We start from the raw sequence: 121,896 nt of genomic DNA on the forward strand, positions 1-121,896 counted from the left end.
AGATGAACGCCTCGCAAAACGGAAAACCCGCTAGACGAAAGGGTTTTCTGTTTTGGAGGTGCTTCGCTAAACGAATTTCTCTATGGGGTTGCTTCGCAAGACGAAAAAATCTTGCGAGTTCCTGTGGTTTTTTTCCGCTCCCCCCCCTTTCCTAAGCCGCTAAGCCGCTTATCAGCTGTTCCGCTGATAAGCTGCTTAACAGCTGATCGCTAAAAGCCGCTAGACCGCTAATAGCGCTAATCCGCTAAGCTGTCAATGGGCTTGCTTCGCAAGATGAAAAAACCGCTAGACGAAGAGAATCGCGGAACGGATTCTTTTCGTCTTGCGAGGCACCACTGTATTCATTTCTTTTCAGATACACATTCTTTCCAACCTTTCCAACTTTAGGACCACCTTCATTCCACAGTCTCACCTCCCAAGTGCCCTCACTGTCCGAACACCTGAGCCAAGTAGGTCTGTTTGGTGATTCCAACATTATTCCAGACCCTAACTCGAATCTGTTCCATTTCTTTCATTTCTTGGGCTGTTTGTCCCCTCCAAAAAATGAAGTTTAGGATCTGAGAAGCGTAAATGCAGCAGCTGCAGAGAATAATCATTATTTCAGCTTACTGGTACAATAGCACCACCTGTTGCGTTCCAGAGTAAAGGCTGTTTGGCACCCATCCAAGGTTTTTCCATGGCTTAAAAAAGCAAAAACAGTCAACTGGGGTTGTTTCCACAATGTGGAAACAGAGCAAGGAAAAATCCTGCCACAGTTGGATATCTGTCTATGAAGCAGATGATGAAAACACAGGAATCCTGCTGGGGGTGGGGGAACAGAAAGATGGCAATCCCGGTAAACACTGTTTGCCATGGGCAGAATCCAAACTATCTTCATCATCATCATTAGCATTTATATCCCACCTCTTCCTCCAAGATGCTCAAGATGGCACACATTTCATTCTTCCTCAGTAACCAGGATAAAGGTAAAGGGACCCCTGACCATTAGGTCCAGTCGTGGCCGACTCTGGGGTTGCGGCGCTCATCTTGCTTTATTGGCCGAGGGAGCTGGCGTACAGCTTCCGGATCATGTGGCCAGCATGACTAAGCTGCTTCTGGCGAACCAAAGCAGCGAACGGAAACACCGTTTACCTTCCCTCCGGAGAGGTACCTATTTATCTACTTGCACTTTGACGTGCTTTCGAACTGCTAGGTTGGCAGGAGCAGGGACTGAGCAACGGGAGCTCACCCTGTTGCGGGGATTCGAACTGCCGACCTTCTGACTGGCAAGTCCTAGGCTCTGTGGTTTAACCCACAGCGCCACCCACGTCCCATAGTGACCAGGATAAATGTAGTAAATTAGAGACTGGTCCACTGGTCCCTGCAACTTTTCTGTGTGACAAGATTCCAGATATTGAGGATCCCTCTGTCACATCCTCTGCCCAACCCTGGGGAAGAAGCCAAAGAAACCTAATCTTTTTTCAAAAATATTTTTTTATTAATTTTCCAATACATTTATACATTTTTAACCAAATTATAACAAAGCATCTTTTTTGGACTTCCTTCAGCTTCTCTGACAATCATCCATATTTATCTCTTAATTACACATTCCCTTTACACATATTACCGTTTGTCTTCCCTCTCCCTTCTATTTCTTTTTGACACTATCTCTCATTTTTTACAGCACCTCTTGAAACCCCACTAGCGTTGTTTGTATATCGCATACATTTTTCAGATACTCTACAAACTTTCCCCAGTCTTCGATGAACCTTTGGTCTCGGACATATCTGATTTTCCCAGTTAATTTATCCAATTCCGCATAGTCTGTCAATTTCAATCTCCATTCTTCTATTGTCGGTAATTCCTCTTGTTTCCATTTAAAGAAACCTAATCTTTGGCCCTGTGAACCAAATCTTGGTTCGGCCACTGTTGATGAGCTGCTTCTTTTTCTCAGACTCAGTTATGCTCCTTTACAACCTGTTGATAATAATACTGATTTACAGCATATAGGCTTGCTGTAAGGATTAGTGAGCACCCTAAAAGCACTGTTAAAAATGTGTAGTAAATTCTAAGAAATGTGGGATGCAATACAGCTGTGATTCCTGCATTGCAGGGGGTTGGACTAGATGACCCTTGGGTCCCTTCCAACTCTATGATTCTAAGGCATGTCTACTCAGAAGTAACCCCCAAATAATTCAATAGGGATGGCTATCCTTTCAGTGTATACATGACTGCAACCGTAGCTGATTAATCCGTTAGATCACAGATGTGGAACCCTGTGGCCACATGTTGGTAGACTCCAGCTCCCATCATTTCTGAACATTGGATATTCTCGCTGGGGCTGATGGTAAAATGCCTTAAAGGTCCGCATGTTATTTTTGTTATTTACATTATTGTTATTTTGCAGGACCCTCAAAGCAGTTTTCATACCAATAAACAAACTAGAATATTATTATTATTTAATTTGTTGGTCTTAAGCACTTGGCAGTCTTTAGCTGACTTATAATCAGATTCCTCCCCCTTTTTTATTGTTTTATCTTTTTCCATGCTTATTTCCATGCTTATTACATACAACCCCCCCCCCCCAACAACCTGAAAAGGGGTACAAGAGGGGAGGGAAAAGGAAAGAAAATTAAATTTACACAATCTGTTAATAAGATAAAAATTATGACAAAAATTTGCAATTGCAATTTCATGTTACAATAAAAATAACAATCTTGTTATCTTTTATACCTGACCTCCCATTTATTCCTTAACTCTTTTTACATAAATTTACTGCCATATCAAAATACTATTTTTATATTAATATTTTCACAATTTATGAATGTTTATATTTATATAAGCAATTAATAAAAACTGCTGGGATCACTCAAAAGCTGCCACAGATTTTAATATGGTATACAGTGGTGCCTCGCAAGACGAAATTAATCCGTTCCGTGAGGCTCTTCGTATAGCGGTTTTTTCGTCTTGCGAAGCAAGCCCATTGACAGCTTAGCGGATTAGCGCTATTAGCGGTTTAGCGGCTTTTAGCGATCAGCTGTTAAGCGGCTTATCAGCGGATCAGCTGATAAGCGGCTTAGCGGCTTAGGAAAAGGGGGAAAAAGGGGGGAGAAACCCGCAGGAACTCGCAAGACATTTTCGTCTTGCGAAGCAAGCCCATAGGGAAATTCGTTTTGCGAAGCGCCTCCAAAACAGAAAACCCTTTCGTCTAGCGGGTTTTCCGTTTTGCGAGGCGTTCGTCTTGTGGGGCACCACTGTAATTTTGTTTAAAGATATGTTCTGAAGGCCTCCCATTTTGATACAAATTCAATTCTCGGTTTATTTTTTATTTTTTTCAGATAGGCTATCTAATTCAGCATATTCAGTAAATTTTTGTATCCACTCTTGTCTAGAAGGAATTATTTTATTATTTTAACCTATTTTAAACTTTCAAAAATAATAATTAAATCTGACTTATAATCAGATGTTAAAACATACTAAATTGGTTTAATAAAAGAGTATTGGGAAATGATCCATAGTGAATTGAAAAAAATGTTTAAAAGTACTTTCCTCCAAAAACCAGATAATTCAGATTGAAATTCCCAGGTGTCAAAAAACGTTATTTATGTACGATACTACTGGGGCCCATGTTTTGTTAGCCCAAAATTGGAAAATGAGAGAGTTCCCAGCCAAAGAACGGCAACTTAAATTGACAGAATATGCACAGCTTGCAGACTTAACATATAGAATAAGAGAACAATAACATATGTTACATATGTTTAGAGAAGATTGGAAAATGTTTATTGAATATATGGGAAATAACTGTGCACAGCTGAAAACGCTGGCAGCATTAAGATAAATTCAACAGTGTAAATAAGTTTTGATGGATGTAATAATGGAATACTGAATGGTATGGTATAGTTTTTGTAAAATATAAAGGGATTTATGATATGTAAAATGAACCATGGAAAGATAAGGGAAGTCATTGATATCATAAGGATGTAAAAATGAGTACATTAAATTGTAAAACAGAAAATTGAAATATATATATATATATATATATATATATATATATATATATATATAAACTGGTTTAAAAATGACAATAAAAACTAAAGAAGCTACAGCAAATAATAACATTAGCAGAAGAAATAACTAATAAAATAATACAATAGCATCAGAAACAAAGAGCAACAACAATAAAAAGAGAAGCAACAGCAAATAATAATAGGAGGAGGCATAATAATAATAATAACAGCATAAACAAAAGCAGCTATCATCTTATTGTACGACATTATCCCGAGTCAGACATCTTGCTGTACGGAAAATATCCGCTATGGAGGGCGCCATGTTGGCGCTACTGAAACCAGCCAGGTGCCGGCTGGTTTCAGACTGCAGAGATAAAAGCGTGAGAAGTTTTGGTGTCGTGCTTTGGCGCGGCTGCTTTGTTTTAAAGGGTCCGGTCGGCACGGAGTGAGGATAGGCAGATCTTCCTTTCCCTGCGTGCCTCGATGCGAGGGGAAGGTGCGTAATTCTGCAGGGGTGGTTTCGTAACGCGCCCTCCCTATAGGGAGGAGCCGGCATATAGGGTGATGGGGCGGGAAAGACGGCTCAGCGCACCCTGCGAAGAGGAGAAAGTCAGAAACTTTGTTTGGTAAGGGAGTAGGGGAGCTCAGACGCTGTGTGGGTCGGAGGGGAAAAAACCCTGCTGCTCTAGAGCGGGGCGAGGGGAGGAATCCAGTGAACTGGCTCTTTTAATTGCCCCAGTCTTCAGCGCGGTCCGTTTCGTTCATAGCTCCTCCCCACAAATCCAAGCTCGTATTGCACAGATTGTAATGAGGGCTAAATTACTGAGAAGGGGGTATGCAGGCTCCTCGGAATTGGGGAGTGGGCTTGCATTGGGAAGTTCCTCGTTCAGGCTTGTCTGTGGCTGCTTTGCAGAAGGTGGCGTTATGGTGCTCCCTCTTGCCTATCTGGAGCAAGCCTGTAGAGAAGTACTGCACTGTACAGTACTGTAGTTTCCTAAGTGGGCGGCTCCGCCTTCTGCGGGGCTTTGGGCATGGGGGGCGCCAAGAGGCAAGGGAGATGCAGGGAAAGTTGCCATCACTAGATCAAGTCCATCCATTCCGTGGAATTAATAAAATAGTTTTACTTGGGTAGTGACTAAATGTGCAATTAACTGTTACTGTTTTGAATTCTATTGGGTTAATCATCTTCTATAGTGGGCTGTGCAAACCAGTACAGTGGTACCTCGGATTAAGAACTTAATTCGTTCCGGAGGTCCGTTCTTAACCTGAAACTGTTCTTAACCTGAAGCACCACTTTAACTAATGGGGCTTCCCACTGCCGCCTCACAATTTCTGTTCTCATCCTGAAGCAACGTTCTTCTTCTTTTTTTTTAATTATTTTTATTCATTTTGCAATACAAAAATATAAAAACACACAACACAATTTTTCACAGATACATTTTTTTGGACTTCCCTCAGCTCTTCTGCAAATCCTCCCAACCTGCAAATCCTGCTCCTTCCTGCCACTTACCACCTGGCCCAGGGCAGGGCCTGATGGGCCTCACTAGGACAGTTGCTGTTACTGCTGGAGGGGTGCAGAGTGCTTTTAAAATGTTTTAAAATTTTTCTTTTTAATTTTTTGTATGTGGGGGGGTGGGGGTGGGATGGATGTTTATTGGGCCTGGGAATTTGTTTGATTGTATCTTTTTGTAATTTTTACTGTTTTTGGTTTGTATTGTTTTATTGGTTGTTGTTTTTTTAAGGTGTTATTTTGTTCTTAAGGGGAGGGGTCAGGGCTGCCGGGGAGTAGGTCCCAGCCAATAAAATGGCTGGGGCATGGTCCACAGAGGGAGATGCACTGGGACAACCGATCTCAGTGATCACGGGTAGGAGGAGGAGTTACGCTAAGACCAGACCATGTCATTACAGAGGAGGCAGGTTTAGTCGTCTGAGGACTATCCCTGCCTCCGGGTCTGGTCCTGACCGGATGGATACTAGAATCAGCAAGGGATACCCACATGACCTGAAAGTGTTGCTGTGCAATGCCAGGTCAATGATTCATAAGACCACTGCCATCCATGACTTGATCATGGATGGAGGACTTGACCTGGCATGTGTAACAGAGACTTGCAGATGGGCCTGTCCTTGCCGCTGCTTGTCCACCAAGTTTCTCTTATGCACAGCAACCCAGGTCATGTGGGCGGGGAGGGGGGGGGTTGCAGTGATTTTTAGGAAGTCATTAGTTTGCACCAGGCGTCCTACTGGGAAGACCCAGTTTTCCGAGTGCATGTTCTGGAAGTTGGGCAATAGGGACAGTACAGGATTCCTTTTGGTGTACCGCCCTCCCCGCTGCACCAAGGATTCCCTGCCCGAGCTGCTTCAGGTTGTGGCGGATGTTCTCCTGGAGACACCTAGCTTGGTTGTCCTAGGGGATTTTAACATCCATGCCGACACGACCTTACAAGGGGCTGCTCGGGACTTCGTGGAAAGCATGGCCTCCATGGGACTGTCCCTGAATAAGTCTGGCCCAACCCATAGCCGCGGACATGCCTTGGACCTGGTGTTTACCTCTATGGATGTTGGTGATCTGACAGTAAAAGCGAAACGAAAGAAGTGCCATGGTCAGATCACTTCCTGGTGCAACTGGACTTCTCTGCGACCCATCCCCTCTGCAGGGAGGTGGGACCGATTCAGATGGTCCGCCTCCGCCACTTAATGGATCCAAATGGTTTCCAGAGCCCTACCACTCTCTGCTTTATCCCATGTTGATGGCCTTTCAGCCGATTCCCTGGTGGCCCGCTGGAATGTGGAGTTAACCAGGGCTATTGACTGTTTGGCTCTGAAGCGCCCTCTCCGATTGCATGGAGCCCGGGTAGCCCCGTGGTTTTCCACGGATCTGAGGGCAATGAAACAATCGTTGAGATGGCTAGAGCGCCGGTGGTGGATAACTCATTCCGAATCTGACCGGACACAGGTTAGAGCTCAACGTCGAGCCTACCAAGTGGCGATAGCGACAGCGAAGAAGACTTTCTTCGCTGCCTCTATTGCATCTGCAGAAAACAGCAGCAGGAGACTTTTTCAGGTGGTTTACAATTTAGCGGAACCACCTGCGACATCGGGGCCCAGTACGGGCCACATGATCTCCTGCAATGATTTTTGCAGATAAAATTGCTCAGATTCGGGAAGAAGTAGACGCCACTGTGGGAGCAGGGCCGGGGCGGGAGAGTGCTAGAGTCCTGTCTAGTCAAGTTGTGTGGGATCAATTCCAATCTGTTACCTCCGAGGATGTGGACAGGCTGCTTGGACGAGTGAAGCCAACCACCTGTCTCCTGGATCCTTGCCCATCCTGGCTTATAAAAGCTAGCCGGGAAGGACTGGGCGATGGGCTTCGTGGGGTGGTGAATGCTTCCCTCCGTGAGGGAGCCTTCCCAGACCCGCTGAAAGAGGCAGTTATTAAACCGCTTCTTAAAAAACCATCTTTAGATGCGGCCACGATGGCCAATTATCGCCCAGTCTCAAATCTTCCATTCTTGGGCAAGGTGATTGGGCGAGTGGTTGCTGAACAACTCCAGGCACGCCTGGAAGAAGCGGACCATTTGGATCCCTTCCAGTCAGGATTCAGGCCTCATCATGGGACTGAAACTGCCTTGGTCGCACTGGTTGATGATCTCTGGCGGGCTAGGGACAAAGGTGAGAGCTGTTTCCTAGTTGTGCTGGATCTCTCGGCGGCATTTGATACCATCGACCATAACATCCTTCTAGACCGTCTTGAGGGGCTGGGAGCTGGGGGCACTGTCATACAGTGGTTCCACTCCTTCCTCCTGGGCCGTGTTCAGAAAGTGGTGGTGGGGGATGAGTGTTCAGACCCCTGGGCTCTCACTTGTGGGGTGCCTCAGGGTTCTGTCCTCTCCCCCATGCTTTTCAACATTTACATGCAGCCACTGGGAGAGATCATCAGGAGGTTTGGGTTGGGTGTTCATCAGTATGCGGATGATACCCAGCTCTACCTCTCTCTTTTAAATCAGAACCAGTGAAGGCGGTGAAGGTCCTGTGTGAGTGTCTGGAGGTGGTTGGAGGATGGATGGCGGCTAACAGATTGAGGTTGAATCCTGACAAGACAGAAGTACTGTTTTTGGGGGACAGGAGGCAGGCAGGTGTGGAGGATTCCCTGGTCCTGAATGGGGTAACTGTGCCCCTGAAGGACCAGGTGCGCAGCCTGGGAGTCATTTTGGACTCACAGCTGTCCATGGAGGCACAGGTCAAATCTGTATCCGGGGCAGCTGTTTACCAGCTCCATCTGGTACGTAGGCTGAGACCCTATCTGCCTGCAGACTGTCTTGCCAGAGTGGTGCATGCTCTGGTTATCTCCCGCTTGGACTACTGCAATGCGCTCTACGTGGGGCTACCTTTGAAGGTGACCCGGAAACTACAACTAATCCAGAACGCGGCAGCCAGACTGGTGACTGGGAGTGGCCGCCGAGACCATATAACACCAGTCTTGAAAGACCTACATTGGCTCCCAGTGCGTTTCCGAGCACAATTCAAAGTGTTGGTGCTGACCTTTAAAGCCCTAAACGGCCTTGGTCCAGTATATCTGAAGGAGCGTCTCCTCCCCCATCGTTCTGCCCGGACACTGAGGTCCAGCTCCGAGGGCCTTCTGGCGGTTCTCTCACTGCGAGAGGCCAAGTTACAGGGAACCAGGCAGAGGGCCTTCTCGGTAGTGGTGCCCGCCCTGTGGAACGCCCTCCCATCAGATGTCAAAGCGATAAACAACTACCTGACATTCAGAAGACATCTGAAGGCAGCCCTGTTCAGGGAAGTTTTTAATATGTGACATTTTAGTGTATTTTTCATCTTGGTTGGAAGCCGCCCAGAGTGGCTGGGGAAACCCAGCCAGATGGGCGGGGTACAAATAATAAATTATTATTATTATTATTATTATTATTATTATTATTATTATTATTATTATTTTAATCCTTCTTCTGCATTACTTAATCTAATATTGCCTTTTATTAAAAACCTCCTCCCTCTTATTCCCTTTTTTACAATATTTCTAATATTATTTTCACAGAGCCTCTTGCAAACCTACAAACGTTAATTGTTCATTGTAAATACTTTTCAAATAGTCTACAAATTTACTCCAGTCTTCAGTGAATCTGTGGTCTCCTGAAGCAACGTTCTTAACCCAAGGTACTATTTCTGGGTTAGCGGAGTCTGTAACCTGAAGCGTCTGTAACCTGAAGCGTCCATAACCCGAGGTACCGCTGTATCCTAAACAAATACTTTCCATAGGATGGGGAGCACTGGAGATGTGTTCATGGAACCAAGGGGGTGGTGTTGCAAAAGGTTAGAAACTTCACCCCACTGCAGGGGGTGGGGTGAAGAGACGATTGGGAATTACTACAGAGTTTGAATTTGGCACCAGTGCTAAAAAAAATTTTTCATGTCAAGGCTCTACCCAGCCATGAACTATAATAATTGTGAAGGGAGCTTGGATTTGGCCCTAGGATTTGTTTTTGATGCCAGGGCTCAACCCTCCATTGAATTGATACTGTGCAGAGTACCTCAATTATGGCCTTAAGTGCAACCGTCCTCTTAATAAACACCTGATACTAAATGGTCAGTGGGTGGGTAGAAAAAGTGTGGCTTTAGAAATGTATCTCCATCAGTCCCATTCAGATGATGCAGTCAAGTGTAATCCTATTGTATTAATTGGACTGATCCACTACGATCCCACCCAGAGGTCTTACACGCTACAGAAGAAGAAGTTCTGCCTCCCTCCTCTTTCAGAGTGTTATGACACTGCTTTAAAGGGTTGTTGTGGGGCTAAATAGAGAGGAGAACTTTGTAATACACATTGAGTTCCTTGGAGGGCAGGTGGGATATAAATGTAAAAATAAAAGAAAGAAAGAAAGAAAGAAAGAAAGAGAAAGAAAGAGAAAGAAAGAAAGAAGAAAGAAAGAAAGAAAGAAAGAAAGAAAGAAAGAAAGAAAGAAAGAAAGAAAACAATCTGAACTTGCTGGTATTTGATCGTAGTCCACCCTAAGATAGCAACAGTCTAGCAGCGACCGTAGACTCCAATCATCAACCTTGCTTCATGTTCAAGGACCTCATGATATGCCTGATAAACCACCAATTCTCATCTATATCTAAAGTTTTCCATTTATGGCTGGAGTGCTATTGCAGTTCATGGCTTATCCTGGATTCTTCAAATATCAGATTGATAATGATGGACAAAGGTCCTTTGGTATGATAGTGATGGGTGAAATGTTAGGGCTTGTGAGATTTAGCAGTTTAGTGTGGATTTTTTTTTCCTGTGAAGTGCTTTCTGTGCTAAGCAGAGAAGTGGTAGACCCAGTTTGACCAATATTGCATTCCCTCCCCCACCTAATTTTATCTTCACAACAATCTTGTGAGGTCCACTAGGCTGAGTGATAGCAACTGATCTGTTTTTGCAAGATGTCTTTTTAAAACATTGGGAGAGATAGCACAATACGTACTCTTTACTGCTGATTTCTGGGCAAAACTTTTGTGTCCAGATTTTCACTTCTTGAAATATGGCAACCCTATATTATTAAATTGTTGTTACTGTTTTATTGTGAACTCCCCTGGAAATATTATAAAGGGACACCTAACTAATAAACACAGTTTTAGCTATTTATTAGATGTGGTATCTAATGGATGGATATCTGATAAGTACTATTGTTCCCATTTTACAGACGTTGAGGGGGGAAACTGAAGCCAAGAGAATCGTGTTTTGTCTAAGGCTGCCCACAACCCAGTTCTATTCATGTTCACTTGACTGCATTTTTTATGGATAGTAAAGCCACTTCCGGCCTGCCCAGGAGGTGGGGTTGCAGGCTTCATGCCCACCCCACGTGAGCGGGGGATGGTCCCAGCCCCCGTGAGAGCAGGGGAATCCCTGTCGGGTCTGCCCCCCCCCAGCCAGCCAATCAGCTGGCCGGCTGGGGGGCGTGGCCTGCCCTATTTAGGGCCGGCGCGGAGGGGGCTCGCCCTCTTTTTGCCAGCTCGCCCCCACGTTTTCCCACCCTCCCTCCCTTTAACTAGGCTTAGGTAGGTCTTTGACTTTGCTATGGACTTCGGTCTGTCGCCGCAAGGGGCATGGTAGGAATTTTTCCCAATTGGTGATTTCTGGCCTTTTGGTTTTTTGCCTACCTCGTTGCAACTCGTCACAACTTCTCGGCATTGGCGGTAGGCATTGGTAAGAAGGGGTTAAGAGGATGTGTGTGGGGGGGGAGGAACGCCATCACCTCCCCCCAGCGAGTGAAGGGTGGTCCGTTAAAGGACTCTGGGGGGCGTGGCCCTGTCCGAAGCCTATGGAGGTGAGGGCCAAAGGCACGCCCCAGAGCTCCTAGTCGACGTGCCTTGGCAGGAGACTCCCCCGATATAAGGTTAACCCTTCCCCGTGTCTCCAGCAAACAGGCTGGAGCCGGATAGTCGTTAGGACCAATGCCTAAGCCAATGCCTCTCATTCCTGAATTCAATAAAGTTGTGGCCTAATTCGCCCAATTAACCTTAAATTATGGTGTCTCGTGTCTTTGTTTACTCTGGTGGGGGGCGGGAACTCGCCACGCAATGGGAGCCACTGCCAAATAAGCATGCAGAGGATTGCAGACCTAGTGCAGACCTGAACCTCAAATAACCTATTTGACACTCCGCTCAAATCACTTAGCCTTTGTGCAGGGGCGGCAACTTCTGTGTGGCTAAGCAGTATACTCCTGAGCACCGGTTGCTGTGAAAAGATAGCTGTGCTGGTCATAGGCGCCGACTCCATGGGGCCTGAGGGGGCCCGAGCCTCCTCAAAAATTCGTTTGGGGGGCTCAGCCCCCCCAATAATTTAAGAAAATTATTAGTTATATTATGCTTTGTAAAATCACAAAATTATGTTGGTATTTTTTATTTTCCTTGTTTGACGATAGTTACCTTTTAAAATACATTCAGTAATGAGTTAAAACAAAGCCACTCCCGATCTCGACCCATCAACAATCTCACGAGAAGCGGGGATTCCCCCTAGCTCATTAATATTCACCGCCCACGGCGGCAGCCAATCGGCTGCTGCAAAGGGCGGGCCCTCACAGGTTCACTTAAGGTCGGGGCAGCCCGGGGCTTGCCCCTTTCGTTCCCCCAGCAGCAGCGGTTTGGAGGTCTTGGGCCCCCCCAATATTTTTTATAAGTCGGTATGGGCCCCCGCCCCCCAATATTTTTTATACGTCGGCGCCCCTGGTGCTGGTTATGCAACTTAATCTTTCAGTGTGGAAGGCTCCTGTTTGAGGCAACAGAGAGCAACACCCTTTTCCAGAACATGCCATTTCATTTCCTCCTCCCCCATTTTTCACCCCAGTAGATGCTCAGCATCCTGTGCCCACAGAGCATGCTAAGTCCTTATTTCCTCCCTATATTTTAAGAATGTTTCTTCCAACCTCTTCTGCATGGCTGGTTCCATTTTGGCAACCTATAGAGTGCCACTCGGCTCCAGAACGTTTGAGAAAATTATGATTGCCTCACAGGTGCTGGCAACCTCCCTTCATACTCTGTTTGCACCTGGCTAGCTTCCTCTGGTTAAAAAATGGAGTAAGTGCACTTTGCACCAAAGCAGCAAGTCAGTTGTGATATACCGTATTTTTCCATGTATAAGACGATGCTTTTTGCTAAAAAGAATTAGGCAAAAATTGGGTGTCGTCTTATACATGGATAGTGAATGTAGAAGGGGGACGTGTGATTAATGGCAGCAGCAAGCAGGAGATTGGCAGCGGCGATTGGGCGGTTGATTGGTGGCTGCGGCAAGGCCTGCTGGCGATTGGCTGTGGCTGCGGCAATTGGGCAGGCGATTGGCGGCTGTGGCAAGGCCTGCTGGTGATTGGCTTCGGCAAGTGGGCGGGTGGGCTGTTGGTGGCGGCGAGTGGGCAGAAAATTGGCTGCGATGAGGTGTGCGCTCGGCAGTGGCTGTGGCAAGCAATTGGCAGTGGCAGGCAGGCGGGTGTGTGATTGGCGAAAGTGACCTCCCCCACCCCCCCAAAAAGCTAAACAACTTAATTTCTTAATTTTGGGTTCAAAAAAATAGGGGTTATCTTATACATGGGGGCATCTTATACATGGAAAAATATGGTCGGTGTTTGTGGAGGGGGGCACAAATATATATATATATGCACAAATCTAAAATGGCATTGGGAAAATCTGGAGGGAGCAATCGCTCGGAACAAAATCCTGTAATGTGCAGGTTTTGCTATTCATGAGCTATTAAGAGCCACGGCATCTTTTTATTTTTTATATTACTAGAATAACAGCTATGCGTTATCTTTATCTATTTATAGAGAATGACTGGAAGTAGCAGCAAAAAGCACAGCATGGATGCAGAAAACCCCATCAAGGAAACTGTCCTTATTACAGGAGGAGGTGGTTATTTTGGTTTCCGGTTAGTATGCTTTTATTTTAGGACACATGGAACAATCATATTTAGCAATGAAGCGATATGTTTGTTTTAAATAATTTATTATTTTAATTTCTTTCTCCCTCACCAACACACACACACACACACACACACACACACACACACATTTCTATGTACACACATACACTATACAGCTATGGAGAAAGGCCGTAGCTCAGTGATAGATGCATGCAGAAGGTCCCACTTCAGTCTTCAAAATCTAGCTATGTATTGTCTGCACTGACTGGCAGCAACTCTCCAGGGCTTCAGGCAGGAGCCTCTCCCAACCCTACCTGTAGATGCCAGGGTTTGAACTCTGGGACCTTCTGCATGTAAAGCAGATGTGCTACCTGTAATTTCATAATTTTGATTCCCACCAGTTCAATCAACGGAAGCTTAGGTTGGGTTAGTCTACTGATGAAAGTCTGCAGACCATGTAGTTATTATCAGTAGAACCGTGAAAAGCCCCTTTGAGTGAAAACAGGGGGGTGTTAGGTAGATTTCTGTTTAATTATTATTTGCTGGTGTTTTGAGAGTTACTTTGATTGCGCAATAATATACTGTCTTTTTCGCTCTATAGGACGCACTTTTTCCCCTCCAAAAATTAAGGGGAAATGTGTGTGTGTCCTATAGAGCAAATGCAGGCTCCTTGGCTTCAGCGATAGCAACGCGGAGCCTCCGAAGCGCAAAGGGAGCGCTCCCTCCGCGCTCCGGAGGCTTCAGGAGGCTATCCCTCCTGGCTTCAGCAGAGGGAGAGCTGCGCAGCGCCCCTTCAGCCAAGCAGAAGGAGAAATGGAAGGGGCTCCATTTCTCCTGCCGCTTCGCTGAAGGGGCGCTAAGCAGAGAGGGGGAGATTTTTTTCTTCTTGTTCTCCCTCTCTAAAACAAAGTGTGTCCTATTGGTCCAGTGCGTCCTATAGAGCGAAAAATACGGTGTTCTAACTGGTACTGAATATTACCTTATTTGATGTAAGGTGTTTGTTTCAAAGTCATATATTTTATTATTTGGATTGGATTGCCTGTCACATTCCAGCCTAGGTGGTGCCCTTTCCAAGAAGGGAGTAGATGTCATCCTCTTTGATGTCACCGAGCCCATCCAACCGATGCCACAAGGAGTGAAATTTGTGCAGGGTGATATCCGTGTGGTCTCTGAAGTGGAAAGGGCACTCCGAGGTGCAACCTGCGTCTTCCATATTGCTTCCTATGGGATGTCTGGCCGGGAGCAGCTGAACCGAAAACTTATAGAAGACGTCAACCTCAAGGGGACAGAAAACATAATTGAAGCTTGCAAGAAAGTGGGCGTCTCAAGGCTGGTTTACACGAGCACCTACAATGTGGTGTTTGGGGGCCAAGCGATTGAAAACGGGGATGAGTCTCTGCCTTATTTCCCTCTTCATCTCCACCCTGACCATTACTCAAGGACCAAAGCCTTAGCTGAGATGAAGGTTCTGGAAGCAAATGGAAGCTCCCTTGAGGGAGGGCGAGGGTTGCTGAGGACCTGTGCCTTGAGACCTGCCGCCATCTATGGGCCTGGAGAGCAGAGACATCTGCCGAGGATCCTTGGCTTGCTCGAACAGGGCTTGTTTCAGTTCCTGTTTGGGGATCCTGGAGACCTAATGGACTTTGTACATGTGGACAACTTGGTGGAAGCTCACATCTTAGCTTCCGAAGCTCTGGGAGATAGTAAGGGTCACAGGTCAGCTGGTCAAGCTTACTTCATTTCAGATGGCAGACCAATCAACAACTTTGATTTTTTCCGGCCTTTCGTAGAAGGCTTAGGCTACCCCTTTCCGACTTACCGCCTCCCTCTGTCTGTTGTTTACTACTTCGCATTTCTCACTGAGATGGTACATTCCGTGGTTGGGCGCTTATATAACTTCCAGCCCTTCCTCACTCGCACAGAAGTTTACAAAAGTGGCGTCTCTCATTATTTCAGCCTAGAAAAGGCCAAGAGGGAGCTGGGGTACGCACCCTGTTCACACAGCATTAAAGAATCAGTCGAGTGGTTTAAATCTCATGGCTATGTCCATAAGTCCAGGAGGTACACTGCAAAACATTTATTTAGGGACATGGTACTTGTCCTCCTGTTTGCAGTGGTGATCCTTTCCTGGTTTCCCAGAGTCGTCTGATGGGAGATACTAGCGAGGAGACAAGCTTCTTTGTACAGTGGTACCTCAGGTTAAGTACTTAATTCGTTCCGGAGGTCTGTACTTAACCTGAAACTGTTCTTAACCTGAAGCACCACTTTAGCTAATGGGGCCTCCTGCTGCCGCTGCACCGCCGGAGCACGATTTCTGTTTTCATCCTGAAGCAAAGTTCTTAACCTGAAGCACTATTTCTGGGTTAGCGGAGTCTGTAACCTGAAGCGTATGTAACCTGACGTAGCACTGTACTTCTTTTAACACTGGTAAAATAACGTGTTGGGAATCAACCCTTCTTTGCTAACTTGGATGTAGGAACATCTTAAGGCAGATCCACACATACATTTAAAGCACATGACTCCCCCCCCCCAAGAATCCTGGGAACTGTAGTTTGCTAAGGGTGCTGAGTACTGTAGTTCTGTGGAAGGGAGACTTCAGTTCCCAGGGTTCTTTGGAGTTGTTGTCTTCTACCCAGGCAAGCAAATATGCATTCCAGCCAAGCAAAAGCACTTGAGGTGGAGGCAGAGCAGGCACAGAAGTACGGTCCCAGGAAAGTCCTGAGGGCCGAATAGAGAGGTTTGGAGGGCCACGTTCAGACCCTGGGCCTGAGATTCCCCATGCCTGGTGCAGACAGTGCTGAGCTATATGGCCCAATGATCTGATCCCTGTTCCTACATTATGTTTTATTATAGAATTGTAGATTTGGAAGGGACCTTAAGCCATCCCTGGGTGGCTCGAACCACTTTTAAACACATTTCACCACCCTTTCTCCTCCATGGACCACCTGAAAACTGCTGAGGGTTTTAGAGCAGCACTTCATGACACCCCCCCCCCACCTTTTGTAGCAATTGTATTGGGCTGTGCAGGACACTGTGTGATATTTTAATTTCTTTTTTTACCTATTACATTTAATTGAATTACGGTTTGAATTCCAAACAGTGCAGCTTGTCTCAAAATAAAATGCTGTATCAGAAATAGACGATAAAGTACAATTAAATGCGGTGATTGTTTCCTCTCCCATCCTTGATTGTAAATTCACAGATCACCTGAACGAAGCTCACTGTCCATCATTTGGGAACCCATTTTTCTGTTGTGTCTGTAATATTTTGCCTCTTGGAGTACTTGTAAAAGGTGTTATATCTAATAATTGCCAGAGCCTCACACTTGGCGAAACTTGAGGTTTACGGGTTTGTTGCTGATGTTTAATTATAAACACACCTGCTTGCTGGCTGATGCCTACAGGGGGTATTCTAATCGCTCTTCCAGCAAACTCACAGCTTCAAAGTTTCTTCCTAGCGCCCTTGTTGTAAGTACTTCTCCTTTTATGCTTGTTTCATGTTCCCTTGCTTGCAATGTTCTTTCTGGAAACAGAAAAATAAATAAATAAAAGCCTTAACTTAAACCGTGTAAGCCAAAAGGGACTTCGGTCGAACATGGAGATGAATGATGTTGGAACGGCAGTTACGAGGCTGCTGTTTTTCCGTCTTCTGCCCGTTATAGCACCGAGCAGAAATATCAAGCAGACTTTAAATTTATAATCTAGGGAGCTGCCATTTTTACATTTGGAGTGAGCCTCCATATTGATAATGTTAAATCCCAGGCTTGCAGCCTCTTAAATTACTTCTGCGTTTCAGAATCTGGAGCCAGCTGAAAACTCTGCTTGTTTCTCGCTAAGCCCCAGAAGTTTTTAATGGGGGGGTTGTATTTCAGATGGCAGGTAAATGGGTATTTTTATTTTTTATTTTTTAAAGCAAATTGGTCGGCAAAGGCATGCATCCCCTTCGGCTTTTTATAGGATCAGCGTGTGGTGCAGTTTTTGGTAACAGCCGTGTTAAGGCATTTGGCAATGTATGACTGTAATGTGAGACATTGGGGGCGGGGGCGGGGGAGTCATGTGACCTACCCCACTGTTGGACCGCACACCAGTGCATAAATATGGGTGACCCCACTTTCTTGCCTTACGTTGCCTTACTCAGTTACAGTCAACGTGTTCCTAAATGCCCAATCAGGGCTCATGTTGGGCAAAAGACCCTTATCCACCTGAGGGCTGCATTGAGATGCTTATTGTAGTACAGTGGTTCCCCAACTGGGCGGTATTGCCCCCTGGTGGTAATGGGATAACTAGGCAGGTGCTGAGAGGCAAGGGGACAGCAGGTGGTCTCTGAAGGTGTAACTGACTATCACACTTTGAAAAGCTGATATCACTGGATCATGTTTGTCAGTTTTATTGAATTAATTAAACTGAATTGTTTTAACTCAACCTTGAATAAATGTGCAAATCATTGTTATTGTTTTGAGTTTTATTGCATGGTTATCTTTAGTGGGTTGCACAAACCATAGTGGTTTTTATAGGGTGGGAAGCACTGGGGATGAGTTTATGGAACCAAGGGTGCGCTAGCTCAAAATGGTTTGGGATTCATTGTCATAGCACTTTCCTTTTAGCAGAGACGGGGGGCGGGGATCACAGATACCAGGCAGGTTTAAGCTGATGCTCTTTTAGCCTTTGTCATCTTTTCCTGTCTGATCGGGCATAGCTAATGCCAGCAATTATTTGAGCCAAAGCACTATGTCATAATGTTTCTAAAATTTAGCATGCCATTTAGTGCTAAATATAGATTATCTGAAGCATGGCTTAAAAGATTGGGGGGGGGGGTTATTTTTTAAAAAAGGTGGGAGGGGGAGAGAGTGTGTGTGCTGTTGAAATCAGTGCACAGCTGCAAGTAGAAATGGATAAAACTGGAAATGTTGGCATTTGAAGTGTATTCTTTCTTTCCCCAAACACCTTGAAAGCCACAGAGAGTAGGCTTTGATATTTTTAAACCTTAAACAAGGAAAGTGATTTATCTAGAATTGTAGGCAGCTGTTTAATCAGGCACAGAATCAGGAACTCCAATGAAATCAGAGTTTCTTTGTTCCCCTCTTACACACACACTTGTTTTTCATGTGTATGTGCATAATCATTTAAAAAACAGTGGAAATAATACTCGTTTGCTGCATCACAAAAAATGAAGGCCCTTGACGGCAGCCCTACAAGCTTCAAAATGCATTCCCGTGGTTTTCACTAGAGTTACTCAATCAGGTCACCTGAGAGTCCACAGTTGGATGCATTTACAGAATATAGCCTGAAGCAAACAGAAGCAGAAATCACAAATCACCCTAAAGTTGGAGAATAAAAAGAACTTGCCCAGTCAACAGAATATATTATAAGCCTGTGCATAGTCAATGGGACTTGTTCCCAGGCACAGGAGTACAGGCTAACAGTTCAGTCCTACATGTGTTGACTCAAATGCAGGCCCAGTTTAAATCAATGAGACTAACAGCCACATAAGGGAGTATAGCATTTCAGCCTAAGTTTAGGCACCTTCCAAACCTGCCAAGGACCTGATATGCCATAGGTGGAACAAAATCACTGCCATATCCCCTTCTATGGCTGCCCCCTGCATAGCCTCAGAGGCTGCCACATACTTTTCTTGACAGAAAGAAAAATGATGTTTGTTTCTTTGGAGCAGGATGAGAACTTTTGACCCTCTGATGTGGTTGGACTACAACTCCCATCATCCCTCAATGTTGACTGGGTCAACTGGGGCTGATAGAACTTGGAACCCAACAACAACATTTGGGGAGCCACAGGTTCCTCATCTGTGTCTTGGAGATAAGTGGCATGCTCCCTTTCTTTCTTACCCAACAACAAAAAATGACCCACCACCTTGGCATTGGGTGGTGTCTAGATGTTGTTGGACCTTCTAATTCCTGTCATCCCTGGCCATTGGCCAAGTTGGCTGGAGCTGATGTGAGTTGGAGCCCAACAAGACCTTGAGGGCCACCTGCTCTCCGCCGCTGGTATAAAGGGCCTCCCATCGCATGTACACACACTTCCCACCACAGCATTTAGTTGAAAATAAACACTTCTTGAAGTCTTGTCTCTTCCCCTTGGTCATTTCACCCTAATAGTAGCAAATGGTGAGGGGGTGGGGAATCACATTGTTTCCCACTTGACAGTAGATGCTGTACACCAAAGAGAACCGTTTCTTTACTGAGAGAAAGAAAGAAACTATGAGGTAGCGCTGTATCTTGATTGTTTGTTTTCGCTTTAAGAGCTATTTACACACAACACACCTATGTGCACCCCTTCTTTCCTTCAAAATGGATACGGAACACTTTGAATGTATGCTACCGCTTTATATCTTCCAATCCCTTGGAGTTCAAAGCTGGGTGTTTGTTTGTTTTTTTAAAAAAATCAAGAGTATTATCAATGTATGCATGAAACACAACGACAATTTGTCATTTGCACCTGTAAAGGCTCGATTTGCATCAAAGCCATATTCACAGATCTGATTTTACTGTTCTTTAAATTGTCTTAAAAAAAGAAAAGAGCCCCAAACTTTATTCATGAAATAGGGCCTTATCGAAAAGTTTGGGAGCTAGTACCGCCCCTCTGGCACCCTGCTTCTTCTGGCAGCCAGCTTGGAGAGAGAGAGAAAAATGGTTTCCAAGGGTAACATCCTTTTGAACCCATGAAGCTGCCTTATTCGGAGTCAGACCATTAGTCTACCCAGCTCAGGTTTGTCTGCACTGACTGGTAGCGACTCCCCAGACATGGCAGCCCTACCTGGAGATGGCAGGGATTCAACCATCTGCAGGCAGAGCACATGCTCTCCCACAGCCCTCTTCGCCCCTTATCCAGCAGGACTTTTCTTACTGCCCAAAGCTTCTTCTCATCTGCTTTGGCTCTCATTACACATCCACTTCTGAATTTGTTGTTTGCTTCTATGTTTTTATATTGTTGTAAACTCCTGTGATGATAGATAGATAGATAGACAGACAGATAGATAGATAGATAGATAGATAGATAGATAGATAGACAGACATAGATAGGTGATAGATAGATAGATAGATAGATAGATAGATAGATAGATAGATAGATAGAGATAGATAGACAGACAGACAGACACATTGGTACAGAAATTCTTTTATAAATAAACAGAATAAATCTCAGCCCTGTCCCCTCCCTCTTCGTCCTCTGTTTATATACTTCTATGGTGAAACCCTGGCTCCCTTCCAATTTGTCAGATCCTGTATCAGTGAGGCTACAGTAGAATCGATAAGAGGGAGACAGTGAACAGGTCACGCTAGTTCCTTGGTCAGGGTAATAACCTTGGCTGATTGGCTTATCACCTGCCATCTGCATCGAGAGAGAGAGAGAGCACGCAAATGAGTTAGCGTTTCACCCATGGTCCTCACCCGGCTGGTAGGTAGATAAGAAACGGCCATTGTTGGTGTGTGTGTGTGTGTGTGAGCAAAAATGCTGGAAGCTTGCTCTGTGCTGATCCTAAACTGGGCTTTGGGGCTTCTCTGGAAATTGAATGGAGAAGCAATATCTATGGGTGTGCTAATGTGGCAAGCCCCTCTGTCCTATGCCCAGGATGTATATATGTGTAAATATGTGTAGAGGTACAACTTTCTGGCTGTAAGAGCTGTTTGATAGCAGAATGGACTACCTCAGATTTTGAATTTTCCTTCATTGGAGGTTTTTAAACAGGTTAGTTGACCATCTGTCAGGGATTCTTTAGCTGTGATTTCTGCATTGCAGGAGATTGGACTAGATGACTCTTGGTACCTTCTGTGACTCTATTAAATAAAGCCTTCTATCCTAAAGATACCACTGACCTTCATGGCAAAGAAACCAAACTCTAGGTAAAGCGCAGGCACTCCTGGAGTCTCACTGCTTGGTCATTGGGGTAGCACATAATATAAATACTTTTTACATTCCAGCTTTTGTACACACGGCTCATGTCAGCCTCTTCCCTGCAAGCCCCAGTAATTCCTCAGCAAACTTATGCTATTTTGCATGACGTCTCCCTTGATGAACAGCAGCTGAGAACAATAACATCTCACATGTACATTTGATGCCAAAAGCCCCCACTGTACAATTTGCAAAGGATAAAATGATTCCTTGGAGAAGCGAGGGATTTCCATAAAAGATGGACTGCAAAAACAGCTTATCTTTTTTCTTCTCATTCAGTTTCAGCTCCCTTTTGCTGCCTTGTCGCTGTTTCCCTTTTCACAAATATAAATGTATATAGAAGTTCTTAATGAATAAAACCTTTCACGTTCAAAGTGAGGCTGTACATTTTTGAGGGGCGAGGAAGAAGACTAAATAAAGCATTTTGTATGATATCTCCAGCTCGGAAGCCCTCGTGCTGAGTTTGGCAATGATATCTCGAGGGGCGGCTGAAACCATGTCAAAGAAGTGCAAAACCATGCCAAAGTGATGCTTCTGTCTACCTGTTTGAGCAAAAATGGCACCCGCCATCCAAATATCGATGACGAGTGCCACCCCACCCCCAGTTCAGAGACCCTCGTGCAAAGCTATCTCAAGACATGTCTGAACTGCTAGAGAACAAACAAACAGACAGAGAAAGACAATATATATAGCTCAACCAATATGTATAGCTCAACCATAAGAGAGCACACAGGCATCTAGATTCGACTCACCTTCCTTTGCCTTGAACTGAGTTGCTTTGGATTTATTATTTTGCATGCCTCCAGTGGCAGCTGGTGGTCATTGCGGCTGGTAGGGCTGAAGACAGGGAGCCCAACAGTAGGTGGAGCCAAAGAGCCAATGACAGTCAGAGACAAGTCATTCTCGCTTTGTCTCCATCCTCCTGCCTGCTGAGTTCTACAAGAGGGCACACTGAGACAAAGGAAGAGGAAGCTGACAGGCGGTGCCACCCCCCTCGACTAGCTGTGAGCAAGTAGGTAAGCAGGTGGGAACTGACTGGGAGCAGACTGAGGCTGGTGCCCAAATGCACAAGTCTCCACTGACTGGCTGGGGTTTTACTCTTTGGGTTATTGTAATTTTTATTTGTTTAGAAGAGTAGTTTTAAAGCAGCTGGCCTGAGGAGCCTAAACAGTTATCCACCCCGTCTTAATGCTGGGAGTGCAGCCAGCAGCACCCCATAAGCTGAAGGGCTGGGCCAGAGGCACAGTCCCATTGGAGGCAGGATTTTCGTGTGAAGGCGGCTGCTGTGAATTGCAGCTTCTCTGGAAAAGGTCATCTCTCGGCTTGGTAGTTGTACAATACTTTTCGCACTCCTCTGGGGCTTGGCGAGAGGCAAGCAAAGAGGGGTCAGGAGCAGTACAGCAGGTCACAGGCATGATCAATAAATCCAACTTTTAAAAGCTGATAAAAGTTGAACAAGGATGTGCCAGCCTCTCAGGAAGTAGCATCAAAGAGGCTCAGCGTTGAAAGGTCTTAGGGTGCCACCTTCTGGCTCAAGGCTGGCATTAAGTCTTTGGAACGGGGTCCTTCAGTGTTTTCATCAGCTTTCATTACAAATTGCCCTTTCTGGAACAGAATTTCCTTCTGGATTTATGTTAAAGGTTGTTGAGTTTTATCTATTAGAAATGTAAAATGGGCTTGCACGCATGCACACGCACACACTGAAAAAACACTCTCAGCTAATTTTGATTATTTTGATTCTTTAATTGTCACACTGCTTGCTATCTTAAAAATATCTCTAAGCAGTGTATGTGGAAACTGAAGCAACAACAGACAACTTAAAGTATTGCACATTAAAGTTACTAATATATGTATAAATAAGTATCAATTTCTTTTTCTTCTGACACATGCTTCCACTCAGCCTCTGGGGTTTCACCCAGGGTCCAACAAACTCTCAGAGGTGGCAGACTTTGGGCTCTCTAATTTCAGCGGCCCGTCATTTGATGCTAAAATTTGGCTCCCCTGCCTCTCAAACTCCATTCAACAGCATTGTTTGGGCACTCCCAGCAGCATAGTGCCCAAAGCGACTGCACTGGCTGTGCTACCCTAAGACTGCCTCTGCTCTCAGCTCACCCACAAAAGGCTCACAACCAAAAGAGTTCACAGGAACAGTGGACTCCAGTCCCTCACTGTAGACTTGATTTTCATGGGCAGGCCCAAGGTGGGTGGTACTTCCTCAGGCTTCTCACTGCTATGTCCCTTTCAGCTGTACTCTCCAGATCCAGTTCCAGGCACAGCAGGTTAGCTGAGTTTCCTGGGGAGGGGAGGGTCCAAAGGTGGGATGAGGCCCCCTCTCCACTCACAGCTCTTTCTTCACCCTCTGTCCTCTCCAACCCTCCAACTGCAAGTTCACTGAGAGATCTGCCACCATTTTCCTATACCTAGCTCAGTGGCAGAACCCACACATTTCATGAAGAAGGTCCTTCCTATCTGGTTAAATGAACCCATCTTCTGCAGCTTTGCTGTCTGTCTGTTGACTGTCCATCAGAGTAGTCAATAGTGAGCAAGATGGACCAGTGGTGGGACTCAAAGCGGTTTCATATGTGCACATTTTACATCTGCGCTGAGGAAATTGCAGCTGATATAATAGTAATAGGAGTAGGAGTAGGAGTAGGAGTAGTATACCCCACACACTCTGTGTGTGTGGGGGGGTATATATTAATATATATTAATGATGATGATGATAAAGCAATTAAACATTAAACATTAAAAACTTCCCTAAACAGGGCTGCCTTCAGATGTCTCCTAAAAGTCAGATAGTTGTTTATTTCCTGGACATCTAATGGGAGGGCATTCCACAGTGTGAACACCACTACCAAGAAGGCTCTCTGCCTGGTATTCAGAGGCATGATGCCTCAAACTCTGGAGCAGAACATAGCCATCATGGCTACTAGCCTTGCCCTGCACAAACTTGTGCAGTCCTTTTTTAAAGACATTGCTGCCTCCAGTGGGGGTGAGTTCCATAGTTCAACTATCTTCCATCAGTCAGCTTCATGTGATCCCACAAATTCTAGTGATTTGAGATAGGGAGAATTAACTTTTCTCTATCAGCTTTCTCTGTGCCATACAGAATTTTATAAACTTTTATCATGCCCCCTTTCTTCTAAACTCAAAAGTCCCAAACCCTACAATCTTTCCTTACAACAGAGTCGTTCCATCTCCCTGATCACCTAGGTTGCCATTTTCTTTCCTGGGGCTTCAGGCGTTGGGTGTAGGTGAGAGCTATGGTGTGCGTCAAAAATAATGTGCACCCTCACAGCCTCACTTTGTCACTCCACCCAGGAAACCAATTTGGAATCTGATGGAGAGAACACACAAAACATACATCAATTCTCCGAGGGGAGAGATGTATTTGACTCCTGTGCAATTCTTACCGTGATATATGGAAGGGAGCGGGGCTCAAGCTCATAGGAAGGGAGGAATGGCAGTAGCAGCAGCAACAGCAACAAATTGCAAGGAAGATTTACAAAGTCCCAGGATAGCCTGGAGAAATTTATGCTTGGACACGAGGAAAGGAAGGACTTGAAGGAAAAGCAAGTGAGAAACAGCTTCAAATTATCAAAGCAGCAGGGAAGAGGAGACCGAAGAGAGGAAAACAAATTAAGGATTTGCTTTTGGAGGACACCGGCTATATTCACACAACAGTTTATTTAATTTCTCTGACGTTTCCCTAACTGTTAATTTCCACATTGTGTTTGAGCTTTCACACAATGTAAAAGCTGCTTCCAGAAAAGGCATGTTTAGTGCCAATTTCCATGTGATTTGGAAAATCCCAGGAGTAAAGTGGAGATATTTGGTGCAAAATACTGTCATGCACCTATTTCCTGCTGTTTGCATGGGGAATTATGGGGGAACAGAAACTGGCATGTGTGGAAAGGGTGGCTGGGTTAGTAACATTGTCCCATGATGTTTGTCATTGTGTCACATCATGCCCACTAGTGTGAATGAAATTTAGCTCACCATGCTGGTATAACAGATTCAGGAGAAGGATCCATTAGGAAGTGAGTGGGAGCCCAACATTTTTCTGGTGATGGATTATTTCAGGGGTCATCAATCTTCTGGGGTCCATGAAGTTTGGAGAGAATGTAATGGTCACCATGAACCCTGCAGCCAAGCGTACCCCATATATAGCCCTTTCTGTTTGGCGCACTAGTATACTTCTTTCAAGCATAATTTCAGTGGGCATGGGAGATGAGAAGGCCAATGTGGGTGTGTGGGTGCCATGGTGATGAACCCTGGATCATAATATACAAGCAGCACTTTAAGAATAATAGATTTGACTCAGCAAGAGTCTTAATAGCACAAGGATGGAAGAATGAGGAAATCCCCAGAGAAATTGATGGACTATGCGGAATTGGTGAAATTGACACACAAACTACATGATAAGGATAACTGTGACTTTAAAGAAGAACCTTTTACAAAGTATTTAAAGAAACAACAAAATGAACTGGACTCCTTGGCAAGTTTTGAATAAACATTCACAAACTTTTTATTGGTAATATATAGATAGATAAATTAAGGATCTTTACAATTTTATAATATGCAGAGAATAACATTTGCTGACAAACCAGAGAGAGGAGCTGAGGGAAGTCTGATGGGTGGGGTAGGAGGGGTTTTTTTTTCTTTTCTTTTTGGGGGGAGGGGGGAGGGAAAAAATGAGGAGGGGAGGAGGAGGATGTATTTTTTTCAATAAATTGTTTTGCTGAAATTCCTATTATTATTTTTTTAAAAAAAGAGAATAATGGATTTGACTGACCTCTAAGCTGTGTGTAGGAAACCTTTGGCCCTCCAGATATTGCTGACCTACAGCTCCCAGCATCTCTGAACGTTGGTGTGGTTTGCAAGAGTAGGGTTCTCTCCTAGTCCCATGGATAGCTGCTACGGATCATTCCTGGGATCTGCTGCATGCAAGACAGATGCAACCCTCCCCCCCAAAAAACCCCTCTCCTGCAAAAAAACCAAAACTTGACAATCTGGAGCTATCGAGTGTAACTTCTAAGGTAGATTTATGTCCATCTTGCACCAGAATGATGTTGCGTTTGAGGACACAGGCTGCTCCTTGCCCAATGGAGTGAGGAACTCCTGCACTCTATTTTTCTGATAAGTGGGAGAAATGCAGGTTGAAGAAAGAAGAGAAAGAAAAAAATATGCTCAGCATATATGCCCCTGAAAAATTGAGGAACAGCTTGCGTGTTTCTGCTGATATTTAGCCGCTAGATGGCAGCAGAGACAGGGGATTGAGAAATTGTGTGTTACACCCCCAAGGCAGCCACAGGGGGGCAGCAGAGACACAGGAAGCTGCCTTATAGTGGGTCAAACTATTGGTCCATTTAGCTCAGTTCTGTTTACACTGACAGGCAGCAACTCTCCAAGATTTTTCTTTTAGGCAGGAAACATTTCTAGCCCTACCTCAACAGCTCTAGGCAGGCTTGGGGGAGCACCTTGTTTGAAATCCCAGTACGTGGTTCCCTGTCAGTGTAGTCAATGCTGACCACGATAGGCGTATGATGTGACTCCATATAAGGCAGCTTCTTCTCTTCTAAAGGCTTGTTGCTACCCACTCTACAAAACTGGCGAGAGCAGCATTGTGACTTCTCTTTAGAATTATGGAAAAGAATCACATCTCAAATCCCAAGCAATTTTCTTTTTAATTAGTTTTTTTCTTGCTGGGGGTGGGTACATTGTCTGCTGGAACAAGAAGCAAATTGACCTGAAGAATTTGAAAAATGTGTTGTTTGGGTTCTCGGCCTTGACGTGCAGCCCTGGAGCTTGCCTGGTGTGCCCTGGGTCCTGGCTTGGGCACCTGGAGACAATTGTTTAAATCATTCTTCCATGTTTGACGCGGTAAGATCTAAGTGCACCTGTGCCCACCAAGAGCCAAATCTAATCTATTCATCAGATATTCCAAGAAGCGTTTTCTGTGGGTGTCGGTATGAATGAACCATATCAAGCAACAATTACCCATGACATTTTTGTTCATTTTACCATTTCCCCTGACGGATTTTGCATGCCACCCTGCCAATATCACCAGCCACCTTGAAGAAACAATCTGCCAGCTCTTGCAAACGATGGCCAAATACAAAGGAATTTAACTGTTTGCTTAGGAACTAATGCTTGCCCTGAAGAAACATGGTTGTATCCAAGAAAGTTGTCCTCACAGCAGACCCATTTAAATCAATGGATCTAAGTATGCCCAGTCCATGAATTTATGTTGGCTGCATCCTTCCCCTCTTGCAAGATAACTAAATACACAGTTAGTATTAGGTGCACAACCAGAGATTTCAGGATAAGACAGGAACTGCACTGAGGCAGGATGGCACTACCAGCTTTTATGCCTTGTCAGCTGTGAGGGCACATTTGCAGCCAATGCCCTCTCAGCCTGCGAGGTACACCCCCAGGAGAGGCCACTGATTGGCCAATTTGGGATGCAGCAGCCTTTGGGCATTTGAGCCAGCTACCCAGGCAGCCAGGAGGAATTCCCCTAAGGGATGCCTCGCCATGTGTGCCCCGTTCTCACTGCCCAGGAGAACGGCTCCCCTTTTCGGGACAGGGGGACCGCGTTGTGGGCAGCGACCTGGGACCTCCCAGTGACCCGGCTGTGGGTGGAGTGATGCTGCCTACATCATTAGGACTCCCAGCCATCGCGTCACACCCCCGACTGACCAATCGGGTTAGCCAGGGGTGTGGCCACGTGGTGTTTAAACTGCAACACGGCTGGGGAGAGCAACCTCCATTCGTCTCCTCCGTCGGATCTCCCAGCTCACCCACCCTCTTTTCTTGTGTTGCATGACTATGACCTTGCTATGACTAATGTCAGTCACCTGGTTGTTGGGGCCAGGTAGGATTTTTTCCACTTGGCAAATTGACACCAGCCATTTGGTTTTTGCCTACCTAGTAGCAATTGTCAAGGTTAGGCATTGGGTAAGCCTTGTCATGGGAGGGGTGGTTGTTGCCTCTGGCCTGCCCCTCCACATTAAGGCTGTCCTGTTAAAGGGATCCGGGTGTGTGGTTCCTGTCTGAAATCTGGGCGTGGGCTAGGGCCATGCCATGACCCCATCGGTGACCCTGGGAGTGCTTTTAATTGATGCATATCATAGGGCTCCCCCTATCGGTGGTTGACCCTTACGGGACTCCTGCAGATGGACAGGAGTCAGGATATAGTCTTGCTTCACCCAATTGCGTAAGTCAAACCACTCACATCTGTACAAATAAAGTTGTGGCCTAATTTATCCCATTAACCCAACATATTCATGTCTGTATGTTTATTTCTGAGGGAACGCAATGGCGGCTTAAGCATGAGGGGCCACAACAGGCACCCATATCCTCCCACAGATATAGGGAGTACAGTGGTACCTCAGGTTACATACGCTTCAGGTTACATACGCTTCAGGTTACATACGCTTCAGGTTACAGACTCCATTAACCCAGAAATAGTACCTCGGGTTAAGAACTTTGCTTCAGGATGAGAGCAGAAATCGTGCTCCAGCGGTGCTTCAGGTTAAGAACAGTTTCAGGTTAAGTACGGACCTCCGAAACGAATTAAGTACTTAACCTGAATACAGCTAAATTAGCACCTGGGGCCACCCTGTGACCAACAATCTTGGTGATAACAATAACAAATATGTATATTATGAGTTGCCTTGGATGAATGGCCAAAGAGTTGTTGCCTTGATTATCTCACAAAGACTGATAGCTAAGCTCCTTTTCTTTTGGGGTGGGGTGGGGGCTGCTATTGTCCTTACATTTCCAGGAACAGAAAGGGAACAACAGGGTTCTGTTCTAGCCATAATCAAGGCATTTACAAACAATGCTAGCAGACATCAGCTTGCTATGATATGAACTCTTTCTCCCCGACACAGTCTGACATTTGCCGGCCTTTTTGGTATCTTGAAATGTAACCCTTTCCCTGTTGACTTTTGTGTTGTTTTCTTAAAATACCAAGCACTTGGTTTTCATTATTATTATGGTACGAGGTTATGGAAAGGCCTGCACCTCCAGGCAGTCTAAGGGTTCATTAATCGGATTGCATTTGTCTGATCAATATTATTTTGTCTAAATCTGCAGTGGCTGCTGTTGTAAGAAGTGAGTTGTGGTCACGGAAGCTGAAGGCCGGTGGGTAATTATTATCTGACTTTTCCTCCACCATACATTGTTGTAGACTGTTTTCACCACCAGTTATATTCATAATTTTTGTTTGCTCTAAATTGTAAGACTGAGTGGGCAATATGTTGCGGGACAGGGATGGAGCACTTAAGAAAGGGATTTACAAAAATGTTTCTATATCATAATACATTTCCTTTTTCAACAATACCTTCTAAGTGAGTATTTTTTTATCCCAGTTGGTACCTGGAATTCTTTTAAGTATGCGACTGCTTGTTTTTAAATAAATGCCACTGTTTACAATTTCTATATATGTAATTGATTTAGTTGTTTTTATATGTGCAATTGTTTAAACCCCTTTGAGACGTAGAATTGTTTTGGAGATATTTTTCATTGCATTGTGAAATCACTTTGAGGTGGTCCATGGGAGATAATTCATAAATAAAATAAATCAATAATAATAACAAGGCTTGCAAAGGTGTCATTTCTTCATTTGAAAAGGGTCAACCATGAAGTGTTCTGCTGCATGGTTTTCCGTGCTTTTAGCTTTCTGAATTACTGCCCTTGGTCACATGGAAGGGATGGAGGATCAATAAGGGATGCATGATCTATCCGATATTTAGGAATTCTAATAGGCGCTCACTAGGGTTGTCCATTTCAGTGTATCTGAGATTTGTCCAGGCCAAGCTGAAACAGCCCTAGTAATAGTAACAACAACAACAACAATTTATTTACACCCCACCCATCTTGGCTGGGTTTCCCCAGCCACTCTGGGCAGCTTCCAACAAAAGATTAAAATACAATAATTCATCAAATATTAAAAACTTCCCTAAACAGGGCTGCCTTCAGATGTCTTCTAAAAATCAAATAGTTGTTTATTTCTTTGACATCTGATGAGAGGGCGTTCCACAGGGTGGGTGCCACTACCAAGAAGACCCTCTGCCTGGTTCCCTGTAACTTCACTTCTTGCAATGAGGAAACCACCAGAAGGCCCTCGGAGTTGGACCTCAGTATCTAGGCTGAACGATGGGGGTGGAGATGCTCCTTCAGGTATACTGGGCCGAAGCTGTTTAGGGCTTTAAAGGTCAGCACCAACACTTTGAAGTGTGCTCAAAAACGTACTGGGATCTCCCCAAATCGGGTTGACCCACCTCCTTGTTCAGCCGCTGACAAGGCTGTCAAAAGCCAGGGTGGTTGGGGCTAGGGACTGAGAATACACGCAGCCCTAGAACTCATTCTGCATCTCTCAGATAAATGTAAGGACTGGAACGCAGCTATCTGCACTCCTCTAAATGGGCACATTGGTGTTGAATCCACATGGGCTCAACATCCAGGGCAACTGGGGCTTTATTAGGTCCTTAGCTGCGACAGGGGGGAAAACACACAAAGGGAATTAGCCTTTTGAGGAGTTCTGCTTTGGAGGGAGTGCAATGGCAAGGGCCACCCCTTTAACAACTGGAGACTAAGGTTATGTTTGCTTGTTTTGTTGCTGCTGCTTTTCCTTTCCTCTTATGCGGATGCTGTTTGCCTAAGTATAAGTTTGGGCCAGACAATTAGCAGGACTGGCCCACTCATCAGGCAAGGTGAGGTGACCACCTTGGGTGGCAGGATCCACAGGGACAACATATCCAGGCTCCACAGAATGCACCACTCACTGCTGCTTGGATCTGTTGCCTCGTCGTCAGCCTCTCCCCAGTGCCCTCTCGCCCAATAGGAGGTGGTGCTGGTCTCCTCCCAGGGGGCTGCCCTCTGGGGAATCCTGGGGTCTGCTCCTGCCTGGTATGATTTAGAGTGGGGCCCTTTCCCTCCTGCAACAGCTTTTGAATCTCACTTCAGCCATCAGGTGAAGTTGATTTGATTTCGCCTCTTGCTCCTGGTGTAGATCTTCACTTACCTCCTCTTCCCTGGCAGAGGGTGCCATTTTGTGGTTTGCCTCAGGTGTCAAAATGTCTTGGGCCAGCTCTGACAATTAGTGACCATGCCATGTGCCAGAACCCTCTCCAGCCTGAGGAATAGTAGTTGCCCTTTCTGCCATCCATCTCTTGGTGTTTGTTTCAACTTTGCATTAAATCACTCCGATGACTGTGTGAACAAACACTTTAGATCTGGCTTCTTCCATGCCTTTTTTTTTGGGGGGGGGTGTCCAATCAAGCTGATGGTTTCTCAAAGAAGAGGGAAATTGCTGATCTTAAAGTAATCAGCAGTTCCCGTTTAATAGCACAAAGGTTTTTCAGGCGGCCTGTGTTGAAATATTGCCAGTGTTGGCTAACAAGTGGCCGACATTTAAGAAAAGTCGATAGTTGTCAACAGTTACTACAGAGTTTTGACATTTTAATGATCACTGCTGGAGCGTTTGTTTTAAATGTGCCATTTAAAAGCCCCTCTAGCAAATTATAGGCAGTTCAGAGGGTTTCTTTTTCTTTTTCTTTTCGAAAAAGTGTTGGTCTTCTCAGTTAGAAAAAGGGCTACTTTTCAGGAGTGATGCTTGCTGAACTAAGCTCAGGTCTATAAAAAGGGTTCCAGCGGCACACTGTCAACACACCAAAAGAAGACTTAGGACACTGTATTAGGGAGAAAGGACATTATATTAAGTGCTTTTTTTCGGAGGGTACGCAGGGGTACGCGTACCCCTAAACATTTTGTAAATCTAAGTTTGTCCTCATTGAGGGGCAGTATTTCAATATGTGTAGGAAAATGAGAGTACCCCTAAACATTTTTTAAAGAGAAAACCCCACTGATTATATTTATTAAACATAACAGTCTAGAGCAGCGGTTCTCAATCTGTGGGTCCCCAGATGTTGTTGGACTACAACTCCCATCATCCCTAGCTAGGCCAGAGCTCAGGGATGATGGGAATTGAAGTCCAACAACATCTGAGGACCCACAGGTTGAGAACTGCTGGTCTAGAGGATCTGCAAACCAAATAAGAATTAGCCAGATGAAAATATAGTCTGGGCAGGAAGTTCCCTAGCCAGCATGGTGTAGTGGTTAACAGCAGTGGACTCGTAATCTGGTGAACCAGGTTCGCTTCCCCGCTCCTCCAAATGTAGCTGCTGGGTGACCTTGGGCTAGTCACACTTCTCTGAAGCCTCTCAGCCTCACTCACCTCACAGAGTGTTTATTGTGGGGGAGGAAGGGAAAGGAGATTGTTAGCTGCTTTGAGACTCCTTAAGAGGAGTGAAAGGCAGGTTATCAAGTCCAAACTCCTCCTCCTCCGCCTCCTCCTCCTCCTCTTCTTCTAAGACAGGGGGAACCAGGGTGCTCCTCTCTCCAGGGCATGTTTACAGGGACATCTGTGGCCTTGGAACAAAGGGCTGCAAGGAATACTTCCTCCTTATACCAAAAAACCTTGGGTATGTTACTTGACAAGAGTGCAATGGCCCCACTGGCTTGGCCCTTTAGGTGAACAACAGCTCTCATCAGCCTCAGCCAGCATAGTGCATGATCAGAGATGATGGCAATTGCCCCTGATCTTGCTTAGAAACTTTCCTAGTTCATGCTTATACCTGGCTCTTGTGCATGGATTAGTGCTATGCTGAAAATGTATACCACTCCCCCCAAACCACCCTCCATCAATTAACAAGAAAACGAAATTGCATTTGAAAACTCTTATATGCGGGAGAAAAATTCTGTGAAATTCTAACTGGTGGGGTGCAGGGTATTTGCCACTCCTGCTTCACTTTTGAGGTGGCCAAAGGGTGTTTATGAGAGTCCTTTTTTTATCATTCTTCAAATCATTTCACCAGCGTTCTGCAAAGTGCAGAGTTATTGGGTACCAACATTTCAATTGCAGCCCAGGAGAAGACCTTGTGAGCTCATTCCTATCCTAGAGCTTTCTCAGATTAGGAAGCATGGGCAGAAGAAGAGGTTGAAAAGTGCTGGAGGAAAGTTCTGTGTGGGTGGGGGGTGGGGGGGATACACACACCAGCCTCAGTCACCCTGTGTCAAGAAGGTAAGCACAAAACCTCAAACCCACCCAAATTATCAAGTGGCTTGAGAATAAGGCAGAACCCCCCCCCCAAAAGCCTCTTTTGCAGAAGAAGAAAAGTACTGGGGAAATGGAGGACATATTTTGAAATGGCACTAATGCACATGAAATAAGTTAAGAACATAAGAAAAGCTAGCAGGATTGATCAGGTGAGTGACTCATCTAGCATCCTGTTCACACAGTGGCTAACAAGCCACCCGCCCCCCAAATCTCTGCACCTCCATTGATGAAATCTTTTCTTTGATCATTTATTTCCTCATAAATTGATGGAGTACAGCTGGGGGGGGGAATGCAGGAGTAATTTTTGACAAACAAGGTGTGTGCATGCATGCAATATATATATTAGTAGAGCTTCCTTCACTTGGAAACTCATTTGTGTCTAAACTCAAAGGTGGCATTTGGTTGGTGCCAGTCGAGAAAGCAAAGGACAAGCAGATTTTGGACTGTGTCTCCTGCCTCTGAAATGAAGCTTAACAGTCTAATTAGAAAATAAAAGCAATTTCCTGTTGTGCCCTTGAGGTAGGAGTAGTAAGCACATTTATAATGTGATTAGGTTGAGGTTTCTTACCCCCAACCCCTCCCCCCATGTTCCTTTTCACCTTAAGGGTAAAACACCAAAAGACTGTGAGTGCTTTTAGATGTTTCTACTACAGAAAAGGAAAGAAGATGTAGTTGAGTGGTCCATGGATGCACTCCAAGGCAATGCTCACATGGAGCCCTCCACCCACTGAAATAAAGTGCCTGGGGTTGGCTAGGCAGCTGCAGAAGCCACAGTTCCCCGCTTTTGCTGTGCGCCATCACTGCACTCTTCAGGGATTTGCACATTCAGTGGGCACCGGAAAGTGTTCTCTTTGTGTACACAGGTAGGGTTCTTCCATGTGAGGAGGACTTTACCCAGTCAGGATACTGCTCCCTCTCTTAAGCTGCATTCACATGGCAGTTTATTGCATTTCCCCAACGTTTCTTAACCAGAGGTGTCACAAGGTGGGTGCGGCGGGTGCGGTCGCCCTGGGTGCCACCTCCGAGGGGGGGGTGACCAAATGTTGTGCGGTGAGACGCTTTGGTTTTGGCAAGCGCAGGCTTCCAGCTGCCGAAACGGTCCACCCGCCAGCTCTCCTTCAGCTGTAGCTGTAGGGCGGGCAGCAGACTCACCGTCACAAGGCACTCAATCTCCCCCCAAAAAGTTCAACAAGTTTGGCTCTGCCAAAAGAACATGAAATAATGTCAAACCATTTTTACAGGCTAAAATAAAATAAAATAAAATAAAATAAAATAAAATAAAATAAAATAAAATATAAAATAAAATAAAATAAAATAAAATAAAATAAAATAAAATAAAATAAAATAAATGGGGGGGGGGACCAGAAATTTTCTGCACCGGGTACCACCTGACCTTGCTACGCCACTGTTCTTAACCATTGATTTCTTTCTTATAGTTGAGCATTCACATGATGTAAAAGCCACATCTGGAAAACTAATGGAGTACGGTGCATGTTTAGTGCTTATTTCCATGCTATTTGATTCTATTAAGAAGTTCATTTGCAGCCCCTGATTTGGAAAATCACAGGAGTCAAGTGATGAAATCTGTGGCAGCATACTGGCATACACTTCTTTCCTGCTGTTTTTATAGGGGAATCACAGAGGTAGGGACAGAAAAACACATGTGCAGAAAGGGTGAGAGAGTGGCAACGTTGATCAATGACTTCATGCTACATCCACTGGTGTGAGTGAAATTTAGCACAGCAAACTGGTATGTCGGTCAAAAAGCCACTGTTCCGTAACACAACAGGTGCTGAAGTGTGACAGGGACATTAGAAAACAGGACAGAAACACTAGCATTATAATCAGGAAAACTAATATATCATTTCCCACCTCAAATTCACCCTTAGACTCTAAGACCAGGAGTACACAACATGGGGTCCCTTTGATGTTGTAGACTGCAACTCCCATTACTCCTGACTGGTGATCATGACTAGGGCTGATGGGAGTTGGAGTCCAACATCACAGTGGTGCGAGTAGGAGTCTCCTAACTATTCTCAACACCCTTAACAAAATACACGTCCCAGGATTCTTGGGTGGAAGCCATGACTGCTAAAATGGAATAACAGTGTTTTGAATGTATGGTGCAGATGTTGCTGAAGTCTTAGCCAAACTTATCTCTCTCTCTTTCCATTTTATTGCATTAGTGATGAAGTTGTATCAGTAAATTGAAGCTAATCCAATTCCCCGTCTATGCAGTGTTTCAGGGATGTGGTGTGTTTCCAAATGGAGAGAATCGAGCTATAAACACAGAACAAACTGGCCACCAGTAAGCCTTTTTTTGCACACAATTTGATTAGCTTCTTTTCAGCAATGTTCCCTGATGGAGAATCTGAGACCTGCAGGCTTCTTCAGTAGCTTTTGGTTTTTCCGTGAAAAAGTTTAGGGGAATTGGAATTAGGAGTGAGACATGACCTGAGATGACCTGCAGTTGGCAAATCAAGATTTCTGAGCTTTGAACGTCAGTTATTCCTGCTTCCTAGAAGACCATGCCTGCCAAGTCCATAAATTCACAGACAGCTGTAGGGAGAAGTTTTTAGGCACATCACAAGAGGTCGTAAGGTTGACTCAGGCTTTGTGGGCCATAAAATACACAGATGTTTTGGCAAAGCACTGATATGAAGCAGGAAGGGAAGAGTATCCTGGTTTAAGCTTTTATTCAGGACTGAAACATGGAATAGTCATCCATCCATGGCCCCCTCTGCATTATACATTTCCTTTTAAACACTCATGGCTTTCCCAAAAGAATCCTGGGACCTGGAGTTTGTTAAGGATGCTGAGAGCTGTTAGGGGACCCCTACCCATTCCCCTCAGAGATCTACAACTCCCAGAATTTCCTAGGAAAAGGGATTGATTGTTAAACCACTCTGGGAATTTCAGTCTCCTTTGGGTTAGGTCCAGGCTAAGTTAGTTGAATTTAGTTCCCAATGAAATCAATAGGACTTCACTTTATTGTAACTCACAGTCGAAATAAATTAAAAAATTGTCCAGTAGCACCTTAAAGGTAAAGGGAACCCTGACCATTAGGTCCAGTCATGACTGGCTCTGGGGCTGCGGTGCTCATATCGCTTTATTGGCCAAGGGAGCCCGCGTACAGCTTCCAGGTCATGTGGCCAGCATGATTAAGCCACTTCTGGCGAACCAGAGCAGCACACGGAAATGCTGTTTACCTTCCTGCTGGAGCGGTACCAATTTATCTACTTGCACTTTGATGTGCTTTTGAACTGCTAGGTGGGCAGGAGCAGGGACTGAGCAACGGGCGCTCACCCCGTCGTGGGGATTCAAACCGCTGACCTTCTGATCGGCAAGTCCTAGGCTCTGTGGTTTAACCCACAGCGCCACCCATGTCCCTAGTAGCACCTTAGAGACCAACTAAGTTTGATACCCAGAACAAACTTAGTTGGTTTCTAAAGTGCTACTGGACAATTTTTTGTTTATTTTTATTTATTTTGACTGTGTCAGACCAACACGGCTACCTACCTGAATTGTAACTCAGAGATTTCAATGAGACCTAAATTCACCCAACTAATCCCATGTTCCTAATTGTTTCAGAGAGAGTATAATCAAGTGTAACAGGCCCTGGCCAACCACCCATGAGGCAAGGTGAGGCAATTGCCTCAGGGCATCATGCTCAAGAGAGCTTCTGCCTCCTTAATCTTGTCTCATGGATTAGCAATGGGCCCTCAGCAGGGATGTGGGCCATGCCAAGTTCCCACATGGCACCATCTTTGTTCATGAACTTTGGAGCTGAGCAGTGATTTGAACCCTGGCTTCCTTATCCAAACCTCTCCATGTTCCTCACAACACCACACAGAGATCAATAAATAGAGATAGAGAGACAGAGATATATAAATTGGGTGTTGATCAGCTCTGTCAGTCTTGTTGCAATTGCTCATAAATTAAGAGCTGACTGGTCTAATTGCATTAAGAGGAACTGTTTCACTGAAAAGCCAAACCAAGCATTAGTTATGCTCTTTCCCAGCTATCTGGCATTGTACAACTTCATGGGCTCTTTGTAAATCTTATAACATCCTTTTATTACATCTGCGGATATCGTATTATGATCCTGGCTTTTAAAATTAGGCTCACAATTAGATTAGGGTGGGGTTGTGGCATATCTCCATTTCTTCTGCTTGAGACTAAAAAGTTTATAAAGGACACCTTGTGGATATACTGACCAAGAAGAATGATGTGGGTTACTGGAGAGCTGGAAAAGTTTTTAGCTGAATTCTTCAAGAGACTGGGCTGTGGGCTGGAAGTTGGTGCCAGCTTGGTCAAGACAAACTGCTGGAGCCAAGACTGCTTTCTGGCAGGTTCCTGATCTAGGCATTCATTGGTCCTAGGCTGTTTGGCTACTGAAGTTGGACAGAAAGAAGCTCCAGAAAGGCCAAAGGTGGCTGAGCCACTTCCTTCTCAACCTTGGGCCCCCAGGTGTTCTTAAACTACAACTCCCATCATCCCTGACCACTGACCATGCTGGCTAGGAATGATGGGAGTTACAGTCCAATAATAGCAAGGAACCCAAGGTTGACAAAGGCTGAGGTAAAGAATCCAAGGCCCCATATACATTATGCACCCTCCCCAACCTGGTAAGTGACCAAAACTAATCAACCTATTTATCCAGGTCTCACCATTAGCTGCTCCTGACTACAGGATGAAGTAGCTGAGAAAATCCTGCCCCCCATCAGCCAATCACAAAGGACCAAACAATTCCAACTTGGCTCCAACTATGGCAACCAAATAATCTCACACTGCCTAACAGGAGAGCAGGCTGTAATTTTGCAGAAGAAGGGGATTATGGCTGGCTGTAAGGAGTACCCACTGGTGGAAGAAGGTGGGGGCAGGGGGAGTGGCTCGATCCGGGTACCATCCCAGGTGGGGTGCCATCGTTCCCACCCCCCTGGGCATGCCATGCACCCCCCCCGGCGCTGGGCACCACACCCCTGCAGGTGGTGCACCACGCCCTCAGGATGCGTGCCATGCCCCTGGGACAAGCACCAGCCCCGCCCCACCTGTTCTCCACTCCTGGTGCCAGAGCATGCAGCTCCACCACTGGGAGTACCATGAGTATTTGCAGGGGCAGTGAGGAGCTGCAGAACCAGGCCCTTGCTGCATTTGTCTTGGGAGAGTCGGGTGCAGCCTGGCAGGTGTGGACAGATCAGGAGATGTACAGCACCTGAAGACAAGCCCCAAAGGGGTTTCGTCAGCATTTTGCCTTGGTTTTTTGCCACAGCAAAATGGTTTATACCCTACTGTTGCCAGTGCCTGTTTTTGCTCCTGATCCAATTCCCGATCCTGTTTCAGCGCTTCTGTCCTTGCTCCAGTTCCTGATCCTGTTCCAGTTCCTGTTCCTGCATTCCAGCCTCCTCGAGTTTCCATCCTCCTTTGAACTGCTACCATTGTTACCATCCATACCCTGGTCCTGGTGTGTCAGGTCTGGACTGCTGCCAACTACAACCCAGACCACGACAATGGCTAGCTTTCTGTATCCTTTGCCCCTATGGTGGCACATGCCCAGGAGAATGCCGGAAATGGCTTCATGCCCTTCTTCCTGTTCCCCGTGCAAATGTACTCCTGCCCGGACCCCTTTAGAAGCTGGGCAAGGGAGTGATATTAGCTAGATGGGTCTTGCTCAGTATAAGGCAGCTTTCTATCGTCCTAAATATTGGCATACGGATGATGCCATTAAGACTACATAAGGATTCACATGGAAAATGAGTTCACTATTATTTTATATCAGGAGTGACTCTCCAGATGTTATCTGACTACAACTCCCACCCTCCCTGACTATTGGCCCTGTTGCCTGGGACAGTTAGGAATTGGGGTCCTGTTGATCCGGGGTGGGGGGCACTGGTTCCCCAGCCCTGGTACTGGTGATTAAAATCCCAAACATTTACAGGAGTGTTCTGGATCTAAGAATTTACAGGAACCTGAGTAGTAAGTCACCATTAATCATTGTGATCTCTGAGATTTCTGGGTGGTGCTGATGGACGAATATCTGCTGGTCGGTTAGTACTATTATGGAGTTGGTACATGTTGGTACATCTGCATAATGGATTCACCAGCAGGAAGGCACCGATAAGACGAAAGAATACTCTTCATGTGTAAACAGCCAGCTTAGTGATCCATAGTGCTGGCAAAAACACACACACCACTGAGAGTGGAAAAGTTGGAAAGGGTTTGGGTTACTAAAACAGTCTGCATTTAAAAACGTATCTGCTGGTCTGCATGAGCCTTTCACAAGCAAGTGGGTGTCATTGTGCCAACCCTTTGAATTCTGACAGATTTATTCATTGTATGCTACCCAGCAATGAGGATACACAGAAACAATTTGTACTCAGAACCACCTGAATTGGTCCTACTACTTAGTCTGAAGACAGCTGGTTATTGACTGAAACCCTGCTGTTCAGTTCAGTTGTGGAAGATAAGCTTATCGGACCCACAAGGGCTCAGCTAAAACTCAACAAAGCAAACTTGCCACTGTTAAGTTGTGTGGAGTTTACAATGGGCCTGGAGAATGCCCCATGGCAAATTTGTTCCCGGCGTTAATTAACAAGGCTTCTCAAAGAGACAGATTAATGGGGACTTAGCTTTTCACCATCTTGCACCCTCTTATGTGCTTGTCTCCTTGGCTGCCTTTGCTTCAATGATAGCTGCCATTCTCTTTGTGTGTAAGTGACTGGGTCTCGATGGCAAATGGGAGCGATCCATTTGTATGCAAACACACCATGTATGTCATTTGCAAGTTAAGGATTCTGCCCAAACTTGGCATTATTATTATTTTTTAAAATCAATTTCATCTTGTTTCCATATAGCTAAGTCACACAACCTTTCCCTCTGCCTCCCTTCAAATCACTCCTCCCGTTCTTCCCAGTTGAATCAGGTCTGTAGCTCTGTGTTGTTTGCAGAAGGTCCCAGGTTCAATCCATAGCATCTCTGGATAAAGCTTGGAAAGAATCCTATCTGAGACCTTGGAGGACTGTCGCCAGGCAGTGTGGACCAGGGGTGAGGATCCACTGGCTTTCTAGTTGTTGTTGTCCCATTGGTCCCAACGAGCATGGCAAATAATCTGGGATTACCATAATCCAGCAGCAGGGGGAGCACATCAGGTTCTTCATCTATGGTGGATCAGACCAAGCCTCTGTTTGGGGGACCTTTTGTGGCCAGTGGGCTAGATCCTAAACTCTCTGACTTCTCACCTACCTATCAATCAACTGGCATCTTAGTTCTGAATTTAGGGGCAAGGAAGCAAGGGTTAAAATATGGTTAAAAACAATAGAGTCTTGTAAGGTTCAGTCTGCCACATTGATTTGAAATGGTGTCTGGCGGCATCCAAACATAGATGGAAATATGTTCCTTAGTGTCAGGAAGCATTGTGTGAATTTGGTTACAAGAGTGTCCAAAAGCATAGAGAGAAGGCAGGTGAACCACTTTCCAAAGTGTATAGTATATTATCATTAACGAGCAAATGGCTATCATTGTGATTGGAGAAAGTGTTATCAGAAAGGAACCTGTGTGCAGTGTTGCAAGTTTCTCAAGTGTTCTTGTCCAAGTTTAGTTGGAACATTAGACATTTCATTACCGTCCCATAGTCTTATTTTAGACTATGCTATCACACATAATTAATGGAGTAAGATAGGAAAATCCTATATATAGTGACCTCTGTGCCTTAAGTCCACATGAAGCATAATGTGTAAATAAATATGAATTTGGTTTTATTTTTAAGAGAGAAGAATTCCTGAGAAACCACTCTTTTTTTTCTTTTCTGTTTTACTAATCTTGGATACAATCCATGGCAAAACTCTCCTAGCATTTTAAAAATAAATTGGTACAAGTCTGAATCAAACAACCTATCTGTTATTCATTTTGGGTTAAGGATATATGAACCCCCTTTGATGCAGTTTATTATTATCATCAACATTCTCTTAGCTTCCCTTGAAATACTTACTTGGAAATTCCTTTGGTTGAAACATATCCAGGTAGGGCTTCCTGCCTGAAATTCTGGAGAGCTGCTGCCAGCCAGTGTGGCCAATACTGAGCTAGAGGGATCCATGCTCTTTCTGAGTTTAAGGCTGATCCTCATGTTCCTAAAAGGTACCAAACTCTTTGTGTGAGCTCCTGTCGGTAGAGTCCTGAACCCCCTTATTCAAAGAGCAGTGCTTCTCACAATATTGACCATTGCTTTCATTCTAACTGCCAAGGTACATTGGAAAACGTTCAAGTCAATGGCTATTCTCAGCAAAGGTGCCCTTTGAGGATTTGTTTTTATAGAGCCTTAAAATATTCAGATTTGATTAGAATACAGGATTTTCTTTGACAGTGGTAGCTTTTAGCTCGCGAACCAGGCGGATTAACATCTTGCCAATTAGATTAGCGCCGGTATTGTCCGAATGAGTTTGTGATACAAGCTGGCTCTCTGAACACTCCTTTTCTTCCCCTGAATTGGATTAAGTTCTCCCAAAGCCACAACAATTATGCTGAGGTTTGTGGTCGCTTTGCAGACTTTTATTGTTTAACCAAATTTGAAAGAATTTTCTGAGCTTGACCTTTTTTCACATCCGATAACGACAATTGGCGGTGAGGGGTGGGGTGGGGAGCCTAGAGGAAAACGAGTGGATGGGGAAATATCAAAATGCCAGGTCTTCTCATGTCACCTGTAAAGACAAATTATATTCAAATTCCAGAAGGCCTTAACATGAGGTTGTATTATGTTTGGGGAAGGCCAGTAGCTTAGTGGTAGAACATCTGATTTTCAGGTCCTAAATTCAATCCTCAGCATCTCCAGGTAGGACTGAGAATGCCCCCTATTGGAAGCCCTGGAGGAGAAGAAGAGTTTGGATTTGATATCCCACTTTATCACTACCCTAAGGAGTCTCAAAGCGGCTAACAATCTAATTTCCCTTCCTCCCCCACAACAAACACTCTGTGAGGTGAGTGAGGCTGAGAGACTTCAGAGAAGTGTGACTAGCTCAAGGTCACCCAGCAGCTGCATGTGGAGGAGCAGGGATGCGAACCCAGTTCACCAGATTACGAGACTATCGCTTTTAACCACTACACCACACTGGCTCTCTGAGCCTCTGCCAGGCAGAATAGAAAATACTGAGCTGGTTGGACCACTGTTTGACTCTGTATAAGGCTGTTTCCTTTATTCTATGCTGTAATGGGATAAGGGGTTGCTTGTGCGTAAGCGCCACACCGCTCCAAGCTGAGTAGTTGGCTAAAACTTTCCCTGCCTGGACAGCCCTTACTTCGTGGCTGTCTTAATCGCTGGCAGAATCCGTCAGTGGGCGTTTCCTGAATTTCTTCCAACATAAAAGCTCCTTAACTGAGAGTCTCTGCCTAGCTTCCCTGCGCGACAGCTTTCTGCACAGAGTGGGCGTCCCAATGGGAGGTCCTGAGCTCTCTCCGCTGCCCTCGCTGGAAGCGTCTTTGAGCCTTCCCTCCGACGCTTGCCCCTCCTCTACTTCCTCAGCGGAAGTTCTCCCCCTGCTGGTTCCCTCCCCAGCGTCTGGGAGCCTCGCCACCGCCCTGGGCTCTGATGGCAGTTCCCTGACATATGTTTTTATGATAACACTAAGCAGTGAAGAAGACCTCCTCTTACTTTAAAGTGCAGAAGAACACTATTCCCATACAAAAGAATCTTCTCAATAATGCAGCCTGGCCCAATCTATTTGGACAAAGATGACATGTCCCCCAGTGGTGGCTGACCCATTAGGGCAAACAGGGCACTGTTCCACCAACAAAATTAGCTGGCTCTGCCAGTCATTGCCTCTGGTGCTACCTACTGATAGCCTCCCCAACTTTTGCTCTGATGGGCACTAGCTACCTCTGAAGGCACATGAAATCAATACGAAGCAACTCAGTCCTGAACAAAGGAAGGCAGGTCAAATCAAGATGCCTGGACTGGTTTACAGTTTAGCTGTTGTTCAATAAATAGATCAAAGCAGCTATTTAATAAAGGATAGGACAATGAAACAATTCAAGGAATTAGCAGTCATTTCAAGAAGTACATTTAATTATTTGTTCTAGACTTCCATTTATTCCACAGCAGAAAATAGGAGGATATATCAAACCTCTATTCATTTAGCCAAGGAAAGTGGGATTCTGAGTAGAGTAACATTGTGTAATGCCACATAATATTAGCAGTCATGGGGAGTCCTAAGGAATAAGGTTTCCAGCTGACCAAAACAACTAGCTTAGCTCACTCCTAGCAGCATGATCCATTGAAAAAGCAGGCAAAGCTTTTTGTGGCAAGATAAGGATTTATCACTTGCCAGTCAAGCTGGTGAAATGTTGGCCTCCCTAGCAAATAACTATGGAGGCTGCTGAAATCTTGATACTTAACATCTTATTCAGCTGCTTGGCTTCTCAGATCTCCCTAGGCATTACCCACACATCCTAGCACCTATCTTCACAGCCATATGGCATAGACATTTGGGCATTTGCTTTATAATGTGAGCTGAGGTTTCCAGGAAGTGGGATCCTCTACTCCAGAGATGGGGAACATGTGGCCCTCCAGATGTTGTTGGACTCCAGCTCCCATCAGTTCTAATCAATTCTCATGAATGATGGGAGTTGTAGTCCAGCAATGTCTGGAGGGCGGTACTAAACACAATATTCCGTGGCTTTTCCTCTGTGCTTGCTAAGAATTAGAGGATAAACACCTCCATGAACAATGCTTCATTGTTCCTACTTAGGTTGTGTTTCTGACGAATGAAGGACTGAGATGGGGTATGGACTTTGGATCTCAAAATGTAGCCACATGACAAGGCCCATCCTTTTTCTCACATTGGCCAATGAAATGCCTGTCAGAAGTCTATAAGCATGTTGTCATAGTAGTCAAACACATTATCCTTCCATCTTGGAAACCCTCATTCCCACTGCTAGCTGAAACCTGGACAGAAGATCTGTTCACCATGGGGGGGGGGGATGCATGTGAGAACAGGATGCTTGAGCAGATGGGCCACTGGGCTGACCCAGCAGGCTCTTGTGCTCATTTCTGTTCATCTATGTGTGGCTGGAGTGTGTGCTTTGGGAGGGATGGAATATATTGGAAGTGGTGGGAACAGGAGGTTAGCCATTCCTAGTTGCTTCAAACTCAACAAACTTTTAACATCGTGGTGAGATTGAGAGACCTGCAAGCAATGTTGGGATTTCTTTTTAAAAGCCAGGTTTTTGGTAAGTGGATGAGAAGAGTGATGGAGAGGGAGAGATCAGTCTTGGCAAATGTGAAGCTTCAGCTGTGTGAGAAGAGATGTTTTTTAAAGAGTGATAAGCAGTGAGCAATGGACACTTTAACTTACGAGGGCAGTCAGTGGCGCTCTGTTGTTTTCCCCCACCGCCCCTGGTACTCAGCTGCTGTAGCCCTCTCTAAAGGTAATGCCAACGTGTGTTTTCTTTGTGTTCTTTGTTATTATTAAAGCTTGCCTGACATTCACCCCAACCCCTTTTTGAATAGGCCACATAATAAAATCAACATTTACATTGTATCCATAAAGCCTGGTTAAATAAGAGAAAATACACTGGGGGCAGAAAAGGTTGTACATTTTATAGGAACTGCCGGGTGAAATTTACTGGCCTTTTCAAGGGTATAAGGTTGCAATGCAATAGACCCCTAATTCCACACATTCATTATTTTTAAACACACACACACACACACACACACACACAGAGAGAGAGAGAGAGAGAGAGAGAGAGGCTCATGACTAGTGATAAGAAGCACCACACAGCACATTGAGAGCACCAGATTTGTAGAAGGCTGTCTATTATGACCCCAGAATCCAGCAGTGATCAAGACACAGAGTCAGAGGTTGCAGAGTCACCCTTTAAATAGCCAGACCAGATTTACAGTGGGAATCTGCTACTGGAGTCCACTGAGCCTAAGGTTGACAGACAGGAGCCCTTGGAGCCATCTCCCATAGCAACAGGGCCTGTACAGCCAGAGCCAATGCCCTCATGGTCCTCCTTCCTTGAGCCTAAAGAATCAGATGCTTCCCACAATATGTTATTGGTCCAGTGCCACAGGGAGCTCACCAGACGGAAGGCCATGGAATGTAGGAGTGCCCAGAGCCTAGGAAATGTGGTCTGGGGTCAGAGGCTTTGAAAAAGCTCAAGTGGCTTACTCTGAGTTCCTGGCCTATCTTGCCACATTGTCTTCTAGCCTTTTTCACCAGACTAGAACAGGACACACTGGCCTTGGGACAGGGGGCAATGTTTTGGGATTGCATGACAACTGCTTGGGTCCTGATTGAATCTATTGTGTTCCAATTGACTGTCTCTATAAAAGTGCATGTAGCATCCCAATTCATTACAATAATCACTGTCCCATATTTTGTTGAAGGTCCTCCTCTGCACTCTGCACTCATTTAAACTGAAACAAGCTGTCCTCCATTGCAAGTAACAAACAAAAGCCAAGAGGTAGAGCAGCCTTTCTAAACTGGTGCCCAACCGATGTTTTGAAGTACAGCACCCATCATCTCTAACCACTGGCCATTTATACTGGAGCTGCTGGAAGTTGTACTGAAAAACATTTTTGAGGTCACCAGCTTAGAGACAACTGATCAATATCTTCTGGGGAGTGGTGGGCAACCCTCTGCTAGAAATTAGTTTTTTGTCAGATTTTGGACTGCATTTGAATTGCTTTTCTGTCTTGCTGTTTTAATATCCCATTGTGTGTTTTGAGTAGTGAGTCATTTAATCGTTCAATCATCTTCTGTGCAGCCCTAAAAAAACAATTGTATTATTTGTAGCCAAAAAAAAAAACCGCAGCAAAATTTCCAAGGGCCACATTGTATCTTCTCTAAGTGCATGTTGCCAGCAGTGACAGAACATTCTGGACATCAATGAGATCCATTTGGCACTTCGATGAGAAAAGGATGGACAGATGTTCTGAATGGAGAGTTTATGCTGCAGCTTGTAGAGCGTCTTACCATTGACTTGCAGCCAGCTATCATCTCCACAACCCAAAGTTGAGGTCGCTTTTGCACATCTGCTTGCAATTACTGGCTGTAGTGTGCAAGAATTTTACAAGCTGCAATTTTCCACATAAAACCTACAACTTGAAAGGAAGTTGCAACTTAGCACATGAAAGATAACTTTAATGGGGAATGCCTAGGGGACACATCATTAATCTGAAGAGGTGGTGATAAGAAATGCTTTGTGCAACTTTTTCCTTACTACAAAGGGTTACTTGTGCCTTTTGAGGATTTTAAAATTTTATTTGGATAGGGCGGGTTTAGTTGACAAGAGCCATGTGGCCTCTATCTACCCACCTGGCACTTGGTTTTCCCACTAGACATAATGATAGCAAAACCAGGTTTAAAGCCTGGTACCAACAATATAGGAACATTCTCTGGTAAAAAAAGGATAGCAGAACTAGCAAAGCCCCCCAAATTTTAAAATGATTTTTTGCCCTTTTGGGGGTGCTTAGTGGGTTGTTGCCTGCTTTAAAACAAATCTGCATTGTTTGTTTGGGGTTGGGTTTAAGAGTTTTGCCTGTTTGGGGTCAGGTTCTAAGCATCACAAGTTCACTTCTGTGAAATAGGTATTATATGGTTTTCAGATGTTTCCCTGGGCTCAGAAGTTAAAGGGTGGTGCTGTGGGTTAAACCACAGAGCCTAGGGCTTGCTGATTAGAAGGTCGGTGGTTCGAATCCCCGCGACGGGGTGAGCTCCCGTTACTTGGTCCCTGCTCCTGCCAACCTAGCAGTTCGAAAGCACATCAAAGTGCAAGTAGATAAATAGGTACCGCTCTGGCGGGAAGGTAAACGGTGTTTCCGTGCGCTGCTCTGGTTCGCCAGAAGCGGCTTAGTCATGCTGGCCACATGACCCAGAAGCTGTACGCCGGCTCCCTCGGCCAATAAAGTGAGATGAGCGCCACAACCCCAGAGTCGTCCACGACTGGACTTAACTGTCAGGGGTCCTTTACCTTTACATTAAAGTTATGGAATCAGTGCAATCCAATGGCATGCCAGTGGAATCTAGGGCCAGAGGCAATCTGGGAATTACAAGTGGGGAGCATTGGCATTGCAGCCAGACTCTGCTTGTGGGCATCTGGTTGGCCACAATGAGAACAGGATGCTGGATTAGAAGGGTTCTTGGTCTGATGCAGTGAAACTCTTATGTTGCCAACCTCCCTGGCTCCAGGCCAAACCTGGCTATCTACAAAACACTACTCAAACGTGTTATCTGAATTTGGGTGTGTGGATGGGTCATAGGTCCTCTCACTACATTTATGTTCAGCTAGGATTGTATGAGCCAGTACAGTGGGGGGGGGGGGGAAGGTTTTCCACCTGTGAGCAACACTTTCTCATAAGCTATCTGCTGACCACATGCCAGTCGTGGGAAGGGACCAATGAGAAACTGGGCAGAGCCATGGGTAACAGCACTCAGAGCAATGGATGGGACTCTTACCCTTTGCATAGAATGAAGAAGAGAAGAAGAGTTTGGATTTGATATCCCGCTTTATCACTACCCAAAGGAGTCTCAAAGCAGCTAACATTCTCCTTTCCCTTCCTCCCCCACAACAAACACTCTGTGAGGTGAGTGGGGCTGAGAGACTTCAAAGAAGTGTGACTGGCCCGAGGTCACCTAGCAGCTGCATGTGGAGGAGCAGAGGATGCTACATTCCAGTGTGGTGCAGTGGTTCAAATATTGAGCTAGGACCTGTGAGGCCAGGGTTCAAGTCCCCATTCAGCCATGAAGTTCATTGGGTGGCCTTGGGCCACTCACTGCCTCTCAGCCTAACCTACTTCACAGGGCTGTTGTGGGGATTAAATGGGGAGTGGCATGACAATGTAGGCCACATCTCTGCCCTCCATCCAGGCAAGCAAGAGGCATTATCACAGTTCCAGGGCACATTCCAGCCTAGTAAAGGCACCTAAGGAGGACCGGCATTAGGAATGGTAAGGGGAGAAGAGCCTGCTCGTTCATGCCAATGGCCCATCTATTCCAGCTAACCAGATGCCTGTAGGAATATGGTACCTCAAGTATTTTTGGCTTAAGAACAAAACTCCAGCTTCTGTGCACAATTAAAAGGCATTTCAAATCCAAGGCTATGTTTCAAGCTGAATTGGTTAGAAGCCAATGCATCTATCTGCAGAGAAGCTTCCCAGCTTCCTTTGGTTCAACCTAAAGTCTGTAAGATTGTTCACCTTGCAGCTAGCCCACTCCAAAGCCTGGGGGAAAATTGGCTTGAGGTTGGAGAAACTGGCTGTCTTTTCACTCTTTCAGCAGCAATCTTCAAATGGGCTGGAGCCACAGTGTTCTGGGGCTGTGAAACTACATTAGGCCAGGGAAGATGGAATGGTGTGGAGATTTCAGTATCTGAAGTTACCCACCCCTGCAGTACAGTTAAGTTCTGAAGTCTTTTCTTTGACCTTCTTCCTGAAGTCTTCCTTCTGCAATGCAGAGCATAGCTGGCCTTATTGCAAGGTATTAATGACTTCACACAAATCTCTCTCTCCTACCCAAACTTCATTTTCCTTGTGTGCTTTGACATTCACCTCATACTCTAATTTAGTGCCCAGATGCCCAAGAATGGCTTGGCATTAGCTCAGCTGCACACAAACATGCCTTATTCTTAGTGCTCCAGCCAAGTGAAAACCAACCCCATTTTCCTTGCGAGTTAGAAAAATAATTAGGTGAGACTGAGCACAGGGCTGGAGAGCAGCAAAGTGTGTGTGTGCGCATGCACACCTGCTGCTCTGAAATGTCTTCATGCTTGTGTTTGAGCTCAAAACTTCATTTGCTGCCCTGTGTAGTGCTGTGCGCAAATCTGTCTTCCGGTTTCTCAAAGGGTTTCTTCCTCCATGAAAGAGGCTTCATTTTTATGCTTTATTCTCAGGCCCTTTGAGAATTTCATAAGGATTATTATATACTTTGGGGAGGTGTTGGGGTTTGTGCTAACTTTATCATGGCATAAGAATATAAGAAGAGCCAGCTGGACCAGGCAAATGGCTCGTTTCGTCCAGCATCCTGTTCTCACAGTGTCCACCTAGATGCTTGTGGGAATCCTACAAGCAGGATCTGAACACAAGAGCACTCTCCCCTCCTGTGGTTTCCAGCAGCTGGTATTCAGAAAGATGTTGCCTCCAAACATGGAGGCAGAACATAACCATAATGACTAGTACCCATTGATACTTCTGCTCCATGAGTGGCCAAGAGTGGCATGTGTGTTTCCTTCCCAGTAAGCACCCTGGCACCCTGCTGCCCACATTTACTGATCTGAAACAGCCCCAGGATATCTTTCACTGAGCTTTAATTGAAATGTGGGCACCCAAGAATCCTGCAGAGCACAGGCTACTGGTGAGATGATTTGTTGATTGAAAGGCAGGACACCCACAAGCACCCTAGCCCACCTTGAAAGTAAGCTAAGAACGACAAAAGCCCTGTACCAGACCCCTGACAATTTCACTGAGATTTTATCCCCCTTTAACAATAATAATGATTGTGTTCAAATGCAACTCCCTTTCTCATTAATTGATGGAGAATGGTGGGGAAAAGAAGGAAGTGCTGGAGAAAATTTTGACAATAGTCCTGTGTTCTTATTGGACCATGGTTCTATACAGCCATAGATAACTATAGGCAGGGGAAGGCATTGCCATGTGACAGCCCTCTTCACTCACAGGAAGGAAGGTCAAAGGAAGGAATGGGAAGCAGAGTTCTGTGGCTGCCCCCTGGACATCCATGCATTGGCACAAACATCTCCAGGTAAGAAGGCTATGAGCGAGCAACTCCTACCACCACTCTTTGCCCAGACTCTTCTTTTGCAAAACCTTTAGCAATTTTTTAAAATGAAGAGCTTTCCCTTGCATTCATGAGGATCAGTAGCTTGCTAAGCATAAGCAATGGCCATCACTTAAACTCAAGCTTTCATGTTGGGTTGTGCAAAATCACAGCTGTGCAACTGATTGTGACTTTTCTTTCCATTGTGATTTGCTAGCACAGCTGGACCACTTAAAGCCATTTCTTGTTCCTTTTGGTTAATTTCCTCCCTTCAATATAATTCAGTGTCATTGGATCAGATCTTTGGAATTAATCCATAGTTATTGTGGCGACAGTGGTACTCGCCATATTTTCATCGTCATCCTCCGTGAACCAGAACATTTATTTCATTCTGCTCTCATTCTCTCCAGTTCTTAAGGAGAGCAATTAAAGACATTAAAAGCTATACTTGAAGTGTAATGAGTCTTAAGCATCTTTGCCCAGAAATAAATTCTTCTGACCCCAGTGGAATTTACTGCCAAATAAATGTGCTTTGGATTGTGCTGCCTTAGTCTCTCTAAAGTGAAGACTAATGGTGTGTGCACATAATATCCAAAGACTCATGCAGGTTAGCTTCCTTTGGTCACACTACACCAGTTATGGCCGAACTTGGCCCTCCAGCTGTTTTGGGACTACAACTCCCATCATCCCTAGCTAACAGGACCAGTGGTCAGGGATGATGGGAATTGTAGTCCCAAAACAGCTGGGGGGACAAGTTTGGCCATCACTGCACTACACAATACATTTGTAGCACCCTTATACCCCTTTAACAGTTGTGGCTTCCTTCAAAGAATCCTGGGAACTGTAGTTGGCCAAGAGTGCTGGGAATTGTAGGTCTGTGAGAGGGTCTGCTAACAACTCTAAGTACCCTTAACAAACTACAGTTCCCAGGATTATTAAGGGGGGGAGGCATGATTGTTGCACTGCTATAAAAGTGCTTTAAATGTATGTCGCGTATGTAAGCTTTATCCGATGTAAAATTATGTAGGTGGATCAGGCAATAGCTTGGCTTATTCTGAAATACTGTGTGTGAAGCTGGTAATACAGCCTAGTTCCTCTGCCACTTACTCCATGAACACTGTTTGCTCAATTCTGAGCCTGCCATACTCATGTTCACTTACTCACTTCTGTTGAAGCTCCAGTGGAAGAAAGCCTGGCACTGGCAATGCAGTGGACTTCACACCAGGATGCATGGGAAATTTAGTTTTCCCAGCAACCCAGACACATTTTGGGAGCACTGGGGAAATTGCAATCACCCAGTTCTCCTGGTGCCTGGAGTGCTGCTGTAGTAGCAATGGAGATGGGAGTGGGCAGAGAGGCATATCCACTCCCTTTTTAACCCCATACCAGTCAGAATCACTGTAACTTAAGCAGGTTGTTGGGAAGGGGAGTGTGTGCTGGCAATTCAGAAGTAGAGGGTGGGAAGTTGGAGCACAGGTAAGCAATTGTGCAAGGAATTCCTCTCTAGTTTGGATTAAAGCCCAAGTCAGAGATGAACTTGCAGGGAGTTACAATGCTCACTCTGTATTCCGAACTGGGACTTCTGGTTAACATGACGACTGGTCAGGCAGCTGGCTCCAGAGCTCCACAGATAGTGCCATTTTAATTGAGTTTTAATGGGTTTTAATTTCTTTTAAACCACCCTGTATTCCAAGTGAGCTTTCTGGGTAACCGAGATTCATATTCCCAGCCAATGAATTATGAAGCTTGAGTCTGATTTGTGCCTAAATACTGCTTTTGGATACAGTATTCTGGGTATGTCCAGGAAATTCGAGGTGCATAGCAACCCTATCAGGCAAAGCTAAATTAAATGACCCCGAGTATGTCCTCTTAAGAGCACAGGAATTGCCTTTGAAAGAGCATAAGAAGAACTCTGCTGGTTCTGACTAAAGACCTACCTCAGGGGTAGCCAACTTGGTGCCCTCCAGATGTTCTGGATGACAGTTCCCATTAACCCACAATATAAAAACACAAAATACATAATCAAGATTTTAAAAAAACCCAAATCCTCCCCCCCCAACACATTTTGAAAGGGCATTGGATGTCAATCAACCAAAGGCCTGGTTAAAAAGGAATGTTTTTGCCTGGTGCCTGAAGGTGTTTAATGAAGGCACCCAGCAAACCTCCCTGAGATCAGCATTCCACAAATGGGGAGTCACTGCAGAAAAGGCTTGTTCTTGTGTTGCCACCCTCTGGACCTCTCATGGAGGAGGCACACCAAGAAGGGCCTCAGAAGATGATCTTAGGTTCTGGGTAGGTCCATATGGAAAGAGGTGGTCATTGTGCTCCTGAGCCATTTAAAGCTTTATAGGTCAAAACCAGCACTTTGAATTGGGCCCAGAAACTAATTGGTAGCCAGTACAGTTTGACCAGGATAGGTGTAATATGCTCAAACTGTCTTACCCAGGTGAGCAACCTGGCTGCTGAATTCTGCACTAGCTGAAGTTTCTGAACCATCTTCAGAGGCAATCCTATGTGTAACATATTGCAGTAATCTAACCTCACTGATGCCTTCAAGAACATCACAATCTCTATTTTGTAAAATACAACACCTTGCAAAACAGTTTTATTGGTACAGAAGATACTCTTTATTGTATATACTTCATTTTAGTGCATATTTCTATGTCAACTTAAATAAGACTTTATAACACAATATCTGAAGAATCCCCTAACATTTACAGTGCACAGCTTTTTTAAAAAACAACAACAAAAAACAAAAACACTGACTCTTATTTACAGTGACCCATAGGATGACATTAAAAAAAAGAGGACAAATATTTCACACTCAACAACTTGACCCACATCTTGAATATAGTCAACCAGTGCATACATCACACTTAAGTCCATAATTATAGGGGACGTGACTATTCCAGGTTCCATACCAAGGGATGCAGCTTTGTCCCTACTCTCATGGGGGGCAGGTAGTGGGAAAGGTATATAATAAGATGAGCTTTTCAGTTGCCTAAAGTAATAACAGGGCTGTGTTAAAACTGTTGCTGACTGCACCTACAGAGGGCTGAAGTCAATGGAAAGAGCTGTGAATCTTCCAGGACTTGCCTGGGCAGTTGTACACACCTTCTCGTGATATCAAGTACTCTGTTGAGATTGACGCCTTTGGGGATGAGTGAGCTCTCATTCATCTTTAATTAATGTATCAGAAGAATCCAAAGATGTCCCTGGAGATCTTTCAGGTTCCACAGAGTCTCAATAACAAACTGGCCCCAATCCAGTGATGAATGAGTCTGTTACTCACATTTGTCTTCCACCATTTCTCCAAAGGGTTTGTGGGACGCTTTAGATGTTGGGGGGGGGGGTCACCTTTCATTTTCACAACAACCCTGTGGCCTGAGAGACAAGAGTCTTGCCCACGGCCACCAAGTTTGCTTTGAGAAGAGATCTGGACCTTAGTCATTGCTAGCTCCAAGCCCTGTGCTCTGTCCGTTATAGTAGTGAAGCAGGTGCTTTTTAATGAATACACAAGATTACCTAGAATGGCTCCCCCCCCATCATTTCCATTAAGGGAGATGATCTATAAGGACGCACATGCATTTTGGGGCACTGGCGGCTCAGTTAATGGGAACCTGAGCCTAAGTGTTTTGTGCGTGCAGATTATACATGGAAAGCTAGATCAAAGCAATGGGTTGGGTTTTCCATTCTCACTTCCGATTTTGGTAACATATAGGTTTTTTCCCAATAAACACACACAAAAATACTCTCTGGTTTCTGGAGAATATAGACTACAAATACACATGACTTCCTCTATCAGATTAAGGCAGCTTTGGAGAATATTGCACTGCAGATCACAACACTGTTGATGCCAATGCTTTATTCTCCTTCTATCACGTTACACTGTGAATCAAAAAAGGCGAACCCATCCTGCTAGCCCAGATCTAACTAGATTGGCTAATCAGATTGGGTTTGATGGGAGCTTCCCACATAAAAAGCATAAAACATTTCATTTTACAATATACATTTGTTTTCATTTTATGAAAAAATAATAAAAGACTGATAAAAATATTGATATACACAGAGGTACCCTTATTGAACCTTTTGCTATAAAAAGGCATTACAAATTAAGCAAAAGGAGAGGGGGAAAGCAACCAAGTAAATGCTAACTATAAAGCTCTTCTCAGTAAGGCAAACTTGAAAAGACTATATGGTGTAAGATACTTGCACAATATTTGGGAAAAGGTTCCTGCTTTAATAGAATGAAGTGCATGATTGAGAAAAGATCATAGGAGCCAGGATCCAAAGGGTGACACAATTAGGTATGTACATTTAAGGGGCTTTTTTTTACTTCTCTTCACCTCTGTTAATCCATGACCATTTCTGAAACTGTAGAGAGCTTCAAGGCAGGTGATCATTAGCATTTGTATCTAATGTTCGTTCTGCTCAGTTTAGACACATTGAAATTAACATACAGGACTAACATAGGTCTATCAGTCTCAATGGATTTACTCTGAGCAGAATTTAGTTGGAAATAATTCATGAGTATGGATGTTTGCTAGTGCTGAGCCAAAACAAGTTGGGAACTCTTTTTGTGAATGTGTGTGTGTGTGTATTGCTGTGTGTGTGCTGCTACACCTCTTTGCAAGTCAACCAGCTGCCAACCAGCACGAAGAAGAAAAAAATACAGAATACTGCAAGTTGCAGAAGGTGACCCTCTCTGTCTCACCCTGAGATGACAACTTTCACAGTGAAAATTTTACCCTTATGAAAATTTGATGTAAAACTCATTCCTGCTATTCAAAGTAAAGTGAGTCAAAAATCCCACCGGGCCTGGCTAAAACAACCCTTTGGATCCCGGCTATCAGGTATATTATACAGATATATGGAAGCAGATCATTTATAATTTTGAAAGGCTGATCCACAGGTACATAAAAGACTGGCAGCAGGTGAGTCTCAACAACAGCCAGGCTCCCCTCACCAGCATTGCACACTCTTCCAGAGATTCATTTGGGTACGACACCAAGATCTGTGAAGATGATTTGAGGTAACACAAAGGCATAATCCTCTGCTACGGTTTTCAAATGCTATTTCTGATACTCCTTCAATGAATTAAATATTGAGTCCAAAAGGGGAAGCTGTTGACTTTGTGTAGACTCGTGTTGACTTCAATTTGTGATCACAGAGTCATAAAGTTATTGGTCTTCTGCCTGCTGAAACACTCAGAATTAAATTATTGCCAAGAATCCATCTTAAAGATGGAAAACAAAACAGAACAGGTGGGTCTTGGAAGGTGTTCCCTGTCAAAAGTGCCTCTGCTTCTTCCATTCAAATGAATATCGGTCCAACACTGGGATTTGCACATGGCTTTGGAAAGACCCAAACTGAGCATATTTGGGTCTTCTCCACCATAAGCTTCTGTTCCATGTCCTCAACAGTGTAGCTGGTCTCCCTCCCTCCCCAGTGTTGCTAGAGGGAGACACGATGTTGGCACTTGGCCATGTGGATGAGGTTTGTTTAATACTAAGGTGGGTGACTTGGTATTCTTAGGTTCCCTATTTCTATCCAGTTCCAAATTGCCCTTCATGCACAGCACTAATATAACAACAGTGTATTGAAACAATCATTTAGAAGGTTTGATGGTTCCTCAGATCTAAAGCACTTACTCTCAAGGGGATGTTAGATGAAAAGAGAGGACAATGAAAGCAATGTATAGAAAAGTGAAGAATGGAGATTTGTATTGTCTGGGTTACATCATAAATCATCTACACTCAAAGTGTTTGAGGTGCATTAATTGCACAACAGTCTGATTTGGTGTGGATGTCATGCTAATGCTAAACAGCACATCATGATGTTAAGGCACACTGGGGTCAGATGGACTTCTTGCTATTGGACTTCTTGAAATGAAATCAATGTGTTGGGCAGATGTGTAGAAGAGTATGCAGTGGAGCAAAAACTGCTCCCAGAGCCCCACATAAGGGCAACATTTTCCCCTCCTCTGTGGCAAATAACTTCTGAAAGCCTGGCTTCACTTATTATGGGTGGTGGAGGAGAAAATGAGTGTGTACACACTCTACTTGAAATGAGGCTGGAGAGGTGGAGGAGAAGGAACCTTCTGAGGTAGAATGCTGATAGTTAAGATCTGTTGTTGGTAGCAAGGAGGAGAAAGAGGGAGAAAGAGGGAGTCAGGAAGTGGTCGTAGCCAGAAAGGCTTGAGAGAGGCTCTGTCGGTTGGAACTTCAAAGCTACTGGACTTTCCCCAGGCACTGTCCTTCTATACCTCCTTCTCCCCAAGCTACACTTATCCTGCTCCATATCTTCCTTGGCTGGAATGTGTCCCTGATGTGGGCATGCCTTTTGCTTTCCTGGATGGAGAAATGTGTGTTGTGAGGGGCTGGCTGCCTTTCTGAAAATAATATATATGTAGCTTGACTGTAGCCTACTGTGCTAAAGGTAAGAGCCAATTGCATTGCTCCACTCATTCTATCCTCAGGTTGCTGCCTGCCCATGGTATGTGGTTCCTGGAAGGTTGTCCATGGGAGAATGTAGTTCTTGGGTTGAAAAAGGTTGATAAGCACCTTGTTTAGAAATATGGCTGGGGGTGGTATGGTGGAACATTACATCATGTGAACCCCCAAACAAAAGCCTAAATTGGTAGAGCCCATGCACAGCTTTACCATCTCAGTGAGAACTAAGCCAATGATTTGTCCAAATGACCTTGGGATTACCACATTCATCAAATCTGACATTCTAGCCACCAGGTTTTGGGGGGCTCCCTATACGACATACACTAAAACCCCTAAAAGCTATTGAATTTAGCCATTCTTAAAATGGATTATCACCCCTCCAAATTTTGTCTTTCTAGCTTCTGCAGAAGATCATTAGAATTTAGATAGATCATGGTATATCAGCAAGGAGCACCTATATGTTTCAGTTATAAAGGACTGACCAGATGGTTTGTGGAATAGGTCAACCCATTCAGATGAGCCACCATATCCACATCTGACATGCAGCCAGCTGGTGGTGCCTTTTATTTTGTGTGTGTGAGCATAATGAATTTGGTGTGTGTGTGTATAATATTTTTAAAGCACAAAGTATAAACAAAGCATAGCAAGAGTATTTGATTACTTCTCTCTCTCTCTCTCTTTCTCTCTCTCTCTGGTCCTCCACTTCCACTTGTGTAGAAAACACAGGAACTACTAGGGAATGATTTTGCCCAGTGACACACACACACACACACACACACACACACTCTCAAAAAAAACAATTCTCTGCCATTTGGCCTCAAGAGCTTGGAACCTAATTCCAACTCTGGCCACTTTCCAGGAAAGGCAGATATGTGCAACTAAGACAACCACTTTTGTTTAGAAAAGTATCGCACCAGAAATGACAAGGGAGTGTTCCAAAGTACTACCTAAGCAAGTCACCCACTTGACCGAACATGGGAGGGGGAGACATCTTGATGCTAAGAGCAATTTGACAGTGGGACTGGGGTCTATGATTTCAGAATCAAATGTTGATTTGCAGATGGACATACCTGTTTCAGAGACTAGAATTTTGTCTAGTCAGACCAATGTCAGACATACTTTAAAGGGAGAATGCAGAGGCTCAGGGGCAGAGCACCTGCTTTGCATGCAAAGGTCCCAGGTTCAATCCATGGAGTCTCCAGGTAGGGTTGGGAATATCTCCTAACTGAAACCCTATTGAGTTAGATGGATCAATGATCTGACTTGGTATAAGGCACCTTCCCATTTTCTCCCTTTGAAACAAGCATTTGAAATATGTTGTTGACCTTTCTGTCCCCAGATAAGACAACCTTTAGCTGAATACTGATTTTTATCTCCCTCCCCCTCCCCCATTTTTGCTTCAGTCATTAGCAAAGATGACTCCTTTGGTCAGGATCAAGATCAGCACACTGAGAACTTATATGTTAATCCCCACCCACCCTGTAAACCTTAAACAAAAACCAATGAATGGTCTGGGAAGTTCATTTGACAAACTGAATGATTGTGTGATAGGGTATGAATGATGAATCTTCGCCCAAAGAAAGCTGGAGATACTCTTCGGAGTGTGCCAGTCTGCCAGGACCAAGCATGATTGAGAGCTTTGTCACTGACTTCACAGGTATTCCCAATTTATCTTTATAAGGTACTGGCTTTCCTTTTCTTAATCATCATATAGATAGCCAATGCTGGAACTGCAAGGGGGAAAAGAAGAAGAAGAAAAGATTTGTCTGAATACTATGGTGATGTTGTTAATGGTATTGCTAAATTCTAGCAAAAACAATAATGAAGACCTCCCTCCTCTGCACACTTCACGGGGCTAAAACCTGAAGAGAAGGCTAGTGAGCAATAAATATAAAATCAGTAAGTACAGCCTATGAACTACAAATTTCTTTGGGTTTGGAAAGCTTCTCAGCAAAAAGGTCCAAACTGCTTTTTGCAAGAATGACATGGATCCCACTATATCAGGATGTCCAAATGTTGTGGGACACCTACTCCCATCAGTCCCAGGAAGCATGGCCTATGGTAGGGATGATGGGAGTTGTAGTCCTCCAACAGCTGGAAGCGACCACATTGGCTACCCTGCTCTACATAAATCCAAGGGGCTTTCTTTCTAATAAAACTTTTATACAATGGCTCAGAATCAAAATATCAGTTTGGTGTGTGTGTGTGTGTGTGTGTGTGTGTGTGTGTATATATATATATATATATATATGCAGGTTTTGGTGTCCTCGGGTGTCTTCCCGTGTAAAAGTTGGGGTGTCTAGGCGACGTTTCGACGAAGACACCCGAGGACACCAAAACCTGCATTCCTGTACCCGTGAAAATCTACGAAAGCATATATATATATATATATATATATATATATATATATTGGTGTCCTCGGGTGTCTTCCCGTGTAAAAGTTGGGGTGTCTAGGCGACGTTTCGACGAGGTCTCACTCGTCATCTTCAGGCTGGTGCTTTCGGCTTCTTGTTACTGGAACAGAATATATATATATATATATTCTTAAACCCATCTGTCTACCTGTACACATATACACGTTTGTGATTCATATATTCCTGTTTGATGTACATTATTACCCTGTACAGTGATACCTCAGGTTAAGTACTTAATTCATTCTGGAGGTCCGTTCTTAACCTGAAACTGTTCTTAACCTGAAGCACCACTTTAACTAACGGGGCCTCCTGCTGCTGCCGTGCCGCCGGAGCCCGATTTCTGTTCTTATCCTGAAGCACTATTTCTGGGTTAGCGGAGTGTGTAACCTGAAGCGTATGTAACCTGAAGCGTATGTAACCCGAGGTACAACTCTACATCTTTTCAAGGAATGTACATTTACAAATGAATAAAGTTCAGAGAAGAATACAAACCTTATACTGCCGCACATTCCCTTCTGCTACAAGATGGTGTTCATTCTCAGGTGTGATGCAGTATGCTAGTCTCTACAAAGGAGCACAGGCAGAGGAGAAGAATCACTTTAAGGAAAATTATACTTGCATATTGATGACAGAATAAAGCTCTTGACTTCTATTTTTATTTTTAGTAATAAAAACACACTTTAGTTAGTGCGGGAGTAAACACATCACAAGTTACACAGACATCTTTGGCTGCATGTGAGGATTCTGTGACACCATAGCACCTTAAACAAAAGGCAGGAGTGGGACACAGAAAGCTTAGTAGCAAATAACATAACCTGCTTTGAACCAGCTTTGCAATAGAAGATGCTGGGAAGTGAAAAGCAAGAGAGGGAAAATTGTGCCTTCATGCTTTCTTACTGAAAGGCTGAAGCGCATCTAAAGTGAACGTGACAGCACTGAGAAGGCTTTCCCATGGCAGTGACAGGAAAATTAATATGATCACAAAACTTAATTCTGCACAGTTTAGGGATGGTAACTGGGAAGTGAACACAGTGCAATTGCAATGCAGAATAATGGGAGACATTTTTTCACCATAGAAACCAAGGCTCTCTTTTAGAAAGTATAGATAAACCAAATATGATAAATCTTGGGTTCTATATCCTTATTCCAGTGCTGGTTAACCTGTGCCCTCCCAATGTTGTTGGACTGCAACTCTCATCAGACTTTGCCAGCATGGTCAAGTCAGGGCGATGGGAGTTGTATTCCAACAATGTCAGGAGAGCCACAGGTTAGGAACATAGAAAGCTGTTTTATACTGAGTCAGTTGGTCCATCTAGCTCAGAATTGTCAACACTGACTGCCAGTGGCTCTGCAGAGTTTCAGGTAGGGCTTCCCTCCATCCTTACCTGGGGGGTTGAACCTGGAGGGGCCTGCATGCAAGGCAGATGCTCTACCACTGAACTAGAACCCTTTGCCATCACTGGTCTACACAGAGAGTTTTGAAATAACAGTTGGGATTTAAATTTGGAAAAGGAGTGTCACTGTCACCGTGTCTGTCCCAGCCTTGACCTCTGTCTTGACCTCTTTTGCTCAAGCCACATTCCCATTACTTTGCAAGTGATTCGCCTCCATTAACAACTTAAGTGTGAAAAAACTGCAGAGAAGGGTTTCCCCCATTTATTTTCACATCTGGTGTGTGGAAGAATTTCCTGTAACTCATTTTCTGTCATAGAATTTATTTTCACATCCAAGGCAAGGAAGTGTATCTTAAAAGCTTCCCCATTATATTTTGCTTCTATACATTATTATCACGTTTTATTCACTGATATAACACTTAATGCCAAAACAGTCATTCAGGGATGCACTTGGGGGTGGGGGGGGTGTTAATGGTTCTCCCCAACACTGTTTTTTTTCTGATTGGAATCACATCCCTCCCAGTATGAAGCTTCTATTAGTCCTGGCACATTCAAGGAGCAAATTTCAAATAATAGAAATGGCATAAAAGAAATGCTCAACCAATTCCACTCCTTAATCTAATCTTTGCAGATGTTTTGAAGTTAAGAACAAGTTGCTAGCAGAGCCAACAGGGTGCCCTCTAGACTACAACTGACATCATCCTTGCCTATTGGCTACACTGACTGGGGCTGGTGGGAAATGGAGTCCAACAGCACCTGCAGGGCACCAAATTGGCTATCATCGTGCTAGAAAACGAGATGATGGCTCTCATGTTAGTTTGTCCTTTAATAGGTCAGGTCCTGGGGTGTTTTAGCTTCCAAACTTCCAGAACAGGAAGTAGAAAAAGAGTCCTAAATCCGTTCTTGAAATGGCAAATTACTTAAAAGCTGCTTCCAAAAGGTCACCTATCTGCAAAAGTGTTTGTGGAATTAAAGAAAGCAAACTCTTAGCTTAATACTGGCGATTTTCATTTCACAAAGAACATTTCCATGACATTTCACTGCTTGGCCACTCACTTGTTTAAAGGTCCCTCGCGCCTTCAATAATTTATAGAGGGCATACACAGGCACAAGGATCATTGATGACAATGCTATTCCCCATCCGACAGAGTTGGCCCAGGGTGGGAAGACATACTCATCGTAGGTCAGAGGTTTAAAAGTGACAATGCTGGCTATTACCACAAACTGTGGGAAATAAGAGGAGAAAGTTATGATCAATTTTCTTTGAACCATATGTTTATTCCAAGATGAAACAAAGGAGACTCTTCAGGTGTCTCCTCAGAACAACAACAACAACAACAACAACAACAACAAGCCACTCTTGACCCTAAGGTCCCAAGGCAGCTTACAACAATTAAAGCACAATGTTAAAAACATTTTAGAAGAATTTACAATCACAGAAATAAGGTGGGTCCTAAGATATTTATCTCTCAAATATCAAAAGCCAGGCTAAAGTGGTGTATCTTCAGTATATGATGAAAGCTGTGTAATGAAGGTGTCAGACACACCTCTGTGGGGAGGGGGTCCCACAACTTAGGGGCTTCCACAGAGAATGCCCTCTTCCAGGCCGCTGCCACCCATGCTTCTGAGGGCAATGGAACAACCAAGAGGGCCTTCTCTGCCATTCTCAGCACCCAGGAGGGTCTGCAGGGAAGGAGGTAGTCTTTATGGTTACCTCCATCCTCTGAATCTTTCCCCAACCTTGGATTTCCAGATCTTATTGGATGACAACTCCTGTCCTCACTTGTCCATTGGCCCTGCTGGGTGGAGAGGATGAGAGTTGTCATCCAAGAAGATTTGTGGACACAAAATTAGCAAAGACTGCTGTATAACTCTGAAGCTTATTTTGTAATTTGAAGATGACTGGTTTAGCGTAAAATAAACATACAATATTTATCTGCAATCATATTAGTGACCACACAATAATTCTTGGCACTTATGTTAGTCACCAAGCGGCTTATCAAACTTCCTATAAATGCTTCCACTTGAAAAGTAATATGATAGAATCACCTTAGAGAATTGGCTTTACAATTGACTCACAGCTGGGCTTTACCCTGTCTACAGAGGAACAGTATATACACATGCACGATTTTAAGGACAGGAAAGTGAAATATGTAAGAAAAGACCAGTGTCAAACCCAGTGAAGGGGAGGAGTGGAATAAAGTGACTGGAAAGGGGGGGCGGACAAAGGGGTGTACAGATGTTTATTTTATATATTTAATACATTCATATACCTCCCCCCCAGCACTCAAGGTGGTGTACTGTAAATGGTTCTCTTCCCCATTTTGTCCTCACAACCACTGTGTGCGGTAGATTAGCCTGAGAGGAGGCAGTGACTGGCCCAAGGGGACCCAGTGAACTTCATGGCTGAGCAGAGATTTGAACCCTGGTCCCCAAGCTGTTAGTCTGACACTCTAACCACTACGCCATATTGATGTGTGAAGGTGCCTACCCATTGACTTGCCCCGAACAGTCTTCTACCTGAAAAGGAGGAGCTTTGCATGTCCCCTGGCCTAGGCACACCAATGTTGTAATGGGAGCCCATTTGTCTGTATCACAATCCAAAAACTCAGTGTCTTCTCTCATCCCAAAATTCCAATTGCTTCTGCTGTCTAGCCTCACCATGCGCTTGTCGATTGTGGCATTCTCAGCTATCAAACTTAACAGCATGAGTGCAAATGGCAACCTCAGAAAGGGGACAAGACCCGATGCACCTCATTGTTTAATATTGAGTGTCAAGTTAAATCTTGTCACAGAAGAAAAGCCCGAAAGGGTTTTGATTTGCCTATAATGTTAGCTATTAGGCTTGTCACTCAAACATCAAATTAAGGGCATTAGATGTCAGAGAAGAGGCTTCAGCCTGAGTTTATAGTCTTTGCTGATAGCATGCCATCTTTGGAACAGAAAACAAGCAAGCAAACAAAAACACCACTGCCATAACCCAGTAAAATCTGGATGCTGAACAATAGAATCATAAAGTTGGAAGGTATCCTCACCTAGTCCAACACACTGCAAAGCAGGAGTCACAGCTAAGGAGTCCCTGACAGATGGCCCTCCAACCTCTGTTTAAAAACCTCCAGTGAAGGCCAACCCACCACTTTCTGAGGTGGTCCATTCCACTGTTGAACAGCTTTTACCATCAGAAAGTTCTTCCTAATGTTTAACTAGAATCTTCTTTCCTGTCATTTGAACCCATTGGTTCAGGTCCTTGCCATGATTCTGCTCCATATTGATCCAGAGCAGACTCCAACGTATAGTTAGCAGAGTAAAAAATTAAACACAGTGCAGGGTTCCCAAAAAATAAGCCATAGGCAATCAACTTCATCCAGCAGAGTTTTTACTACTGAAGGCAAATGAACATAACGGTCACAAATCCAAGTCTTCAGGATTATCACAGTCCATAAGAAATCAAGTTGCAGCAGACTTAACTTAAACTTAAAAAAAGACTAAAACCTTAACACTATATACAGACCACCACACCAGAAGGAAAGAGAGACAGAAAGTGAAACCTAGGCTCCTTCTGGCCTATTATTATAATCAGCATGACCTTGACAGAAATAGTTAACAAAACCAGCTTGAACCAGCTGTTCAGCTTCTCTGAAGGAATAACCCAAACATCAGGAACCTTCTGCTTGTTTCCAGACAGGATAGAAGCTTGATTGTTAGCTAGAAACTTCCAGTTTGCACCAGCTTGTCTCATACAGAGAAGTTTCCAGAACCTTCTTGAATTAATTAGAATAGGAAAGATCCCTACACTTTAAACCAATACTTCCTGTACCAATAAATGCAAACCTGACAGTCCTACCCTCTGGAGCAGCAGAAAACAAACTTGTTGCATCTTTCATGTGACAGCCCTTCAGATATTTGAAGATGGTTTTCATATTACCTCTTAGGCTTCTCTTCTCCAGCCTAAACTTACCCAACTCCATCTTTACACTAAAGCAAGAGATTTGCTTCCAGGAAGCTACTATTGACTAGAAATAGACAAATTTCTCAATTTCAGTTTCCCTCATTTTTCCAGTCTCCCTCCCCCACCCCTTTTCCACATCAGGTCGCAATTCTCCCGCCACTAGCATTTGAAAGCACATTTATCCTTAATATATATATTCACTACATTCACACTCACTTCACTTGACATCTGGAATAAAAAAATTAAAGAAGTTTTGGGTTGATCTGCTCTTTTTTTGTTTCCAGTTAAAAAGAAAAAAGAGACCATCTGCTGCTCATCACTGCAATTAGATAGTATGTGTGTTTTCATCTTCTTCAAATCTTATGAGAGCAAAGAGCCCAGAAAGGTGGGACACATCTGTTATTTATTTATATTTCATTTGAAAAATATGCACTTAATGGTCTTACAGAGTCCCATGATTAGAAGTAGTGGAGTGGGGGATCTTCAGATTTTGAGTGGGAAATTAAAAAGGGAAATGTTAACAAAAGTGGGTTGTGAGTGTTCCAAGCAGAAACATCTTCCATGTGTTAAAAAATTTAAATGACGCCAAACGGCTTACTGTTTTCCCCCCTTTTAAAATTAATAAACAAATATCTCATTTTCAGATTATATTTCCCACCACCAGCACCTTTGCAGCAGCTGAAGGGTGAAAATAAAACAACAAAACCAGACCCACAAACAAAACTGTGAAACTTCCATTCAACAACAGTCCAGTTACTGATCACTCTTTCCCATTAATCTTCATGTTCCTGCACCTATGGAACAATCTATTTCTTGTACAAAACCCATTAACACGTGCTCTTCTGAAGCCCCACTCCTTTCAGTAGAACTGTGCAGAGCAATTTCAAGTTGAAGGTGTCCAAGGTCAAGGGAGATTCAAACGCAGAAGAAGGTTTTTGATATTGCAGATGGCTGGCGGGTGCAGGCAACTGACAGCATGTGACCCCCCTCCTCGCTAAAACATCTGCACTGTCTGTTTGATGCTACCAGGGAAGGTTCAGAGCTCTTGTATTACTATACAAAGCCCTAAACAGCTTGGGTCCAGGATGCCTGAGCTCTTACATCCCAGCCTGATCACTGACATATCCAGAGGAGCACAGTTAGCTATCTCCAATATTACAGAGTCCTGACTAGCTTCAATGAGAAGTTGGGCTTTTAGTATCACTGGTCCCTTGCTTTGAAATACTCTTGCAGCAGAGATGCAGCAGGCATCTTGCTTTTGACTTTCAGGCATCTTTTGAACACTATTTTTTATGCTGCCTGGCCTTTGCAGCTGCTTAAACTTTCTTGATTAGCCAGTTATTAGCTGGGATTCCTGTATCACAGAGGGTTGCTCTAGATGACTCTTGGTGTGCCTTCCAACTTTACAACTCTATGATTAATATTCATGCTTATTTTATTTATTTTCTATGGTGCTTTACGTTCCTAGTCTTATACATGGAAAAATACAGTATTTTCTAGGGTACTACACCACACAGGAAGTCTGTATGAACAGCAAAGGCTCCCCATTTTATACGGTCACCCTCCAGTTCATGGAAGCTAGCATGCTCATCCCTACTCTACCTGATTGTAGGTTTCTTATACATGAACATGTCTGGGCCAGGACCCACATTTTTGATCTATACCAGAAGAGGCAGGGGAGCAAACCATGTCACAGGAGTAGTCAATATGGTTCCCTTCATACGTTGCTATTGGACTATAGCTTCTGTCATCACTGGTCATGTCAGATAAGGCTGATGGGAGCTGAAGCCCAACATCATGTGGAAAGGCACCGCTTTGACTATGCCTGCCATAGATTCACGTGCTCTATAATTCCTATTAAAACATCTGAAAGGCTTACCAATAAAAAAGCAGGGCTCACGAATTTCCAACAAAGTCTCCAGTAGAGGCCTGGTTTGAAGCCCATCATTTGCTGGATGTCTTCACTGAACCTGTCCACACCTGAAGGTTGACCACAAATATAAGACAGAAGCAGACAGCGCATGGATACATTCGACAACAACAGCCACTGCAATGCTTGATGTTCACACTACTTGCTTGCCATACCACTTAAAGCTGATAAGCTGTTCAAATATGACTCATGTTCTGTGGCATCATCAAAAGGATAGTGCTCTATGAAATGATGGCCAAATGACTGTCATCTTGAAGTCACTGAATCCAATGAGATTTAAGCAATTTGCTGCAGTTCCTGTGTGTGCTTATTTGGGAGTAAGTCCCAGGAACTCCGGGGGGGGGGGGGAGGGACTAAGCTCTGGTAAGGTTTCATACATTTGGAATGCTGTCAAGTAGCAAATCACAGCAAAGGTCTAAAACCCTAATTCAGCTCAATTGTTGTAAGCAAAGTCCCTTAATTCTACAAAACTTTTCCTAACATCTGTTAGTATGAGGGTTTTTAAAAACAAAGTACCATTATTTACAATGTTAATTAGCAAATCTAGTTAGGGTTCTGCTGAAATGGGCACATTTTTCCATTTTGCAATGGCAAAAAAGTCACTTCTTTTTATGATTTTCTAGGAGTTCTCCAAAAAGGGAAAGGCATCAAGCAGCAACATCTGCAATGCAGCACCATAACAGCACCAAGTTCCTAATGTTAGAATCATAGAATAGGAGAGTTGGAAGGGACCCCCAGGGTCATCTAGTCTAACCCCTAAAGTTGTCCATGGTATCTGGGTTCTTCCATGTGCCTCTTTTTGAGGAAGAAGCCAGCCCAGGAAAATGGAACTAAAGCAGGGAAGAGGGAAAATAATCCCAGAGAACCAGAAGGAAACATGTGCACATTTTGCCCCTCCCTAAAATCCCTTTGTAGCCCAAAATGACAGTCAAACATATAAGACTCATATCCACTCAATTTGTAAACACCACAGTTTACCACATGTAATAACAAATTCTTATTTGGAATCATTCTTTGTAAAAACTCTTACATGCAGTCATTCCTTCCCCACATAAACTGACACAGGTATAGCTTAAGCTGCCATCAAAACATTTCAGAAAAACTTCCTTTGGCTGGTGCTAAAAAGTCAAGTGCGCCTTTCAGCTAAACAGAGTTTTCTGCTGGTCAATAAGGCAACTGGGCATTGAAAGAAGGGGATGGCTGGTGTGTGTGTGTGTGTGTGTGTGTGTGAGAGAGAGAGAGAGAGAGAGAGAGAGAGAGAGAGAGATCAACTCCGAAGATAGTAGGTGGGCAGAGCCATGCCAGATTTAACCAATGATCAATTTTAACATTCCCTACAGCCATAATAAATTATGTTTTACAGAGCAATGTGTCAACAACAAAAATAATCTCTTAGCTTCCTGAAACAGTTGACTTGAAAGTCTCCCCTCATACTGATCCACAGGAAGCCTTCTACCTTATATAGCTGATCATATATCTGTCTACATTGACTGGTAGTAACTGTTCAGAGTTTTAGGCAGCAGACCCACCTGGAAATTGAACTCTGCAGGCATAGAAGATGCTTCACCACTGAGTCATGACCCTGGTCTAATGTAGGGAGCTGCCTTCTACCCAGCCAGACCACTGGTCTATTCTACTAGACATCTTTTAAACTCCATTGAACACAGGAATATAGGAAGATGCCTTATTCACTGAGTCAGACAGCTGGTCCATTTAGATCAGTGTATTGTCTATATGACCAAACTGCGGGAGGCAGTGGAAGACAGAAGTGCCTGGCGTGCTCTGGTCCATGGGGTCACAAAGAGTCGGACACGACTAAACGACTAAACAACAACAACAAATTGTCTATATGATAGGGACGCGGGTGGCGCTGTGGGTTAAACCACAGAGCCTAGGACTTGCCAATCAGAAGGTCGGCAGTTCAAATCTTCACAACGGGGTGAGCTCCCGTTGCTCAGTCCCTACTCCTGCCAACCTAGCAGTTCGAAAGCACGCCAAAGTGCAAGTAGATAAATAGGTACCACTCCGGTGGGAAGGTAAACGGCATTTCAGTGTGCTGCTCTGGTTCGCCAGAAGCGGTTTAGTCATGCTGGCCACATGACCCGGAAGCTGTACGCCGGCTCCGTCGGCCAGTAAAGCGAGATGAGTGCCGCAACCCCAGAGTCGGTCATGACTGGACCTAATGGTCAGGGGTCCCTTTACCTTTATTGTCTATATGATAAGGAGCGGCCTTTCAGGATTTCAGGCAGGGGTCTCTCCCAGCGCTATCTCGAGATACCAGGGCTTGAACCTGAGACCTTTAGAATACAAAATGTGTGCTCTACCACTGAGCTATGTGCAGCAGTAAATTTGAATAGGAGCATAGGAAGCTGCCTATACTGAGTCAAACCACTGGTCCATCTAGCTCAGCACTGTTTACACTGGCTGGCAGGCAGCAGCTCTCCAAGGTTTCAGGCAGGAAGTTTTCCCAGTCTGACCTGGATACACCAGGAATTGAACCTGGGGCCCTTTGTGTGCAGAACTTCCAAAGGGAAGGGGATATGAGCAAGAGAAGGAAGAATGGTAGTAATTAGGAAAGAAATAGTTCTAAGAAATGAACAGAGTCTGGCTAATTGCAGAGAATCAATGACATGAACCTCAACCAAAAGGAAGCTATTCTAAAAGGCCAGCAAATCCGAGTTCAGGAGGAGTAAATAACTTCTGAGTCCAAAGAAGATAGGGATGTTGTCATATTCTTTGATCAGCAAACTCCAACAGATATGCCGTAACCTCAGTCACATCCCAGCCTTTAAACTTATGCAGGGAGAGTAGAGGCCCATTTATAAGCAGCAAAGCAGAAGGCATAGGATGAATTTCACACAACAAACATTGACCTTGTTTCAACTTTGAGAGGACCGAAGCTATGTTGTCCGTTATATTGAAGAGGAGACAGCTGAATCAAAGAGGAAACAATCTGGAGGATTAACAAGTGAGTCAAAGAGATGAAGAAGAAATGCAATCTCTATGGAAGGTGTTGATTAAAGTCGAGCTTTTTATAGGGAAAGTTTGAAATGATATGGTGCATGAAGAATTACTTCCATGAACCTGGTTACAGGCCTTTTAATGCAGATGGGGAAAGGGGTGAGGGAGCATGCAACAACCCGCATCATCTTGTTTGGATGATCGTGTCCTCAATGCTCTTTTGGAGTTGCCAAAGCACTTAGGAGGTCTTTGGCAGAAGAACTGAAAGATGAGAATGTGTGTGACCAGGCAGAGGCGTTTGATGAGGGAAAGGAATGGTAAGAACAAAGGGAGGAAAGTTCATAAGAAAACCATTTAAGAAGACACCTGGCTATGACCAGAGAAAAAAGGAAGGGTAGTGGTGTGGAGGTGGACTTCATTCTGTGACGGCAATAATGTGGAGCGTTCTCAGTTCTGTACCTCTTGTTTCAACAGAATGGGAGATAATTTTGAGGAGAGCAATGAAGAGAAGAAATTTAGCAAAAAGGCGGGGAAGGGTCTCATGGCTCAGACTAGGCTAGGGAGCACCTCCACTGATGCAAACCGTTTTAAACAGGGATAGGGAAGAGGCAATCCTCCAGATGTTGTTGGATCTTTGCTACCATGAATTGCAGGAGGTGGGACAAGCTGATCCTCGGGCTCCCTTCGGACTCTATGATTCTATAACTTTCTATCTCTGACCATTGGGACTGAAGGGAATTGTCACGCAACAACTTGTCGATGGTATTAGGTTCCCCACAAGAAAGAAAGAAAGAAAGAAAGAAAGAAAGAAAGAAAGAAAGAAAGAAAGAAAGAGAGATCCAGTCTTAGGCACATTACATTTAAAGCATATGATTCCACTTTAACAGCCATGGCTTCCTCCAAATACTCCTGGAGACTGTAGTTTGTTAAGGGTACTGAGAGTTGTCAGGAGAGCCCTACTCTGCTTGCAGCTTGCTACAATCCCCAGAGATTCTTGGGAAGAGGGACTGACTGTGGTTTAACTATCCAACCCTCTCCCCAAGGAACGCTGTCCTAGCAGAGCTTAAGCTGCCCTGCAATCACATGCATTTATACAACATGATGGGAACAGTGTAATTGAGGGCATAATTAACGCCGTGCTCCCAGCCTTCAAGGTAGTAGTCGGTCAGAAGCTTCTTCGCTCTTACCTCTTGGCAGGCGCATGTGTGATTAAAAAGCCATTTCCCCCCAGGTTGCCCTGCTGTGTTTAGTAAACTCTCTAAAGAGCTGTTATAATAAATACAGCTTCAGCAAGCTTTTCAAGCCCAGGTTATCTAAACGCATTCATTTTCATTTGCAGGAGAAGGAGGAGAGACATCTGGCTGGCTGGCAGTGTTATGATCGTCTACACAGTGGGAAAGAGGGGGGAAATTAATCTCTCTGTGTCTCCTTTACTCCACTGGTCTGTGTTTATGTCCTTTGGCTATTTGACATACAGAAAGCATCAGAGGGCAAAGCTCTGTTCTCTGATGTTGAATTGCAACTAATCTCAAAAAGCTGAGCTGAGTGTGTAAATAAAGGGAGTCTTTGACCTGATGTTTTGGTCTCTGTCTGATAGACAGCAGATGAAGACGTCAAAGAAACACCTCTGTTTGGACTGGACTTTTGCATAAGGCTGATGGGAGGCTCACAATATTATATTGATTTGTATATAACATAAAATGCATATGAAAAACCAGCCTATTGAAAACTAGATGTCAAGGAGAAATATGCCTTTCACGTGCATATTCTAGTATATGGGAATGGAGACTTTTGTTCAATAGGCAGTCACATTGATCCCATGAGCTGCAGCCTGATGTCATACATTCCAGAGCTAGGGATGGAGGAGAAATTCAATTCAGCTTGCATTTAATAGTGAACCTCCTTAACATGCACTTTTCAAAACTGTATGAGAACTGAAACACAGCTGTCTCTCGAAGTTTGCACTTCTTAGAATTTTTCAGTTTAGTTTTCCAATCAAACAGCGTTTACCAAAATGCATATGTCAGAGGTGAAATGTGCATAAAAATCAGCAACTGAAAACAACATACAGAAACGCATTATGTTAGGGAAAACAGCGGGCGAAATATGCACATTAGTCAAAACTGCGCACAAAAAGTACGATGATCAGAAATCTTCACTAAATTTCTGGCGAATTTTCATGAGATGTGTTTTTAATTAGGATGTAGACCCCCCCCCCCCCGTAATACTGGAACCCGAGCCATTCAATGAAGCTGAATGGTGGGAGATTCAGGACAGGCAAAAGGAAGGACTTCTTCACCCAGCACATACCTGCTGAGGTTCATCTGCAGGAGACGGCTACAGCATTCATGCCCTGCTTTGGGCTTCTCATAGGAATTTGGTTGGCCCCCGTGGAAAAAGAATGCTGGTCTAGATAGCCCCTTTGTCTCTTCTTCTTTGATTCTTGTTCATCCACATTCCCTTTCTCTAAACTACTATGATGTTACTGTAGCAATTACTTTGGGGGGAAACACTGCAGTTTACTCTGACAGGTTGCAGTCATAAACAATTGGAACAATCCTCCCCCACCGCTGGCTCACCATAAAACCAGGAGACGCCAATGGCTTCTATTAAAACAGCAAACAAGATGGACGTCCCAGCAGCAAATGTGTCCAACAGAGTCAGTATGTAGATTCCACCCTAAGTAACAAGAAGAAAGCATCCAATAAAACAAGCAGCCCAGAAATACTCGAACACTCAAAGCTCTGATTGGATGGGATCTAATTTGCTTGACAACCCATGTAACCAATCTATTTCAGTCCTAGGAGAGTCTGACTCAATACAGACCAGTTTTTCCCCCTAACCTGGTGTCTGTGATGGACAGACCATTGGGTTATCATCCTGGAGGCTGTTGGCCAATCATGCAGAGTAAAAGTAGGAAGAGACAGATTTAAAAGAAACAGTTCTGTCATGGGGAATGATAAGTAAAGAACATCAACTTGAACTCCGGGAGTGGGGGAGAGGGGGATATAAATGCAATAAATACATTACTAATTTTTAATTCTGTAATTTGAATCTCTCACTGGAGCATAAGACAACAGGATTTTCTCTATCATCTATGTATTGGATCGGCAGCAGTTTCTGGCCATTGTGCCAAATCGTTAACTCCCCGACACAAAATTTGATGGAAGGATTGGCAGCTATCCACTTGGTAGTCACTTGAGTTGTTGCCCAAGAATAGGCACAGACTTCCCAAAGGGACACTTACATTTGTTATGCAAAAGAGAGCAACGAGGAAGGTGCCAAAGGAGACCCCAAATGTGAAAAGTTTTCTATGTCTTTTTAGGATGTGGAAATCATCTGCTAAGCCGGTGATGACAGCTTCCATGCCACCCATCTAAAAAGAAAAAGAAAATAAAAAAAAAGAAAATTGCAGGTTAGCAAAAATGTTTTATCATTTAACCTTCTCACATTTGTTTTTTTTTTAAAAAAAAACTGGTATAAATTAATTACTCCAAGGGTGGCATCCAATGCAAGTCCTATGCAGAGTAGACCTAGAAGTAAATGGACATGGCTAACTTAGGATCATTTATTTCAGTGGGTCTACTCTGAGTAAGATTCCCAGAGTTCTCTGTGAAAAGGAATTGATTGTTAAACCATTCTGAAATTGTAGCTCTGGCAGGGGAATAGGAGGTCGCCTAACAATTATTGGCACCCTTAAGAAACTACAGCTCCAAGAATCCTGGAGAGTCACTGTGAATCAGTATAAACAATACTGAAATAGATAGATTAATTATCTGACTCAGTATAAGGTAGCTTTCCATGATCCAAGATCCACCAAATCTGGCTTCTGTCTCTAACTCTGGAGCCACCTTTAGAGTCAAATTGGCCAAGGGAAACTCATCAGATGAGCAAAATGGGAGATGGCTATTTTCTGCTGTTTGCCACAAACATCTGGTAACCAAAGATATCTTGTATCCAGACATGAGAGGTTCCATATGACATCTAATGACAATGGACAGACCAATCCTTCATGAATTTAACTAATCCTCGCTAAGGAAACCTATTAAGCGTATGACCAAATGCCACATACTTTGTGATTGAATTTCGCAAGTCAATTATCTGTTGTGCAAGTTTTTCCTTTTTTCCCTTTTTTTGGGGGGAGGGGGCCTGTCTTGAACCTATTACCAATTAGTTTCATCATGATCCAAGAGCTAGTAAAATGAGAGGGAACAACAGCAACCACTCTCTATAGCCAACATCTCCTCATAGGAATGACTTCGGACATGTAAACAAAACTACTTCTCCATGCAGCACTAATTATTATTATTATTATTATTATTATTATTATTATTATTATTATTTATTATTATTTATACATACAGTAATTAAAGCATGGCACTCCCTCCCATGGGGGAGGGGCACTGTGATAGCAACCAACTTGAATGCCTTTAAAATAGGGTTGGACAAATTCATGAAGGAGAAGGCTAGCCACAATGGCTATGCTCTACTTCAGGCACAGGCAAGCTTGGCCCTCCAGATGTTTTGGGACTACAGCTCCCATGATCCCTAGCTAACAGGACCAGTGGTCAGGGATGATGGGAACTGTAGGTCCCAAAACATCCGCAGAGCTGAGTTTGCCTATGCCTGTTCTACTTCTACAGTCAGATGCGGTAATGCTTCTGATTACTAGTTGCTGGAAACCTCATGAGGGGAGCACAGGTGCCAACTATAGGGTGTCTTGGGGGCCCAGACACCCATAATTTTGGGGGGTAGGTGCACAGCACCCACAGCACGGGCTCCAACACAACTTCCGGTTTCTACCTTATGCTGACATATATTGGGTCTCTTGCTTCCTCTTGATAAATGACTGGTGTCTTTCAAGCTTTTATTCCTCTTGAAGGTGATGGAACGGCAATAGCCCCCCTGAGCATCACAGTCAGTCGGTCACCCTCCTGTAGTTTGAAGGCTCTGTTTGTTTTTCCCAGAAGTGAACTCACTCTTGATTTAAATATAGAAATCTTGATGCCACTCCAGCATCAAGAACAAGAAGGAATGAGTGCAGTTAGAGTGCTCTGAATGTATGGGGCAAGTCTGAAGTTTCAGCAATCCCATTTAAAGAAAGTAAAGACAGACACTTATGAAAGTTCCCTCATGCCACTGGTCCCCCTTCTCTAAAGCTCTCTTAATATGGTAACAGACGTTGAGAGATCTGATTGTGAAATTACATTTAGGTCACTGAAATCCATGATGAAATGACTGAGATTCATTTAACTATTATTGTTCAAGCACCAGCCATAAACACAGGCTGAATCCAGATAGAAATCAAATCCGGGTAAAACTTTTCTGAGGCAGCTAAACAAAAACAGTGTGTGATTTGAGAAAAGAACATAGGGGTTTTGTCTTTCTTATTTCAGGCCTTGTACATACCAGAGAGATATTCAACTAACCACACAGAGGAAAGCTCCCCCAGAACTACATAATCAACCAGAGAGTGTGCTAACTCAGCAACTTCATGCTGCTCTGTTTGCTGGCTAAGCAACACCTCCACCACCATCTTGGTTGGCCTGGCTTACCGATAACAGAATTAACCCTTAAGTTAAAAACTGAATGATCTCTGCTGTGGGACCTCTTACATAAATGGAGCAGCAGCGTGGGAGTGCCATTCATATATGTGTGTGAATAAAGAATGTTGCAAATGAAAAATAACATATACTTACAGAACTGTCAATACCCAGTGAAAGCAGCATTATGAAAAACACTATTGCCCAAAAAGTTGATCCTTTAAGGGTTGAAATAGCTTCTGGATAAATGATGAAAACTAATCCAGCTCCTGAAGAACAAGGAAAGAAAAATAGTTTCCTAATTGCACAACTTTAAGGCAAGATTTTATATTTATATTTAATATTGGTTGGTTATGCCTTGGTTAGAGAGCCTTCTTTAATATCGTCTCTAATTCAGTTGCTTCCCTTCCTACCCACACCCAACCCTTGGCTTAAAAGTTATATATGCTGCATTGTAATGCTTGTAATATGTCAGAAGGTGTCGCTATAGTGCTGCTTGCACAGCTTGCAACATAATGTATGTGGCCTAATACTGCCTGGAAAGGCTTCTGCTTTGGACCCAAAATGTGTTAAGAAAAGATTGGCTGTTTTCATGTTTGTTATAGGTAGCAATGTTGTCACCTGGCATAAGAACATCAAGTGATACAATAAAATATTATTCCCTATAAAATGAATAAGGAAACAAGCCTTGAAAATAACCAGTCTTTTCTTAAAACATTTACGAGACAAAGAAACCTTTCCAGTTCTGCAGGATTAGTCCACACTCATTTCACAGCATGCAACTCAGAAGACTGAGAGAGGCACATAGGCCAGAAGTGAAAATCGAGAGGAGAAAAAGGAGAAAAGTACTGCTTCAAGGTGGTGCAGAAGTGGCTTTGTCAACAGCACAAATAGATAGGCATTGCATATAGACCAGGGAAATAAATCCCAGAGGGAACACACAAACATTAGCCAGAAATTGTACTTTGGAGCCTAGATATGTGCTTTTTGTTTGGAGCGAACTGGTTACTGGAACCAGTTGTGGGGGGTAGAATAAACAGAAAGGCAAGATGGAATCGATGAGGGAAGAATAAGTTGCCTACAAGTAACTATCTGTAGATCATTTATTCTCAGGCTTTGCTTCCTTCCTCCTCTTCTTCCTCCAGTTAGTTAGTGTTAGAACTTTTTTTTTTTGCAAACCACATGACTCCATGATGGCCACATGCAAAAGAATGGCTTTCTTTGCCTGCAGTAATAAACCTTACAATACTTTATTCTTTCAACCAGCAGGCTTACCAGACTAAACATACTGTATAACAGTATACCATTGCTATATTTTCTGGGTAGGTGGGTCACTGTCACTTACCAAGAGAGAGAGGAGGAGGAGTGAAGTGGCAGTAATGGACCCAATCTGGTATTGGTGGTAGCACATTTAAAAACACAAGAAGAGCCTGCTAGTTGAAGCCAATGGCCCATCTAGTCCAGCATCCAGTTCTCAATGTGGCCACCCAAATGCCTGTGGGAAACTCGCAAGCAAAACCCAAGCACAAGTAGCACTATCCCATCCTGTGGTCTCTAGAAACTATTATTCAGTAACATTGCTGCCTCCAGCCATGGAGGTAGAGCATAGCCATGATGGCTAGCAGCCACTGATAGCCTTCTCTTCCATGTATAATCCTAATTCTAAAGCCATTCAAGTTGGTGGCCATCACTGCCTTCTATGAGAGTGAGTTCCATAGATTAACCATGCACTGTGTGAAGAAGGGCTTTCTTTGGTAGAATCTATACACATATAAAAAATGCTGTGAAAATGCTTTTTAAAAAAAATGTTTTGAATAATACATTGAATTTTGCATAGCCCATATTGTTGCCATCTAGTGTCACGCTTGTATGTTGCACTTTACAACACATTTAAAACTGTATAGATGAGTCATTTATCTGTCCTGAATTCTGCAACATTCAGATTCATTGGCTGTATCCTGTCATGTGGCATTTTCAACTAAAAAAGGAGAGGTGCATAGGTTTATGTAGTTTGAATCAAGGAAAGTGTGCAGATGCATTCTTACCTTCAGTGGCCACATCTTGAATTTTGACTTTGTATACGTGTGCCATGTAGCCCAGTATAGAAAAAATGGCAAATCCAGAGATGAAGCTAGTGACACAATTGATCGTACTGGTCATCAGCGCATCCCTAGGAGAAATCAGGAGATGATGAAAAGGCAGCAAGCAGATCCCAGTGCCAAACCCAGTTAAGAACCTCATGCAATGTCATTTTAGTAGAGCTAAACACAAATTTGAAGTACTTTATACAATTTGACTACTGTTTTTTAATGCTACCACCCAGCATCAATTTACACGCAGATCATCAAATTCTGCTGACCAAAGCATCTGTTTTGAGGTGACATCTTGTGGTAGATTGCAATTTTGAGTGGACTGGTGTCAGTGTGTTAATATTCCAAGTGTCAGGAACAGAAGGCTCAGGTAGAGTCAAGGGGCCTTGTCCGAGTGAAAATAAATCTCAAGAGATCTCCACACTACTTCGGCATAGTGGTTAAAGTGTTAAGACGATGAGCCAGGTGACATGCATTCAAATTCCTACTCAGCCTCAAAAATCACTTGGTAGTGCTGTACTGAAAATGTACGGAAACTTTAGTGAAAAGCTCATGGGTAGAGTGCTTTCTTCACTTTCAAGGAGGCCACTGGAGATATATATATATATATATATATGCAGGTTTTGGTGTCCTCGGGTGTCTTCCCGTGTAAAAGTTGGGGTGTCTAGGCGACGTTTCGACGAGGTCTCACTCGTCATCTTCAGGCTGGTGCTTTCGGCTTCTTGTTACTGGAACAGAGCAGGATCTCAGTGTTTGAGTTCCTATAAATACTGTAGAGGGGGTGTGGTGTATAGCCTCCAATGTTCTGGGCAGAGAGGAAGTTCCCAGGCTAGTGTGCCTTTTCTTCTTTTGTTCCTTAATTACTTGAGAGATATCTTGAGTGATTTCTTGAGTGATATCCTGAGTACCACTTAGGTGGGTCATTAGGTGTGGATTAGTTGTTAAAGTCTTTGTGTCTTGACCTCTTGAACTTTGTGAAGAGTTTTCCTGAGAAGATGGCTGTACTGTACTTAGTTGTGCTCTGGCTTGGCTTCGTGTATAGGGGCGAGCTGTGGTTTTGTGGCTTGTGTCAGCCAGATCTGTGTAGGGATTGCAGGGGGGTGCAGCATCCGGAGGTGCCACCATGGATTGGCTACTGGATGGTGTCTGTAATTCATCTGTGGAGAGGGTCTGGGTTTGGGTCTGGTGTGGTTGATTGGTGTTGGCGTTCTGTGTGCCTCTGGATCTGGTGTCAGTTTTTGTGGGGAGGGCTAATTTCCAGATGTCTGGCAAGCGGGATGTGTCGTCACGCTTGTTCATGTTGTGAGGGTGTTTCTCTATCTCGATGGCTTCCATGATTATTCTCTTGTGGTGATGTTCCGTGTTAAAGAGCAATTTGGAATCTGCAAAATTAATTTCGTGTCCTGTTTCTTTCATGTGTTGGAAAAGAGAGGAAGTTTTTTCTTCTTTTTTGACGGCATTCTTGTGTTCTGCGATACGTGCATTTATTCGTCTGTTTGTTTGTCCAATGTACGTGGCTGGGCAGACTTTGCAGGGTATTTCATAGATCCCTTGGTTTTCCAACTGGATTTTATCCTTGGGGTTTCTGAGGATATTGGCTATTTTTTGGTTGGTGCAAAAGGCTGTTTTGATATTGTGTTTATGGAGGATTTTGCTAATTTTATCTGTAGTGCCCTTGATATAAGGGAGGAGGGCCATGCCATTGTTTTCTTCTGTGTCTTGGTTTTTGGGGGGTGTTTCCTTTTGGATTAGCTTCGTAATCCTGTTTTGCTGGTATCCATTGGCAATTAACACGTTTGAGAGATTCTGTAACTCAGTTGTCAAGTGGTCTTTGTCAGCCAGGCGTTTGGTTCTGGAGATGAGAGGCTCCCTAGGACACACTATCTACCGGAAAAAAACACACACCAACCGCTACTTACATGCACAATCACACCACCATCCTGCACAAATAAACTCCGTAGCCAAGACTCTCATCTCCAGAACCAAACGCCTGGCTGACAAAGACCACTTGACAACTGAGTTACAGAATCTCTCAAACGTGTTAATTGCCAATGGATACCAGCAAAACAGGATTACGAAGCTAATCCAAAAGGAAACACCCCCCAAAAACCAAGACACAGAAGAAAACAATGGCATGGCCCTCCTCCCTTATATCAAGGGCACTACAGATAAAATTAGCAAAATCCTCCATAAACACAATATCAAAACAGCCTTTTGCACCAACCAAAAAATAGCCAATATCCTCAGAAACCCCAAGGATAAAATCCAGTTGGAAAACCAAGGGATCTATGAAATACCCTGCAAAGTCTGCCCAGCCACGTACATTGGACAAACAAACAGACGAATAAATGCACGTATCGCAGAACACAAGAATGCCGTCAAAAAAGAAGAAAAAACTTCCTCTCTTTTCCAACACATGAAAGAAACAGGACACGAAATTAATTTTGCAGATTCCAAATTGCTCTTTAACACGGAACATCACCACAAGAGAATAATCATGGAAGCCATCGAGATAGAGAAACACCCTCACAACATGAACAAGCGTGACGACACATCCCGCTTGCCAGACATCTGGAAATTAGCCCTCCCCACAAAAACTGACACCAGATCCAGAGGCACACAGAACGCCAACACCAATCAACCACACCAGACCCAAACCCAGACCCTCTCCACAGATGAATTACAGACACCATCCAGTAGCCAATCCATGGTGGCACCTCCGGATGCTGCACCCCCCTGCAATCCCTACACAGATCTGGCTGACACAAGCCACAAAACCACAGCTCGCCCCTATACACGAAGCCAAGCCAGAGCACAACTAAGTACAGTACAGCCATCTTCTCAGGAAAACTCTTCACAAAGTTCAAGAGGTCAAGACACAAAGACTTTAACAACTAATCCACACCTAATGACCCACCTAAGTGGTACTCAGGATATCACTCAAGAAATCACTCAAGATATCTCTCAAGTAATTAAGGAACAAAAGAAGAAAAGGCACACTAGCCTGGGAACTTCCTCTCTGCCCAGAACATTGGAGGCTATACACCACACCCCCTCTACAGTATTTATAGGAACTCAAACACTGAGATCCTGCTCTGTTCCAGTAACAAGAAGCCGAAAGCACCAGCCTGAAGATGACGAGTGAGACCTCGTCGAAACGTCGCCTAGACACCCCAACTTTTACACGGGAAGACACCCGAGGACACCAAAACCTGCATTCCTGTACCCGTGAAAATCTACGAAAGCATATATATATATATATATATATATATATATATATATATATATGCCAGACTTGTAGAGTTTAATGATTCTAAAGAAATTTTGAAATGCCCTGCAGATGAAGCAGAAAGAAACAGAAGGCACTTTCATGAGGGAAGAAAACTTTTGGGAAACTGCAGGGCAGGTTTTCACCACCATTGGGTGACTGTGGGACAACCAGTCCCCATCAGTTTATTCTACCTTTCAAGGTTGTGTGAGGGGGATAAATGAAGGGGAAAGAGCAGGGACATATCAATACATTCGGTTAGCTGAGGCAAAGGGCAAAATGGTTCCACCTTCCAATTTCAGAAACAGAAGGTGGTGAGAATGGCAATAGGCCAAGATCCTACAGCAGCACCCAAGGAGAGGGCAGAGGACAGGCCATATGGCCAACACAACTGATAACACAAAAGACAACACAACTGTCTCCTCGGGCTCCTTGTCATTACTGCCTTACCCCCAGAGTAATATAAATTGAAGTGGTCTCAGGACCAAACATTGTTTGAGGGTGGAGGTGGCAAACCTGTGGCTCACCAGATGTTGTTGGACCACAACTCCCATCACCTCTGACCATTGCCTATTGTGGCTGGGGCTGATGGAAGTTGGAGTCCATCTGGGGACCACTTTCCCTGCATCAATTCTAAAGGCTATATATATGGAAGAGAGTGAATGACACGATCCAAAGAGTGGAAGACAGGATTATTAATCTTTGAAGAATTTAATGCAATAGTGACTATCACCTCAAGCAATTCTTATCCAGTGTGGGATGGCATCCCCACTCTGTTTTAGATGTTTCATGGCAAATTTACTCAGATTACAGGATAAAAGCAATTATGCAGGAAACGGTTCTCTCTCTCTCATTTTAAAGGCATGCTTCCTAGTGATTGGTTAATGGTAATCTAATTGCGAAAAAAAAGGCAGATGGTTGTCATTTGGATAACTGCATGTGATTGCAGGTGTTGCTTCTGCTGCAAGATGATGCCCATTCATTGCCACAGTGGAATATCTTACTTGGAAATCTAAAGCCCAGTTCAAATCTGAAACAAACAAAATAGCAGACTGCCAAAGCCACTATTTGCTTCATTGCAGCATTCTGAATTTCGTGGAACATGAAGAGTCTGGTGGATCAGGCCAATGGCCCATCCAATCCAGCATCTTGTTCTCAGTCACCAACCAGATGCCTGTGGGAAATGCGCAAGCAAGACCCGAGCACAAGAGCCCTCTCCTGTCCTGCGGTTTCCAGCAACTGCTAGTCAGAAGCGTAACTGCCTCCAACTGTGTGTAGCCATTGTGGCTTAGCAGAGACAGGTACCATTACTTCAGTGGAACAGACACACTGGTCCAAATAACTTGCACTGACAACAGTTTGGAGGATGCATGAAAATATGGATGCTTATATGGAGGGAGGGAACTATACATAGCCACTCTGGGGCAGTTATCCATCCTAAATGAGATTGGGAAACCTATGGCCCTCCAGATGTTTTCTGCCCCAGTCAATATGGGCAATGGTCAGGGCTTATGGGAGCTGTGGTCTAGCAACTGCCACATATGCATGTGCAGTTTCTAGGAGCATCCTCTGAGTCCTTCACCAGGTACCACTGCCATCAGAGATTAGGCTAGTGGTGAATGGGGAGAAAGCCCCAGAGGTGGAATGTTTTTCCACCAGAGGCTCGTCTGCTGTCAAATTTAATTACTTTTGCCCAGGCAGCTGCGTTATGTGACCCATGAGAGCAACAAAATACACAGACTGTACAATGGTGATGGGATAAAATCAGGCCAGATCTTTATTGGCAGCAGCAGGCTGGGCAAGGGTTGGCATGGCATTGGGTCCCAGGATCAGTTCATCCTTCAACAAGCCCCATGTTGATGGAATGGATCTGCTGGGTTTGGATTGCTCCAAACCTGCACAACAGGAGTCAGCCAGTGTTGAACCTTGCCGTGGTGCAAGCAAGCAAGATCTCACTGTGGGACCAGGGTACATATTCCAACCAGGCACATACCAAACTCTCGTTTGAGTTTGCCATGGTCAATCCTCCCCTCAGGCCCCTTATGGGGGAGCCCTATACTATGTTGATCCTGACCAATGCCATATAAACAATGTTCTTCTGCTTATTGCTTAACAAAAGAAAGCTGTAATTACACTGAGGGAAAGGTGAAAAAAAAAACCAACCAAGTGCCAATCAGGTTGAGAGAAAAGAAAATCATTTCTGGCCCTGTCAACCAATGACCCAAATTTGCTCAGTGAAGGCTCTAACTCGAGGGTGGGTGAGATGCTGTCAAAGCAAAATGGCTGTGAGATCCAGGGGAAGCAGCCTTATATAGGCTTCCCCCCCCCCTCTGCAGCAAGGGCTCATGGGCCAGCTTTTTCCCATGAGCCCATCACACAGAGAAGAAACCTTGCCCAGTATTTTGCTGCAAATCTATGGGCCACAGTGACGCTGGGCAAAGGCGCCATGTGCTTATTGGTCACGGAACGGGGGCTTAGATGCCACACAAATATATTGATATTTACTCAGCCCTGCTAAGCTTTTAACAGGTTTCCTGTCTCTAAGTGATGTGATACCTTCCAGAATGAGAGACTGCATGCCCCTACAAAACCAGTCACTTGGAAAGAACATTAGGAGAAAGTGGTTGCTCTTTTGGACTTTGCATAGGCTTCCCATAGGTGTGGGAAACGAGATATTGGACTAGCTGGGTCCAGTAAGGTTCTTAAGTTCAGTAACCTCAGGAATGAATACCTTCTTTCCAGAACTATGGCAGCACTGTACAGACATGCATGCAAACATAGGAAGCTGACTAATACTGAGTCAGCCCATTAGTCCACCCAACTTAGCATTGTCTTCACTGACTGGTGTGGCTCACCAGGGTTTCGAGCAGACGTCTCTCCCAGCCCTACCTGGAGATGTCAGGCTTGACCCTTAGAGCTTCTGCGTGCAAAGCAGGCATTCTACCACTGAGCCACATAACTCTAGGAAGCTCACAAGCCAAGGCCCTGTTTTGACCTTTTCCTACTGATTTCCCCAGTTTGTGGAATGTAAAGGTAGACTGGCTCTGTACATTATTATTAAGAACATACACACATACATGAAAATAAAACTGTTAAACAATCAAAAATATGTTTTCCTCATCTATTTAAACAAATAAAATTGATTACAGGGACATGAGTAGGTTTACAGCATTGTAGCTTACCTGTAGCAGTTGTTGTCAAATCTATTGTAGCTGGCAAAGGCAATTAAGACCCCAAACCCAGCCCCTAAGGAGTAAAATATTTGTGTGGCTGCATCAATCCATACCTGCATAAGGAGAACAGAGGAAGGTAGTTTGTGGATTATAGCAAAATTGAACAACAACAACAACAACAACAACAACAACAACAACAACAACAACAACAACAACAACTGTATTTTCAATTATATAATTTGTTTGGGGAGGGGGGGAAATCCATTTCATGGATTTAAAACTAAGAAATAGGGGAAAGCTCTGCTGAAATCCAGAAAGCATAGGTGAGCAAGAATTTGAGCCCAGGTGCCCTACTTTAGTATTTTAAGGACAGGGGACAGGCACATCTGTGGCATGAAGCAGAGGAGGAAAACTGGGCTCCTCAGGGCAGACTGATAGGCAAATCTGTCACTCTCAGTTAGTCTCCATTTCTCATTTTTCCAGTGTTCACTTGCAAATCACTTTGCTAATGATTATGATTTTTTTTTTTTTTTTAAAAGAAGTCCTCATGAAAATTCATTGGCATTTTGGTGCAAATTTCTTCTAATATGCATATGCTTGTATGCATTTGCCTAAATTACAAACGGGGTGATTTTTGCCACTAACAGATGCATTTTTGTGAACACTTTGCCCCCAACATATGCATTTTGTATGTATTACTTGGCTGGACAACTGCATTACAAAATTCGGAGAAGCATGTTATTTAAAATAGCAGCTGTGTTCAGGTTTGTGTATTGCATTGGAAAGTGCACCCTTAAGGTTTAGACATGTTTGAGTGGGGGAGAAGATGGTCCTTAATGTATCTTTGTACTAGGAGAGACTGTGCCCTCCAGACAATTTGGATAAAAACTCCCCCGTGCTGGCTGGGGCTGATGGGAGCTGGCATAGAAAACATCTGGAGGGCACCATGTCAGTGAAGGCTACTCTAGGCCATTAATGGATGGGAAAGCTGGCACCAGTACTCAAAACTGAACCTGGAAACAAACAGGTAACCAATAAAAATGCTATAGGACTGGGGATATGTGACACAGAATTCAAGCAGAGGATCGCTGGACTCAGGCAATGAGTACAGTGGTGCCTCGCAAGACGAAATTAATCCATTCCATGAGGCTCTTCGTATAGCGGTTTTTTCGTCTTGCAAAGCAAGCCCATTGACAGCTTAGCGGATTAGCGCTATTAGCGGTTTAGCGGCTTTTAGCGAATCAGCTGATAAGCGGCTTATCAGCGGATCAGCTGATAAGCGGCTTAGGGCTTAGGAAAAGGGGAAAAAAGGGAAAAAACCCCGCAGGAACTCGCAAGACATTTTCGTCTTGAGAAGCAAACCCATAGGGAAATTCGTTTTGCGAAGCGCCTCCAAAACGGAAAACCCTTTCGTCTAGCGGGTTTTCCGTCTTGCGAGGCGTTCGTCTTGTGGGGCACCACTGTAATACAAAACAATCACAACACAAGAAGTCATAGACATCCAATGAAGCTGAATGTTGATCAATAGATGAAATAACTTCTTCACACAGCACACAGTTATGGGACAATGGAACTCCCTCCCACAGGAGGCAGTGAGGGCCAGTGAGGATTAGACAATTCATTGAGGAAAAGGCTATCAGTGGCTACTAGCTTTGCCTCCAGGCAGCAAATGCCTTTCAATATCAGATACTAGAAACCATAAGAGGGGAGAGTGCTCTTGTGCTTAGGTCCTGCTTGTGAGCAAGAATAGGATGCTGGTATGATTATATGGTTAGATGGACTTTTGGCCCGATCCAGCAGGCTCTTCTTATGCTCTTATTTTTACTGGTTGACACCAAGCATGATGTACCTAGCAATTACTGTGCCCTAGGTGAGGGGTAAGGAAACTGTATCTCTCGAGAGGTTGCTTGACTACAGCTCCCATCTTCCCTTATCATTAGCCATGGTGGCTGGAGCTGATGTGAGCTGGAGTCCAACAACATTCAGAGGCCCACAGGTATGCCAACCTAGGGCCCATGTTATATGTACATGTCAGTCTGTACTTTTTTTAAAAAAGTCATTCCAATAGGCAGATATTACATCTGATTCAACCTTAAAGGTAAAGGTAAAGGCACCCCTGACCATTAGGTCCAGTCGTGACCGACTCTGGGGTTGCGGCGCTCATCTAGCTTTATTGGCTGAGGGAGCCGGCATACAGCTTCCGAGTCATGTGGCCAGCATGACTAAGCCGCTTCTGGCGAACCAGAGCAGCGCACAGAAATGCCGTTTACCTTCCTGCCAGAGCGGTACCTATTTATCTACTTGCACTTTGACGTGCTTTCGAACAGCTAGGTTGGCAGGAGCAGGGACAGAGCAACGGGAGCTCACCCCGTCACGGGGATTCGAACCGCCGACCTTCTGATCGGCAAGTCCTAGGCTCTGTGGTTTAACCCACAGCGCCACCCGCGTCCCTGTTTCAACCTTAAGCCACATCTAATTCAGATAATTTGTTCCACCATAACCGTTCCCTGACCTTCCATTCCCCCCACACCAATAAATTTACTTCCTGCATGGTTTAAGCTTAAAACTCTTTTATTTCTCACCTCTGACACATGCCATATGCATTTAAAAATAAATCCAACTGTTGTTTTTGTTTTAATTCCAAGTACACCACAGCTGCAGGCTGCAGTCTACATTTGTGCTATATGTTGACTTCAACAGCACTAGTACTACGCAGAGCTGTTTACCCAAAACTACTTCAAGTTTCCTAAATATTTTCCCAAGAGGTGCCAGCCAGTCTCTTCTTCTAAGCTTCAGCATTGCGTCATTGCAAGCATTACTACGCCATTGTGGTAATGGATGATTCTTGCTGGCAAACAATCATAGGCAGATTTATAGCCTGAGGAAGAGAAAAACAACCAGGGCACCCACAAACACTAAAGTATTTGCAGGAAGCTCTTCACAGAGAACAATGAAGAAGGGAGACACACTCTTCCTGGCATCTCAGATTTCACTGGATAGCTACTGCTGCTCCTTTTGTGAAAGAGACACTAGATGTCTGCAGGACAGCAATTCATTCATTGCTGGGGAGCCAATGAGGTTACTACTTCCTGCCGTAGGCATTCCAGAGGCAGGGATTCATTGTTCAGTATCAGGTACCTTTGAGAAGATATGGGATAACCCCAGAGAATAGCAAATATGAAGCAGCTTGAATTGGGCCTGGAAATGAACAGCAAATAGACAAAGCTGTGACTTAGGTCCACCAAGCCACCCAGTTCTAAAAGGCAGAGGTTCATCTTGAATTACCTAAACAACACATCTGTTAAGTACATGACCCTTAACAGATGCAATTCCCTAGCATCACTTAGCATGAGTGCACATGGAAAGCTCTTAATACAACATGGTGTACTGAATTTTGTTGTTGTTAATTAAGAAGATAAAAAGAGCCTGCTGAGTCAGGCTAATGACTCATCTAGTTCAGCACCCTCTTCTCACACTGGCCGCCCGGATGCCTCTGAGAAACTGACCAGCAGATCCCAAGCACAAGAGAACTCTCCCCACCTGTGATTTCCAGCAACTGGTGTACAGAAGCATTACTACATTGGACCATAAGCATAATGGCTGCTAGCCACTGATATCTTTATCCACGAACTTGTCCAATACTCTTTTAAATCTACCCAAGATGGTGGTCATCACTGCCTCCTGTGGGGGGGGGGTGAGTTCCATTGCTTAACCATGCAATATATGAAGAGGTGCTTTATTTAACCAGACCTCCATCTGTCAACATTCTGCCTCGTTGGATGTCCAATTGTTCTATTATTATGAAAGAGGCATAAAAACATCTCTCTATCCAATGAAACTGTATGTGAATGAACAAACTTGGTTTGTTACTGTAATCTCCTTTTCAATGTTAAGTGAGAAGGTTGAAACCAAGCACTCACTGTGGCTTCTTTTAATCTTCTAAAGTCAATGTTGAGGTATGCTTTGATTCCATCATATGCACCAGGCAATGTCAGTCCATGGATTAACAGTACGGATAAAACAACGTAAGGCAATGTGGCTGTTATCCATACAACCTATTAAATTAAGACAAGCAACAAAAAATATTGATCTGTCTCTTGAATGGCAAACACAGCATTACTACTGCAACAACAACAACAGAACAACAACAACAACAACAACAATTTATTACTTATATACCACCCAGCTGGCCAGGCCTCCCCAGCCACTCTGAGTGGCTCTCAACAGAATACTAAAAGCACAATAAAACTTCCCTAAACAGGGCTGCCTTCAGATGTTTTCTAAAAGTCAGATAGTTGTTTATTTCCTTGACATCCGATGGGAGGGCGTTCCAAGGGATGGATGCCACTACCGAGAAGGCCCTCTGCCTGGTTCCCTGTAACCTCACTTCTCGCAGGGAGGGAACCACTAGAAGGCCTTTGGGAGCTGGACCTCAGTGTCCTGGCTGAACGATGGGGGTAGAGATGCTCCTCTCTCTTTGACTGCTTTTTTTGTTGTTAAAAAAGAAATGCAACCAACCATTTGAACAGCATCTTTCCATTTCAGTATAGTAAGGTAGGAGAGCTGGGGGGGAGGGATTCACATCTGGCAACCAATGTGCCCCTTTGGTTTCAGATAATACATGGGTAGACGAGTCTTAAAAGCCCAGGGCACAAATTTTCATGGCCTTCTAGTGGCTATGGTGGCTCACGTAGCAGTAATTAGTGCCAACTCTGGGAGTATATATTTGATTCTGGCCAAACTAAACCTCCTAGAGCAAAATATACATCAGGACAAGGTTGTCTTGCTCCCCATTCCTTTCGCGCTTCTGCTTTTCATGTATAAAGAGAGATTGAACTAAGCAGAATTTGCCATTAAGTCTAAATGCAGGAAATTGTGGCTTGATCTAACTGTGGTTACATAAAACAAACCTCAATCAAACCATGTTCAGTCTCTGGCACCTAATCAAGGGAGGCTATGGAAGTTTGAACAGGTATCCGGATATAGCCTGGGTAATTTGGAATGGATGATGGGGACAAAGAAGCTGAAACTTAATTGAGACAATACAAAAGTGTGGTGAGTGGGGTAAGGTCAGTCTTAGAAGGGTTGAGGCTGTCAGGAGCTAGAGTCAAATGTAGGTCAGCAATCAACCCAGAGTCAGTGAAGTTAACTCTTTATTCCAGAAGCCATAACAGCAACTCTTCCCAGTAGGTTTTGTTCTAACAAGGCAAATGCAGGGACTGATTGATGGTCCCCGCCTTCCCTAAGGCTCCTCCTCCCAAGCAGTTGCAAACTGTGCTCCACTCTCTTCATTTTTCTCTGTGTTCTAGGAGACCCAAGGGGAAGGGAAGCTGGCCACAGCAGGAGGGGGAGACTCCCTGGCTTCTTCAGCAGTCTGCTTCTCTGTCTTCTGGCCCCACTCTCCTCCAGCCTCCGTTTCTGCCTCAGAGTCTGAGCTGCCCTCTGCCATAACCTCTTCCTGCTCACCAACCTTGTTACCTTTTTGGCTTCTGACCTTGGGGGTCCCCAGCTGGTGCCTCCCACCACAACTCTGCATCCAGCCAGTTCATGACAGGCTCACAGTTTAGGGGGTACTCCACTGCTTGGCATAGCATCAGAGAAGGTGAAGGGAAGGTGGAAGCTGCATGAACCACTGTGTGCCTATATGTCTGGAACACAAAGCATGGCTTGAAAGTAGACAGTGTTCTGTACAAACCATGGTTTGATGTTACATCTGAACCACCAAAACCCTAATAGAAAAGCCCTTTTTAAAGAAAAAAATGTATGTATTAGGAAAATATTTGCCAACCTTTCCTGAAGTTTTCACACCTTTCCACAGGCTGAAGAAAACAGTGATCACCACAACCACGAGACACAGTGTGAGCTGCCATTGGGGCAAGCCAATATCATGAATCCCCCGGCTTAGGTGAAGCTGTAGAACTCTCCGCCTAAGCAAAAAGAGACGGAAGAGGGATTGAGTTAGATCCTTTTGTATGGAAAAACAATCACTAACTGGCTCCACATTTATTTGAAGTGGTGTGACTTGGTTTCAGCAAAGCATGTCCTCCCTAAAAGAGGGCACATGTTGCAGTGAGACCTGGACACTGACCTCCTGTGTTGTGAGTGGGTTAATTATACAGCCACAACATCCGACTGGTATGTCCCTCATTGCAGGGTTTAATCTGGCCACTGGGGTGCAGTCTAAACAGATTGAGGGACCTATATATACCTATGCACGTGACCCAGAGCTTCCTCTTTCGGCTCATGCATTGGAACACCCACCCACCTCTCCCTATATTTAGGGTATTTGCGATTGACCTTGTTATGCCATTGTGCGTCATCTGTCATTGGGACAGGGGCACGGCAGGAATTTTCCCCACATAGCAAATCATCACAACTTGTAAGGTTGTAGATAGGCACTGGTTCAGGTGATAGGGATGGGAGAACAGTTTCGCTATCTCTATGTGAAGGGATCCAGGGACTCAACTTGGTTTGGTCAACCCCCGAGAGGCAGTTGTGCCCATGCCTGAGTCCAAGGGAGCATCTGGGGAGTAGACATAGTCTGTTCCCAGGCTTTCCTCCTACCTCAGGTGTTCATCCTTGGCTAACCTATGATAGAGCTCTGGGTCAGCACTACCTGCAAGGGTGCAGGGAGCTAGTCGAACTACAGCTTTTGCAACCACTCAGTTTTTGTAATCAATAAAGTTGTGGCCTAAATTTTGCCAAAAACCAAAACTAAAATTTGAGTCAAATGTGTGTTTATTTAGGGGGGAGGTCTCTGGGTCTGAACACACAAACAGTGAACTGTTTGTCAAGATCAGGTCTCATCAAGGGGTCTGAAAAACATAGAAGTAAAAACAAAAAGAAAGTAATACACAGCTCAGTTTGATGTCAGGACTGGTCTTCTAGGTTTCCTAGATTGGAGGGGGAGCCCTCCTGCACCCCCCAGGCATATTCCTCTTAAGCAACGATGTAGGCCATGTTCAGTGTTGAGCTAGTAATCAATTTCAGGCAGTTTACTCAGGGATTGTTGCAAAGGACGCTGGACTAGGTGGATCTCTTTTTGCTCCATCAAGGCATTTCTTGTGTGCTTAAGCAAAAATGCATACTCAAGTGGGTCACTTTTCACAGGTTTTGCCTTAGCTGTGAAAATACCCTGAATATATACTCTTGCTTTAGAGTAGGGGTGTGGAACCTCTGGCCCAGAAGGGTAAATTCATCCCTCCAAGCCCAAGACCCTAAAATGAGCCTCTTGGATCAGGCCCATGGCCCATCTAGTCCAGCATCCTTTTCTCATAGTGGAGAGAACTTTAAGAAAATGAAAGCTAAGAGTTCAGCCCCCCCGCCCCCCCCCCCCGGTGGTGTTGCAAATGCTCCCATGAATTTGTTGCCCTGGGCAAAGGGCATTATTTGTTCTCCCATAAATACATCTCATTTCCCCTCCCAGAGCTACAATACTCAGAGTGATTTAAACAGTCAATTCCTCTTGCCAGGGGACTCTGGAAATGGTAGCTTGGTGAGGCAAATAGAGGGTTAGGATCCTAGGAAGTGTAGTTTGTAGTGCTCTGGGGGGAAATAGGGGTCTCATTACAACTCTCAGCAGCCTTAGCAAATTACATTTCCCAGGACTCTGGGGTTGGGGGGCATGGCTGTTTAATGGAGTATGATACAGCTTTATATACATGGTATAGATGGAGCCTTAGAGACCTCTGACAATATATATATATATATATATATGGTCATTAGGGATGCAAACTAAACCCAAGACCCTTAGATTGCCCTCTATTGTGGATTCAATTTTTCCTTTGTGAGCTGTATTGAAAGTCCACTCTTTATGTCGCTGTTAAAAGGACATGAAGCTTAAACAGGAAACAGAATTTAAAAGAATGTGAAATGCCTTGATGAGATGTGCCCACTTTGTTTTTCAATCTTGGTCTTTAAGATGGAGCCAGAAAAAACAAACACCCTACTCTTAAACACATGACGTAGAAACCATATCTCTATAGATATTGTTCAGAGATTTTCTCCTCTCCTGGGGGAAAACTAAGCAAAATAATTCCCCAGTTTTCACCACACACAAATTTGCATGTGGAAAATAACAGGTTCAAACCCTCTCATGCAGCTGTTTCAAGCTTAAGATATGGCTGAAGGGAATTGCTTTCAGAGTAATGAAGCTGGGCAAAGGAAGCTGGCTGAGAGGCATGCTGGGACAGAGAGGCAATGGGGACACATTCTTCAAAAATAGACCCCAGAAGTTATCTCAAAACTAGAACAGTGATTAGGGACATAGCTCAGTGGTAGAACATCTGATTGGCATGCAGAAGGTGCATCTCCAGGTAGAGATGGGAGAGACACCTGGAGAAACCCTGGAGAGCCGCTGCCAATAGACTGACCAGGTATAATGATGCCTCCTATGTTTTCATGGACCAATTGCATGTGAGTTTTGGTATGCACAGCTGTATATATGAAGGCTTCCACTTCGAAGTCGTTTCTGTCAGCACATGGATTCAGGGGCACAGCCTTACAGCTGTGAATCAGACTATAAAAGTGGCCCTCCAAACTTCTGATTTTAAAAAAATATTTTTATTAAATTTTATCCATATAACCCAAATAACAAAACAGAACTTCATGAGACAAACACATACAAACCAAACCAAACCAAGGTTAATGTGGGATGTTACATTTGCAAGAAGAAAATGATAAAGCTGTTCTTGGCTGTTTTTATCTACAACACAGCCTTCCCCATTTCCCCCGTGCCCTAGATCAGGCCTTCATTCCGTTTCATATCTTTAGGCACAAGGCAAAAACATTCCACTTCTCCAAGGCGTTCAGCTAATTAAACAATCTATGGTCTTTTAAACTGTGTGAAGGGGTTATTGTGTGTTACTGTAGTATGTATTCTTGTGTTGTTATATTGAAAACTGCCCTATGCTCCTCAGATGAAGGGCGGTATATAAATTTAATAAACAACAACAACAACAACAACAACAACAACAACAACAACAACAACTAATGGCAAAACCATTATGAACATTTGTTAGACCTCTAACCCTTCAGATGTTGTCAGACACCAACTCCCATCAGCCCCAGCCAGCATGGCCAACAGTCAGGGAAGATGGAAGTTGTAGTCCAGTAACATCTGAAATGTGCTAGATTAGAGACAGTGGGGGAAAATAGCTGCTTTTATTTTTATTATTTGTTTTTAGTATTATGTGGCATTTGATTATGCCTGTTGAAGCTTATCAAAATAATGAGGGGAAATGGTTTAAAGGTAATAAATGATCCCATGGTTCTAAAACTGGTCAATGTATTTGTTTGTCTTCTAAAAAGAAAACACATTAATACTACAATGTGAAATAGATTGTTAAACAAATAAACTTTGCTGAGAGGGAAATTGCTCCATGCCTGTGTTGTGAGGCCAACTTGAGTAAGGAGCACCACTTTCCGGACTTCTCTCTTGTGTTATCTTTTTGATACAACTATAGAGGAAATAATAGAAAACACTACACGTCTATTTCCACTTCCACTGCCATAATTACTGCCTAGATCAAATAATAGAGACCTATGGGTGGGTGTGGGTGTGTTGCAATAGACATCCACTTAGTCTTTTACATTGTGCCTTGGCTAGTAACAATCATGAATTTTGTGCCATTTAATAACACAGACTGAAAGGGGGCTCAAAGATAATGAAACTGGAGCATCCACTAGGTCCCACAGATGTGTCAGCAGCAATCCACAAACAGTGGTATCAATGGCTACAAGAGGATCTGAATCGTCAATTGCTCCATCCTGAATACAGCATTCAGACTCAGGAAACTTATTTCCATTGTTGAGTGGGTTCAGGGGAACAAAGGGACACAGGAAGCTGACTCATACTCAGTCAAACTATTGGTTCTTCCAGCTCAGTACTGACTGGCAGCAGCTCTCAAAGACTGCAGATAGGGTTCTCTTCCAGCCCTTCCAGGAGATATCAGGGGTTTAGCTTGCCCCCTGGTTACTTTTTTCTCCCCTGAAAAGTAGATGGAGGAGATGGAGGAGGATGGAAGAAGGACACTCTTTCCCACTTCCACTTTCATCTCTATGTGTTTTTCAAGGTTCAGGTTAATTCTGTTAGATAAAACTTTTATCAATATCTCTTGAAAGCAAAGTTTGTGTCAATCATGCTTCTTGTCCCCTGGAAAAGCAGCTGATCTGGGGCAGAGGAAAATTAAGTGGCTGGAGGCAGTGGTGTCCACAATACTCACTCAAAAATATGCATGTGCCCCCATGCCAAAAAATGATTGGTGGGGCATGACTTAGGCTCCCTTCAGATGGAGCCTAGTGGAGAGGTTGGCAACAAGTCATTGATGCAGTAAGAGTGCATTTAGTGGTAGAGTAATGCTGGATACGGGTGGCGCTGTGGTGTAAACCACTGAGACTAGGGCTTGCCGATCGGAAGGTCGGTGGTTCGAATCCCTGCAACAGGGTGAGCTCCCATTGTTCAGTCCCAGCTTCTGCCAACCCAGCAGTTCAAAAGCATGTCAAAGTGCAAGTAGATAAATAGGTACCGCTCTGGCGGGAAGGTAAACAGTGTTTCCGTGCACTGCTCTGGTTTCACCAGAAGCAGCTTACTCATGCTGGCCACATGACCCAGAAAAACTGTCTACAGACAAATGCCGGCTCCCTCAGCCAGTAAAGCAAGATGAGCGCTACAACCCCAGAGTCGTTCATGACTGGACTTAACTGTCAGGAGTCCTTTACCTTTTTTTTTAATGCTGGATTGCCCACATATCAATCAGCTTTATTAGTCTTCCTGTGATGTTTCCCGAATGTTACGAGGTTATTGTTGCCTTGAGCTACAAAAGTGGGGGAAATGCACAAACCCAGGACAACTGTGGCATAAAATGTTTCAGGGTTTGAGCAGGAAGCTACAGGGCATGCACCAATTGTAAATGAAGCAGCTTGGCCACCCTAAATTTTAGCAGGTTCAAATGGTAATGAAAGTGAGATTGTGTATAACCATTGTGATGACCAGTGCTCCCCCCAGGGTACTCAAGGGTACGCAATACCGGCACCTTGGGGGGGGGGGTTGTTGTTGTTGTTGTTGTTAAAAAGTGTGACACTTACCGTAACAACTTCATGGTGAGTACTGGCACCTGTTTTTCTAGAAAAAAAGCACTGGTGACAACCATCACAAGCACAAATCATCATGAATGCATATTTAAAGGGATGTCAGAAGAGGCCCTTAAATACATCCCAGAGCAACTGCAAACTGTTTTCCAAAAGTCAGAGCTACAAGGAGTCCCAAACTTACTCATAAAATTCAGCTGCAGGAGTTATCTTGTACTTGGAATAAGTGGTTCCAGCGGCAAATGTTGAGGCATTGATGAGTTTGGGGTCTATGCAGTTAGGGCTGTTCCAGGGGTTGCCACACTTCGTCCAGGGAAGCTCCTCCAGTGTGAAGGATGCAAACAGATAATACAGAGACCAAGCTATGATAACGTTGTAGTAGAAACCCACGTATAGAGCTATGAGTATCACAGCATAGCCTACACCTGAAGACAAAGGAAAACCAGATTACACATGAAGCTGTAAGTCACATTAGGTTCATCTTCCTAGTGAGGGCTAGAAGAGGGTGCCATTGCTCATCACCCCATCCAACTATTTGCCAAATATTATTAACAATAATAATTTCACACCAAGGTGTTTGCTTGGTGCTGGGAAGCAAGATCAGCTTTCATTCATGGTGGGGTACATAGGCTGGTCAATCAAGGCACAGCCTTTGTGTTTCCCTGCTTTGTTGTATTTCTGACCATATGGATGCCAAATTTAATTAAGAAATTGAGTTGGAAGGGATCTTGAAATTGATCAAGTCCAGCCCTCTGCTCAAAGCAGGATCTGCAATGTAGGGTGCAACTGCAGCATCCCTGAGAGATGAGTTGTCCAGTCTCTGCTTAAATACCTACAGCAGAAAACCGAGAGCCTTTTACTTGAAAGGTAGGGGAGAAATCACCATAATTAAAACAAGCAACCCAAATACTTATGCTAATTACAAAAAATAGCTAACATATTGTGAGAACAATTAAATTAAAGGAAAGTGCAGTGAATTATTGTAAACTGTAAATGCAAATAATTCATAGCATAGTTCTTTGCTTGGATTTTTATAGCAGGGTCATGTTTTGGACTTACTATTATTATTGTTATTATTATCATCATTATTATTATTCCTGCATTTCCTCCCAAAGGTGCCCAGCTACTGAAATATACAAAAATTCCAATAGTAGAAAGTAATAGCAACTTTTGAAAGGCTCTTGCAAAGGTAATCTGTGACCTGTATGTTGGAATATTCGACAACATTTAACAGTAGTGAAACAAACAGGAGTAAACTGATGATCTGACCAGTTAATTGATTGGCTTGTCAATCCTAGCAAAAATGTGTACAAAAGTAGTGTAAACCCAAACTGAAAATCCAGAATAGCACCCTTGGGGTATATTATTCTAGCATGTCATTAGAGTAAATTTGAGAAGCAAATCTGGACACAGCCTGCTATTTACAACAGCTGGGTGACACCCAAGTGGTTGAAGGCAGCCTTCTTATCCCAACATTTGAATGAATACTTCCACAGTGATTGCTGGGTCCGGTCCTGGTGCCAAACACGGCGGGCTCACATCATTACCACCAAGTCCCAGATTTTACAGCACTGCCATTTATAGCTAATATTAGCCTGTTGTGTTTAATGTCTGTTTGCTTTCTGGTCCAAAGGGTCTTTCCAGGTGCAGCAAACTAAAATTAGCCAACTTCTCTCTCTCCCTCCCCCCCCCCCAATTAGAAGTGTTTTTAACTAATTAGAAATAAACTGTTGGCTTATCATCACCACTAAAGATTCAAATTCATGAAAAACCATGAAAATGAGAGCTCTGGAGCAGGTTGCAGCCCATGACACCCAAAGCTAGATCTTTGAACCAAGCTCTGTCCAAGGCTTTCCCACTATCAGCATTTCATCAATGGCTACATTTTTACTCTGGGTCCAAATGTACTAGAATTTAAATGGCAACACACAGAGATCCACCACGGCTGTTCCTATTGTTCAGGTGAGGCAGGCAGCACCAGATTGCTAACTTGGGGGTGTTGTGGAAAAAACAGAAAACTGAGAGTGAGTCAGTGAGACAAAATTCTCATGGGGGAAGTTCTAGATTAAAAATGAGGCAGGTGGGAAAAGATGGCAGAAAGAGGAGTGACCCTGATTCCCTACCCTTTCAGGTAGATAAACAACTACCTGACATTTAGAAGACATCTGAAGGCAGCTCTGTTCAGGGAAGTTTTTAATGTGTGACATTTTAATGTATTTTTAATCTTTGTTGGAAGCTGCCCAGAGTGGCTGGGGAAACCCAGCCAGATGGGCAGGGTACAAATTATTATTATTATTATTATTATTATTATTATTATTATTATTATTATTATCAGATGCAGTTTTAGGGCAGCCTGGCCAGTTCCCCTGTGTTGGGTACTGAGTGGATAGAAGCACTTGCCCAGCTATGGGAAAGAAGCTTGAGGTCTCTGGCAGGGGCCTAGAGTCCTCTCACCTCCTTCACCAAGCTTAGTTACCACTTTCCCAGCTTTGGGAAGGAGGAGGGAAGCCTCTAGGATCCTGCCAGAGCCTCCCACCTCCTTCCCAAAGCCTGGCATTGCATGAGGGCTGCAGGGGTGGTGCACCAAATTTTGGCCTAGCTCAGGGTGAGGTTGCACCAGACTCCACCCCTGTTGTTATTTTCACTTTTGCTACCAGTTTTGCAACGGTGGCAGCAAAAGAACAGAGGAGCCTCCTGGATGAGACCAATGTGCCATCTAATCCAGCATCCTTATAATAATTCACTACAGTTTTATTAAAGACTCGTTTGTTTTGGAGATTCATGCAGACCTGTTGATGAGCACGGCATCTTTTTGCTGTTAGTAAGGTGGATGCTTTTGGGCAGGGATAGTTCATCAGCATTTGCCCAGATATTTTTAGACTTGTCAAATAGCTAACACTTTCCCTGGAGGAACCTTTTTTAAGATCTCCTATATATCGTCATGCAAAATGGTGTCTATCTTCCTGCTATATCTGCTTTCACCAACTTGGTGCCCTCCAGATGTTTGGGAATACAACTCCTGTCAGCCTCGGCCAGTGCACCATTGCTGGCTGGGGCTGATGGAAATTGTAGTGCAAAAACATCTGGAAGGCACCAAGTTACTGAAGGCTGCCCTAAAGTCTATTTTTTTTGCTGATGAGCAATAAAGGCATTAGTGACAAGTGACTCTCAAAATACAGATGTTAGCTATTCTGGCCTTGCCAAAAACTTTCAATGCAAGCCTCGGAGATGTGTTCAATATCAAGAAACTCCAGAAGATATTGCAAATGTATTAAGCAGAAAGCCTGGGATTTACCTTTGAAAAGTGGACAGATTTTCCATACGGTGGCAGCCCCTTCTCTGTTATATTGGCCCAAAGCTAGTTCCATGTAGAATAAGGGCATCCCAGCAATGACGAGGAAGAGTATGTAAGGTATGAGGAAGGCACCTGGAAACAGAAGCACCGAGACAGAGCTCAACCAAGCTCCAACTCTACAATTCTTTGCTTCTAATTATGCAACCCATTTTAACCTAGTCAGGCAATGCTTCCTGGGCTGAATCTAGACATATATAAAAAAGCACTATGAAAACGCTCTTTTAAAAGAAAGTTTTAAAATATATGTTGAATTTGCCATTAGCTCACCATTGTCATCTAGTGACTCATTTGTATAATAATGCACTTAAAGGTAAAGGGACCCCTGACCATTAGGTCCAGTCGTGGCCGACCCTGGAGTTGCGGCGCTCATCTCGCTTTCCTGGCCAAGGGAGCCGGCATACAGCTTCTGGGTCATGTGGTCAGCATGACTAAGCCGCTTCTGGCGAACCAGAGCAGCACACGGAAACACTGTTTACCTTCCCGCTGGAGTAGTACCTATTTATCTACTTGCACTTTTGTGCTTTCAAACTGCTAGGTTGGCAGGAGCAGGGACCGAGCAACAGGAGTTCACCCCATCGCGGGATTGGAACCGCTGACCTTCTAATCGGCAAGTCGTAGGCTCTGTGGCTTAACCCACAGTGCCACCCATGCCCCTTAATAATGCACTTAAAACACACTTAAAATGTTGTTTGCAGCTGTACAGCTGAGTCCCTGGATTCCCTTCCTGCATCCCACACCATTTTCCACTGCAGACACAGAACCTCACATTGTCTCCCTCCCCCCCAACTTTTCAACTGCCCATTTGCTAAGCTTTGTGTGGCTGGACAGTGTTCAATGCACTGAGCAACATTCCAGTTGTGTGATATAATATAATGTGTGTGTGTGTGTGTGTGTGTGTGTGTGTATACAGCAATAGCTACAACACTTGGCTGAGTAAATCCATCTCCACGATACAGTCTCTCTGGGAAAGCAAATGCATTTTCTCATCAGGACACGGCTAATTTAAATATCAAAGTGTAACAAGCGTTAATGGGGGATGTTCAAGATCAAATAAAATAAGAATCAGGCAGATTGCATGCATCCATTTGGGGAGTTGATAGACACTGTGGTACAAAACAAAGAAGCCCAACAACAACAACCCCCACCCCAAGGCCCCTCTGAGGTACTGGTAACCGGAGGATTGGTATTTCAAAAGAGCATCTTCCAAAAATCTTTTCTGTCACACTATAAGCTCAGAACAATACCATGCTTGGCAACCCTGAAATCACTGGTTGAGAGTTTGTTTTTAACTGATTTTATAATGCTTATTATTATTATTATTATTATTATTATTATTATTATTATTATTATAAATAGGTTTGGTGGCCTGGTAACCTTCTGGAGCAAGGGTGGGGCATAGCTGTTTTAAATTGTTTTTATGTAGTGTTTAATGCTGTAAACCCATCCTGGGACTTTAGGGTGAAGGAAGGTAATCAATAAATTAATGATAGGCTGAATAAATAAATCAGTGTAAAGAATACACCCACTTAAGAGATTTTTAACATATTAAAGCTGTCAAGCAATGCTTTTAAACAAATAAATTAAAATATGCAAGACGTGATCTGCTGTGAACAAAGATCAGTCATTTTGGATTCCACCAAATTTTGCATATAAATCCCTTTAAGACTGGATTGTTACTTTAAAGTGTCCAACACTTCAGCTGCCGGAGAGAGGCTGGATTTGCAAAGGCATTTCTTTCTTTCTTTCTTTCTTTCTTTCTTTCTTTCTTTCTTTCTTTCTTAAAGTCAGATCTTCAAAATGTTTTAATACTTTCTTTTTTTAGCTCACTCCTCCTTGATTGTCAGAGTGAAAAAACCCAAATAAGCAAACAAGCTTCCAGACAACCATTCTGAAAGGAGCACATTCTAGAGAGGAAAGAGAAAATAGCTTCTTAGAAAAGGGTCAAGAGGGGCAGAGAGGAGAAGGATCACTGAGAGCCACTGCACACTAAGGTGAAGAAAAGTGCTTTAAAACATCTGAAATAAGCTACGTGTGTCTTTCAAGAGGATTAATGCAGAAGCCAATAGGAGGTAGATGATTGAAAATTCTGCCCAGAGCAGGATCAAACAAAAAACACAAATGTCTCAAGATTACACTTAAGGCTCTTATCACTGTGCCACAATCAACTGTGTTTTAATTCACAAGTGGTGTTTCTGCAGCCAAGCAACTGAAGCAGAAAGTGCCTCTACCTTCCAAGGTTGTAGCAGGAGAAGGGTTGTCACACAGCTCCATGGTAGAGAATCTGCTTTTCATGCAGAAGCTCTCAAGATCAATCATGGGCATCTCCAGGTTGGACTGGGGGGGGGGGGACTCGGCCTGAAACCCTGGACAGCCCCTGCTCTAGTTAGTGTTGACATCATAGAAGCAGAAGGCTCAATAGTGTGGCTCAGTACAGGATGACTTCCTATGTTCCCTGTGGCTAAGGTAAGGTTACCAGATGTTCCCGTTTCCCGGGGACAGTCCCCGGATTTACAAATCAGTCCCCATACAAAATCCATTGAAGTTGAAAAGCGTCCCCAAATTCATTGAAAAAAAATCTGGCAATCTTAGGCTAAGAGCAGTACTTTTTTTGAGCCAGAGCGCACTGGAGCACAGTCCCGGCACCTTTTCTCCCCCCCCCCATCCCAAAGAAGTGCACTATATATACATATGAAAAGGAAAAAAAAAATCAATCTCTGCCTGTCCCTTCAGCAGCCACTGGGTCAGCCTTTCCGAGAGATTTGAAGCACCGCTACCACTGCTGTCTGAGTTTTCCACCCACCACCGCCTCATTCTGCTTTATTGCCACCTCCCTCCCTCCTTATTTATTATGGTTTGGTTTTCTACCCAAGAGGTGCTTGTGAGATTTTCTGCTCTAGGTTAAATCATCCCCTTGTCCTCCCCTCCAGCCCCCCCCCCCCGCTTCCCCTGCTTTCTCTATCTCCCTCTCATTCCTGACTCCCCTTCTCTCTCCCTCCTAGAGGCTGGTTGGCTCTGACTTGGCAGCCCCTGCCCACTCCCTCTGCCCGCCTCTGCCTTCCATCAAGAAACCTGCTGCCACCACCACGATCAGATATTGATCACTGTGACCACAGCAGCAGCCCGCCATGGAAGGGGTTAACAGCAGGGGGGTAAGAGCGAGGCAGGGGAGAGGGGGCAGTTCTAGAGCCTTTTTTTCTATAAAAAAGTACTGGCACTTCACCAAGCAATACGTGAAGAAGTACTACCTTAGTCCATTGTCAGTCTGTGAATTCCCCAATGGGTTTCTAACTAGAGAAAAATAAAAACTATCCATTTCTTCCATGTCATGCATAATTTCATACACCTCTATCATGCCCCACCCTTTCCCCCTCAATTATAAAAGCCCCAAATGCTGCAACCCTTTCTCAGAGGACCATTTTCCCACCCCTGTCAATGACAAAGTGAGTGCTTGCATCATAACACAGATAAAGAGTCTGTGGCCCTCCAGAGTCATGTTGATGTTGAAGTTGCTTCAGCAAGCACCAGCCTTAGACTAAGCCTTACACGGAGGCAGCAGGTCTTAGAGGACTCTAAGCAAGAAAAGCATTTGCATGGAATGCAGGCCCTAGAATACGTTGGCAAGATGAGCCCATGGTACTAGTATCCCTCTGGAACAAGGATGTCACGTTGCTGCCCCTCAAATGCATCTCCTAACGGTCCAGCAATAAAACTGCTAGTGCATTTGCAGCGTCTGGAATGGTTTCAAACTGGACGGGAGCCATTGCAGAAGGTTCAAGTCTCCCTGACACCATCTAAGTAAGCAACAGCTGAAACAGGATGCATCCCTTAAAGTGAAGAGTCACAACATACACATTTTTGTAAAGCCATTCCCCCTAACAGAATGCATTTTTGTATGTTCACTTACATATGCATTTGTATGCAGACTTTACCCTACTATATCCATTTTCTGAACACATGACTTGACTAGAGAAAAGCATTGCCAAATTCCAAAAACTGTGAATTTCAAAAGATGACTGTCTTTCATTATGCGCATTGTCATGGAAAGTGCAAAATAGGTAACTCCACCTTTAAAGGCAAACTAAATCAAATTTCTCCCATATTCTTGACCTGAGAAATCACTTTACCCTATATATCTCCACTCAGCCACTTCCACATTTCTAAGAACACCATATGGCAGCATCCACACCCTGAAACGCATTGTACTCTTTTCTGCACCTGATAACCGTTTTTGTTTAGGCAAGTTTCTCCAGACATGTGAAACACTAGCAGACACGCACTTTAGTCTGGTTTTCAGCTCATCGTTGACTTCAACCTTTTTTGGAATGCTTAAAGTCATTTTTAACTCTCTCTTTTTTTAGTGATGTTTGTTTTGTTTTATTATTTATGTAAAACACTTTTACGCTGTTGTTTTCTTTCATTCAAGCAGTATACAGATTTTGTGAAATAAGCAACCCATGAAGCTGTAGCAGGTACACAACCGGAGATCATAACGGATTTCAAGTACAGATAAAGTTCAAAGATGGGAGCTTCAAGGTGTCCCTCAGCTTTGCTCTGTGGCAACAGTGAGCCTCTTTGGACACCCACCTTAAGGGGCTCATAGGAAGGTTTACACAGCCGTGCAACGAATGATATCAGTGTAATATTTCAGTTCCTTCAGCCACGGCTGACCCCTCCACCCCCAGGAAGAGCTGTGATTCCCAATGTTGGCAAAAAAAGTCCTGCAGAGATGCAAATCGCATCCAGCTGCTCCCTTTTGATCCTGCAATCTCTTCCGAATGCTTTGACAGAGCACTTCCTACCCTTGTTATTCCAAACCACGTGACTGTTATTTGACATCAAAGTGTTCATTTACAAGTCTTATCCTGAAAAGCTCAAGTGTGCAAGATGAGACACTGTAAGGGAGAAATTATACCCCGCCGCCGCCACCTGGCACACACACACACATTTTCACATCTTGTAACAGTGCTCATAAACCTCAGGTGGTTTTTTTTTTTTTTAAATAATCTGTTTCCCTTCCAAATTAAACATACATAGTGCCCTGTAAAGGTGGAAATTCTGCTTTCAAGATTTCACAGCCTTTTAAGAAATAGTTCTTGCTCTGCAATTTCATCCAGAGGGGAGCGGGTGCTTGTTACAACAATATGTAAAGTATAAAATGATACAATAGAAAATGAGCTTTAACTGAATCTGTTTTTCTCTGCATACAAAGCAGGTATCCATTCTCTGAATGATACAGAAATTGTTCACTGAATAAAAGAAGCATCCACGCTGCTTATGAAAACAAAGCATTCTGCATAGCTCCAAACTTTGCAGGCGTTTACTTCAGCAGAAGCTACTCCAAATAAAACAACAATAAAAACAAACACCAGGTCAGATCTGCTGCCCTTTATGTCTGGAGGAGCAGCCACAGGTCCAGTGACTCAGTTTAGCTCTGCTTTGGTTGAAGAAGAGCTTTCTTTTATCCGTCCTGAATCTTCCAACATTCAGCTTCATTGCATGTCCATGAGCTCTAGTGATATGAGAGAGGAACTTTTCTCTATCCAGTTTTACCACAATACATCTATTGTATCACCTCTTACTTGTCTTTTCTCTAAATGTTGCAACCTTTTTAAACCTGGGTTTCTCTGGGCCCCTCTTTGAAAGGGCTAGAGAGTCACACTTGTTACTCTGCCTATTTATTACTGCTGGCCCTGCCCACCTTTGGGCTCCAGCCCCACCTATCATGGGCATACAGAAAGTTACTTCTGAGGGAAAGGGAAAAGGCTCTACACCCGTTTTTACTCTGAAAGTAATACCGCACCAAAAGCTGAAGAGAACTCCAATCTCAAGTTTGCTAATTGGATTGCGTTTATTCACAAACCTATTATCCATATTTCTTCTATCATGGCTTTTCCAAGTAGCCTCAGACACAGAACAAGACCTGGTTACCTTCAGCACAGGAGTTGCATCATTTGTCTTGAACTGAAGACTGAAATTCAGCTCTACGGGATCAGGGAGATTTCATTCTGTGGTACACGTGAAGGTCTGACCAGCTAAATATGATGTACAGATGATTTAATCTAGATGGCTGGTGTTTAAAACTGGTGCTCAGCAGATTTGTCCTTTTCCCAGCTGTAAAGTACATGTTTATGATTCCAGAGAGGACTTTCTCAAACTGGTGCCTTCCAGATGACTGGGGCTACAACCCTTCAGTCTCAGCCAGCACCACTGAGTAGTCCAAATATTTAGAAGGTGCCAGGTTGGGAAAACGTGACCAAAGATTTTGTACTACAAAAAAAAATAAAAATAAAGAAAGACTCCTGAAAATATCTACTTGACTTCTTCAGGAGCTGGTAATATGTAGCATATACATTTATATACGTTGTACGTTAATTATTATTTTAAAGTTACATGGCTCCACCTTGTGGCCTGAAGAAAACAATATATATATTTGAGGCTCCCCCAAATGAAAGGGACTGAACACATAACAGAAGAGTGAATCCTCCCACACTGCTAATGATTGCGTGGACAGGCGGAGTCCCCAGATCCCGAGTGGTCCCCCCGTCATGTGGAATAACGACTCTAGACAACGTGCTATGGGATTAAATTGGCCACAACTTTATTAAATTTCAAATGTGGGTAGACCTTGGCTCAGGCATTGGGCGTTCTCCCTCCCTAGTCCCCAGCCGGGGACCTAGGGAGCATCAGGGTTATCCAGTGTGTGTGTGGGGGATGGGCCGGCTCTGGAGAACATATGTTCAAGCAGAGATAGCCGCCCCCGTTACGCCGCCGCAGGGGAGAGCAATGACGACCTTTCGGCGTACGGCCAAAGCCTCCCTTCAAAAACCCCTTTAACGGGGAACCCTGGTATCGCCGCCGCAAAGAGGAAGATGGACTAAAGGATTCCGCCCAAGGCCTGATACCGCCAAAGTTGTGACGTTTTGCTACGGGAAAGGCGAAACCTGCCAATGCAGGGAAATTCCTTTCCGGCCCTTTAACAGCGACCTTATCGTAGCAGCGCCCGCATACCTGTGGAGACAGGTTAACCTGCAAAACCTATGAAAAAAAAAAAAAAAGTTAACCTGCAAAAGAAGACATTAACTGAGGGTGGGTAGGGTGGGAGAAGCTCTGGAGCCAAGTGAGGATTAACAATTAAGATCCACCCTCTATTGTGTGGGCAGGTAATCCCTCCCCTTACCTGGCCTGGTTTCCCTGGCAACACTTCCCCCAGGTGGGATTGGACAACTCGCTGGGGTAGGCGGGGACCTCCAGGTATCCCACCTGGGGGAAGGCAAAGCCTATGCTGATGGGGCCACTCCAGATCCAGGGCTGCACGCGTCCACGCAAAAGGCGCCCCCCGTTTTAAGTGGGGAGCGGTCATTCCCTCCCACCCTCTTCTTAAGCAGCATTTTCTTTATTCTATAGAAAATCATCAGGGAAGCTTTGATCACAGCTCTGTGAGCAAGAGGAGAGCCCCACTCGAAGAAGCATCTCAGGCCCTAATCCACAAGCCAAGGAAACACGTGAGTTGGGCAGCTGTGTGAGTTCAGTGCAGCAGTGAGATAAGGCCGGGACAGACTATCCTCACCTCACCATTTCATGACCCAGGCTCCAAATAAAATTATCTCAATAAACAGCAATAACTGGTATGCTGGTAGATTGCCGGGTGTATTGTACAGAATGTCCCTGATGGAAAGAGGTTGTGGGCATGTGCCTAGTGAAACAAAGGAAGCTGCCTTATACTGAGTCATACCATTGGCCACCTAGCTCAGTATTGTCTACAACGACAGGCTGTGGCTCTCTAGGCCAGTGTTTCCCAACCTTGTGCCTCCAGCTGTTTTTGGACTACAATTCCCATCATCCCTTGCCACTGGTCTTGCTAGTCAGGGATGATGGGAGTTGTAGTTCAAAAACAGCTGGAGGCACAAGGTTGGGAAACACTGCTCTAGGCTTTCATTCAGGTAAGCTTTGTCCTAGCCCCACCTGGATATAAGAACATAAGATGAGCCCTGCTGGATTGGGCCAATGGCCCATCTAGTCCATTATCCTGTTCTCACAGTGGTCAACCAGGTATTTGAGGAGAAATATGCAAGCAGGACCTGAACACTCCCCTGCGGTTTTCAATGACTGGTATTCAGAAGCACATGGAGAAAGAGCAAGCTGGTCCAATGTGCGGCCCCCAAGGCCTTTTTTGGTGGCCCTCGGCAACATTTGACAACCCCAGCCCAGCCCTCAAGCAGAGCTGTCTTTCCCATTGCTCTTAGTGGTTTGTTGTGCCAGGGCGCTGACCTCTCTGGGGCACTCTAGCGAGTGGGGGAGCTGTGCGGCTTTGCCGGCAGCCTCCCCTTTCCCTGCATGCCCGCCAGCTGCGCCCCGCTAACTATATGGCTAGCGGGCGTGCAGCTTCCCTCCCAAGCCTCTGCAGGAGGAGAGCGATCCCCACAGAGGCTTAGGATCCCAAGCCTCTGCATCTGCTAAAGACAGCCCTGCTCCCGGTCATTGTCCTCCTTCTGCTTCCTGGCGAAAGGCGGTGTGCAGCCTTCCTAGGCTGCCTTCTCGGGTGCTCTGACGCCAGAGAGCATGTCCTCCAGCACGTTTTCCTGCTTGATCACGGCCACCACGCTGGGGATTGGGGCAGTGGGGGAGGCAGAGGACATTTTCCACTGCCCCCTCCCTTGTTTTGAAGGGGCGCCGGAGGGATCTTTGCACCATGGCGCCGGCTATGCTTAAGACGGCCCTGCCCTCAAGCATGGTGCTGGGCTTTGGGAAAGAGACACGGGGCTGTAGCAGGGTTCAAGAGTCCTCCTGCCTCCTTCCCAAAGCCTAGTTAGTGCTTTCCCAGCTTTGGGAAGGCAGTGCAAGGGCTGGGGAAAGTGATCATTAACACACACACCCCGGTGCAATAAGGCAGCGTGCACCCTGTGGGTTCTGTGTCAAAGTACTCTGGTGGCCCACTTGGTATGAAAAGTTGGGCCACCCTGAGACAGAGCTTAGCCATCATGGCTGGTAGTCATGACACTGGTGTCAGGAAAAGATGCCTGGATCTGGTAGGTGCTGGAGAGCATTTTGGGACAAGCCAGGACTATACAAAGAAGAAGGGCTCTGTGTGAACCAGAATGGAAACAGATTGTTGGACGTGACAGCCAAAATTCTGGCAGAGCAACTTTCAGAAAACTGACAGTAGATGAGGAGTCTCCAGTTCAGGGTAAATCACCCGCAAGGGATGAGGGTTAAATTGTTTAGGATGGTGCAAATGAGAGTGGTGTAGAACTAGGGAATCAGCGTGCACAAGGGGGACATGACAGCAATTCGAGGAGTACAAAGCACCATAGAACAAAGTGAACATGCCAAAGACTTTTGGAGAGAAAAACACTGTAAATACTGAAAGCATTTATATGCTAATGCTAGAAGCCTCCAAACCAAGATGGGTAAGATGGAGTTCTTGGTTTCAAATGAGAGCATATATATTATAGGCAGAAAGCAAGGATGGAGAACCTACAACTTGCAGGCCAAATTTGTCCCATGAGGCTGCAGTTTTTCCCAGTCCTTGCACTTCCCAAGCACTGGGCATATGGTTTGCAAAACACCTTGCACTGCACTTTCCAAGTGCCCAACAACCAGCTGGCAGTTGAGCACTTATCAAATACTGAGCAAAGGACTTCAACAGGTGGGCAGGATAATGCACATGTTTATAAGTATGTCAGATGATTGACAGGCGAGCTGTCGGACCTCCCTTCCAAAGTTCCAAGGAAGCAGAAAGTCAGAATAAATATACAGTGTTGTTGTTACTTTTGTTTTACAATGAAGGGATGTAAAAAGTAGGATTCCCCCCCCCCCTCAAAGAATCACTTCTGGAACCTGTGCTTTGTAACTTTTTCATAAATGCCCTGGAGTTAGGGGCAAGAAGCAAAACAGCCAAGTTTCCTGGTGGCACCAAATTGATCAGGGTGGTCTGAGGAAAAATGAGATTATGGGGAGCTCCAAAAGGAGCTCTCCAAACTGCTCTTTCCCCCAGTAGTTTGCCGTTCGACTAGTGTGCGGCATGCAGTTTCTACAGGAAGCGGTTCAAGACACAGCAGGCGTAGATTGGGTTCTTATTTCCATCAGCTAAGAATAGCTCTCCAGTAGCAAAAAAGATTCCCCGTATTACACACATACCAGCAGAGCAGAGTACCAACCAACGAACAATAGAATGATCGTGGAACAATAGGAAGGCTTTTGACACATGTCAGGTGAATGGCTTTGTGATTTGCCAGAGTGCTTTGCGCGCGCGCGCACACACACACACACATATATATATATATACACACACACATACATACACACACACACACAGTATCAAGGCAGAGAAAGATAGGCACATATGATGTATGGACACCCATAAGTGTGTGCCTGGGTGAGCAATTCAGATCACCCCCATCCCAAGAATGGGGAACCCTGTTCATCCCAAAGGCCATATTCATTTCTGGGCAAACTTCTGAGCTCCATATCTCAGAGATTGGCAGAGCCAGAGACAAGTGGACACAGCAACAAATGTAAATTCTAACCTTTGTACAGGAGGCTAGTTTCTACACACACTCACTGCTATAACCTCCATCCAGGGAAGCAGGAGGTGTTATCAGACTCCAAGAACACACTGACATGTGGCCCCTGGAAGGTTGCCCAGGAGGGAAGGTGACCCTCGGGTTGACCTTTTACCCCACCCCTATTTTGCTATACTGTAATGTTCTGTATCACATTATTACATGGAGTGCATTGAAATATGTAGTTCCCCATTTGAAATTCGAACTGGGACAGTCTAGAAAGAGCTGCACCATCCAGCGCCGCTGACCATGCGTCTCAGCTTAAAATCTTGTGGAGCAGGAGCATCCTTGTTAAGATTTGCATGCATTTTGGAGCATGAAAGATTCACAGTTGCTCAAAGACCATCTAGTGCACCATTAGCATTAAATTATTCCCAGTCTAGGCAGAGAGGCAACTCAGTATTTGCTCCATATTTTGGGGTTCCTTGAGCAAAGAAATAAATAAATTATAATAATAATAATAATTAAATTGCTTGTACTCTCCACACTACAACCCAAGAGAGAGCAAAGTTAAGTGGAGCCTCCTCCTCCTCCTCCTCCTCGAACTTCTTACAACTCACAGACTTGCAAAGAGCAAGGATAAAGATGAGAAGCAACACAAGTGAGGCTGTAGGGATCTCAGAGAATTCAGATGAAAACAGAAAAGGGAGTGAAAACTGCAAATGCTCATGATATGCTATTCTATGGGTGGTATGCAACACTAGTCCTACTCAGAGTAGACCTTATGAAATTCCCATATTTACACAAATCTTATGTGCCATTGAATCTAATGCATACCTCTCTTTTCAAAACCTTGAAACCAAAAAAGTACTTGCCAAGTCAGAGGGTGTTTTTCAAGCTTGCAATCGAATCTAATTCACCATCAAATCTAATGCACACCCTAATTTCCGTGACGTAATTTGGCCAAAAAAGGTGTGCATTACATTTGAGCAGTGCTTTTTTTCTGGGGGGGAGTAGGGGTACGCATACCCCTAAACATTTCATGAATCTAAACATTGGCCTCATTGAGGGGCAGTATTTCAATATGAGTAGGAAAATGAGAGTACCCCTAAACATTTTTAAAAGAAAAAAAGCACTGCATTTGAGTAAATACGGCAATCATAATGTTCATTAACTTCAGTGGGTATGCTCTGTGCCACCCTAACATTGAATGCTACCCATTGCCCGGAACTAATATCAAACACGTGAATGCAATTTACGTTTGTCATTGTTGTTGCTTTCAGTTTGCAAAATCATATGTAATTGATTACATTCCTCCCTTTGCATTGTGTTTCCTTTGCCCTGAAATGAACAGGGTGGAACAATGTCACAAATCACATAAAGTACATAAGTTGCACAATTTTTCTGCAGCAGACACTGATATGAAAAAGGTTGGCTTTGGTGGAAGATGAACTGCAGCAGAATGGAAACCACGCTGCATGCAATGAATACAGGGCAGAGCAGAAAAAATGTGTTTTGCTATCCTTAGTCAGCAGCACAGCTGTTTCTGGTGCGAAGGCCCTGACAGGTTCCCAGCAGTGCCAGCTCCCAACACTGGCCCTGCATAGCCCAGACAACCCATAATGTCTTCCCTTTACAAAGAAAATGGACTTTTACATTCACCTTTGTCATGCTTTGGGGAGAATTACTGCAAGAGCTAGTAGAGATAAGCCGTCTGCACAAAGGACGCACTGTGCCAGAACTCTCATCCATGACCTTCCCAAGGCAAATGATAAATAAATAAATCACCAGAGAACAAAGCCCCAGAATGCAGGAAATGATTTGTGTGTGTGTGTGTTTAAATATTCTTATGCTACTACTTGGGGAATCGGGCCAAATCTTTTAAACCCAGGTGATTGAAGTTAAAGCATCCGGCGTTTGTGCATGAAAATGAAAGACCCAAATTCATGGGCTGGCTGGTAGAGAGCTTTAATCTGATATATCTCCAACTTCAAAATGACAATGGGCCCAGGGCTTGCTTAGGTGTTGGGTTGTCAGAGCAAGTCACCAGAGGACTTGTAGGGATAACCATAGCTATCTAGATGAGGGAATAATCATTCTAATGCCTATGACTGGCTTGGATGTCCATGCATATTACTTAACTTGGGAAAGATATTTATTTATTGGCTTTTTGACACATGTTGCACTGAATACAGGTACATGCTGACCTTACACACACATTTGTGTGGAAGAGTGTACACTTGCTGATTTGTACAGCTCAACTACTGTGTATAAAGGTATAGAAATTGTACACCAGTTGCACATTGCATGTGAATAACTGTACGAGTATACAGATCAACTATTTTGTGCAGAGGTACACAGACTGCTCATGCATTGAGTGATGTGGACAAGATTATAGCCTGAGGGTTCTGGTGACCCACATATAACTGGTTCAGATATGGGTGCCCATCACCTGTCAATGGTTACATAAAGTTATGTGGTATGTGTGTGTGTGTGTGTGTGTGTGTGTGTGTGTGAGAGAGAGAGAGAGAGAGAGAGAAAGGAAGGAAGGAAGGAAGGAAGGAAGGAAGGAAGGAAGGAAGGAAGGAAGGAAAAGAAAAGAACAAATCAAAAGTTCCTATCACCCCATGATCTCAAACGCAAAGCTTTTCAGCCAAGTCAGTTCACAAGTTCAGCCATCAGATATCAAATGCACAGGAATCATACGCAGGGCAAGCAAGTGATGTCCGCCTTGTGTGAATGGCACATGACAAATTTGCCAAACACTCTTCAGTTTCAGAATGTGAACATTATGTTGCATTTGTAACCAGAAACATAAGCAAGTGTAAGTAAACTTGAACAAAGCAAGTTTTCTGACTGGAAACTGTTTTCTGGGCCCTAAAACATAAGCTCTAGGAGGCTAGTTCCATCCCTTGCAATCTAATTTATACCTATCAAAACTCACTGTAAAAAACATTATTGTAAAGGTTTGCAGAAGCAGGCCCATTTAGTTCATTGACTCATCTAGCTCAATTAGGTCCATCTAGCATTTCCAAGCCCTACTCAGAGATACTGGGGATTGAACCTGGGACCTTCTGCATGCAAAGCAGATGCTCTCCCACCAAGCTATGGGGAATGCACATTCACCTATCCCCTTTGAGTTCTATTTTCCACTGCAACTTTCAATGAGTCAGCTTACATTGTGGAGGGCATATCTATAATGTCTACCTTCTGCTTGAGAACTTCCGCTTATATTGGTCCACTCTGAATCACCGCACACGGCTACAGATATTCTGTGCTATGAACTTTTGCAATACCACTCCAAATCCTGTTGCAGACATTCCTATAACCTACTTTGCCTATATTAAAGGTAAAGGGACTCCTGACCAATAGGTCCAGTCGTGACTGACTCTGGGGTTTCGGCACTCATCTCGCTTTATTGGCCGAGGGAGCCGGTGTACAGCTTCTGGGTCATGTGGCCAGCATGACTGAGCTGCTTCTGGCGAACCAGAGCAGCGCACGGAAATGCCGTTTACCTTCCCGCCAGAGCGGTACCTATTTATCTACTTGCACTTTGACGTGTTTTCGAACTGCTAGGTTGGCAGGAGCAGGGACGGAGCAACGGGAGCTCACCCCGTCACGGGGATTTGAACCGCCGACCTTCTGATCAGCAAGTCCTAGGCTCTGTGGTTTAACCCACAGTGCCACCTGTGTCCCTATATTGCCTATATTGCTCTGGTTTTATTGCATGTTGACTAAAACTCAATAAAAATCATTTATTAAAAAGCAAGAAGTATGTTTAGCTACTGTTTTATAATCTGGCAACCAAGTGGTCCAGGCTTCATAGCATAGCTGTGTCTTCTGTTGCTGGTTCCCTTGTAGCCAAACGTCTACCCCAGTCTTGCCAAGAGTTCTCCATCTGTTTGCCATGCTCTCTGTTCCTCCAGCATGGAACTGGCAGATTCCCAAAGATGGAGTTACTCCAGCAAGCATGCAGAAGGCATCTTGTTGTCAAAAGCAAGTCCAATTAGACAGACACTAAAAGGACTGGGCCTCCTGTGTGTACACAGCCTTATATAAACCAGTCCCTTGAACTATCTTGCTGAACATCACTTACTCTGACTGGCAGCAGTTCTCCGGGGCTTCAGACAAGGCACATACCCAGCCCTACCTGGAAATGTTGTGGACTGAACCTGGGACCTTTGGAATATAAGACAGAAGCTCTACCACTGAGCAACAGCTCCTCTCCTTAAGGAGAAGCACCTTTATCCAGTGCCGATTTAAGTATAAGCTAAACAAGCTATAGCTTAGGGCCCCACTCTCTTGGGGGCCCCAAAAAAATTTTAAGGAAAAAAAACCCTGGATCTACGTTTCCAAAATATAAGACAAAAAAGAAATAAAATAAAACCTACAAACAGCAACAGTGTTTTGTGTTGTGTAGGCTCCTATGATGTAAGTAATGGGCCCCGCCTGCTAGCCTGCTCCCTAAAATATCCCTGGTTTGCTCATTATGAGTCTTTGTAAACTGTGTTTCTAAAGGAACTTTTGTTATTGCCAAATGCCAATGTGTTTGCATTATTAAGTTTGTTATGAATAAAAAAATCATTTTAAGTTAGAGCTTAATAATTATTTCACTATTGATATACTTCTTCTTAATTGTATTTCAGTTCAACAATTACTTTGATAAAATACATATTTTGTTATGTGCAAATGGCTTCAGATACCTATTAGGCCCATAAATTACCATATAGCATATATTCAACACAAAAAAACCAGCGACAATTTGTTGTTGACAAAGGACAGCTGGACATATAAAGGGCCCCATTACTTTCAGTAGCTTAGGGTCTCATGAAACCTAAATCCGGCCCTGCCTTTATCCCTTTTATCTGTTGACCAGATGAAATCTGAACTGTCCTAATTCATTGCTCTGCACCTGGTTGCGCTGTGACAAATTTACACAGCAACTCATGCAACTCATGCAACTCTGCACAACTGCCTAGTCCTCATGGTTCCCTGCAGTTTCTGCAATGAAGGGGAGTTCTTGTTCAAGGGGGATGGCAGCAGGGAGCGCATGTCCCTGACATAGACTGCACACACACAACACATTTAAAGCACCCCATAAGAAAAAGTCACCCAAAAACCCCATGAGAACTATGGTTTCTTAAGGGTGCTGTGAAGTGTAGCTCTGTGAGGGACAAACTACAGTTTCCAGGATTATTAGCCCAGAGGCTGGCAGATGTGTTTTCCATGTATGGTGTGTATGCAGCCACAGATACATAGCCATGGAAATGGAATCTTAAATTAATCTTAAATCCAGCAGTGGTGAACAAATGGGTGCATGAGCTGTTGGGTGAGCTACAACTATTAGCCCTGGTGGCTAATTGGAATTAAGAGGCAGCATCCACTGAACACCAGTTGCTGAGAGGGCCCAGCAGGGGACTGACATGGGAAGGAGGAGGGTGGGCTAGATGGGTCCTTGATGTGATCCAGCAAACCCCTTTGTGTGTCAGAGAAGCTTGGAAATCACAAGAAGTTCATCCAAATTTAAATACAGCAAGGCGGAAAAGTTTGGATAGGCCAAACTTCCCAAATCTGCACATACACACATCAGACCACCTGCAAATTGTCGAGGTCTTGGCAGACCACTTGGAATATATATATATATATATATATATATATATATTCTACCTGTTGTAGCAATTGCAATGCCCTGTATTAGATTTTAATTTGCATTTTTATTCCCTGTTTATCTTCTATGTAGTATTGGATTGCATTGCAATCCAAATCCAATAGAATTCTATAGAATTCAAATAGCGATTGTTTTTAGAGACACACCACAAGCCACATGCATGAAGCTTGTGCACCACTGGTGATTGGAAGACCACAGTTTAGGAGTCCCTGGGGTAGTAATTTCACAGGGACGGGGGGGTTCTGTACACAGCCCTACACTGATCACTGGGCGACTGGATTTGATCCACTCTCAAAATAAGTCAAGCTTCTCTGGGACAGCCATGGTGGGTGGATTGGTGCACATCTATTTCACAAAAAACAAAGTTCTGATTTAGCAGCCTTTCTGTATTTTATTTAGGATCACTAGAGGATTGTTGCACCCCAAGTGATGGCTATGCAAAAGTAGTGGATCTGGGTTCAAATTTTACTTATGATACTGGTTGAGCTTGGGCTGATCACTCACTCAGCCTAACCCACTTCACAGGGTTGTTGTGTGAACAAAGGAAGGGGTGGAGAAGAGACCTCTCTACACTGTATTGAGCTCCTTGGAGGAAGAAAGGGATAAAAATGTAATCATTAATATAACAATCATCAAAAGCAATCTGAGTATTTGTTTCATGACCCAAAAGACACAATTCTCTTTGAAAGCACAGCAGATCACCCATTCAGAGTCATCAGGCAATGAGACACTGACTAGAGTGCAGGGAATGAATCAGCCCCAAGATGCTGGGAAATTTTGAAGTCCCGGATCTGTATAGAAATGTTCATCATAGTCAGCTTGTAACTCAGCTCTCTCCCTCTTTCATAGTCAAGGAAAACAGAAGTGCTTAAAACAGCTTGCCCTTTCCACCAACTGCTCCCACTACACTCCCCTTTAATCTGCAAAGAGTTTCATACTGCAATCCTAAACACAAACTGTAGTCCTTAACACACTTATCAGTGGAGTAAGACTCAGTGGGAATCACTACTATGTTGCTGAGCTTCATCAAACTTAGCGGGTCTCACTTCTGAGTAAACATGTATAGGATGACACTTTCAAGCCCTAACCCCTTGCACCTTTCAAGTAAAACGTGCATCAGCTGGGACTGTCAAGGTTAGATCCTATAATAAATAATAATATTTTTTTTTATTTATACCCCACCCTCCCCGGCCAAGACCGGGCTCAAGGCAGCTAACACTGAATATAAATACAGTAAAAACATTAAAACACACACACAAAAACAGTTGATTAAAATATAAGTTAGAATACAGTTTTAAATGCACAGTTAGCAGTAGTACAAGGAGCATGATGTGCTGGATTCAAATTTCTACTCAACCAGTGAAGTTCTAGGAGATCCCAAGCCAACCCTGTCACTCAATATAATTTTTTTTAAAAAAAGAGGAGGTGGTGGTGTTTACTTCCTTGACACTGTTTGGAAGAAGGGAAAGGAAGAGGTGTGAAGGATAAGCAAATAAATGCACTCTAAGTAAGCAACCGTGTTTCAGATCAGGGTGCCCCTGTGTTCTTTACTACGGCCACCCTCATAACAACCCTAGGAGGTAGATCCCTGCTATTTCCCTTCTCCTGGTAGGAACTGAGGGTGGGAGCATGCGACTTGCTAAGGGCCTTCGTGTGCATCGAGGGAGGGCATAGTGGGACAAGAACCTGCCTTCCACTCCCTGGCTTCCAAACCTTCTCCTAACCATTCGCGTAAAACTTCCACAGGCTAGTCGGATCGGTTATGCTATGGAGAAACACAAAGATGCAGAAGAGAAGATCGTATGTGTACAAGAGAGAGATTGAGAGAGAGGAGAGACTTCTCTTACCTCCTCCGTTTTTATAGCAGAGATAGGGAAATCTCCACACGTTGGCCAGATCCACCGAGAACCCGATGACCGAGAGGAGGAAGTCGATCTTCTTGCCCCACGTCTCCCGCTCTGGCTCCGCGGCGGTGGGACTGTAGCGCGGGCTACGGGTCTCCAGAAGGTTGCTGCTGGTGTACTGTACGCCGTTCTGCTCTTTCACCAGGAGAAGCTCCACGTCCTTCTTTTGGAGCGGCGGGTCAGAGCAGTCCCGCAAGGGCGCCACCGCCGAGTCCCTCTGCTCGGGCTGGCTCAGGGACTTGGTCATTGTCGCCTTGAGACGTCCAAGAGGAGAGAGAAAGAGGGAGGGGGAAAGACACACACACACCGAGAGAGAAAGAGAAGCTCAGCGTGGGAGAGCGGAGGGGCGAAGCGCGAGTGGGAGGCGAGGCAGACTGGCGAGAAGTGGGAGCGAACGGAAGCGCCCCCTTCGTCTTCTCCCCCGGAGCGCGCAAGGGCGCTCTTGGCGAGGGCTCTCCAAGAGCGCAGCGCAAAAACGCGCCTCGGAGAAAGGAGGCGGCGAGGGAGGAGGTCATGCAAATGAGGCGGGTGTGTGAGGAAAAATGGAAAAAGCAGCGATTCGCTTTCCTGACACCCTTCCCCAGTTTTTTATTATTAATTTAAAAAAGCAAAACCCTAGCTTGCCTCCTCCACCTCGAGGGCCAAACTAAACCGGCCCCTGATTCCAGGCGCCGCCGCCGTGCACCGTCTGCGCCTTCTTCTTCTCGCCAGCGGAGCGGACCCTCCTCCTTGTCGCCCATCCCTGCTCCGCACCAAGCAGGTGGCCACGGAAGAGCACAAGGCAACGGTACTCCTGGGATTCAGAGTAACTCTCCCGCCTCTGTTAGCTTCTCAATTGGGAACTCACCGCTTTACCCAAGGCGCACAGTCGCACGTCGAGGCGGAGAGGGGAGGGAAGGGATGTTGCTCATATTGCTCACCTAAGCTAAGTGCCAGAGAGAGAGATTCTTTAGGCACACAGATAGAATGTTCAGCGTGGATTCTAGAGAGTCTAGAGATTCTTTAGGCACACAGATAGAATGTTCAGCGTAGAGGAGATCCCCCCCCCCCGTTGCTCAGGGATATCTCGTTGCCTCCCAGTCCCAGCCCACACACTTCTGCACACTTCTTCTAGATCAGGGATGGGGCACCTGCAGGCCTCCAGCTGTCGTTGGAGGCCTGCAGCCCCATCAGCCCCAGCCAGCATGGTCAATGGTCAGGATAGTTGTTGACATTCAGCAGCACTTGGAAGCAGGAGTGCCAACTTCGCCCTGTGACCATGGGTGCCCAGGGCGGTGGGTGCCATGGTCCTGGCCCCCAAATTTGTGGGTGCTTGGCCCCTTCATGGGGAATTTTGTAGGTGCTTGGGCACCCAGGGCCCCAGGGAGTTGGCACCTATGCCTGAAAGGCCACAGGTTTCCACCACTGTTGCAGAAGAACTAGGGATGGATTATTCTCCCCAAGGAAACCCACCTGTCACCTTCATTACCTGTCCTTGGGTGCTTCTTTTTTGCCAGGTCTTTGGTTTTAAATTGCCTGTGGCCTCCTTCAGGGAGTGGGATGTTTTTGTCCTGCCTTTTCATAAATTTGAAAGTGTCTTTAGCTTTTACTTTGCTTTAGTTTTATGGTATGTGCTATTTTTGTAAGTTGCTTTTGAGTTACTTTTTAAAAAGTGACCAATAAAATCAATAAATAATTATAATTACTATTTCAGAATCGCTGCTCCATTTGCTCCATTTGGAGCAAATGCTCTATTCACAAGTAACGGCACTGTTAGGAAATTGTGGAAGAAGGGAGGCATCTCTATGGAGAGAAATCAGCATTGCTGTTCCTAAGAATCACAGTTACAATGCAACACTGCCAGACTTGGGATAGGGCCATCCTTGTGTGTTTATTTGTTTGCCTGTAGTTACTTTAAAAATGTTTATCCTGCCCTTCAATTGCAGAAATAAAAAGAAAAATATTCTCAGGGCAGCTTACACACACACAAAGCAAACATAGTAACCGTTGTTGGCATCTGTCTGTCTCTAAAGACAATGGAGTGCACCTCTGTGGATTAAGTCAAACCGCTGCATTAGCAGCACTTAAGTCGGATAGGCAACCTAAGGCCCATGGGCCACAAGTGGCCCACGGGGGTCATTTAAGTGGCCCACGAGCTGTCCCCGAACCAAGCCGCCTGCTTGGCGAGTCCTCGCACACTGCACTAAACTGGTGCGGCTCAGCGCAGTAACTCACTTCCACGGTGCTGGAAATTGTGCCTGCGCAGATGCCGGAAATCATGGGCGCGCTTGCTCACACATGCACACAATCTGGCCCACAGAGGGATCTCTGCTGGAGTGAACCGGCCCTTGCAAGGTAAACCTTGCCGACCCCTGACTTAAGTGAACTACCCAGGGGGCAAACATGGGCAGTGAGTATGGAGGTCCTGGGCTGCTCAGACGACAATACCTGGCTCTCTGCCTCACTGATGTGGTCCAAAAGAAAGCAGAGCAATACATTTGGCACCAGCTTGGCTGCAGGGGTTGCTGGACAGAGGCATACAAGGTGCCATCCAACAGTCTTAAGGATTCCACTCTGGATTTGTGTAGGGTTCACTCCTTAGCATTTTCTTCTCCCACAAGGCAGCGGAGGTTTAGGATCAGAGTTTCCCTTCTCCTAGATGGGCTACCTTCCTAGATTAATGAGCCTCATGTGCCACTCACTTCCCTTTACAGCACATTCAGAAACTGTCTTCTTGACCACTGAACCCATTATTGGTCTCATCCCCTCAACCCACCAGAGCCTGTCTTTGCATGCAGGGGAAGTCCCTGACTCGCCAAGTGTTTTGAGACCAATTGGCTACCTTCACCTGATTTTGCCAGCTAGTCAAAGCCATTCTTGGGGTGTGGCCACTCTCCCATGCTGACAGCTTTTAGGAGGCACAGGTGAGAGCAAAATGCAATGCGGCGACCAAAGTTGGACAAACTACCCCAGAAGGAGCACAACATGTCCTCTACCAGAAGTACTACCCCTCCCCAAACAACAAAATCTAAACATAGTCCAGAGGGTAACTTTAATTCCTTCTGGAATAGTTATGTCATGTCAGTATGAATGGGCAAATACGTTGATTTCAGTTTCTCTTAGTGTCTCATTTTTCAAACCTTCAGTTCAGTCCCCCACATTTCCACATCAATTTGCTTTAAAAAAACAAAAAGTCCTAATGAAAACCCATCAGCAGTTTAGTTCAACTTTCTCCTACTATATACATTTTTTTTTGATTGCAATCTTGCCTAATGGAATATTTGGCAAGTAATTTCCCCTAGTATGATGCATCTTCATGTGTTATTTTCAGCAATATGTGCTTTTTTATGCACACTTTCCCCCAGTACATGCATTTTCACACCTCCTCCCAAAATATGGTGAAGAGTGAAGTCTAAAAGAAAGCTGCATTTTGGTGTGCATATTGCTTTCAGAAGTTATCTACATCTTTAAATGAGATCTGAAGTGAATTCCTCTCCCTGCTCCATCCCTTCATAGACTTCATCCAACATAGTTCTTGAGCTATTCCCGTGTTTTTAGCAGACATCTGTCTGTCTGTCTCTCTTTCACACACACACATTCTCAAGCTCAAACCGCAATCCAATAGTGGTCCAATTTGTGCTATAAAATGTTTGCCCTTGTTCCACTTAATTTGAGTGAAGGGTAAAGAATAAAAACAAGCCAAATTCAGCTTTGAATCAGAGAGTAGGAAACAACAAAGGGTAGGGAAATCAGTGTCAATAATGCATTTAAAAAATAACACCTGCCTAACCAATCTGTGCGCCTTCAAGGCAGTGGGCAACAGTGACACATCTCATGCCCTGGGGCAATCTAGCCCAAATCAAGAGTTTTTGGTGTGTGGTTATTTTTTACTTCACTGATTTCAGCATAAGAAGAATGTTAAGTACATGTTTTTCCCTCTCATGAAAATCAGTGGGATTTCAAACTTGAAGTTCGGCAACATCTGGAGGACCAAAGATTCCCCACTCCCGTTCTGCATAGTTCCTAGAATGCATATGCATGAAATGGGAGATAAATGTGGGTTCTCAGGATTTACCTACAATTACAGTGTAAACAGAACTAGGGTTAGCCAAAGCTATTGCAGAGGAACTGTTCACACTAACATGCCTCCACACAGACACACAAGAGAGAACCCCAAACACAACCAGCTATGCACTGTCTTACACGACTGTGCTTCAGATATACACTGTTAAGGTTTTGCCAGGCCCATTGTTGAGACAAATTTCACACCTTGTACATGGAAGAATCATATTTGTGCACAGGCAGTGCAGCAGACTAACACACAGTCTGCCATGATGATGCTGTGCACATCGGGACACACATCTGCACACTGTAGATGGAGATGGAGCAGAAATTCAGTTCAGTTCACATTTAAAGGCACATCTAATTGGTGCTTTCCAAAACAGTATGAGAACCAAAAACGCAGGCAGTGTTTGAAATATGCACTTCTCTGAATTTTGCAATGCAGTTCTCCATCCATGTAATGTGTACAAAATGTATATATTAGGGTAAAGTGTGCAAAAGAGAGAGTGAGAGCATATATTAAGGACAATAACATACAAAAATGCATCACAGCCAGGAACATTGTTTTGCAAAAGTATTTGGCAAAAAGGGCATACACAAAATGGGAGAAATTAGCAGGTAAAATTTCACGAAGACATAAAAGAAACAAAAAAAACCCCACAACCTTATGTAGCAATGTGGAGAATTGAATTTCAGCTTGGAAAAATGAGAAAGAAAGAGAAACTGAAAACACCAGACCCACTCCTCCCTACTGCATAAAATAGACAATATTGTTGTGTATAGAGACAGAGGTCACACCTTGCTTCTTCAAAACCCCACAAAACTTAACCCAACCCACCCCCACAAAACCAACCCCTGCTTTAACAGAGGTCTTATGACAACTCACCAGCAGACAGGTTAATTCTCTTAGCAGAAGACGACACTCAACCAAGATAGATGTCCCATGCCCCAAAGGTTGCCGAGCTTGGTGGGTGAAACATATACAGGACCAGCAGGGCAGGATGAGTGTCGTAGACCCGGCTCTCCTTTGGGACCAGAGGAAAAGCTGTAGGCAAGGCACCAGAGAGCTTTTTAAACCTCTGTCTCTCTCTTCTTTCCACGTGATTGAATTACTGTATTAATAAAAACCTCCCAGATGTTTTGCCCTGGAGCATCCTGATCGCTTTCCCTTACTGGAGAAAGTAGGTTTAGCCTGGAGCAGCTGGAAGAATTCTTTTCTCTCCTGAAGGCTCAAGACTTTGGAGTGGGGAGCGGGTTTGATCTTCAGTGCATTAAGGAGGGGGTGCCCCAGAAACCCCTTCTCTCCCCTACCCCAATAGTTGTTTACCCTGAAGAATTTGATCCTCTCTCTCCCCCTCTCCCTCTCTCTCTTTCTGCGGAGCTTCTGGGTGGAAAAGTGTGGGCAGCCTTAGTTAATGTAATATCAGCCGCCCCCTCAAGGTAAGAAAAGTCCTCAATTGGATTTCACCAAAAAAGGGCTTAATCTTGAATCAGTCTGGACCACGTTGTGCCTAATGGGGCTTGACAGCACTTGAAGCAGTTGCAGGCAAGGGAGAAAGGGGATAGAGAAAACAATCTGGCTGTGTTTGCTTTTGCTTGGGTGGGGTGGGGGTGAGGAGTCGGTAAGGAGAAGCTGGTGCCTTCAGTTGGTGGCATTGATCACCCTAAGACCTGCTTTAAACTTTGAAGAGAGGCTGGATCAGACCAGAGGAAAGACAATTCTTTTTGGGTGGTGAAATCTATACATCTCCTGCTTTGTTTCTGACCTCCAGTAGTGTTGCTACTTAAAAGACTCCACGGCAGGGCACAGGCACATTGCACCAATTTGCAAAATATTTGCATGTGGATATAGATGGCTCTGGGCAAATTAAGGTGGCAAATGTCTGGGGTCCCACAAGCACTAAGTTCTTCAATGTATTCAGCCACCCTATAAGTGAAGAGCCCCTCCACACCTCCTTTCCATTGTGTGGGGATTGTT

At 44.4% G+C, this 121,896-nt stretch overlaps 2 protein-coding genes across 9 annotated transcripts in view; one reads left to right on the plus strand and one right to left on the minus strand.

Moving 5' to 3' along the window:
• The window catches only part of SDR42E1 (short chain dehydrogenase/reductase family 42E, member 1), a 312,532-nt gene extending 294,691 nt beyond the window's left edge, over positions 1 to 17,841 (plus strand). For 2 of the 8 annotated variants that reach the window (XM_081870258.1, XM_081870264.1), the window contains exons 2-3: positions 13,298 to 13,398; positions 14,446 to 17,841. In XM_081870258.1, coding sequence (XP_081726384.1) covers positions 13,298 to 13,398; positions 14,446 to 15,541 — 1,197 coding nt within the window. In that variant the 3' untranslated portion in view covers positions 15,542 to 17,841. Of the gene's footprint in view, positions 1 to 769; positions 966 to 4,268; positions 4,367 to 4,444; positions 4,613 to 9,036; positions 9,224 to 13,297; positions 13,399 to 14,445 lie in introns of those variants that run through there. The other 6 variants (XM_081870260.1, XM_081870262.1, XM_081870261.1 and 3 more) reach the window with 6 other exon arrangements.
• Positions 17,842 to 58,143: 40,302 nt separating this feature from the next.
• On the minus strand, positions 58,144 to 116,828 carry SLC6A2 (solute carrier family 6 member 2). The gene is made up of 15 exons (XM_081870222.1): positions 116,725 to 116,828; positions 115,821 to 116,130; positions 97,744 to 97,875; positions 94,633 to 94,873; positions 89,149 to 89,287; positions 87,281 to 87,415; positions 83,370 to 83,473; positions 76,875 to 76,999; positions 74,986 to 75,098; positions 72,534 to 72,662; positions 71,866 to 71,965; positions 66,275 to 66,375; positions 61,503 to 61,670; positions 59,545 to 59,616; positions 58,144 to 58,368 (listed from the first exon to the last, which is right to left on the minus strand). Exons 2-15 carry the CDS (start codon positions 116,122 to 116,124, stop codon positions 58,345 to 58,347), a joined length of 1,887 nt encoding a protein of 628 aa, XP_081726348.1. The 5' UTR covers positions 116,125 to 116,130; positions 116,725 to 116,828; the 3' UTR covers positions 58,144 to 58,344.
• Positions 116,829 to 121,896: the final 5,068 nt, after the last annotated feature.

The sequence above is a fragment of the Podarcis erhardii genome (assembly GCF_964252035.2).
Source record: "Podarcis erhardii genome assembly, chromosome: 7".
Classification (NCBI taxonomy): Eukaryota; Metazoa; Chordata; class Lepidosauria; order Squamata; family Lacertidae; genus Podarcis; species Podarcis erhardii.

Excerpts from the sequence above, each read along its gene's own strand:
- SLC6A2 (XM_081870222.1), bottom strand. The coding sequence starts at position 116,124 with ATGACCAAGTCCCTGAGCCAGCCCGAGCAGAGGGACTCGGCGGTGGCG. Across the intron at positions 87,416-89,148 it reads GTGTGAAAACTTCAGGAAAG|GTTGTATGGATAACAGCCAC; the intron begins GTTGGCAAATAT and ends TTAATTTAATAG. Across the intron at positions 83,474-87,280 it reads GAAGATTAAAAGAAGCCACA|GTATGGATTGATGCAGCCAC; the intron begins GTGAGTGCTTGG and ends CTCCTTATGCAG.